General features: G+C 43.5%; 1 protein-coding gene across 1 annotated transcript; it reads right to left on the reverse strand.

Moving 5' to 3' along the window:
- Positions 1-19,235: 19,235 nt before the first annotated feature.
- Positions 19,236-94,161, reverse strand: LOC120020588 (receptor-type tyrosine-protein phosphatase delta-like). The gene is made up of 36 exons (XM_038964291.1): positions 94,023-94,161; positions 90,882-91,027; positions 90,438-90,579; positions 70,650-70,838; positions 65,220-65,230; positions 57,391-57,406; positions 56,050-56,160; positions 55,077-55,088; positions 50,538-50,807; positions 49,920-50,299; positions 49,061-49,262; positions 48,588-48,724; positions 47,961-48,105; positions 44,971-45,291; positions 41,001-41,194; positions 40,651-40,677; positions 40,247-40,364; positions 39,418-40,059; positions 38,051-38,145; positions 37,616-37,869; positions 37,427-37,514; positions 37,061-37,276; positions 36,637-36,794; positions 35,859-35,971; positions 33,075-33,172; positions 32,667-32,790; positions 31,790-31,965; positions 30,979-31,098; positions 27,476-27,630; positions 26,944-27,229; positions 26,565-26,743; positions 26,213-26,339; positions 25,994-26,119; positions 24,813-24,967; positions 19,970-20,105; positions 19,236-19,304 (listed from the first exon to the last, which is right to left on the reverse strand). The coding sequence occupies exons 1-36, from the start codon at positions 94,159-94,161 to the stop codon at positions 19,236-19,238; spliced, it is 5,877 nt and encodes a 1,958-aa protein (XP_038820219.1).
- Between the last annotated feature and the right edge of the window lie 26,476 nt (positions 94,162-120,637).

A 120,637-nucleotide genomic window follows, 5' to 3' on the forward strand; every position in this document is an offset into this window, starting at 1 on the left:
ATACAGTATGAAAGAAGTTCACAGTACATACAGTATGAAATAAGTTCACAGTACATACAGTATGAAAGAAGTTCACAGTACATACAGTATGAATGAAGTTCACAGTACATACACTATGAAAGAAGTTCACAGTACATACAGTATGAAAGAAGTTCACAGTACCAGCAGTATGAATGAAGTTCAGAGTACATACAGTATGAAAGAAGTTCACAGTACATACAGTATGAAAGAAGTTCACAGTACATACAGTATGAATGAAGTTCACAGTACGTACAGTATGAAAGAAGTTCACAGTACATGCAGTATGAAAGAAGCTCACAGTACATACAGTATGAAATAAGTTCACAGTACATACAGTATGAATGAAGCTCACAGTACATACAGTATGAAAGAAGTTCACAGTACATACAGTATGAAAGAAGGTCACAGTACATACAGTATGAAATAAGTTCACAGTACATACAGTATGAATGAAGTTCACAGTACATACAGTATGAATGAAGTTCAGAGTACATACAGTATGAATGAAGTTCACAGTACATACAGTATGAATGAAGTTCACAGTACATACAGTATGAAAGAAGTTCACAGTACATACAGTATGAATGAAGTTCACAGTACATACAGTATGAAAGAAGTTCACAGTACATACAGTATGAAAGATGTTCACAGTACATACAGTATGAAAGAAGTTCACAGTACATACAGTATGAATGAAGTTCACAGTACATACAGTATGAAAGAAGTTCACAGTACATACAGTATGAAAGATGTTCACAGTACATACAGTATGAAAGATGTTCACAGTACATACAGTATGAATGAAGTTCACAGTACATACAGTATGAAAGAAGTTCACAGTACATACAGTATGAAAGAAGTTCACAGTACATACAGTATGAAAGAAGTTCACAGTACATACAGTATGAATGAAGTTCACAGTACATGCAGTATGAAAGATGTTCACAGTACATACAGTATGAATGAAGTTCACAGTACATACAGTATGAAAGAAGTTCACAGTACATACAGTATGAAAGAAGTTCACAGTACATGCAGTATGAATGAAGTTCAGAGTACATACAGTATGAAAGATGTTCACAGTACATATAGTATGAAAGAAGGTCACAGTACATACAGTATGAAAGATGTTCACAGTACATACAGTATGAAAGAAGGTCACAGTACATACAGTATGAATGAAGTTCACAGTACATACAGTATGAAAGAAGGTCACAGTACATACAGTATGAAAGAAGGTCACAGTACATACAGTATGACCATCTGGAGAACATATTGTGCTTCGAAAACCAGATCCATCTACAATGCCTTCCTATTCATACACCTTGACTTACTCCACATTTTGTTGTTTTACACCCTGAATTCAAAATTGATTAAATATTAGTTTTTCTCACCCATCTACACACAATACCCCATAATGACAAAGTGAAAACATGTTTTTAGAAATGTTAGCAAATTTATTGAAAATATAATACAGAAATATCTAATTTACATACGTATTCACGCCCCTGAGTCAATATTTTGTAGAAACACATTTCGCAGCAATTACAGCTGAGAGTCTTTCTGGGTAAGTCTCTAAGAGCTTTCCACACCTGGATTGTGCAACATTTGCCCAGTATTCTTTTAAGCTCTGCCAAATTGGTCGTTGATCATTGCTAGACTACCATTTTCAGGCCTTGCCATAGATTTTCAGGTAGATTTAATTCAAAACAGTAACTCAGCCACTCAGGAACATTCACTGTCTTCTTGGTAAGCAACTCCAGTTTAGATTTGTCCTTGTCTTTTACGTTTTTTATTTAACCTATATTTAACTGAGCAAGTTAGTTAGGAACAAATTCTTATTTACAATAAAGGCTTACCCTAACCCAGATGACGCTGGGCCAATTGTACGCCACCCTATGGGATTCCCGATCATGATCGGTTGTGATACAGCCCAGGATCAAACCAGGGTCTGTAGTGATGCCTCTAGAACTGAGATGCAGTGCCTTAGACCGCTGCGCCACTCAGGAGCTCAAAGATGAATTAATCTCCCAGTGTCTGTTGGAAAGCAGTCTGAATCAGGTTTTCCTTTAGGATTTTGCCTTAGCTCCATTCTGTTTCTGACATTATGTAGAGTGGTACTCAGTAATGTGTTGTATTGGATTTGCCCCAAACGTAACACTTTGTATTCAGGACTAAAATTTAATTGCTTTGCCACATTTTTTGCAGTATTACTTTAGTGCCTTGTTGCAAACAGGATGCACATTTTGTAATATTTTTTACACTCTGTACAGTTTTTCATTACAGGTTAGTATTGTGGAGTAACTACAATGTTGTTGATCCATCCTAATTTTTCACCTATCACAGCCATTAAACTGTTTCAAAGTCACCATTGGCCTCCTGGTGAAATTCCTGAATGGTTTCCTTCCTCTCCGGCAACTGAGTTAGGAAGGACGCCTGTATCTTTGACTGGGTTTATTGATACACCATCCAAAGTGTAATTATACTGAACAAAAATATAAATGTAACATGCAACAATTTCATTAATTTGACTGAGTTACAGTTCATGTGAGGAAATCAGTCAACTCAAATACATGCATTAGGCCCTAATCTATGGATTCCACATGAGTGGGAATATAGATATGCATATGTTGGTCACAGACACCTTAAAAAACATGCACCTCCCAATGGGCCTCAGGACTTGGTCACAGTATTTTTGTTCATTCAAATTGCTATTGAAAAAATGCAATTGTGTTTGTTGTCTCAAGCTTATGCCTGCCCACACCATAACCCCACCGCCACCATGGGGCACTCTGTTGACAACCGCTCGCCACAAGACGCCATACACGTGGTCTGCGGTTGTGAGGTTGGTTGGACGTACTGCCAAATTCTCTAAAACAACGTTGGAGGCGGCTTATGGTAGAGAAATTGACATTCAATTCTCTGGTAACAGCTCTGGTGGACATTCCTGCAGTCGGCATGCCATTTGCATGCTCCCTCAACTTGAGACATCTGTGGCATTGTGTTGTGTGACAAAACTGCACATTTTAGAGTGGCCTTTTATTGTCCCCAGCACAAGGTGCACCTGTGTAATGATCATGCTTTTTAAATCAGCTTCTTGATATGCCACACTTGTCAGTTGGATGGATTATTTTCGCAAAGGAGAAATGCTCACTAACATGGATGTAAATAAAATTGTGCACAACATTTTAGAGAAATAAGCTTTTTGTGCATATGGAAAATGTATTTCAGCTCATGAAACATGGGACCAAGACTTTACATGTTATGTTTATATTTTTGTTCAGTGTAATAACTTCACCATGCTCAAAGGGATATTCAATGTCTGCTTTTTTACCCACTTACCAATAGGTGCCCTTATTTGCGTGGCATTGGAAAAGCTCCCTGGTCTTTGTGGTTGAACCTGTGTTTGAAATTCACTGCTTGACCTAAGGAACCTTACAGGTAATTGTATGTGTGGGGTACAGAGATGAGGTAGTCATTCATAAATCATGTTATTGCACACAGAGTGAGTCCATGCAACTTATTATGTGACTTGGTGAGCACATTTTTACACATTTTTACATAACAAAGGGGTTGAATACTTATTGACTCAAGACATTTCAGCTTTACATTTTTTATTAATTTGTAAAAAATGTGAAAAACATAATTCCACTTTGACATTATGGGGTATTGCAATTTAATCCACTGTAAATTCCGGCTGAAACACAACAAAATGTGGAAAGAGTCAAGGGGTGTGAATACATTCTGAAGGTACTGTATCTAACCATCTCTCCAGGAATTAACCTCATATAAACATCAGATGGCTCCTAACCAATCCAGAAAGACAACATACCTAGGAAGACAGACTGTTAGGCAGACACCTGCATTTCCTTGAAAAAGTGATTATATAGCCAAAGGGACTAGGAAATCTGGTCACAATGCGTATACGATGGATAGATAAGAGACACATTTGAAAATCATGTGTAGACGCACGTCTGAAAATGGACAAAATCAGAACAAAGCACTCATGAGAGCGCTAGATAAATGTAATAAAATAAAATCAAACTGTATTTGTCACATGCGCCGAATACAACACCTTAACGTGAAAAGCTTACTTACACGCCCTTAGCCAACAATGCAGTTAAGAAAATTAAGAGCTAACAAAATATTTACTAATTAAACTAAAGTAAAACAAATAAGAATTACACAATAAAATAACAATAACGAGGCTATACAGTGCATTCGGAAAGTATTCAGACCCCTTCCCTTTTTCCACATGTTGTTACGTTACAGTCTTATTCTAAAATTGATTAAATTAAACCATTTCTTCTCAATCGACACACAATACCCTATAATGACAAAGCAAAAACAGGTTTTTAGAAAGTTTTGCAAATTTGAAAAAAACTAAAAACAGAAACACCTTATTTACATAAGTATTCAGACCCTTTGCTATGAGACTCGAAATTGAGCTCAGGTGCATCCTGTTTCCATTGATTATCCTTGAGATGTTTCTACAACTTGATTGGAGTCCACCTGAGGTAAATTCAATTGATTGGACATGATTTTGAAAGGCACACTCCTGTCTATACAAGGTCCCACAGTTGACAATGCATGTCAGAGCAAAAACCAAGCCATGAGATCGAAGAAATTGTCCGTAGAGCTCAGAGAGAGGATTGTGTCGTTGCACAAATCTGGGAAAGGGTACCAAAACATTTCTGTAGCATTGAAAGTCCCCCAAAAACACGTTGGCCTCCATCATTCTTCAATGGAAGAAGTTTAGAACCACCAAGACTCTTCATAGAGCTGGCCGCCCATCAGCCCTCGTGGCAGTGTGTGGATAAGATAAGATGTGAGGGAAGGGCTTCAGTATCTAGGTCTAGACATTGAGAAGATAGAGAGGTAGAGAGACGGTGGAGAGAAAGACAGAGAGGTGGATGGTACTCACAGAAACAGATAGATGGAGAGGAGGACGTTGAGGTTGCTCATCTCTCTGATGAGGAGGAGGGATTTAATCCTTTCAGTGACTCTCCAAAAACACGAGTTAGCTGATCCAGAGAAGAAAAAATGGATTAAATGGATTGCTTGCCATTTGGGGTTTTAGGCTGGGTTTCTGTACAGCACTTTGTGACATCAGCTGATGTAAGAAGGGCTTTATAAATACATTTGATTGATTTGATTGATTATTCAAACATTTAAGTGTGTGTGTGGTATATGTGCACGTGTGTGTGGTTGCACGTATGTGGGTGTGTGTGTTTGTGGTTGTCAGTGTGTGTTTAACTACCCGAGTCTTCCTCCTCTGTGAATGTGAACTGATCGTCCTGGTCTTTGCTGATGCTGCTTCTAGGAGTGGAGCTGTCCCTCCCTGAGGATGATGAGCATGCATTTATTAATCATTGTTCTATTACAACGTAACATAATATTCTCTTTTATGTCCTCTGTTATTCCTATTTTCCCTCCTTTCTTTCTCCTGTCTCTTCCGGAAACATCCTAATACCTCTGCTGGGCAGGTCAGAGTAGACGGTCTCTTTAGGAAGGCTCTGCTCCATACTGTCCTCCAGGCTAGAGTGGCTGGATATCTGTGGGCAGGGAAGGGTTCAAATGAAAAGGAAATGATGCTTGTGTGTCTGATCATGACAAGCCCATGATTTATCTTAGTGGCGTCTTAATTCATTCCACACAAAATCAAATTGAAAGTGAGTTCTGGAAAGTGAAAGTGACATCACTAAGTGCAAGGTGCGGATCAACCATGAGGAACCATAGATAGGTGTGTCAACAAAGGACAGACATTTGTCATAACCAGTCAAAGTAGAACTGGGCAGTACATGGTGGGATGATGGGGTCTTACCGTGTTTATGTCCTGATTCACGTCGTCAACACCGTTCTCTCCTGGCGAGACGTGGGAACTGCTGTTACCATTCTCCCCCTGCTGCTGTGTGAACACAGTCTGACACACAATGCAGTGTGTTAAAGAATATTCATCTTTGGTGAAAAGAGAACAAAGAAAGTAGAGGACAATTGCAGATGATGGATAAGGAGATAGAAATGGGGTGAATAAGACGGGAGAGAGATAGACGGGAGATAGTTATATAGCAAAAGGAAGAGAGAGAGAGAGAGAGAGCGAGCGAGAGAGAGAGAGGTCAGAGATCATGTGGGTATACCTGTGCACACACAGACTGCAGGATTTTGTAACACACTTGCCGGTTCCGCAAAGACACCAACAAATACTGAAAACATAGACAAAACAGAATAAGGGACTACACAACAACCCACATGCACAGACACATGCACTCAAACAAAGAGTAACAGGGCCACTGTGGGTTTGTTTCCGACCTTGTCTCCATCCGTAGTGTGGATGGAGAGCATAGACAAGGCTGAGTTCTGCTTTTTCACTTCCTTAATGCTGGACACGTGAACCACCACCTACAACAAGAAACAGGTACCACATCAACATCACACAACACAGAAAGAAACAGGTACAATATCAACTTCACACAACACAGAAAGAAACAGGTACCACATCAACTTCACACATAACACAGAAAGAAACAGGTACAACATCAACTTCACACACAACACAGAAAGAAACAGGTACAACATCAACTTCACACAGAAAGAAACAGGTACCACATCAACTTCACACACAACACAGAAAGAAACAGGTACAACATCAACTTCACACAGAAAGAAACAGGTACCACATCAACTTCACACACAACACAGACCACGTCTGTACATCTACTTCTACTTACAGTGCCCTCCTAATTATTGGAACAGTGATGCCTTTTCTCTTCTTTTGGCTCTATATTCCAAAAGTCTGGATTTGAAATCAAACAATGACTATGACGTTAAAGTGCAGACTGTCACCTTTAATTTGAGGGTATTTTCATCCATTTTTGTTGGAAGCATTTGCTCTTTGTTTTAGTTGCGTTTCAGATAATTCTGTGCCCATCAGAAATTAATGGTAAATAATGTATTGTGTCATTTTGGAGTCACTTTTTTAAATCTTAAATAAGAATAGAATATGTTTCTAAACACTTCAAAATAACTGCATTAATTACAAATAATCCTGAATTAAATTGTGAAACAAAGTTACAGATGCCAAAATAACATACCCCTAAGACGTACTAACCTCTCACCATTACAAATAAGGGAAGTTAGCATTTTTTTGGAGGGGGGTTGATATTTGTGGGTCTGTAACTTTCTCACTCATCAACAAATGTGTAGAGTCACAAGCTTGATGTTGTCATTGTGTACTATGCATATGGGACCAAATACTTCACGTTTACCTACTTTAAAAAACACATATAAGTGAATTTGTCCTGATACTGTTGTTCCCTTAAAATGCAGGCACTATGTATGTACAAAAAGTGCTGTAATTTCTAAACGGTTAACCTGATACGGATGAAAATACCCTCAAATTAAAGGTGACAGTCTGCACTTTAACCTCATAGTCATTGTTTGGAGTATAGAATATAGAGTATAGAGTCAAAAGAAGAAAAAATGATTCACTGTCCCAATAATGATGGAACTTGGCGTTGGCGAACTTGGCGTTATCTACTCTACTCCAATATATTTGAGCCTCTTACCTTGGTGTCTTTGAGGAGTACGGAGGAGTAGAAACACACATAGTTGACAGACACAAATAGCTTCCCATGATACAACACTTCCTTCTGCAGGGCACAGGTGAACGCTGAAAACACAAGCAGAGAACAGTGCCAAATGAGAGAGACACAGAGTTTCTGAATGAAACGTCCCTTTTCCCAGAATACAGTGTGATGTTCTGTATGCCGTCCTAAGCAGCTGAGGGCACATGTTAACATATTGTGCAAAGTGAGTGAATAAGTATTTTAATGTAATTAGTTGTTAGCAAGGAGCACAATGCACAGGTTGTGGAATGAATTATATTGAATGTCCCAATGCATTCATTATTACGTCGACTCCATAAGCAAACATGCAAGACATGAATCCACACGCAGCCCAGACAAACAATCAATGGACAACGACAAGATCATAAATAAGTTACACACTCCCCATGTACTGATATCAACTCACCATGAGTTAGTTTCTCCTCTGCAGGAATGTCTTCGAAGAGTTTGTGAAAGGCTTTGTTGTACTTCACAAAGCTCTACAAGAGAGAGAGGAAATGGAATGAATCAATCAATCAACCAATTCATGAATCAATCAATCATTCAATCAGGACATATTTCTGAGCCAGATCCAAGAACCCAAACAGGTAGTGGAGAAGGAGCAATAGTATCTGCAGGGTGTTGTACTCTACATTTAAATGTGCTTACGTTTTTGGTGATGATGACGCCATCAGGCCGATGGAAGCTCTCCTCCTCTATGGTCTGTGACCTGTGTATAGGGAGATCACAATTACACACGCACATATGGACTTCGAGGGTTTCGTTTCCCCCAGTCCAAGTCCTGTTCTAGTCATTGTACTTGCTTTCATAAGTAACCTCTGACCTGAGTGAGTTGCTCCTGTTCAGGCTGCATCCCAGCTCCTGTGTTTCTAGCTGTGCCTCCTCTAGACTGTGGCTTTTCCTCCTCTCTCCACTCTTCTTAGGCCTACTGCGGCTGCCTCTCCTCTGGTCCAGCAGACTACCTCCATCACCATCCTCCAGGGACCTGGAGGAACAGGACACTAACCGGTCATAGAGTGGCGCCACCTGGGTCTGTAAACACTTTCTGTTTAGAGGTCATACTTAGCTATTTGCATATTTACCTACGGTATAGGTCTTACTTTGTAATTAACATAAAGTTGTGGTTTGAATTTAAATTCACTTACCCATGGGCATAGTTTTGTCTTCTGGTGAAAGCTGCTCTAACAATTATTTAATACAGAAGCAATTAGGGTTAAGTGCCTTGCTCAAGGGCACACTGACAGATTGTTCACCTAGTTGACTCGGGCATTCGAATCAGCAACATTGTGGTTACTGGCCCAATGCTCTTAACCAATAGGCTACCTGCCACCTGTTATTTACATTCACATCATCTACTTGATACCATCAGACAACCATAAAGAAGAGTTCAACGGTTGGCAGAGCAGTTCTAGCTCATAGTCGATAAGATAGTCAACAACACGTTAACGGTTAAATGAGTGGTCTAAAACATATGTGGCATCCAGGTCAAAGGAAGATTTGCTATTATTTGCATTTTAAATGATCAAAACATGTCACATGCAAAGTGTGTGTTATAGGATGTTTAAGTTCCCCCACCTGAGGCTGGGAGAAAGCAAACAATGGAAATTGAATATACATGTATCTTTGTTAATCCTGTTCCATCACTATACATTAATTATTGTGCCACTCCTTACAGACAATATAGGCCTAATAGAAACAAAAGCTACTACCTTTACAGCTCAAAAAGTCCAACTTCAATGTGAATGTGCAAATAAAATGCACTAAATCATCACAGAATTAAAGAGTCCTCAAAACAATCTTTATGCAAAAAAGCCTTGAGTATGTACATATCCACTACAGAAAGCGGATTCACCTCCTCCCGACTAGACTTGTCATTTCTGAGTCTGGACAAGGACCAACAAATGTAAGTATTCGTTTGAAACGTGTGCCTTTTATTAGGCTTGTCAAAAACATATTGTCAAGTCATGAATTTGATTAATTATTGATTGAAAATCTATGCTTACGCTATATATCCAAAATAAAGATTATATTAAAACTACAACAAACAACACAATAAGATATAATGCAAAACAACCTGTTTGTATCTCATAAATGACAAAAGAAATAGAAAGTTGTTTATTTTCACCTAATCTTAAAAAATTACAAATAAATAAAGACAAGGGCCCTGAAGGGTATGGCTGCAACGCATTTTGGTGGAACGTAAACAAAACAGCCTGGTCTCATAGAACAGATGTAACATAGTAAACGAAAATCCAGGACATTGAAATTAGTATGATATGTTACATTTGGTATGGTTACATAAGAAGGTTGCTTAATTTTACTGCAGTGGGCTAAATCAGGGTCACAGAGAGTGTTTCTTGGTAGTCTTAAAAAAATCTCACACACATGGTTATGGTCTTAAAATAAATAAGTCACCTGTACCATGTCAGCTATAGATTTGAAAGGTATTATATTATTATATTATAGTAAGGTATTATATACATCACAGAAGACTGAAATATAACAAAACCGGTTGGACATAAAAACTTCAGATTTTCAGCAGGTTTTTGAAATAATGTTTATTACAAATATTAATAACATTCCACCCAGGAGGCCACTAGGTCATTTGATTGCAGGAAAGGGATTTATTAAGTCAAAAACGAAAGGTGGGTGGTTGGTCGGGGTGGATGGGTTGGCATACAACGCAAACGTCTAGCAACCCAAAGGTTGCTTGTTTGAATCTCATCACGGACAACTTGAGCATTTTAGCTAATAAGCAACTTTGCAACTACTCACTACTTTTTAGCTACTTTGCAACTACTTAGCATGTTAGCTAACCATTCCCCTAACCTTAACCCTTTAAGATAACACCTGACCATAACCCTAACCTTAACCTCAACCCTAACCTTAACTCCTAGTCTAGCTAACATTAGCCACCTAGCTAACGTTAGTGTAAGCCAATATTGTAATATCCTATTAGAAAATCCAATAAGATTATGTTAAGGGACATTCCAACTTCCTAATGTAAACATAAACATTGGAGACGGTCTCTACAGCTGGAGTTTAACTGAGCCTGTCAATAACTGTACAGAAACAATGCATAATAATAAATCACTTATTTAAAAAAGTTTGATTGGTTGATACTCACACTGAGCTGTCAAGGGAGAACCTCCGGTGCTTCATGTTCATGGTCTGGAGTGGTTAAATGTCTCACACACTCCCCCACGCACACTCACACTCCCACTGAGCTCCTCTCCACTCCACCCTTCTGTACTTCACTGACTGTGTCGGTGTGAACCGACTCTCTCACACACACTTAGCCACCAATGTGCTGCAGTATACGCCCAGCCTGTCTCTCTAGTTTCCTACCTGGCTTTAGCCCACAGAGAGAAGCAGCTGATAGATGGCTAGAGGCAGAGACAGCCTTCTCCTGTTACCAGCCTATCCTCTTCAAGCTTATTGTTGGCATCATCTATCAATTTCTGGGGGCGGGAATACCATTCAAGCTTAACCAATCAACTTTGGAGGCCCGAGCCTGCTGCTGGTGCTACTTGCACACACCTCTGCTGCTTGTGGAAACTGTTGCTACAGGTGTTGTAACAATCCTACTCCACCCACAGGTTAGTGCTGGGTAAATCATACACATAATGCATGAATCAAAATACAAACGCAAACACATGTACACACATGTCACGTACACTACACACACTCTCACACACAGCTGTTTGACCCAGTGGGTGTGTAAACTTGGTTTGAGCTTTTTCTAGTTGTCCGTTTGCGTTTTACTCAGTTTGTTCAGAACCCAACGTTACAATGCAGATTCTTAAAAATTGCGGGTGTAGTATAGCATTCTTGTTTGATGTTTGAAAGAGGCGGATACATGTTTTCCCTGAAAAACACTTTATCATCATGACAAAGACATTTTTGAGTTTGAGGAAATTCAGCCAAAGCTGTATCTGTCTGGCCATGATAATAAATAATGCTCTATAGCAGGGGTTCTTAAACTTGTTCAGCCTGGGACCCAAATGAGAAATGCAGTGTTTTCCTGGGTCCCAAGCTGAGGAAAATATGCAACTATACATAAATATCGGTACATTTAATTGCCCTTAAGCTTAAAACAAATGCAATATAGACAAAAACAAATAACAATGAAATGAAATATCTATATCTATGATCTATTATCTAATATCTATTCATGTTTATTTTCCCCCATTAAAAACACTCTTACATATCTGTCTAGGTTGGAACTGTTGCTGTTAAAATACAATACATCATTTTCATTCTGAACTGGAATAAACTGATTGATCACATCACACAGATGTAGACCAGAAAACACAAACACACACACACACAGTAATAATGAGAGCATGTCTATTCTGGGCTCCGATTTTGACAGTACAACACTGAGGTTATGCTCAGCCTTGAAATTGTTTCTGTACTTGTTTTTTTAAGTATGTTAGAGTTGAGAACTCTGATTCGCATAGGTATGTGGTGCCAAACTGAACCAGAAAATCTACTGCTTTCTCAGTCAGGCAGGAGACCACTTCCTGTGTCACGACTTCCGCCGAAGTCGGTCCTTCTCCTTGTTCGGGCGGCGTTTGGCGGTTGACGTCGCCGGGCCTTCTAGCCATCGCCGATCCACTTTTCATTTTCCATTTGTTTGGCCTTTGTCTTACACACCTGGTTTCAATCCCCCAATTACTTGTTCATTATTTAACCCTCTGTTCCCCCATGTTTGGTTGTGAGTAATTGTTTGTCTTGTATACGGTCCGTTATTGTGGGCTCGGTATATTGTATTGTATTGTATTTGTGAATACTCTAGTAAATAGGTTGATTACTCATATCTGCTGTCCTGCACCTGACTCTCTACACCAGCTACACACAGGCCGATTACATCCTACTGTAGATGAACAACCCAGAACTGTGTGAGTGTGTTTGCCTCAAAAAGCATCTTACTTCAATAAGTTTATTCCAGTTAAGAATAAAAAATTGTATTTTGACAGCAACAGTTCAAACCTAGACTAGTTTTCAACAATCATTTCTACAGTAAGATGTACAGTGGGCCCGATCATTTTTCATCTTCATCTGTACTGTTACTAGGGTTGCACTATCAGTAGCTAGTATGCTTTGGCGAATGTTAATCTATTAGCTGTGTACAAGGCCAGGGGATTGTTTGAAAGAGAAACGCACATCTACTACTATGAGAGTTAGTTAGTGCTCCCTTATTTCTTCTGATCATCACCTGTTATAAAATGACAACAATGCATCGCTAGCTGATGTACTCTTTAACTGTCGAAACACTGTTTCCTGAAGCATTATGCAGAGGTTCTGAAAGAACTCCCTGGGTTTACCATCGTTTGTTCGTTATGAGAGACTCATTACTAAGCACATCCCGGCACAAAACACATTGTGGGAGCTCCTCGTTATAAGTTTGTATGAAAGAGAGAGAAACTCATCGCTGTATATGCGTTTCATGACAATTGAGCTCAGTCAGAACTTGTTGCTAGCATGAGTTCATTTCATGACAGCGGTGAGTGATGGCTAGTGAGAATGACAAGTCAGTGGCAGACTGCGCATCATCTGCTGCTGAACGACAGAGCTGCATCGTGTGTGTCGCAGATTGATCTTCAAGAAAACTGCAGAAAAAAGATCCGGGAAACCGCGAAGCACACGGGCGTCTCCCTCCCACTCGCGCAGCTGCCAAACTGAGCACAGACCGCAGATGCACTTGGCCAAGTCAATTCCAGTAATTCATGAAATAATTATACATTTACTCTGAGACGTCGCGACCCACTTTGCGACAATGTATGGATATAGCCTATATCTTCTTATATATTCCTATATATTATAGGCTATATATTTCAATTCAATGCAGACGTTCTACATCACTCACTAATTCCTTTACAGGACATTTATGTTCCGCTAATATAGACTGGGAAAAAACATCGGGGCTCAATTCAATCCGTATCGCGGAAGATCAGCGTTACAGCTTGATTGACATTTTTAGGCCTAGGCTTAGTCCTAGATTCAATCAGATCCAGCATTAACCGTCGATAGCACTGCGTAGCAGAGGTGGAACTGCATTGGAGCTGTCAAATCGGTGAGTAGCTCTTGCAATCATTGTCACAAAATCACACCTTCCCCAGTCAAGTTAGAAGTTCAGCGGGAGAAAGTGTAGTCTCTTTAAGCAATAAGGCCTGAGGGGGTGTGGTATATGGCCAATATACCATAGCTAAGGGCTGTTCTTACATACAACGCGATGCGGAGTGCTAGGACACAGCCCTTAGCCGTGGTATATTGGCCATATATGTTTTGTCATACCCATGGTATATGGTCTGACATATCACGGCTCAAACCACAATGGGTATGACAAAACATGTATTTTTACTCTTCTAATTCCGCTGGTAACCAGTTTATAATCGCAATAAGGCTCTTCGGGGGTTTGTGGTACAGTATATGGCTAATATACCACGGCTAATGGCTGTAATGGCGTTGCGTTGTGCATAAGAACAGCCCTAAGCCTTGGTATATTGGCCATATACCACACTTCCTTAGGCCTTATTGTTTAATTATAAACTGTTTACCAACATAATTAGAAGAGTAAAAATAAATGTTTTGTCACCCATTGTATACGGTCTGATATACCATGGCTTTCAGCCAATCAGCAGTTTGGCTCAAACCACCCAGTTTATAAATCAAAATAATGAGGATTTTTCTATCAGCATAAATCAAGGTGTAGATTACATATCACTTTCCAGTGTTTGAATTTGTAAACACTGCTGCTTTGGATTTCTCGAAATGGAACTCGGTGCAGCCAAGGGCAATGTCCGCTTTAGGTAGGCTATAAGCTACTACAGGCTACTACAGTTCCACCTCTGGCACTGTCAAAACAACTGCTGTGCTGGTGTCGGCTAGCGCAGATCTGATAGACTCTAACCCAAGAAGGCAATGTTCCTGCGTTAGCTGAGACTGCATTCATGGTAAACACTGCATATGTCAGCTCAATTGGAAATGACATGGTTGTTTTGATATGGACTGTATGAAATGCATTAACAATCCCTTTACCCAGAGCTTGACTTGGGCAGGAGCTCAGCTGAGTACCAACACCTCAAATGTTCTACTGCTTGAGCTCCCGTTTCTCTAATAGAATATTAGCGCAAAAGTATTTAGCTTCTGCACCTAAATATAAACAGTACGTACCGGCACCCAAAATTAGTACCGGAACCTATTTCACTCCTACTCAAGGACTGCCTTTACCCCAAGGTACATAAGGACTCTATTTAATATGTACTGTATCATTGAAACGTTACTGATACCTACTAGGTGCCTTGGGGTACAGGGATTGTTAATGCATTTCATACAGTCCATATCAAAACAACCCTGTTAGCCAGCCTGATGAATAAGCTACAGCGTGAGATATTAACATATCATCTATACCTCTCCATTCTGTATTAACAAATGATTCTACCACCCTCTGACCAACCAACCCGATACTTCTACAGACATTCGGTCAACCTGAGAGCATCTCCTACTAACAGAGACAGACAGATTGGGTAGCTTTATACGTTTATATGGCCCAGTTTACTGCGCTGTAGCTGTATTTTTTTGGCGTCAGAGCGCCGAGGTGTAGTGTTACGCCCTCCCTCAGCGGCCTCGCTGTGCGGGCCGTCTGGGGTTGTGAGATACTGTGTTGGGACAGAGGGTTAGGGTTACTGGGCCGGTCACAGCAGAGATCTCCACAAGGAAATGTGACACCTCTGACTGATAGAGTTACATCCAATAGAACATTAGTTTAATGACAACGTGCTTCACTGTAAATGCTTGGCCCCAATTGGTTTGCACCATGGAAGCAATTTCGCTCACATTTCGCTCACATTTGAACAGATCTTCCCCTGTATATAATATCGTGCACGTTTGAGGGGAAAGATAGTCAAGCAGAGGTTAGGGAGGGATAAGGCGTACATTCGGAGCTGAGCAAAAAGTCACATAGACTGTATCATCTAGGTGCATCAGAATGAGAGGTGATAGGATCTGCAGCACCTCACTGTGTGTGTGTGTGTGTGTGTGTGTGTGTGTGTGTGTGTGTGTGTGTGTGCGCCCTGCTATTATGGAAGTTTCCTGTAACTCAAACCCTACTATGGTCAGGGCACACCATTCTTTGTGTCCTATCACTGTATCACACTACACGATAGGGGAGAAGCTTGTGACAATCTCTGTAGTGCAAGTCGCTCTGGATAAGAGCGTCTGCTAAATGACTTAAATGTAAATGTAAATGTATAATGGTATTGCAACTGTGTTTTAGAATTCAGATGACAAATAGACATTTTCCATCCATTACAACATTCTAAAGAAAACCATTTGGTTGGTCCAAATACTAAATACAAGGAAATGTTTCACAACCTGAATGTTGAGGGATCGCAGCTAGGAACACTTTCTGGTATAATGATAGATTAGATGGACTTTGACTGGTTAAATGGGAGCCATGTTGGGGCGGCAGGTAGCCTAGTGGTTAGAGTGTTGGGTCAGTAACCGAAAGGTTGCTGGATTGAATCCCGGAGCTAACAAGGTAAAAATCTGTCGTTCTGCCCCTGAACAAGGCAGTTAACCCACTGTTCCTAGGCCGTCATTGTAAATAAGAATTTTTTCTTTAACTGACTTGCCTAGTAAAATAAATGGACATTTTCTTTCTAGATAGGTAGTTGGACACCACCTAGTGGATAAAGATACACTTCACACCTTTCTTCTTGAAATGTACCTCATCACAAAGGCTTCCTCCCTTGCTTCTGCTGTGTTACATTCCTATACTTTTACAGTGCATCATTTGCAGCCAGTTGTCAGACAATCACAAACAATGACTGAGGAACCAAATGACTCATTATGCTGTATCTCCAATCATCCTGCTTTTAATACAAAGTCAACATACAATACTATCTACAACCAGGGTTGAAAGAAAATAACAGTTACCAGGTAACAGGATATATGTGATGCCATAGAAACTGGCCCTTACTTGATGTCACATGTTTAGTCTGTGGGTCTTTCATTTCAGGTATATTTATATTTGAATAATTAACATTTTAAGTCACACCAGATAAACTTTTGGACCACACTTAAATTGCATATCCGGATAACTTAATTGTTAAATACTTTCCCCACCATTTGTCCCACAATGTTATCATATACTCCTTCGATCTATAGTAGCACACTATAATTGAACAGTGTAGCATAGACTTTAAACAACTACTGTACTTTCCTCGACCCGTTTAATCTCTCTATCTATGCCGCCGTATTGGCGATCGGATCGTACCACTTTAACTATGATAATGGGAGCGGGGGGAGTCACTGAACTGAAACTAGGTCTGGCTCTAAGTATCTATCTATGAGGACATCAGTATCAAATAGCACTCTACACAGAGTGCTGTACACATTGTACTAAAGCAAATAAAAAAGACAATTAAAAAAACATTGACGATATCATACAGTAAAATTGGCTTGCCAAGTAAACAACATCTCATTGGTTATATTCGGTTATTTTCCCAAATAAAACTATAAATAAACAAATCAACCAATAGTAAAAAATCAAGTCTTAATAACAGTAACAAAATAGAATGATAATAAATATTTAAAAAATCATATCAAATAAATATTTGACAAAGTCAACAATAACAATAAGGCTCTTTTTTTGATAATAAATAATTATGCGTGTTGTACTGCATGTACGCCTTATGCTCAGGCCTATGTACTGGACTATAAAGAACTCTATACGTCAGACGGTATGTACAGTTCAAGTTCATGTACGATAAACCATACTGTGCTCTACAATCACGACGTATCTGGGGAAGCAGATTATAGTACATCAAATGAATAAGAGAAGAGGACAACATCTCAAGGGCTGGTGGGGGGACGTCGGAGTGGACTTGAGGGAAAGCATCGGGTTGTGTCGTTCGTTTTTTTTTGTCTGCACAGTAAGACTACGAGCAGAGAGAAACCGGAGAGAAGCAGTGAAGAGCCACTGTGAGCCGAGGGAGGGACTGAGAGGAAGAGAGTGGGTTGAGTTTGAGTTCAAACCTCTTTCTTCTACTCTCAACCCGTTGGGATTTACATTGTTTAACAAGCAAAGCTCATTTCATCCAAAGCGACTCGCGGTTAACACACATATTCAGTACCGTATACGTAGCCCCAAGCAGGGATTTAACCCACAACCTTAATGCTGTCAGAACCAGGCTCCAACCCACTGAGCCATCAGGACCATTCCAATGTATGGGGACAGAATTCAAATAGGTGTAAGCTACATCATGGCACTCAATGCTTAGCTCAGGTAGATGGGATACAGCCTAAGCAGCAGATAACCAACATGGTGAAACATAAGGCAAAGACACTGAACCACAATGAATAGGATCCTTACAATTATTTCTGCAGAAGCTGGAAATTGACCCCCCCCAAAAAAGACCATTATTTGAAATTCTGTTCATTCATCGAAATGGTCCTCCAAGAAAAATATAGACAACATTCATTTCATACATGGAATCTCCTGAAATGACTGACTGGGGTTGAAATGGAATTGCCTGAACTGTGTTTAACCTTTACTGTCATTAGGTTATGAAATATGATGTCAGCAATAGCAAGTAAGCATGGATGACTAAACATTGACTTGTAATAATATTGATCCCCACTTGGAGTAGGGTGAAGTTGCCCCCAGACACTGATCAAGGTCAGTTTAGCTTTTTCACCCAAATGGTTTAGGTTACAATTTAAGGATGGTAAACTGGTTCTAGATCTGTGAGTTTACCGCTCATGTATTGTAAGCTGGATGTACAGATAGTAGGGCACCATTCCTCCTCATCAGAGGTCAAAGTACATTTTCCATCTGCCCAGGAACAGCGTGGTTTCTCTTGGCACTGTGGGTAGGAGAGTCTGGCGTCCAATCACAGACATGCAGCTCAAACCGTCCCTCTAGTCCTACTTTGATGTCTAGGACTAGGTTTAGTCTTCTGTCTAAAACTGTGCTCAGGTTAAGCCAGGACTAGCTGTGGCAGCAACAGACACCAGAATGCAAAACGACAGACACATGAAAACGTTCACCTTTGCACTTTCACCCCTCATACACTTAACCCATAGATAGAAAGGTAATAACATAAAAACCCATTTAGGGTGCAGCAAATATCCAGGCTTTTTGTGTCCTTGTATTTTTTACACATACATATCATAACTCCTGTTTCTGAAGCAGTTTTGTTTTTCACTGGTTTCGTTTTTGAAATAGCTGACCACAACACACACAGGTATTATAAGTCCTCCACATTTTGAACACTGAGGTAAGAAGAATAAGCAGGATTACACATGTAATAGTCTGTCTCCGACTCCCAACACACCCTTTCCAGGTCTTTCCTGAGAGCGCAGGTTTTCTTTGACATTCATCTAGTTGTTGTTGTTGTTGTTGTTTGTTGCTGATGTTCTTGTATAATTACTCCTTGTTAGTAGTGTCGTCCCTCAGGTGGGATTTAAGGTTCATTGTTTTGTCGTTTTCCAGCCTGCTTCTCTCGTTGGTTGTTCCTTGTTTCTCTGTGGACCTCTATCTGAGCAGAAGGAAGGAGGGATGACAGTTCCTCTCCTCTCTTAGGTTGCATAGTGGTCAAAACTCCCCAGGTACTCCAGGGCAGCCTGGTAGGAGAACTGGTACTCATCCTGAACAAGAAGAAAGAATATAGACAGATTTTTGTCTAGTGCAGTATATTGATAACTGACATGGACATGTGTAGCTAGTGAGGTGGTCTGCTATCTCTACGAATGAATGGAAAAAAAACATCTAGCAATATCTGTCCATTTCTCAACAAACCATTTTATAATTGGAGAGGTCAGCAATGTGTCTGTGAAGCCTACCTCCGTCTGCACCATGGCAGGGCGCTGTGTCTGTGAAGCCTACCTCCGTCTGCACCATGGCAGGGCGCTGTGTCTGTGAAGCTTACCTCCTGCACCATGGCAGGGCGCTGTGTCTGTGAAGCCTACCTCCGTCTGCACCATGGCAGGGCGTTGTGTCTGTGAAGCCTACCTCTGTCTGCACCATGGCAGGGCGCTGTGTCTGTGAAGCCTACCTCCGTCTGCACCATGGCAGGGCGCTGTGTCTGTGAAGCCTACCTCCGTCTGCACCATGGCAGGGCGCTGTGTCTGTGAAGCCTACCTCCGTCTGCACCATGGCAGGGCGCTGTGTCTGTGAAGCCTACCTCCGTCTGCACCATGGCAGGGCGTTGTGTCTGTGAAGCCTACCTCCGTCTGCACCATGGCAGGGCGTTGTGTCTGTGAAGCCTACCTCCGTCTGCACCATGGCAGGGCGTTGTGTCTGTGAAGCCTACCTCCGTCTGCACCATGGCAGGGCGTTGTGTCCTCAGCATCTTGACTGTCTGGAAGATGTCCACAGCTCCCTCGTAACGCATCCTCTCCAGAACAATGCTCAGAGTGATGAAGACTCCAGTTCGCCCTACACCCGCACTGCACACACACACACACACACACACACACACACACACACACACACACACACACACACACACACACACACACACACACACACACACACACACACACACACACACACACACACACACACACACACGGGTCAAACGAATACCAGCTCTGACCTTACCAATATGACGGCCAGACTAATATTTTGTATTTTATTTCACCTTTATTTAACCAGGTAGGCCAGTTGAGAACAAGTTCTCATTTACAACTGCGACCTGGCCAAGATAAAGCAAAGCAGTGCGACAAAAACAACAACACAGAGTTACACATAAACAAACGTACAGTCAATTACACAGTAGAAAAAGCTATGTACAGTGTGTGCAAATGTAGAAGATTAGGGAGGTAAGGCAATAAATAGGCCACAGACAAAACGGATGGCACTGTGATAGACTACATCCAGTTTGCTGAGTAGAGTGTTAGAGGCTATTTTGTAAATGACATCGCCGAATTCAAGGTTGGATAGGATAGTCAGTTTTACGAGGATATGTTTGGCAGCATGAGTGAAGGATGCTTTGTTGTGAAATAGGAAGCCAATTCTAGATTCAATTTTGGATTGGAGATGCTTAATGTGAGTCTGGAAGGAGAGTTTACAGTCTAACCAGACACCTAGGTATTTGTAGTTGTCCACATATTCTAAGTCAGAACCGTCCAGAGTAGTGATACTAGTCGGGTGTACGGGTGCGGGCAGCAATCAGTTGAAGAGCATGCATTTAGTTTTACTAGTATTTAGCAGTTGGAGGCCACGGAAGGAGTGTTGTATGGCATTGAAGCTCTTTTGGAGGTTTGTTAACACAGTGTCCAAAGAAGGGCCAGATGTATACAGAATGGTGTTGTCTGCGGAGAGGTGGATCAGAGAATCACCAGCAGCAAGAGCGACATCATTGATATATACAGAGAAAAGAGTCGGCCCGAGAACTGAACCCTGTGGCATCCCCATAGAGACTGCCAAAGGTCCGGACAACAGGCCCTCCGATTTGACACACTGAACTCTATCTGAGAAGTAGTTTGTGAACCAGGCGAGGCAGTCATTTGAGAAACCAAGGCTATCGAGTCTGCCGATTAGAATGCAGTGATTGATAGAGTCGAAAGCCTTGGCCAGGTCGATGAAGACGGCTGCACAGTACTGTCTTTTATCGATGGCGGTTATGATATCGTTTAGGACCTTGAGCGTGGATGAGGTGCACCCATGACCAGCTCGGAAACCAGATTGCATAGTGGAGAAGGTTCGGAGGGATTCGAAATGGTCGGTGATCTGTTTGTTAACTTGGCTTTCAAAGATTTTAGAAAGGCAGGATGGATATACAGTTGAAGTCGGAAGTTTACATACACTTAGGTTGGAGTCATTAAAACTTGTTTTTCAACCACTCCACAAATGTCTTGTTAACAAACTATAGTATTGGCAAGTCGGTTATGACATCTACTTTGTGCATGACACAAGTCATTTTTCCAACAATTGTTTGCAGACAGATTATTTCACTTATAATTCACTGTATCACAATTCCAGTGGGTCAGAAGTTTACATACACTAAGTTGACTGTGCCTTTAAATAGCTTGGGAAATTCCAGAAAATTATGTCATGGCTTTAGAAGCTTCTGTTAGGATAATTGACATCATCTGAGTCAATTGGAGGTGTACCTGTGGATGCATTTCAAGGCCTACCTTCAAATTATGTGCCTCTCTGCTTGACATCATGGGAAAATCAAAAGAAATCAGCCAAGACCTCAGAAAAACAATTGTAGACCTCCACAAGTCTGGTTCATCCTTGGGAGCAATTTCCAAATGCCTGAAGGTACCACCTCCATCTGTACAAACAATGGTACGCAAGTATAAACACCATGGGACCATGCAACCGTCATACCGCTCAGGAAGGAGACACGTTCTGTCTCCTAGAGATGAACGTACTTTGGTGCGAAAAGGGCAATTCAATCCCAGAACAACAGCAAAGGAGCTTGTGAAGATGCTGGAGGAAACAGGTACAAAAGTATCTATATCCACAGTAAAATGAGTCCTATATCGACATAACCTGAAAGGCCGCCCCGCAAGGAAGAAGCCACTGCTCCAAAACCGCCATAAAAAAAGCCAGACTACGGTTTGCAACTGCACATGGGGACAAAGATCATACTTTTTGGAGAAATGTCCTCTGAATGATGAAACAAAAATAGAACTGTTTGGCCATAATGACCATCGTTATGTTTGGAGGAAAAAGGGGGACGCTTGCAAGCCGAAGAACACCATCCCAACCGTGAAGCACAGGGGTGGCAGTATCATGTTGTGGAGGTGCTTTGCTGCAGGAGGGACTGGTGCACTTCACAAAATAGATGGCATCATGAGGATGGAAAATTATCTGTATATATTGAAGCAACATCTCAAGACATCAGTCAGGAAGTTCAAGCTTGGTTGCAAATGGGTCTTCCAAATGGACAGTGACCCCAAGCATACTTCCAAAGTTGTGTCAAAATGGCTTAAGGACAACAAAGTCAAGGTATTAGAGTGGCCATCACAAAGCCCACAAAGCCCTCAACCCTCTAGAAAAAATGTGGGCAGAATTGAAACAGTGTGTGCGAGCAAGGAGGCCTACAAACCTGACTCCGTTACACCAGTTCTGTTAGGAGGAATGGGCCAAAATTCACCCATCTTACTGTGGGAAGCTTGTGGAAGGCAACCCAAAACATTTGACCCAAGTTAAACAATTTCAAGGCAATGCTACCAAATACTAATTGAGTGTATATAAACCTCTGACCCACATGGAATGTGATGAAAGAAATAAAAGCTAAAATAAATCATTCTCTACTATTATTCTAACATTTCACATTCTTAAAATAAAGTTATTATCCTAACTGACCTAAAACAGGGAATTTTTACTTGGATTAAATGTCAGGAATTATGAAAAACTGAGTTCAAATGTATTTGGCTAAGGTGTATGTAAACCGACTTCAACTATAGGTCTATAACAGTTTGGGCTTAGAGTGTCTCCCCCTTTGAAAAGGGGGATGACCGCGGCTGCTTTCCAATCTTTGGGGATCTCAGACAATACGAAAGAGAGGATGAACAGGCTAGTAATAGGGGTTGCAACAATTTTGTAGTTGGAGATGGAAAATCCACTCTACAATTTTTTTTAAAATCTTCGCTTATATTTAGCCAATATTGATCAGAGTTACCTTGTCCTATGGATATCTACACAGTTATAAAATTGGCACGGTGGTGTAAGCCTACACGAAACACAGACCTTATTTTAAGTTAATCTAAAAATATCCTATGGAATAAATGAAGGAACCGCTTTTCAGATTTTGCTAGGTGTCATGGGAATTATGACTCGCACTTTGGTCGTCAATTCTTACCATGCCCATTATTAAAATAGGATTTCCTGCATATAGAAATTAAAGTTTTTGTTTTCAACATTCATCACAGGTAACTTAAACTCTATTTTTATTCAAACAGTTGAGAGTATTTGTCTCATGAGCAGACTCTTCAGTATCATTGTCACTTCAGAGCTGTGTGTGTGTGTATTTATGTATTATATTAAGTTAAAATAAAAGTGTTCATTGTTCATTCAGTATTGTTGCAATTGTCATTATTACAAAAATGTGTGTGTGTGTATGATATATAATTAAAATAAATAAATAAATCGGCCGATTAATCGATATCGGCTTTTTTTGGCCTCCAATAATCGGTATCGGTATCGGTGTTGAAAAATCATAATCGGTCGACCTCTAGACAAAAGGGCTATCTAAGGCATGTTGGGCAGGGCTGGGAGCTCTACAGTGAAATAAGACAATAATAACTAACCAAAACAGAAGAAAACAAGGCATATTGACATTAGAGAGAGGCATGTGTAGCCGGGTGATCATAGGGTCCAATGAGCAGCAACAGGTGAGTCAGGGAGCCGTTCAGTAGTCGCTAGTACGCAAGGCGAGCTGGAGACACGGCAATTCAGACAGCTGGTGGGACAGGGCTAGCAGATGGGCCTTCGGCGATGTCACAACGGAAGCCACCTCGGACGATTATGTCGGCAGACCAGTCGTGATGGATCAGCGGGGCTCTGTGTCGGCAATAAAGGGTCCTGGCCAATTGGCAAAAGAGGTAGTGTAGCCCAAGAATTAGCTGGTAGACCTCTTCGGTTAGCCGGAAGATGGGCCTAGCTCGAGGCTAGCTCAAGACTAACTGGTGCTTGCTTTGGGACAGAGGCGTTAGCCAGCAGTAGCCACTCAAATGCAGCTAGCCAGCTGCGATGATCCGGTGTAATGGACCAAGGCTTGTGGCAGGAATCCGGTGATGAGGTAGAGAAAAAGCTGTCCGATATGCTCTGGGTTGATATCGCACTGGGCAGACTGGCAGGTATTGACCGAGCTGAAGCTGGCTGGTTTCCGAGTTAACGGTGAAGACCGCTAGCAGTGGCTAACTGACTACTAGCTAGTTAGCTGGCTAACTTCTGATGGGGGTTCCGATTCTAAAGTATAAAAATAGCAGATCCGTACAACATTGGGTGAGATTAAAATATATACGAAATATACGGGGGAAAAAATGGAAAACGACTATGTACAAGATGGGATAAGAGAAATACACGTCTGACTGCTACGCCATCTTGGAAAACCTTTATACAGCAGTAATGGGGAATAAGAGATGTGTGAAGTCTATAAGGGCAATGCATTGTTAATCAAAACCTATAGCTATTACCTGCAGTGGACACTGATTGGGCCGTCCTGACCAAACTGCTCCTTGGTTTTGTGCACCTGGCCAATGAAGTCGATGAAGCCCTCTCCAGATTTCGGAACTCCCTGCTCTGGCCAATCAGTGAACTGGAACTGACGAACTGTCCGCGATTGGCCATCCTAATGGGAGAGTGGAAGGAAGAAGAAGTGACATACACCCTTCCTTCCTCCTTATTGTTACCGGTAAACACTGCTCTCTGTACGTGATTGGAAAAGTGAAAGCAAGATTTCCCTCCTACTGCTTTTACCAATCAAACTATTCTACTATCTATTCAGAAAGAGTTATGTTTTCTAGTAAGGTTGCAGGTCTGGTTATGGTTTTTGACCACCTACCCTCCTCATCTTCTCTCCATCTGATCTATGTGTGTATAAATCCTGTCTGCCTGGCTCTGGAGCCTGTCTGTCTGTAGCCAATTACATATTTTCTCTGCTCAGACAACCTGACTCCACAGAGATCAATACAACATCTGTTAATGGGCCGTCAGGACAGGCTTATCAACGGCACACACACACACACACACACACACACACACACACACACACACACACACACACACACACACACACACACACACACACACACACACACACACACACACAGAGGAAGGCAAGCATGCACACACACACACACACACACACACACACACACACACACACACACACACAGGAATGCAAGCATGCACACGCACACACACCACACACACACACACAGGAATGCAAGCATGCACACGCACACACCACACACACACACACACACACACACACACACACACACACACACACACACACACACACACACACACACACACACACTCACACTCACACTCACACTCACACGTTCAGGGCGTTAGGAGAGGACAGGGTTGACTAGAGTAATCTACGGTGGGTCGATTGAACATGCTAGCTGCCAGGGCCCTCACAAACTCCCCTGATAGATGGACGATAAGGGGGAGAGGTGACTGATTACAATATAAAATACCCTACAAAAGGGATAAGTAATTCGCAGTTACATTTACAACACACACACAAGCATGAATAGTCACGCGTCATTAACCTTGACTTGTCTGAAGAGGATAGAGAGTACTGTGGAAATGTTGCACACACAAAAACACTCACACACTCAGACTCACACACACACATACTCACCCTTGCGTCAGTGACTTTGAACTCTCTGAGGATGTACTGGGGCATGTTGTACTCAGCCATGGGATCCACTACAAAGTACTGGTACCTGGCTGAACGCTCCGCGGGCCAGTACTGATGGCACTTCTCCTGTAGAGACACACAAAGGAACAGAGATGGCACGTGTGTGTATGTGTGTGAGTAGGTGGGTGCTTGCGTGCGTGTGTGCGTGCGTAACCTTACCCGTCCCATCTCTCTCAGTTTAGTGAGCATGACAACGATGGTAGAGTTGTGTTCCCACAGCATTCTCCAGAAGTCTTCTGTGGTCTCAGCCAGTGGACCCTGGGTGGCGATGTAACCTCTCTGCTGCCTATAACCACACGGACACAATCCTTAATTAATAGACCATAAAGATAAAACTAGCAAGTATAACATAGCTTATCAGACCTGGTCCTTGTCAAGATGGTGGACAGTTTGTGGCACAGATTCGAACTTCCTCGGGTTTTATATCTATGCAAAAGCAATTTAGTAATGGAACATTGTCTTGAATTGGGATGTCTATTCTACTATTTATATTTCTATGGGTGAGACGTACCTGTATCCATCAATGTAGCTGGCGTTGATGTAGTCTGAGCCCTCCAGGCCTCTGATTGGCTGCAGACAGACACGGGTGGTCTCGTAGGGCATGATGTTGACCAGGCGGTTCTTGAACTTGTTACACGGCAGGTTGGCACTGACGAACCGAGACGTGTGGGCTTTTGTGTTGGCCAGACGCTGAAGGAGAGAGAGGAAAATAGAGAGGGAGAGATACAGAGAGGATTGCTTTTTGAAGCATTGTACTACACCAAAACAAATTTCTGATTGTGAACCTATTTCTGACTGTCATATCTCTGTATTTGAACTACATTTCTACATGTCTCTATTCCATCCACTATATTTCTATGCTACAGTATCCACTGTGTTTATATGTTCACCTTGAACTCCAGCTCCATGCCGGTGACGTGCTCTCCATTCTCCACCTGGCCCAGCTTCTGCATGTAGGAGAACAGGCTCCTGGCCGCCACCTCCGTGTTCCCACAGGCCACTGCTTCCAGCAGCGCCTCGTGGATGAAGCCGTACTGGTCCTCCGTCTGCACCATGTAGTTTCGCTGTGACCTCATCAGGGTCACGTGACCGTAGACGTCAGCCGTGCGCTCGTGTCTGATTCTCTCCAGCATGGCGTCGATCACGATGAAACAGCCGGTGCGGCCCACCCCCGCACTGAGCGAGAGAAATAGGGAGGGGGGGTCTGAGCTATCAGTGGTCATTCGTCAGGACAACCTGTCATGTATGGGTGGATCCAGGGTGTGTGTGTGTGTGTGTGTGTGTGTGTGTGTGTGTGTGTGTGTGTGTGTGTGTGTGTGTGTGTGTGTGTGTGTGTGTGTGTGTGTGTGTGTGTGTGTGTGCGTGTCACAGGTGTGTGGTATATGTGTGTGTGGGTATATGTGTGCTTGTGTGTCCTCCTACCTGCAGTGTGCGATGACAGGACCTGCGTCAGGGGGGTTGCAGGCTTTAACCCTGCGTAGGAAGGCAAGGAACGGGGTGGGGTACTCTGGTACTCCGTGGTCCGGCCAGGCAGTGAACTGGAACTGACGCACCTCCCTCCGTTCACTACTACCACTCTGAGAGAAGGGAGAGGAGAGCATTATTAGTGCCATCGCCATTACTACTGTACGAGACACAGCAGAAGGGAGAGAGGGGTACTTTCAGAAACCAAACAAAAGAATCTGTGTTCTCCCCATGTACTTGATAATTATTATGCTTCCAAACATTACATAACATATGAATTGACATACAGTGTATTTGGAAAGTATTCTGACTCCTTCCCCTTTTCTACATTTTGTGACGTTACAGCCTTCCTCTAAATGGATTAAATACATGTTTTCACTCATCAATCTACATACAATACCCCATAATGACAAAGAGAAAACACGTTTTTATATTTTTTTGCACATTAAATACAAATAAAAAACATACATACAGTTGAAGTCGGAAGTTTACATACACCTTAGCCAAATAGATTTAAACTCAGTTTTTCACAATTCCTGACTAATTTAATCCTAGTAAAAATTCCCTGTCTTAGGTCAGTTAGGATCACCACTTTATTTTAAGAATGTGAAATGTCAGAATAATAGTAGAGAATTATTTATTTCAGCTTTTATATCTTTCATCACATTCCCAGTGGGTCAGAAGTTTACATACACTCAATTAGTATTTGGTAGCACTGCCTTTGAATTGTTTAACTTGGGTCAAATGTTTTGGGTAGCCTTCCACAAGCTTCCCACAATAGGTTGGGTGAATTTTGGCCCATTCCTCCTGACAGAGCTGGTGTAACTGAGTCAGGTTTGTAGGCCTCCTTACTCGCACATGCTTTTTCAGTTCTGCCCACAAATGTTCTATAGGATTGAGGTCAGGGCTTTGTGGTGGCCACTCCAATACCTTGACTTTGTTGTCCTTAAGCCATTTTGCCACAATTTTGGAAGTATGCTTGGGGTCATTGTCCATTTGGAAGACCCATTTGCAACCAAGCTTTAACTTCCTGACTGATGTCTTGAGATGTTGCTTCAATATATCCACATAATTTTCCATAATCATGATGCCATCTATTTTGTGAAGTGCACCAGTCCCTCCTGCAGCAAAGCACCCACACAACATGATGCTGCCACCCCTGTGCTTCACGGTTGGGATGGTGTTCTTCGGCTTTCAAGCGTCTCCCTTTTTCCTCCAAACATAACGATGGTCATTATGGCCAAACAGTTCTATTTTTGTTTCATCAGACCAGAGGACATTTCTCCAAAAAGTATGATCTTTGTGCAGTTGAAAAACGAGTTTTAATGACTCCAACCTAAAAGTATCTAAACTTCTGACTTCAACTGTAAGTATTCAGACCCTTTGCTATGAGACTCGAAATTGAGCTCAAGTGCATCCTGTTTCCATTGACCATCCTTGAGATGTTTCTACAACTTGATTGGAGTTCACCTGTGGTAAATTCAATTGATTGGACATGATTTGGAAAGGCACACACCTGTCTATATAAGATCCCATAGTTGAAGGAGCCTGAAGAACAGAGTGGCCTCGATATTATTTTTAAATGGAAGAAGTTTGGAACCACCAAGACTCTTTCTAGAGCTGGCCGCCCGGCCAAACTCAGCAATCGGGGGAGAAGGACCTTGGACAGGGAGGTGACCAAGAACCCAATGGTCACTCTGACAGAGCTCCAGAGTTCCTCTGTGGAGATAAGAGAACCTTCCAGAAGGACAACCATCTCTGCAGCACTTCACCAATCAGGCCTTTAATTTAGAGTGGCCAAACGGATGCCACTCCCCAGTAAAAAGCACATGACAGCCTGCTTGGAGTTTGCCAAAAGGCACCTAAAGGACTCTCAGCCCATGAGGAACAAGATTGTCTGGTCTGATGAAACCAAGATGAAACTCTTTGGCCTGAATGCCAAGTATCACATCTGGAAGAAACCTGGCACCTTGCCTACGGTGAAGCATGATGGTGGCAGTATCATGCTGTGGGGATGTTTTTCAGGGGCAGGAACTGGGAGACTAGTCAGGATCGAGGGAAAGATAAATGGAGCAAAGTACAGAGAGATCCTTGATGAAAACCTGCTCCAGAGCGCTCAGGACCTCAGACTGGGGCGAAGGTTCACCTTCCAACAGGACAACGACCCTAAGCACACAGCCAAGACAACACAGGAGTGGCTTCGGGATCAGTCTCTGAATGTCCTTGAGTGGCCCAGCCAGAGCCCGGACTTGAACCCAATCAAACATCTCTGGAGAGACCTGAAAATAGCTGTGCAGCAACGCTCCCCATCCAACCTGACAGAGTTTGAGAGGATCTGCAGAGAACAATGGCGGAAACTCCCCATATACAGGTGTGCCAAGCTTGTAGCGTCATACCCAAGAAGACTTGAGGCTGTAATCGCTGCCAAAGGTGCTTCAACAAATTACTGAGTAAAGGGTCTGAATACTTATGTAATGTGATATATCAGTTTTTAGCTTTGTCATTATGGGGTATTTTGAGTAGATTGATGAGGGGGAAAAAACTTTTAAATTCATTTTAGAAAAAGGAAAAAGTCAAGGGGTCTGAATACTTTCCCGAATGCACTGTATGTACTCTATTCATAACTGATATATTAATAATGTACTTCAAAGCACTTAAAAGTCATCTGGCCTAGTTTCTGTGTGTTTTGAGACACTGCCTGGTGGGGCTCTAGTTCCTAGATTAGTACAGTATTCAGGAAGTAGTGTGATTCTAACAGTGATAATCTCTCTGTAACAGTGCATCATGACAGGTTCAGGCTGAATTGCTGACTGGATAGAACCAATGCTCCATTAACTGCAGTGTAATCACCTTCCCCTTTGCTCTCTGCTGTTTTCTCACAGGGTGACAGTCGAGATTTGAATTCAAATCCCTTCAAATTGTTTCTGGTTCATTAGCTGGCTGAGAGTGTAGAAGTGTCATGGGGCATGACAGTAAATTAATCAAGAGCAAATGGCGCTGGATTTACCAAGATGAACAGAAGAATAGAAAGGGGGGAGTGGGAGAAGATAAAAGAGAACAGGGGAGGTGAGGTGGAGTTTGTGTGTGTGTGTGTGTGTGTGTGTGTTACCCACACACCCATGAGGACAAAGGCTATGTTATGTTTAGGGTTAGGGGTTAGGTGTTAGGTGTAGGGTTTGGGTTAAGGTTAGGGACATGGTAAGGGTTAGTGTTATGTTTAGGGGTTAGGGAAAATCGGATTTGAATATAAATAAATTGTAGGTCCCACGAAGATAGAAGAACATAACATGGGTGTGTGTGTGTGTGTGTGTGTGTGTGTGTGTGTGTGTGTGTGTGTGTGTGTGTGTGTGTGTGTGTGTGTGTGTGTGTGTGTGTGTGTGTGTGTGTGTGTGTGTGTGTGTGTGTGCGTGCGTGCATGAGTGCCTGTGCCCGTACGTGCATGCATGTGTGTGTGTACTGACCTTGTGCAGGGAGAAGGTGCGCACGCAGAAGGTGGCCAGTTCCATAGTGTCCAGTAGGGTGACCTGGGTCATCCCATAGGTCTCTGAACCACGGGTCGGCCAGTACTGGTCACACTTTACCTACAGAAGGAAACTTTCATCAGCATAATTGTTATCAAAATACTCCTTGTCAGTAATCTCATCAGCAGCAGCTCATCTTCATCATCGTCTTCAATGTCGACGTTATCATCATCGTCATTGCCATTTTCATTAAAAAAAACATCTTCTGATAATCAAAAGAGACTAATCCATTAGCCTAATTGTCTTGACCTACTTAGATATCTAAATATGGCTCTGATGCTAAAATGACTGTCAGTGCCTTTCAATGGATGGCAGCAGATTACAGCTGATGACAGTACCCTATCATCCTCAGCGGATGACTCATGACTGTGGCCTAAAAAGTGCCCTATAGTGGATGATAGCCTTCCAGTAACCTTCAGTGACTTACAGTATTGGATGACACTGAGTAGATGACAGTGCCCTATCGTGGATGACAGAGCCCTTCTGACCTACAGCATTGAATGACAGTGCCCTTCAATAGTGGATGACATGAGTGACATGACTGCACATTACAATGAATGACAGAGCCCTAGCGGCTGAGTGTTGCCCTACAGTACACTCTTTGAAAAGAAGGTGCTACCTGGTACCAAAAAGTTTTCTCCTATGGAGACAAACAAAGAACCCTTATTCTCTAAGTGAGTGGATGAGTGTTGCCCTACAGTAGATAATAACGATGAGTGGATGAGTGTTGCCCTGTCCCTCCCCCTCTCACCCGTGACTTCTCCTCCAGGCGAGTCATCATGACCACGGAGGCTGCTCTCTGTTCCCACACCATCCTCCAGAAGTCCCCGAATGTCTCTGCCAGCGGGCCCTGTGTGGCGATGTAGGCATTCTGCTTCCTGTAGCCGTCAATGTAGTTAGCATTGATGTAGTCACTACCCAGGATACCTGAATATGGAGAAGGAGGAAGAGAGGAGAGTTGTTGAGATTTCTATTCACTTCAATTTCTATTCCTTTTAGTCAAGGACTATGCTTTTTCTGGGTCTGTCCATGTATCTGGGTCTGTTCGTATCTGGGAACAGATGTCGATTTATCAATCAGATTTTTATCTATCAAACAATATCAGACATGTTATTCATCATTTACAATGATTTCATGTCTTACGAGTGAGGCCAACATCTCGAAAGCTGTACACTGTACCCAGAGACGTCATGCCCATAGGGGGCACAGGGGCACGTGCCCCCTCAGATGAGTCCCGTATAATTTTTTTAAATATATATATTTTTTAATAATTTTTGGGTTACATTTTTGGTTTTGTTTCTCTTTAATACTACTAGCCACCTAGCAAATTTATGAAGTTGGCTTTAGCTAGCCCAGATAAGTTCCCAATCGTCTAAGCTCATAACTAGCTACCAATCCTGTCCTTTCAATCCTTTACCCAGATTTGACCACCAGTTTGGAGTATACAGACAGCTCAAGAGATATGCTTAGATATGCAGAAAACATATTTTTATATGAAATGAAGCGTAATGAAAAGTTCTCCAACTTACAGACTGGGGACCCCCCCCCCCACGCAGCCATCCTCACATACTTTGTGCCCCCTCACATTTTTGGTGTGCATGACACCCTGACTGTACCTGGACTTGAACCCTCTATTGGAGCGAGGACGACGCGAGTGTGATCGTAGGCGATGACGTTAGCATAGCGGTTCTTGGGCTTGTTCACCTCCAGGTTGGAGTGCTCCCAGGTAAACTGCTGACCAGGGTCAATGGACTGGAGAGACCAGGAAACAGAGATGAAGAGTTACAGGATTTCCACATCAGTTGCAATTATTTCTCCTAATTTATAGTTGATGGCACCTAAAATCTAATTGAGAGCACCCATTAAGTAGAATTTATGAAAATGCTATGATGAAGATCAAGGAGTATAGGATAGGATACCATCTTCGTTTGCAAGAGGCAATTGGTACACTTTGAGGAATAACCCTATCCCTAGGCACTGTATAGTATTGTATGTAAGAGTGATGTTCATCCGTTCCTCCATGCTGCATCTCTCACCTCGTACTCCTGAGACAGACGCAGGTTGTCGTTGGCCTTGAGCAGCTCTGTGTGTTCAGCCAGCTCTGTGATGGGGATGGGAGGGTGGCTCATCATACCTACAGGACAGGGACAAGGGTTCAAAGTAGGAGGTCAGACGTCAAGGGTCATTATGAGGGCTCTCTGTGTGACTAAGCGGGGTTCGAACCCAGTTTGTCAGTGCGACTCAAGACTGAGTTAAGCTCAATCCTGCATAGGCATTAGCCTTGGAAGCTTACACAAGACTCAGGGGGCAGACTCAGTGATTTGGAGGACCCAAACAGAGGCCAGTCTAAAGCCCCCACCCCCCTTTTATAGTAAATACATGTAATTTAACTGTAAAAATATATGCCCTTTTAATGTGCCATGAACACAACCAGTCATGATGTTTTCATCTGATTATTAAAAACAATCACTTGAAAAAGTAGGTAACCTTCGCACATTCATCCAAACAGTGCACTGTGCACCCGCCAACTTCCTTCAATTAGCAAGTGGCTGAAACTATCTCACCGGAGAAAGCATCCGAGCGAGCGACACAGCACCCCTCTGTCTTACTACATGTAGCACATGTATCTAATGCTGTCTGGCCAAAAAAGAGTATGACATGTCATAATACACGGGCTACACATACATGTCCTCTACCTCGGCGATGATGGCAGTATTTTCAGCAGCACCTGTCTTTTTACTAAAGAAGTTCTATTGCATCCCGCTAGAGGGGTTGGGTTTCTACTAAGCTAGCATATGGAATTGTTTTAACATCATCATACCAAGGATCATTTAACTATTTGATTTAGAATTTTAGGACCCCTGTAGGTATAAACATATATATATAAAATAATTATTGGATGAAACATTGAATTTGGCCTTACTGCCATTAGCCCATAGAAGCACATTGAAAAACTGATTCATACATGTAAAAACAGAGAAATGTAATAAAAATAAAGTATGTTTTGAAGTTTCTGTCCTATATCTGAGAGATAAAAAGCTAAAAAAAAAAAAAGAATTTTTTTTTTTACTGTGGAATTACCCATATACCTTTTACATGGAATTTCCTATTCACTTCACATAATTTTTTTGTCCCAGTACCATGTTACCTTCAGATGACGGTTGTAGAGCAAAACAAAGAACACCACCGTGTTCGTGAGAGTCTCATCTTTCCATAGAGGGTTCATATTAGTGTGTAGCCCAAACCGTACAGATGTTTTTGTGAGAAGATCAATTTCTGGGATGTCTCCTGGTCTGACAAACACCGCTAAATCTCGGCTACCTTCCACCTGCAGGTTTTGATGGGGATTTTTAAATGTTTTATTATGATGCCTCAAAAAAAGGAAGCCGCTTGGTTATGTGAGTCCTGAGGCAGTTGCCTCTTCTGCATAATGGTAAGTCTACCAGTGACAAGACTGTATAGAGTACACCTACACACACCACTCTGTCATTGCACAAGATTAATTACGGGTTCTTTGTTAGATGGCAAAATACAATTACAGAGTAAAAAAAAAACGCATATTACACGAATAGCACAATGGAGAATCAATATTAATCCACTTAAAAGATACAAAGTCTGCGATTCGGTTGGTTTGGAAATGTTTTCCTTTGATATGGAAATTACTTTTCTGAGCGATTAGGAGCGCAAGCGATGACTCAGAGAAAAAAGCAGAAAAAAAAGACAGAGTGTTAATTAGGCGGAACGGCACCCTGAGTATCTCCACACACACAGTGGGTGGTAATGGTGTGGAGGTCGAGTGTTCGCCCCCATACAATGTAAAACACTGTCAGATGTAGGGGAGAGTGCTATACAATATAATTCAATATCATCATGCACCATGAGCAGTGTTGCAAAATATAGGCCTAATTGTAAGAAAACAATCTGCTGAAGCACATATCAAACGGATGAATAAATTGAATAACACCTGTGTGGCATGAATAATGTTAATATTGCCACAAATAACCTAATTATACAAGATACTGTATATTTTACACAATAACATCCTCCTCATTCTCATCTAAGTTCCTTCTGTGAGGGGGAAGCAGTTTCTCGTAATACAGAGGGTAACAGGAAGTGGCGGAGGCGTAGCCGGGGGATTTAACACCAGAGCAGCTGGAGGTGGGACTCACAGAGGGTGTGGAGGCGGTGTGGGTCTGCCTTGTCTGGCCACGCTAGGAAAAGCGGAGGATCTACACCACGCTTTCTACACAGAAATATAATTATGTTAGCTAAAAGTAACTCTAACTCTCACCTTTCATCTTTTCAAGAACAAATAGGTCATGTAAGTGTTTTTCAGTTCTGACAGTGGTGACACCTCTGTCCTCTCTGGCATGGCTATCTAGCGCCTGCCAGGTGGGACTGTGGGTGGTCGGGCAGACACTGAGACGGTTACAGTGTTTGGGCAGAGTGCCGTGCCGCCCGTTGCACAGGTATGACTCACGGACGATGACTCATCTTAACTGTACTAACCTGGAGGACAGCCATTTTGATCTCAGAAGGAAATGAAACCCTGGCGGAAGCTTCAGAGGGTTATAGAACCTGACCCTGTGTGGTGTGTTTTCTGTGGTAACTTTCTACACTTGAAATTCACTTTGTTCTTTATTGCAGTTCCTCCCACCATATAAATTCAGCAACTTTTCTTTCTTTTATCAAGAACAAATGTGCTATCGGAAAATGTGTGTGTGTGTGTGCGTGCGCGTGTGTGTGTGTGTGTGCGTGCGTGCGTACGTGCGTGCGTGTGCGTGCGTGGGTGCATGCGTTTGTCTGTGCACAATGCATACCAGGGGTCTGGAAGTTGATGCGTCTCATCTCAACGGGGTCTGTGGGGTGGTGGGCCATCATCTCAGCGTTGCCCAGAAGGCTCTTGGTGCCTGGCTCAGACTCCTTCCTCTTACTGCTCAGGGACCAGGGAGACGGAACACAACAGGACACGCACCAGAGAGAGTAGAGGCGTTAGAGGTCGTGACTGACTAACAGTATTCACCACAATATATTGGTTCCATGAACACAAGTTTTAAATACTTTAGACTGTATTATTTCTATAAATTGCTGCACTGCCAATTAGGCATTTGAATTGACACTGTATCATTTGTCCTTAGAGATCAAAATATGTCACTAACACAATAAACCAACTACTTAGTACGGCCGACACTCACCTGTCTGGCTTGCTGCTTCCGAAACAGGAGCGAGCGAGGGAGTGAATAATGAAAAGAGGAATGTGATACATTTGTATTCAAAAGCTTGATGGCTGGGTTACTAAGGATGACACATCTCTTTGGGTGGGTCAGTCTAGCTGCCCTTACAAACCTGTCCCTTGTTTCTACGCCTGTTAATATGCCAGTATACTGTGTAAGCTGAAACAGACACATTTCAATGGCTGTCATGGGATAGAACCATACCGTATGTGTTAGCTAGGCATAGCGTGTTAGAATGTTAGCGACGAATAGCATATTATCATGTTTGCTGGTTATAGCAAAGCATGCAAGCTGATATGAGTTATACTTGTTAGAAATACAACCCCTGTGTAAGTTCAGTGCTCCCGTCCCGGGTCTCACTCACTTCTTGTAGAGCAGGATGGCGATGACGATGCAGATGATGAAGACCACGGCCAGGACGGGTCCCACCACCCAGATCAGACCGTCCCCCGCGTCCAGGGGCTGGGGGTCTGAGTCAGGGGCTATCACTGGGTCTGTGTAGGGGCTGGCCCCGTACATCTTCTACAATACACAAACAGAGCACATTGAGGAATACATATCGCACTAGGGGAAATGAACATTATTGCCTTTTCATTCTCCATTTGTCGAGTGATAAACTTCATTGTCTTAACAGTGTTGTTCATGGCCATGCCAAAGTAGCTTGTCTTTTGAGAATGAGGGAGAAGACGTGACTCTGTGAGAGAGATACACACTGTCCTACAATACATATATGCAATATGTGCAAAAACAAACAAACCAAAAAAAATCCTAATTGGATTTTCCCGTACCCCTGTGGTGCCGTTGAGTTCCGCCAGGATGAAGAACACGTACTCCTGTCCCGGTTCTAGAGCGCGGTTCTCAAAGCCTCCGTAGTCCAGCTGGTCCCCCAGAGTGAAGAAGGCTGGCAGGGTATCAGGGGTGAAGCGGGCGGTGATGTAGGCTCGACGCAGGTCAACCTGTTTTTGCTGTCTAGAGTCCCTCTGTCTTTGACTGATGTCCAACAACTGGGAAGGAGAGGAAGAGAAAGAGAGACGGATGTTATTCATACGTTTTTTTAATGTAAACATTAAGAAACCAAATCTAAAAGAGCAAAGGTTCTCAGAGAGAGGACCAGCCATGTCATGTGTTCCCAAATGGGTTGCCATAGCTCTCACCTCCTCCAGGTCCATCTCGTCTGGGTTCTTGAGATGCCTGATGACCCCCCTCGCCCTCCTCAGTGGAACTACCACCACATACACGTTCCTAGAGGAGACACAACCAGCACCCAGGACATCCGAAAATATCAGCGCAAATTCTAAACACAATTAAAATCAGTAGAAATCCATCCTCTAGGTAGGCCTTACTTGACAGGGCTGCGGTTCTCCAGTGAAGGCAGAATAATGGTGATGGTGGTCTCCGTGTCCCGGGTGTGGTCTATTTCCGGGCGACGGATGCCGATTAGTGGAGACGTCTTGGCTAGGATGCGGTGCCTCAGCCGGCCCATGTTGCCCTCGGGGGAGGTAATCTTGAAGTCATAGTCAGTATCGGGCTGCAGGTTGGGGATCACCACTTTCCTCAGCCTGGCATCCACCTCCATCTTCTGATGATTATACTCCACCTGGGAGGAATAGGATAGGGGTATTTTACGGCTAAGATCATACTGCACATACGCTATATAGACACGCAGCGACATACACACACATGCACGTACAATTGTGTTTACACACATACACACACACACACACACACACAGATGTTTATGCATGCATGCACACGCGAGCGCACACGTGCACACTCACAGTAAAGTGGTATGGGTAGGGGCTGTCGGGGAACTCCCAGGTCAGCAGAACACTCGTCTTGGTCGCCAGGTTCACTGAGAAGTTCCTCGGGACATCTGATTGGAAGATGGAGAACAGACAAATGATCAGTTAAGGTGTAGACCGCCCTAGTCACATGTCTCAACGGTCCTTAACCCTTTGTGGAGAAGCTCCCAACCCATTCTAGTAGGTTCTATAACAAAGGATCCCAAATTCCTAAAATAAGATGAAGAAGGACATGACAGTGATGTCATACATCTCAACATTCTTTAGGAAGTACGTATATGGGCACTGGGTACCAAATAAGAGTGAATAGAGTTGAAGAATGGAAGAGATAAGAACCGTTGGCTCCTGTGTGCAGGAGCTGTACCTCCTCTTTACTACGACATCATCCGCCTAATCCTACTTTATCTCATTCTAGCCTAATTCGCTCTGGTAGATTTCCCGGAACAGAACACACAGAATATGTAACTTCGAAATAACTATCTTCTCAAAGGGTTATGGGGTCGCTGTGAAGGGAATGAGGGGAGGTTAGACATACATCATTCTCCTGTAAGATACATATAGACACAGTCAAGGCAGGGTCATCTAGACTGCCCTGTGCCAATCAACCTCTCCACTCCTCCGTTTCCACCCTGCAGACCTGTGAGTGGGTGTCTGTGTGAGTGATGGGGTAGAAGCATGTCTTTAGACTGATCTGAATTCAAGTTAGTGGGAACGATAGACAGAGGTTTGGAGGAGGAGGAGGAGGTGAAGAGGTGGATTGATTGATCAGAATGAGGAGTGGAGGGAGAGAAACAGACCTGAAGAATGTGTGTGTTTAGTGGTTTAGTGCCTGCTGGGACATGTCAACAAAGGTTGGAGTATGTTCAGTCAATCCAAAAGGAAATGCTGGATTGACTGATGTAAACGCTTACCTTTAGATACCAACCATGTGTCTAAACTAAAGCCTCGTTCAGCCAATGAGCCAAGACTCAACACTTACCTCACAGTTCACAACCTACCCGGCTTTTCTACTGACTTTTACCTGTGGGTGTGTGAGAGTGTTCTCCATACATTCATTCCTGTGGCATTCAGTCCATTTTCCTTGGAGGTGAGGGGTAGGTGAGGGAGGAGGTGGTGGGTGTGGGTGGGTGGAGGAGACTGGGATTTTCCAGTGGACTTTGTAGTTTTCAACCACTCTGTGGATGAAAGTCACTCCTTAGAACTGGCCCAGAGTCAGCTTTGCATTTTGGACTATGATATTCAAGGTTCAGATTAAAGCAGACAAACATGACTCTAGACCAGTGCTTAGAGTGAATAGGGGGGTTTCTCCTGAGCCCTGTGCACAGGCCCCAGGCCAGCCCTACCTGTCTCGAAAGTCAGTGTGCGATACAGCAGCGGGGGACTGAAGGGGCCGGGACCTACGCTGGTGTGAGCACACATCTGCACCTCGTACCCAGTGCTGTGGTTCAGGCCCAGGATGGTGTAGCTGGACTCACTGGCTGGGAGCGTGATCTGGCGAGGAGGGCCAAGAGGGTCAATGCCCATAGGGTCAAGACCCCCCTCTTCCCGGTAAGCTACTGTGTATTCAGTGATCACGCCATTTCGCTCGCTTGACACAGGGGGTAGCCAGCAGAACTGGAGTGAACAGCAGGTGGCATTAATGGATTCCAAGATTTGGGGGTACCCCCTGGGTGGGTACTCGGGCATCTCGAGTTCCTCCCACGCCTTATCTCCATACCCCGACCGGCTTTTGGCAGAAAGAGTAACGACATAGGTCAAACCTGGAATTACGTCTGTGAGAGTGTACGTTCGCTCCCTGGACGAAAACTCCACCATAGTGTCCAGAGTGGCATTCTTCAGCCCAAACTGTAGCCGGTAACCCTGGATCTGAATTTCAGACCCTTTGGCACCTGGACCTGAGTCTGACCCCCTTGAAGGGGGCCCCCATCTCACCACCACGGAGGACTCAGATCCCGGGCGCACTGACAGGGAGGGGGCACCAGGCACTGCAGACAAGAGCAGGAAGGAGAGGCACAAACATGTCAGTTATGCATTGTACATTTAATACATGAATATACTGTATAATATGTGTAATATGCTATTGTAGCCTGGGTGTATTGTGTGTGTATTATGGGTGTGTGCATTTTTAAGTGATCTTATCCTTTTTTGAGTGTGTGTGTGTGTGATGCTCACCAATCCCCAGTGTCTGCACCACCCTGGCTTTACTGTGTGTTCCGTCCCCTTTAGTGGTGTAAGCAGCCACAGACAAAGAGTAAGAGGTCTCTGGCTTAAGACCCCCCACAATCATCTCCTACAGCGAAACACACACACACACACTTCTTTTTCAGCTAAACCTCTATAAAACCTCTCTCTCTTCTTCCCTTCCCTTTCTCCGTTCCTGCCTACCACTTCCTTTCTCGTCCTATCTCCACTAAAACATCAATAAGCATGAACTTACTCTGCCCTATTACTTTCACATAGAGACATGTTACAAACTGGCTGTCTCTCAGATAGAAGGCATCTCCTAATGAGGGTTTCATAACTTCCTTATGCAACATAAGGTTCAGTTTAATACTGACAGAATGAGCCATACTCACGTATTCAGTAAAGTCATCCTCCACAAACTGATCCCACGGGAAGACCCGGAGGGGAGAGCGGAGGGGAGAGAAAGAGAGGGAGGAGAGAGAGGAGTGAATGAGTCAAGAGGAGATTAGATATAGGAGGAGGAAATAAGAGCGTAGGGGGAAGTGATTTGTACTACAAAGACTCAAAGTGAGATAAATGTAAGGCGAACGATTTGCTTCATTTTAGCGCTACAAACCTGACGTGATCTGCAGAGGTGTGACAGCTGGCAAAGGTGTACGTTATCCTTTTAAGTGTGCACTTCACTGTTGCGAAGATACAAGAAAATTGGAAGTAAGAATGGTAAGATTAGTGATGACATCACCTGGCTGTCGTCCAATAGCAGGTCTTTGATCCGGGGAAGGGTGCGTGACGAGCCGCTCTCCACGTGAGCATAGTGCACCTGGTAACCACGGATCTGGCCTTGGCGTTGCCTTGCCAACACAGATCGCCAGGTGACCCTGAGGGCCGTGGAGTTGAAGGGCTGGACCTCCACCTGCCGAGGGGCCGCACCCGGGACTGAGGAACACACACAAATCAAATTGTATTGTCACATGCGCCGAATACAACAGGTGTAGACCTTACAGTGACATGCTTACGTAAAAGCCCTTAACCAACAATGCTTTAAGAAGTTCTAAGAAAAACAAGTGTTAAGTAGAAAAAAACACGTAAGTAAATAATATAACGTAAAAGTGACTAGAAGGCCGGAATCCCAGAGTCTCCTCTTCACTGTTGACGTTGAGACTGGTGTTTTGCGGGTACTATTTAATGAAGCTGCCAGTTGAGGACTTGTAAGGTGTCTGTTTCTCAAACTAGACACTCTAATGTACTTGTCCTCTTTCTCAGTTGTGCACCGGGGCCTCCCACTCCTCTTTCTATTCTGGTTAGAGCCAGTTTGCGCTGTTCTGTGAGGGGAGTAATACACAGCGTTGTACGAGATCTTCAGTTTCTTGGCAATTTCTCGCATGGAATAGCCTTCATTTCTCAGAACAAGAATAGCCTGACGAGTTTGAGAAGAAAGTTATTTGTTTCTAGCCATTTTGAGCCTGTAATTGAACCCACAAATGCTGATGCTCCAGATACTCAACTAGTCTAAAGAAGGCCAGTTTTATTGCTTGTTTAATCAGGACAGTTTTAAGCTGTGCTAACATAATTGCAAAAGGGTTTTCTAATGATCAATTAGCCTTTTAAAATGATAAACTTGGATTAGCTAACACAATGTGCCATTGGAACACAGGAGTGATGGTTGCTGATAATGGGGCTTTGTACGCCTATGTAGATATTCCATAAAAACATCTGCTGTTTCCAGCTACAATAGTCATATACAACATTAACAATGTCTACACTGTATTTCTGATCAATTTTATGTTATTTTAATGGACCAAAAAAATTGCTTTTCTTTCAAAAACAAGGACATTTCTAAGTGAACCCAAACTTTTGAACGGTAGTGTACATGTAGGTAAAGCTAAAGTGACTATGCATAGATAATAAACAGAGAGTAGCAGCAGGGTAAATGAGGGGTCTGGGTAGCCCTTTAATTAGCTGTTCAGGAGTCTTATGGCTTGGGGGTAGAAGCTGTTAAGAAGCCTTTTGGACCCAGACTTGGCGCTCCGGTACCACTTGCCGTGTGGTAGCAGAAAGAACAGTCTATGACTTGGGTGACTGGAGTCTTTGACAATTTTCAGGGCCTTCCTCTGACACCGCCTGGTATATAGATTCTGGATGGCAGGAAGTTTGGCCCAGTGATGTACTGCGCCGTACATACTACCCTCTGTAGCGCCTTGTGGTCGGATGCCGAGCAGTTGCTATACCAGGAGGTGGTGCAAACAGTCAGGGGACTGCAGCTGCAGCTGTAGAACATTTTGAGGATCTTTTCAGTCTCCTGAGTTGGAATAGGCGTTGTCATACCCTCTTTATGACTGTCTTGGTGTGTTTGGACCATGATAGTTTGTTGGTGATGTGGACGGCAAGGAACTTGAAGCTCTCGACCTGCTCTACTACAGCCCTGTCGATGAGAATGGGGGCGTGTTCGGCCCTCCTTTTCCTGTAGTCCACAATCATCACTTTTGTCTTGATCACATTGAGGGAGAGGTTGTTGTCCTGGCACCACACTGCCAGTGTGATCTCCTCCCTATAGGCTGTCTCTTCATTGTCGGTGATCAGGCCTACCACCGTTGTGTTCTCGGCGGAATTAATGATGGTGTTGGAGTCGTGCTTGGCCACGCAGTCATGGGTGAACAGGGAGTACAGGAGGGGACTAAGCACGCACCCCTGAGGGGCCCCCGTGTTGAGGATCAGCGTGGCAAATGTGTTGTTACTTACCCTTACCACCTGGGGGCGGCCCGTCAGGAAGTACAGGATCCAGTTGCAGAGGGAGGTGTTTAGTCCCAGGGTTTTTAGCTTAGTGATGAGCTTTGAGGGCACTATGGTGTTGAACGCTGAGCTGTAGTCAATGAATAGTATTCTCACATACATAGGTGTTCCTTTTGTCCAGGTGGGAAAGGGCAGTGTTGAGTGCAATAGAGATTGCATCATCTATGGATCTGTTGGGGTGTTATGCAAATTAGAGTGAGTCTAGGGTTTCTGGGATAATGGTGTTGATGTGAGCCATGACCAGCCTTCATGACTACAGCGTGAGTGCTACGGGTCGGTAGTCATTTATGCAGGTTACCTTAGTGTTCTTGGGCACAGGGACTATGGTGGTCTGTTGAAACATGTTGGTATTACAGACTCAGTCAGGGACAGGTTGAAAATGTCAGTGAAGACACTTGTCAGTTGGTCAGTGCATGCTCGGAGTACACGTCCTGGTAACCATCTGGCCCTGCGGCCTTGTGAATGTTGACCTGTTTAAAGGTCTTACTCACATTGGCTATGGAGAGCGTGATTACACAGTCATCCATAACAGCTGATGGTCTCATGCATGTTTCAGTGTTACTTGCCTCGAAGCGAGCATAGAAGTAATTTCGCTTATCTGGTAGGCTTGTGTCACTGGGCAGCCCGCGGCTGTGCTACCCCTTGTAGCCCTTAATAGTTTGCAAGCCCTGCCACATCCGACGAGCGTCAGAGCTGGTGTAGTACGATTCAATCTCAGTAGTGTATTGACGCTTTGCCTGTTTGATGGTTTGTCTGAGGGCATAGCGGGATTTCTTATAAGGTTCCGGGTTAGAGTTCCCCTCCTTGAAAGTGGCAGCTCTACCCTGTAGCTCAGTGCGGATGTTGCCTGTAATCCTTGGCTTCTGGTTGGGGTATGTACAGTACGTACGGTCACTGTGGGGACGATGAAGCCAGTGACTGATGTGGTGTACTCCTCAATGCCATCGGACGAATCCCGGAACATATTCCAGTCTGTGCTAGCAAAACAGTACTGTAGCTTAGCATCTGCTTCATCTGACCACTTTCTTATTGACCAAGTCACTGGTGCATCCTGGTGTTTTTGCTTGTAAGCAGGAATCAGGAGGATTATGCCCGTATACAGCTCATTGAGTGCGGTCTTAGTGCCAGCATCGGTTTGTGGTGGTAAATAGACAGCTACGAAGAATATACATGAAAACTTTCACGGTAAATAGTGTGGTCTACAGCTTATCATGAGATACTCTACCTCAGGCGAGCAAAACCTCAAGACTTCCTTAGATTTCGTGCACCAGCTATTGTTTTCAAATACACATAGAACGCCACCCCTTGTCTTATCAGAGGCCGCTGTTCTATCCTGCCGAAAAGCTTAAAACCCGCCAGCTGTATGTTATTCATGTCGTCGTTCTGCCACGACTCAGTGAAACATAAGATATTACAGTTTTTAATGTCCCGTTGGTAGGATATACGTAATCGTAGTTCGTCTATTTTATTTTCCGTTGATTGTACGTTGGCTAATAGGATTGATGGTGAAGGGAGATTATCCGCTCGACGTCGGTTCTTTACAAGGCACCCAGACCTTTGTCCCCGATAGCTCCGTCTCTTTCTCCAGCGAATGATAGGGATGAGGGCCTTGTCGGGCGTCTGAAGGAAATCCTTCCCGTCCGACTCGTTAAAGAAAAAGTATTCCTCCAGTACGGGGTGAGTAATCGCTGTCCTGATATCTAGAAGATCTTTAAGGTCATAAGACGCAGTGGCAGAAACATTATGTACAAAATAAGTTACAAATAACACGAAAAAACATACACAAAAGCACAATTGGTTAGGTGATCGTAAAACGGCTGCCATCTCCTCCGGCGCCATCATCCACACACAACATATAATTACTCTATCAATACATTGATCAGTTGATCAATGTACACACACCCACACACACACATACTCACCGTCGTCGTCCGTACGGCAGAGCAGCGCCGGGCTCTCCGGTCCGGACCCCTCGGTAGTGAAAGCTGCCAGGATAACGCGGTACCAGGTCCACTTTTCTAGCCCCTCCAACACCACTTGCCCCTGCTCTGGGGGGATGGGAGGCCCCTTCACCTCCGGACCCTGACCTTCAACCCTGGCCCCAGACACCACTTGCTGGTAGCGCAGCTCATAGCCAGTCAGCACGCCATTTTGGGTCTCAGTGGGTGGTGGTTTCCAACTTACCCTCAGGGAGGTGGACCTGGGGCTGTCACAGGACACGCCTAGGGGCGCAGCCGATGGCTCTGATTGGACGAGGGGCAGGAAGAGGAAATTTGCAGGGGCAGGGGGAGTAAGGAACGCAGAAAGAAGAAAGAGAAAGCAAAGAGACAGTGACAGAGAGAGGTTGAAAACACCAAGCAAAACAAGAATATAAGAAAATGGTGTAAAAAGGAATTGAAACTAAACCAAGGAAAACTCAACTATAAGGGAAAATAATACAGAACTAAATGAAAAGAGAAGGCCTCGAAAGACAAACAAACATGACTCGGCTAAACAGAGAAACAAAGGCTCCAACACAGAAGACAAAGCCATTATGGAGGCAGAAATAAATGAATAATGTTACCTAGGTAATAAGATAAAGGAGAAGACAGGGGGTATCCATGCAGAGTGGACAACTTAATTACCGCCCAGGAGGATATGCAACTGATACCGGATGGAAGGCTTTCTCTTGTCTTCTCTGACCAATGGCAGCACAGTGATTTATGACTAGCTTAGTGGGGCTGGATAAGGACAGAGCTATACTGTAGGTCAAGGGTTCTTGTACCTTTTCAGCCTGGGACCCAAATGAGAAATTCATTGTTTTCCTGGGATCCTGGAATGTTGATTGAATGATCTGCTTTCTAATTATTAAACGATAGGGAGGATCCATTTCTATAGAAGAAGTCAATTTATATTCTCAGCATCTTAATATAGGCCACATGGAAAATGCATTTTGACATGTCCCTCCTCCGGTTTTAGATTATAAAGACTTTAACTCACGTTTTCACCAACAAGCCCTAGTTACTTTGTTGCTTTGACAAAGTCATTTCTGAAGATGAATTTATTTCATTTTAAGGTCAACCCTGTTACGTGAACTGAACTCTTGTTTTAATATGAATATGAATATATGTATGAATATGAAACCATTCCTTTTTAATTGCACGTCAACACTGTTACCCATAGATAGATATGAAATGTGTTAGAAATGTGTTCAAAAATATATATATTGTGAATCTTGCGTTCAATTTCCCTCCCTGTGACACGCAACAAGCTTCCATTCCCCCTGTCACAAGAGGAGTCATTGCTTACTGCTTTATTGCTTGAAAACTTCAACCCTGTTACGGTCAACCCTGTTACTTTCATTGCCAATCTTTTTTTTTTACATTTTTCTTAATTTAACCTCTTGAGATGGGAAAACATGTTTTTTCAACATCTGCGTTGCTTCCTGTTTGGGGTTTCAGGCTGGGTTTCTGTATAGCACATTGTGACATCGGCTGATGTAAAAAAGGGCTTTATAAATACATTTGATTGGTTGATTGATGAACTTGAACGTGCTCTTTATGACAGAATGTAAACATTTGGTGAAATAAATATATATTTTTACCATTTTACACTACCTAAAAGTCACTCTATTGGTGGAACGACCCAGATACTGTATAGAGTTCAGCGGTTAATCCTCTATCTTGCTACCAAAGGTTTCTTGACATTATTCTCAGTGGAATGTAATAATTGTGTTGGAACTTTGCCAAACTCTTTATATCTTTTAGTGCTTCTTCAACTGCCCTATCCTCATGTCTTAAAATTAGGTTCAGGGATTTGAAATGTCAAAGAAAAAGGTGGAGAGCAGGGTTCGAGGAAACTGAAACGAGAACCAAAAACAAATACTTTCATGAAAGTTGACCTCATGCGACGTCAGAGGAACTAGGAGATAGAACACGAGTAAAGGCACACGACAGAAGAACAGTAAGGATAAGAGACATAAACAGGCACTGTTTGAGACACTTACCTGTCTCTCCGACTAATAGCACACAGGACCTTCTTACCATGCAACCAGAGACACCACACATCACATTTAACCAAAACATTAAAGGTGCAGAGGGAAAGGTGTGCATTTGACTGGAGTATTTTGGATTTTGACAGATATGTGAGTCTGACACTTGAGCTGCAGCCTTAGTACCAGTAGCCTGGGGGAATAATCACGATGTGCACCAAAGCCAAGTGGTAGCACGCTAACTGTGCCAAGCTGAGTGTGAAATGCATTCTGCTCCATGAAATAAAATGCATTCAGTCTCCTCAACAGCCACCCACGGGTCTAACCTGCGTTTGTAGGTAAGGCACGTAGAAAGATTCTGTTGGTGAATGTACGTCCTTTGTAAGTCATATGGTGTACATTTTTTCCCAGGTAACAAATGCATAATTAAATATTAAAAAGGAATATTTTACCTTTAAGGCAGGATACAGACCTACGACCTCCAACACTTACCTCTAATAAAGGCAAAACATATAGAATATCCTCACGACTATTGACATTTGACCTGTAACAGTGAGCTTCCTGAACTGGAGAAAAAAAGTCCACTTTTGACCAACTTTGAAGGAAAGAAAACCGTATGAAGGAGTGAAGAAAGTTAAAGAGGGGGAAAAAACAGAAAGCGCCGTCCGCTCGGGACTTTTCACTGTGTGAGGAAAAATGAAGGTAAAAACCAAAATGCTGGTGCGCTGGACGTCAGGCACACTCGAAATACAGAGGAGATGGATAGGGGGATGGATGAGTGCACAGGATAAATGAGTGGATGAGAGGACAAGATGGATTGGTGTGTAGACGACTCCCAGGGTCCAGTGACTCTGGAGCTGTGTGGGAGACAAGCAGCAGGAGTGCAAACACTGTAACGTTACACAGTGTGTGTTTTGCAGGTGTGACAAAGGGAAAACATACTGGCTTGTGATGTCCTCTGGACCAGCTCGTTGGTGAAGGCTCCGATGCCTTTGTTAGAAATGGCTGCCAGGGAGAAGGAGTACTCTGTGTTAGCCCTCAGACCCTCCACTGTGTACGACGCCCGGGGCCCAAACGTCAACTTCTCCTGTTAGAGAGAGAGAGATGGGGAAGGGAGAACATTAATAAAATAAAGAGAGAAGGGGTAGAGAAAGAAAGAAAGAAAGGGAGGGATTACTCTGGATTATCTGTGTGTATTAAATCCATTTAATAATCGCAGTTCTTTCCTGCAGTCAATGACCAAACACGCCCTCTTTGGCCTCACGGGTGGAATGTTATTTAGATATTTCATAATTAACAAAGATTAATCTGGTGTTTCTTTGTCAAACAGTTTTGTTATATTTCAGACGTCTGTGATGTATATAAAGTGTAATATTGGGAAGCAAACTCCAAATTGATTATATTTCTACATCTGCCATGGTACATCTGTCTTCTTTCTTGTAAGCCAATAACCATGTGTGTGAGGTGTACTTGATTAAGACCATCAAGCATCACTCTGTGTGACCCTGATGTAGCCCACTGCAGTAAAAGGTTCATGAAATGTACTTCGTATGGAAGAAGAAGTCTTACCAGGCTGCCAAACTTGACAGGTTTGTAGAGCAGTTCGTAGTTGACGATGCCCTCCTTGGTGTAGGAAGGTTCCCAGGTGAGCTGTATACTGGTGTCTGTCACCTTTCCCACTTTGAACTTCCCTGGCTGCCCTGGAACTACAGGGGACAGGAGAGGAGAGAGGACAAGAGTTAGAATTCACCTCTCTAGCATTCAGTCAATTAGTCGTTTCTGGACTGTTCAATTAATCCTTTGTTTAAACAGACCAGTCTTATTAAGATGGAAGACTGTTACAAGGGAGCCCTGCAGATCTTTATGTTACTAACCTTAAACATTACTGAAGCACTTTGACATGAACCAGGTCAGAAAATAGTGTACGCACGCACGCACACACGCACACACACACACACACACACACACACACACACACACACACACACACACACACACACACACACACACACACACACACACACACACACACACACACACACCTCCGGGCAGAACTTTAACATGGACGGAGTCAGAGAAGGGTCCGTCTCCCACAGAGGTGAAGGCCAGTACTCTGACTGTGTATGTCTCAGAGGGTACCAGGCTCTGGATGGTGGTGATGGTGCTGTCCTGGACGTTATGGATCTGCCACAGACTCATGGGCTGAGATGGGTCCATGGTGTAGTACACCCGGTAACCTTTCACCTGGATGGAGAGAGTGAGGGAGGGTAGGAGAGAGAGAGAGAGAGAGAGAGAGCGAGAGCGAGAGAGAGAGTGACAAAGAGAGAGAAAGGGCGAGAGAGAGAGAGAGAGAGAGAGAGAAAGAGAGAGAGAGAGAGAGAGAGAAAGAAAGAAAGCGAAAGAGTGTTAGTTAACCTCTCACGTCTGGTCCATGTTGGTTTGTTTGTGTTTGGAAGCTATTATATATTTTGACATCAATGCACATTCCATTATATTGGACCTATGTTGCTAGCTGAGCTAGATAAACATTGCATTAGCTTCAAGGTTGACATGACCGTTATAATTTAATAACTAGATGACCTTTCAACTGACCTCTACCTAAAGCCTAACCATTATAGTGTGTGATTTAAACTGTAATATGTATGTAGCATCATTTGTATTATCTGTTTATGATGCATTGCCCTCATCTTGTTATTGTGATTATTGTTGCTTATGTTGATTCCATTATTCAGCTTGTTATTTTTAGACTGCCCCGGGAATAGATGTTTATCTAGCTAACTATTGCCTATTGCACCTCAGTGTTCTGAGACGTTCAGTATTGTTTGAGAAGTGGATTACTGTGCATTATCCCTGCTCTTAATAAAACAACGGATTAATTCACCCATTTCAATTGTCTTTCACCTGTCCGTTGGGCTCCTCCGGTTCTTCCCAGCGGACCATGACAGTGTTCTGGGAGATGATCCTAGCCTGGACGTTCCTGGGGGGGCTAGCCGGGGCCTGTTCCCCTGTCCTGGCCTCTACCCGGGTGGACGAGGGGCCCTGGCCGATGCTGTTGAAGGCCGACACCCTAACCTCGTACTCCGTGTTGGGGTAGAGCCCTCCGATGCTGTACCTGGTGGTGGTGATACCGTCCACCGCCTCATACTTGCTGTCCGGTGTCTTGGCCCGGTACTGGATGATGTAATAGGACACCGGGTCGGGGTTACCGGAGTCCCAGGTGATGGTAACGCTGGTGGCGGTCGTCTCTGTGACGATGGGGGTACCGGGAGGCTTGGGAAGAGCTGTGACGATAGAAGCAGATATTTTTTTAACTGTCTTTAATAATGTCTTAAGGCAGATAGGGGGAGACTAGTGTCCCTTACTCTTGGCGGACACCTGCGAGATCATAGGTAGCCCTAACTATCTAATATACATGTTTAATGTGGCTGTTAGGGGCAGATATGTTTTAATGGGAGAGAAGAAAGCCAGCGAGCGGGACACAGTGGAAGCACAGTTAGAAAACTAAAGGATGTCCCTTACTCTTAACTGACACCTGTGCGGTGGCCTCTATAATCCCCAGACTGCTCATAGCCACGCAGGTGTAGTTGGCCGACTCTCTCACTCCGTTGAGCTCCAAAACATTGCGTCCCACCGGCATCTCGTCTTCCGGGGTCAGGTCCTCAATACCCAGCATCCATTTGACATAGGGCATGGGCGAGCCCACCGCCACACAGGTGATGTTGACGCTGCCGCCAGGCATGATCTCATGGTTGGCGGGCAGGATGGAGAAACGAGGGGGCACGCGACGCACTGGGAGAGGAGGAGAGGGGGAAGACAGGGGGAGGATGGGGAGAGGGGAATGAGGAGGGGGAGAGGGAGGGACAGGAGAGGGCGAGAGAGAGAGGGGGTAAGAAAGATACAGAAAGAGAGAGAACGAAAGAGAGAGAGAGAAAGAGAGAGAGCGAGAGAGAGAGAGAGAGAGCGAGAGAGAGAGAGAGAGAAAAAGAGAGAGAGGGGTAACAGAAAGGGTAGAATGATCTTCACTGCTTTTACAGAAGTTCTATAAAGGAATATTTCACGTTTAATCAAAACCACATTGGTAGTTTTGAAAAGGCTAATGATTGCAATTGAAATACACAGATTCCATGTTGAGAGACTGCTGACTATCTCAAGTTACATTTCACCCTGCACATGAAACCTATTGTACGACTCTCATGTCTTAGCCACTGTGCAACAACCCATTGTATATTTCACAAGACATCACTTGCTATTCTGGACACATCACTGTAGATGCCAAGCTAGAACACGCCCTCTTCCCCAATCCCTGTTACAAAACAAGATCTACAATACAAATATTGGAGCTCTGGGCTGCACAAAATACCATTGCCATTTTCTCTGAAGAGCTGAGATGAGCAAAATCAAACTGATGTGAAGACCTAAACTAGAGCTGAACTCGCCCTGCAGTGAAGCTCAAGGCTGCTGACTGAAAAAGAGAAACTTCGCCAGAAACTTGAGTGAGAAACTTCAAAGAGACTTCTGTGCCTCCAGGGTGAGTTCTCCACTGCAGACGAGGGCCCTTTAGATACGTGGCGCTGGCCGAGCCGATCAACAAAACCTGCTCTATCAGTCAGACAACATGCACAGAGTGCTCCTGTTAACTGTAATTGTGCTGAATCTGAATCACTAGCTATCTGTCAGGTCTATCTTATATAAGATGCATCGAGAGATAGAGCTCATGGGTCACATGCATTCCTGGACGACTTTATAGAGTTAACTATGCTCATGAAGAACCCGTGGGAGAAGAGAGAGGGGGAAGAAGCGAGAGAGAGCGAGAGAGAGAGAGAGAGAGAGAGGGAGGGAGAGTATTGTCTGGTTCCTCTTCCAGACAATGACAATCAATGTGGCAAATCACAGCCTCATTGTACAACCAGAATACCAGATGAACACAGCAATGTTGGAAATAAATAAGCAATGTAAAGAAAGAGTGGATGATGGAGATATAAATAGGTGTCGTTGCAATTACAAGGGTTAACGCGTTGAACACGGTAAATAAGGAAACATCAAGGCATCCATCATGACAGAGAGAGAAAGAGAGAGAGATAAATAGAAAGAGAGATAGGATGTGCATGCTTTTATTAATAAAAAAAAGTATGCACATTTGTCTGTTGATCCTACACACCAGGGTACAGATGGAAATGTCAGAATGCAGAAGAGAGAGAAAGAAGGGCGGGAGATTAGAAGAGAGGGATGCGGACAGAGAGGGTAAGAGGGGAAGGAGAGGATAAGAAAGGGGGCAAAGGACAGAGGGGGAAGAGGAGAAGAAAGGAGGATGGGGGGGCGGGGGAAGAGAAAACACATGGTGCTCTTGAAACTGCTGTTTGGTTCTTCAAAATCAGGCTTTTATTGGTGGATGTCATAGGAATAGAAACTAGGTACCTCAAGGCTGCAACACAGAGGACTGAAGTACAAAATAGACAGATAGACAATCAGACAGACAGACCAACGACTCTAGATGGGCAGGAGTGGATGCAAGGTGAGGGCAGACAGACAGACTGACAGACAGACAGTATAAATATTGGCTAGCATCAAGACTCAACACTGTATCTTAATCAGCTGTTTGAATCATGTGTTTGACTCACAATACAGGAATCTCCACTCACTCAGTGGGAGTAAAACAGGGGGAAACAGCCTTTATAGAATCACTGGCCTCAGTCTTCGCCCAAATGATTCTCAGCCGATCCATTTAATGTAAAATAGCCATTTTTAGATCCATTAATAAACTTCACCTAGGGTTGAAATATCTTCTCTAGGTTCCATGAATTTCACAGTATTTCTAGTCTTCCACAGATAGAACGCAAACTATTCACCAAAACCAAATACGAATGAACATTTTGGCATCTTCAAATGATTCAATAGTTCAGTAGACATGACCCCATTTCTCCATAACAGTGCCATACATTTGGAGTGATCCTAGAATACCAACAGATACCCAGAATTGGACACCAAAGTTCAAGACAAAAAAAGAGACATTTGAAAAAAAGATGTATAAAAAAAGAGACATTTGTCTAAAAAAAAGAGAGACAAAAACAATTTCAACTGTTATAACAGATATCAAATCAAAAAGCAGGCAGGCAGGCAGATTCTCTCCAGAGCAAGAACGAGACAGAGACAAACAGGGACAGAGTGACCAGCATGCAGCAGATAAGAGCAACTATCCATACAATCCAGCTTTACCTTTTATATGACAAAACAAAACTCTTAAAGTACGTGTATAATGTTGCCTTTTACGTGTAGTGTACTTATCTAACGACATCATTTTGCCTAGAAGTTCACTTAAAGTTTGGAGACTGGTTTACAATGTGTCCAATTCAATCTGAAGAAGAGCACATTGATATTTACAGTACGTCAAGTAGGAAAGTAGGCTACATCCAGCACTGCAGGTATTAATACAAGAAGACAGTACAATATTCAAGCGCATGCTGAACAGAGAGCATCTGAGATTAGGACAGGCACAAATGATTAACCTATTCCATTATGTCACCGTGGATAGGGGGGCTTCAATAATATGTATCATAAACACTAACAGACGTCTATGTGGATGTAGCATCACTAAAACAATGTCGTATTTAATATAACGGAATATACAGTTCATTCGCAAAGGATTCAGATAAAAGATGTATCTCTGGTCAGAATGCTGATGGAAAAGCGTATCTCCTAGAAGCTCCCAGTTGTGTTAATAGCGTAGCCTACTATATAGTCCAGGGTGATAGCTGCAATGCAATGATGTATTCTAGTTCCCTCCAGCATCAATAACAGGCTTTCCCACAGGGAACAGTTGATCAGGTTGTGAGACCATAGCAGATGGTGACTGGGAGCTGGGATACTGTTTCATTTCAGTAGCACAGCACACTAAAGCCCAGTTGGCATTTTCACAAGTTAATCCAGCCTCATCTAATATAGAAGTGGAGAGGTGTTTCATTAATGTGTGCATTGTATGAATATATATATCGATATAGAGGTGGGTAAATCTTTCATTTCAACTGCCGATCAATGGAGGTCATCATATCGTTTCATAAGCGCAGCAATGCGCCGTATAGCAGCTGAATAACCATATAATTACATAGGATCTCTGTGTGAATAACACTATACTGGGCATGGACATGATCCACTGAAAAAAACGTTCATGTTTTGTGCAATTAAATACTATTGTACATTTTGTTTACCTGCATATAAACACAGATAATGTACATAAAGAAGTACTGTGCGTTGGCCTCTGGTTGTGTTGTGTCAACCTTTGCTGACCAAACAAGTGTGCAAATAATTATAAGTTACTTCTGTGGCTCTTTAAATGCCACTTAAATAAAGCCTTATTTGACTGCTTCATTTCCCCTAGGGGGATATGAATACCGCTCAACCAATCAGAAAACAAGCTACACTGAGTAGGCAAACAGTAGCAGACCAAGAGGACACACAGAGACAGAGACACACACTGGCAATGTGACACACAACATGCCGCAAGTGCAGAAGCACGGCAGTGACATAACACAAGCCCACACAGACAGAATGGCCGACACAAGACAAGGGACAAGACAATACGGAAATCAATCAATTCAACATACACAAGCGCACGCGCACACACAAACAAACAGAGCCGCGCACACACAGAGTTACACGGTCAGGGTACAAGGCATGCAAGCGCTGCCACCGCTCTCCCGCCATGCGCAGACAGCCTCCTTTTAATTTCCAATTCCTGGGTCTCCATGGCAACAAGACACTTTCCATGCAGAGAATGTCGCGCGCACGGATGAAAGCAATAACAACGGTCTGCAAACAAGGCCTCACAATGCAATCAATGCAAACGGCTGTGTAGGCAGGTGGCCTCGTTAGAGAGCTCAGGTAAAAGTCTTCGGTCAAAGAAATGTGTTCATCAAATCCAATTTGACACGAGGGTTATTCATACCTCTGTTCTAGCCGGTTTCAGACCGGTTTTCTCTCTCCTCACTTTAGGAATTCTCCTAACTTTAGGAGTAAATGTGTTATAGAAAGGAAGTAGCGAAGGAAAATAAAGGACGCACCAACCTTCTCGTAGCTCTGGGGGATGTAAGGGGGTTGATGTAGAACACAATGACGTGAGGGGGAGAGAGAGAACGGGGAAACACAGAGAGAGTAAAAATGGCCAGCTCAAAGCCTCACTCGCACGCACGCACACGCACACACACACACACACACACACACACACACACACACACACACACACACACACACACACACACACACACACACGCACATACACACACACACGCACATACACACTGGTTCTCACAGAACCACAGAACCCACTTAAAATGGAGAATCAGGAACTTCGAATTCAAGGGCTCAAGAGCTTAGAACAGCGAGTCTAGAACCCATAAAACTGAATCCAGAGGTCCCGGTCTCCCTTACCTCAGTCGAGGAACCTAGAATAGGGGTCTTAAACTTCTGGAGGGCCACAGTGTCTGCATTCTTTTTCGTATCTGATTTAGACTTGAGAAACCAATTGTATTCCCTAGCCAATCAGTGCATTAAAGTGGAAGATAGAAGCATAAACCCCGTGGCCCTCAATTTACAATAAAATAAAGAGGGATAGGACAATAGTGATGTCATACTGTAGCAAAGGCCCTCGAATTACACAGTGCAATAATACTTCCTGAAGAATCTGGTCATGTATGACGTCATTGGCCTATCCCTCTTCGTCTACGTCCATTCAGTGGCAGTTATTATAAAATAGAGCACCTTGACGCAACACTGGTGAAAACCCAGTTTAGTCTTGAATATTACCAATCTTAGGTCACCAACTGGTGTTTCACTTGGTGGTTAGGTTTGGTTGTGTTTGGTTAGTAGATGCCAATAGGAAGAAAATAAACAACAAAACAACATGTAAACAAACTAGCACTTAACACCTTGCTACATGTATAGTATAATAGTGACGGCTGTTACATGTGTGTTTGTTAAAGTGGTGTGTGTGTTATAACGCATGTGTGTGAGAGATCTTACACCCGGGGTCAGTTCCTACCTCGCACATACAGGTTGGCTGGGGAAGAGTAGCGTACGCCCTGAGAGTTAGTGGCCACACACTCATACTTCCCCTGGTCGGTCTCTTCACTGTTCTCGATCTGCAGGGCACCTGAAAGACAAAGAGAGAGAGATAGATAGAGCGATTGAGAGAGAGAAAGACAGAGAGAGATAGATGGAGGAGAGAGAGAGAGAAAGAGGAAAAAGAGACATTACAATGGGTTAATTATTGATACATTCATAAATGAAATGTATTTTTACTCATCAACCCTCGTGCATCACCTAAAACTGATTAAAACTACCATTTAAAATGAGGGATTTTCCATTACTGGTTCATTTCTGCCATGAAAAATCCATGTTCCCCCACAGCAAGCTAAATGAGAGTAGTGAACGATGCACTATAGGAGTCCCTGGGGCACATCTGAAGTCAAACAGAGGACTCAACATGGCAACACTTGAAATCCCCATTTAGCCTTCTCCCCCCCTCTGTTTCTCTGCACAATTCACTGAGGTGTATAGCAGCGTTGCACATTATTATGCCAGGCTCCTAAACCATGTTATTATGGCACATTATTATTATTCTTCCATTCGTTTTCTCCTGGAGCATGGTCTGCGGTAAACCCTTCACAATGCTTACAAGGCCCTTATCACAAACTGTGTGTGTTTGAAATGGGGCTAGGGGCTAGGGGCGGAACCACACACAAGAGTGTGCACAAGCAAATAAATATGCACGCACACGCCAACCACCCCCACCGGACACACACACCTTATCAGAAAAAGTGTGTTAGACATGGAGACAGAGGAGGGACCACAAAAGCAGGGGATTACTTAAATCTACCGCACAGTGGGGAAAATGAAACAAGACAACGACAAAACAACTCTCTCAGAAACACGCACGCACGCACGCATGAACACACACACACACACACACTCAGCTGCTTTCAGACTCACAAAGGCTCATAGCAGTGTGACGGAAAAGCGTACTACAGAATATGACAATAACACAGTGTGGATATGGTACGGTGGGTATTTCTGTGTAAGACCTGTAACTGTGTATCCGTGTAGAGAGGGGAAGAAAACAAGGAACTAGGTGAGTCACTGAGACACAGTTGCAGATACGCTGTTCAACAACTTGGCTCAGAGGACGGAATACTTCAAATATATATTTTTCTTCTGGACAGTGCAGGGGCGGTTCCAGGCATAAGTGACATTAGCGGTCACTTAGGGGCAACCGGTGGTTGTTGTCCTTGATGATATTTTTGGCCTTCCTGTGACATCAGGTGCTGTAGGTGTCCTGGAGGGCAGGTAGTTTGCCCCTGGTGATGCGTTGTGCAGACCGCACCACCCTCTGGAGAGCCCTGCGGTTGTGGGCGGTGCAGTTGCCTTACCAGGTGGTGACGCATCCCGGCAGGATGCTCTCAATTGTGCATCTGTAAAAGTTTGTGAGGGTTTTAGGCAACAAGACAAATTTCTTCAGCCTCCTGAGGTTGAAGAGGCGATCATCTCCATGATCATCTCCTTTGTTTTATTGACGTTGAGTCAGAGGTTATTTTCCTGACACCACACTCCCAGAGCCTTCACCTCCTCCCTGTAGGCTGTCTCGTCGTTGTTGGTAATCAAGCCTACTACTGTTGTGTCGTCTGAAAACTTGATGATTGAGTTGGAGGCGTGCATGGCCACGCAGTCATGGGTGAACAGGGAATACAGGAGGGGGCTGAGCACGCACCCTTGTGGGGCCCCAGTGTTGAGGATCAGCGAAGTGGAGATGTTGTTTCCTACCTTCACCACCTGGGGGCGGCCCGTCAGGAAGTCCAGGACCCAATTGCACAGGGCGGGGTTCAGACCCAGGGCCTCGAGCTTAATGATGAGCTTGGAGAGTACTATGGTGTTGAATGCTGAGCTATAGTCAATGAACAGCATTCTTACATAGGTATTCCTCTTGTCCAGATGGGATAGGGCAGTGTACAGTGTGATAGCGATTGCATCGTCTGTGGACCTATTGGGGCGGTAAGCAAATTGAAGTGGGTCTAGATTGACAGGTAAGGTGGAGGTAATAGGATCCTTAACTAGTCTCTTAAATCACTTCATGATGACAGAAGTGAGTGCTACGGGGCGATAGTCATTTAGTTCAGTTACCTTTGCATTCTTGGGTACAGGAACAATCTTTAAGCATGTGGGGACAGCAGACTGGGATAGGGAGAGATAGGGAGAGATTGAATATGTCCGTAAACACACCAGCCAGCTGGTCTGCGCATGCTCTGAGGACGCGGTTAGGGATGCCATCTGCGCCGGCAGCCTTGCGAGGCACTGTGTTATCCTCAAAGCAGGCAAAGAATGTGTTTAGCTTGTCTGGAAGCAAGACGTCTGTGTCCCCGACGTGGCTGGTTTTCCTTTTGTAACCCATGATTGTCTGTAGACCCTGCCACATATGTCTCGTGTCTGAGCCGTTGAATTGCGACTCCACTTTGTCTCTATACTGATGTTTTGCCTGTTTGACTGCCTTGCAGAGGGAATGACTACACTGTTTGTACTCTGCCATATTCCCAGTCATCTTGCCATGTTTAAATGTGATGGTTCGCACTTTCAGTTTTGCGCAAATGCTGCCATCAGTCCACGGTTTCTGGTTAGGGTAGGTTTTAATAGTCACAGTGGGTACAACATCTCATATACACTTCTTGATGAAATCAGTAACCGTCTCAGTGTACACGTCAATATTATTCTCGGAAGCTACCCGGAACATATCCCAGTCCGCATGATCAAAACAATCTTGAAGCATGGATTCCGATTTGTCAGACCAGCGTTGAGTAGTTCTTAGCACAGGTACTTCCTGTTTGAGTTTCTGCCTATAGGAAGGGAGGGGCAAAATGTAGTCGTGGTCAGATTTGCTGAAAGGAGGGTGGGGGAGGTCCTTGTATGAATAACAATGGTTGAGTGTTTTTCCAGCGCGAGTACTACAGTCAATATGCTGATAGAATTTAGGTAGCCTTTTCCTCAAATTTGCTTTGTTAAAATCCCCAGCTACAATAAATGCAGCCTCAGGATATATGGTTTCCAGTTTGCATAAAGTCCAGTGAAGTTCCTTGAGGGCCGTCGTGGTATCGGCTTGAGGGGGGATATACGAGGCTGTGACAATAACCGAAGAGAATTCTCTTGGGAGATAATACGGTCGGCATTTGATTGTGCGGTATTCTAGGTCGGGTGAACAAAAGGACTTGAGTTCCTGTATGTTATTACAATTAAACCATGAGTCGGTAATCATGAAACACACACCTCCGCCCTTCTACTGTCGGCGCAATGAACTGAGAATACAGATGGCTGGACCGACTCTGACAGTATATCCCGAGAGAGCCATGTTTCTGTGAAACAGAGTATGTTACAATCGCTGATGTCTCTCTGGAAAGAAATCCTTGCCCTGATCTCATCAACTTTGTTATCCAGGGACTGAACATTAGTGAGTAATATACTCGGAAGCAGTGGGTGGTGTGCGCGCCTCCTAAGTCGGACTAGAAGACCGCTTCGAGTCCCTCTTTTTCGCAGGCGTTGTTTTGGATCTGCCTCTGGAATCAGTTCAATTGCCATGGGTGGTGCGAACAAAGGATCTGCTTCGGGAATGTCGTATTCCTGGTCGTAGTGCTGGTGAGTTACCGCCGCTCTGATATCCAATAGTTCTTCCCGGCTGTATGTAATAACACATAACATTTTCTGGGCTAACAATGTAATAAGAAATAACAAAAAACTGCAAAGTTTCCTATGAACTAGAAGCGAGGCAGCCCTCTTTGTCTGCGCCATCTTTTAGGATATGTAAGTTATAGCAGTTGTAGCATGAGGTAACATGTGGAAAGTGGGCATTCATCACTGGTATTCATGTGAGAAGGTGGATGTGAACCCTGGTCTTCTGCTTGTAGAGTAGAGTTAACATGGACTCAAGTCAACATTTTTTAAAGTTAAATTTAAATCAACTTATTTCAATTCAGAATAGGGCCTAGGGAGAATATTTTTCTGTGAAATTCCACCTTTATTTGTTTCTGTCCTTTATTTAGACAGATTAGAAACAGGAGGAGACAGATGAAAGTGTGACTTGAACCCCCGACTGCTGGGGTAGTAAGATGACACATTTCTTTTGAATTTTACCCACTGAAGCAGACAGTCAACCATATCAGAAGACACATGTTTAAAGTCAAAATGTGAACTACAAACATTGTGTGGCCAAACTGTTCAGAATTCAGGTGGAGAGAGGGCATTCGTGGCAGGTGTGTCCTCTAGGAAACTCTATGGTCAAGTTAAAAAAAACAGCCATGTTTCAGGTCTTCACGAACTCAGATAGGTGAGAGCACACCAAACGCTCAGAAGAAACTCTACAAAAAACAATCCAAGAAAGTATATGTCAATGAATACGTGCGTACACATGTTATCACATTGTAGCATTTCGGATGCTAAATGCTAATAGTCCAAGTCAAACAGCCATTTTGATTCATTGATATGTTTTCTTGATGCTACATGCATAGTCACTGCCAATTTAGCCTGCTCTAGTTTTGACCTTCCACACCACGTTTTTTTTATTTTTTAACACAATATACTTGCAGTGAAGCCACTCAACAACTACATCACATTAGTCATCTAACAGACTCACATGGAGAGCAACACACAGAGGCAACCACATGTTATTGCATCCCACTTTTGACATTCATATTTATATCTTGTTGCTATATTTGCAAAACTTCATCACATAAGCATTTTGCATATTGCTATTGATATGTTTAATAATTGTATATGTATATTGTCACGTTCCTGACCTGTTTTCCTTGTTTTTGTATGTGTTTAGTTGGTCAGGGCGTGAGTTGGGGTGGGCATTCTATGTTATGTGTTTCTATGTTGGGTTAAATGTTGCCTGATATGGTTCTCAATTAGAGGCAGGTGTTTGACGTTTCCTCTGATTGAGAACCATATTAAGGTAGGCTGTTCTCACTGTTTGTTTGTGGGTGATTGTTGCTGTGTCTGTGTTTGTGCACCACACGGTACTGTTTCGTTTTGTTTAGTCTGTTCGTGCGTTCTTCGTTTTATGTTAGTTCGCATGTTCAGGTCTGTTGACGTCGTTTGTTGTTTTGTAGTTTGTCTTGTATTTTCGTATTCGTTATTATAATTAAATTCATTATGTCTACATACCTCGCTGCGTGTTGGTCCGATCCATGCTCCTCCTCGTCTGAGGAGGAGAACGACTTCGACAGCCGTTACATATATTGTAACTAATATTATAGAATGTGATAACGTAATTATGCATTCATGTACTATCATTATTCCTTGTTAATATTTTCTATTTCTTTGTCTCCCTGCAGAAAAACAAACATACTAAGTTACCCACCGGCTGGCCAATCCTAACAAGAATTATAGACTAATGCCAACTGTGAATCATATCATCGGACTTACTTTTATACCTTAATTTAACTAGGCAAGTCAGTTAAGAACAAATTGTTATTTACAATGACGGCCTCGGAACAGTGGGTTAACTCAGGGGCAGAACGACAGATTTTTACCTTGTCAGCTCGGGGATTCAATCTAGCAACCTTTCGGTTACTGGCCCAACACTCTAACCACTAGGCTACCTGCCGCCCCGTATTGTGCTTCAATCCATCTGAACAACCTTCCATGCCATGTATCATCATCTGAATATAAAGACTCAGGTCAGAGACATTAGCATAATGGCTAATGGATCGCATTGAGTCCTGGGCTAAACTTTGTATAAGTGCTACTGCTAACATTAGCAGTCATTGCCTGTATTTTTTCCCATAAATTAGAAATATAATGCCATATTTCTGTTGATTTTGAAAAATATTAATATGATTAATACCTCACAGATCTTTGAATTGTCTTACTTTATCAATATAAAAGTGTGAAAGAACTGTTCATGTTTTGTTGTAATTTGAAAATTTGCAAAGAAAATTTTAACATTTGAAGCTTCAAAATCATGTCTTGAAAAAGTAATTTTGTACTCATGAATTATTATCCTGAACAAACGTATTCATTTATATTTTCACAAAACAATCTTTTCTCGTGTCCTTTGTTTAAGCATAATACTACTCATAACTAAAAAAGGTATTATGAGGAGTTTATAAACACACCATATAATAGCAGGGAATATACAAAAAGAGAAGGGATCTAATTCTGCACTACACAGGTTTGGAAAAACCATCATAGTGTTTAAGAGCTTTAGAGAAAGAGGAAAGGACACCAGAAGAGAAGTAACAGTGTTTCCAACCTTTTCCGGGTTAATGCTCCCAGTCTCAGGCAAGGTGTCGCACAACTTCATTATGTGGCGTTCCAACACACCATGTCACGTTTCAGAACACCCCGGGATCAATGTTTCAATAAACCTTTAATCTGTCCCAAAACCCTCATAACCATGTGTTTCAATACTGCAGCAAAGGTAAGGTTTCATCTTCGTTAAGGTAGTGGCAGCTCAGTTGCCACTAGTTTTAGTGTTACAAAGCACTTCATTTTAACAGCGTAGAGACAGACGGACATACAGTAAGACAGCGCAGGAGAGGTGCGATTGATCCAGACACTGTGTGTATGTGGGAGAGAGAGAGAAGGGGGGGAGAGAGATAGAGACAAAGCGAAAGTGAGAGAGGGAGAGAGAGAGAGAGAAGAAGGCAAAAGAAGCACAATTGAAATTGATAAAAAAAATCACAGATGACAACTGGTTTGATGCAGATTGTAAAATTATAAGGAAAAAACTTAGAACACTATCCAACCAAAAGCACAGAGACCCAAATAATGGTGAATTACGCCTTCATTACTGTGAGACTTTAAAACTCTATAAACGTACACTCAGAACCAAAAAAGCACAGTACAACAGCAAGCAGCTGACACTAATTGAGGAGTCCATAAACACAAACAACTTCTGGCAAAATTGGAAAAAACAAAAGAAATCTAAACAAGAGGAATTAGCGATACAAAATGGTGACATATGGACAACCCATTTTAAAACACTCTACAACACCGTTCAAATTGACACAAACGCAGAACAACGCCAAATTCATGAGAAGTTGAATGGATTAGAAAAAGCTATAAAGGACATTCAAAATCCACTGGACTCCCCAATTACTGACCAGGAGCTCTATAAGAAACTTCAGGCTCTCAAATTTAAAAAAGCATGCGGACCTGATAGCATCCTAAATGAGATGCTCAAACTCACTAGTGCAAAATTTAAATTGGCTATATTAAAACTGTTTAATTTGATCCTGAGTGTAGGTTATTTCCCTGACATCTGGAATCAAGGACTCATAACCCCAATCTTTAAGAACGGAGACAAATTTGACCCTCACAATTACAGAGGCATTTGTGTGAACAGTAACCTGGGGAAGGTTTTCTGTAGTATTATCAATGTAAGAGTTCTAAACTTCCTTAATAAGCACAATGTCTTGAGTAAAAGCCAAATTGGATTTATACCAAAACATCGCACAACTGATCATATTTACACCCTACACACCCTGATAGATAAACAGGTCCACCAAAATAATACCAAAATATACGCTTGCTTTATCGACTTCCAAAAAGCATTTGATTCTATTTGGCATACAGGACTGTTCTACAAAGTTATTGAAAGTGGTGTAGGGGGTAAAACATATGACATAATTAAATCAATGTATACTGGCAATACGTGCAGCATTAAAATTGGCAAGATAATAACAGAATTCTTTAACCAGGGGCGGGGCCTTCGCCAGGGTTGCAATCTGAGCCCTGCATTCTTCAATATTTACATTAACGAATTGGCCACTATTCTAGAAAAATCCTCAGCCCCTGGTGTTAGTCTCCACAATTCAGAAGTTAAATGCCTACTCTTCGCAGATGACCTATGCCTGCTGTCACCCACAGCACATGGCCTACAGCAGAGCCTGGACCTACTAAAATAATGATTTTCCAGAGAAGATCCAGATCTCAGGGAATTAGACTAAAGTTCTCAATTGGTACAAAATATATAGAGTACTGTACACACTACAATTACTTAGGTTTAAAAATAACCTCAACTGGACACCTTAATGAGGCAGTGAATGAACTGAGAGAGAAAGCACGCAGGGCATTCTACCCATTTAAAAAGCCACAAATAGACTCACACAGATGGAAACCAACTGAAAATGTAACATGTTTCATGTTAAACTGTAGTTAGTTTGTATCCTGTTTAGTGAATGATTACTGGGAGTATTAATGGAGTTCAGGTCATGAAACTGTGTGTTTGCTCATTTAGAAAGCCAGCTAGCCAGCTAGCCACCGAATAGCAGCACTGTATAAACTATTACATTACAACGGAACGACTTGATTAGTGTAGTGTTAGCTAGTGTTAGCTAGCTACATAGTTGTCTTTGCTGTCTTTGTATCTAAGATAATTGTGTAGTTTAGAGTAATTATCGGTTAGCTAGCCAGCTATTTTCGTCCGCCGCACTGCCGTTCTCCTACCTAGTCAACACTGCTAGCGAACACTGCTAGCTAGCCAACTCCTACCGAATAGCAACACTGTAGAAACTATTACATTACAACGGAACGACTTGATTAGCGTAGTTTTAGCTAGCTACATAGTTGTCTTTGCTGTCTTTGTATCCAAGATAATTGTGTAGTCTAGAGTAATTGTCGAGGTTACCTAGCCAGTTAGAGGTTACCTAGCCAGCTACACTTTCAAACAAAGTCAACAACGCAGCCACTGCTAGCTAGCCTATTTCACCAGCCAGCAGTACTATATCATTTTAGTCAATAAGATTTTTTGCAACGTAAGCTTAACTTTCTGAACATTCGAGACGTGTAGTTTCGAATATTGAGACGTGTAGTTTCGAGATTGTCATTCCAATCTCCTTTGCATTAGCGTAGCCTCTTCTGTAGCCTGTCAACTATGTGTCTGTCTATCCCTCTTCTCTCCTCTCTGCACAGACCATACAAACGCTTCACACCGCGTGGCCGCTGCTACTCTAACCTGGTGGTCCCAGCGCGCACGACCCACGTGGAGTTCCAGGTCTCCGGCAGCCTCTGGAACTGCCGATCTGCGGCCAACAAGGCAGAGTTCATCTCAGCCTATGCTTCCCTCCAGTCCCTCGACTTCTTGGCACTGACGGAAACATGGATTACCACTGATAACACTGCTACTCCTACTGCTCTCTCCTCGTCTGCCCACGTGTTCTCGCACACCCCGAGAGCTTCTGGTCAGCGGGGTGGTGGCACTGGGATCCTCATCTCTCCCAAGTGGATATTCTCTCTTTCTCCCCTGACCCATCTGTCTATCGCCTCCTTTGAATTCCATGCTGTCACAGTTACCAGCCCTTTCAAGCTTAACATCCTTATCATTTATCGCCCTCCAGGTTCCCTTGGAGATTTCATCAATGAGCTTGACGCCCTGATAAGTTCCTTTCCTGAGGATGGCTCACCTCTCACAGTTCTGGGTGACTTTAACCTCCCCACGTCTACCTTTGACTCATTCCTCTCTGCCTCCTTCTTTCCACTCCTCTCCTCTTTTGATCTCACCCTCTCACCTTACCCCCCTACTCACAAGGCAGGCAATACGCTTGACCTCATCTTTACTAGATGCTGTTCTTCCACTAATCTCATTGCAACTCCCCTCCAAGTCTCCGACCACTACCTTGTATCCTTTTCCCTCTCGCTCTCATCCAACACTTCCCACACTGCCCCTACTCGGATGGTATCGCGCCGTCCCAACCTTCGCTCTCTCCCCCCCGCTACTCTCTCCTCTTCCATCCTATCATCTCTTCCCTCTGCTCAAACCTTCTCCAACCTATCTCCTGATTCTGCCTCCTCAACCCTCCTCTCCTCCCTTTCTGCATCCTTTGACTCTCTATGTCCCCTATCCTCCAGGCCGGCTCGGTCCTCCCCTCCTGCTCCGTGGCTCGACGACTCATTGCGAGCTCACAGAACAGGGCTCCGGGCAGCCGAGCGGAAATGGAGGAAAACTCGCCTCCCTGCGGACCTGGCATCCTTTCACTCCCTCCTCTCTACATTCTCCTCTTCTGTCTCTGCTGCTAAAGCCACTTTCTACCACTCTAAATTCCAAGCATCTGCCTCTAACCCTAGGAAGCTCTTTGCCACCTTCTCCTCCCTCCTGAATCCTCCTCCCCCTCCTCCCCCCTCCTCCCTCTCTGCGGATGACTTCGTCAACCATTTTGAAAAGAAGGTCGACGACATCCGATCCTCGTTTGCTAAGTCAAACGACACCGCTGGTTCTGCTCACACTGCCCTACCCTGTGCTTTGACCTCTTTCTCCCCTCTCTCTCCAGATGAAATCTCGCGTCTTGTGACGGCCGGCCGCCCAACAACCTGCCCGCTTGACCCTATCCCCTCCTCTCTTCTCCAGACCATTTCCGGAGACCTTCTCCCTTACCTCACCTCGCTCATCAACTCATCCTTGACCGCTGGCTACGTCCCTTCCGTCTTCAAGAGAGCGAGAGTTGCACCCCTTCTGAAAAAACCTACACTCGATCCTTCCGATGTCAACAACTACAGACCAGTATCCCTTCTTTCTTTTCTCTCCAAAACTCTTGAACGTGCCGTCCTTGGCCAGCTCTCCTGCTATCTCTCTCAGAATGACCTTCTTGATCCAAATCAGTCAGGTTTCAAGACTAGTCATTCAACTGAGACTGCTCTTCTCTGTGTCACGGAGGCGCTCCGCACTGCTAAAGCTAACTCTCTCTCCTCTGCTCTCATCCTTCTAGACCTATCGGCTGCCTTTGATACTGTGAACCATCAGATCCTCCTCTCCACCCTCTCCGAGCTGGGCATCTCCGGCGCGGCTCACGCTTGGATTGCGTCCTACCTGACAGGTCGCTCCTACCAGGTGGCGTGGCGAGAATCTGTCTCCGCACCACGTGCTCTCACCACTGGTGTCCCCCAGGGCTCTGTTCTAGGCCCTCTCCTATTCTCGCTATACACCAAGTCACTTGGCTCTGTCATATCCTCACATGGTCTCTCCTATCATTGCTATGCAGACGACACACAATTAATCTTCTCCTTTCCCCCCTCTGATAACCAGGTGGCGAATCGCATCTCTGCATGTCTGGCAGACATATCAGTGTGGATGACGGATCACCACCTCAAGCTGAACCTCGGCAAGACGGAGCTGCTCTTCCTCCCGGGGAAGGACTGCCCGTTCCATGATCTCGCCATCACGGTTGACAACTCCATTGTGTCCTCCTCCCAGAGTGCTAAGAACCTTGGCGTGATCCTGGACAACACCCTGTCGTTCTCAACCAACATCAAGGCGGTGACCCGTTCCTGTAGGTTCATGCTCTACAACATTCGCAGAGTACGACCCTGCCTCACACAGGAAGCGGCGCAGGTCCTAATCCAGGCACTTGTCATCTCCCGTCTGGATTACTGCAACTCGCTGTTGGCTGGGCTCCCTGCCTGTGCCATTAAACCCCTACAACTCATCCAGAACGCCGCAGCCCGTCTGGTGTTCAACCTTCCCAAGTTCTCTCACGTCACCCCGCTCCTCCGCTCTCTCCACTGGCTTCCAGTTGAAGCTCGCATCCGCTACAAGACCATGGTGCTTGCCTACGGAGCTGTGAGGGGAACGGCACCTCCGTACCTTCAGGCTCTGATCAGGCCCTACACCCAAACAAGGGCACTGCGTTCATCCACCTCTGGCCTGCTCGCCTCCATACCTCTGAGGAAGTACAGTTCCCGCTCAGCCCAGTCAAAACTGTTCGCTGCTCTGGCACCCCAATGGTTGAACAAACTCCCTCACGATGCCAGGTCAGCGGAGTCAATCACCACCTTCCGGAGACACCTGAAACCCCACCTCTTCAAGGAATACCTAGGATAGGATAAAGTAATCCTTCTAACCCCCCCCCCCCCCCCCCTTAAAGAGTTAGATGCACTATTGTAAAGTGGTTGTTCCACTGGATATCATAAGGTGAATGCACCAATTTGTAAGTCGCTCTGGATAAGAGCGTCTGCTAAATGACTTAAATGTTAAATGTAAATGTAATAAGAGGAAATTGCCTAGGATCAGAGAGCAGGGTCAGGCCCAGAACCGAAGATGGACGGGCTAAACAAAGATGTATAGCTGGGCAGCTGACGCCTACATGGGAAGAGTATAAAATGTGTTGTGAACTTTCTAAATGGATGCACTCAGCTGACTGTATCCTTGGTATTAAGCACTTGAAACTTCTCTTGAGCTTTTGGTCTCAATTCCTTATTGCAAAGAGGTTTCATTAGCATTTTTATTTTTAACAAAACATTTTCACACACGCACACACAGACACACACACACACACACACACACACACACACACACACACACACACACACACACACACACACACACACACACACACACACACACACACACACACACACACACACCCACACCCACACACACACACAGGTTGAAAGAAACGCACAGAGACAGATAACAACATACATGGGAGTGGTTAAGAATGGTAAGCTATACAGGAAACTAGGGTAGACAAGCCCTGAATATGATTATTTGACTACTCCACATGTTCACTAAGCTAAGCTGTGTGGTTACAACGATTTAGCTACTCCTAATCTAAAGTGAAATTGGAAGTGGTCTCCAGATTTTATAGAGTTGATCATGTGCTTTCAGTGTCCCTCTCCCATGCCCAAAATTGAATAGGAGAGATGTCTGTCCATCATCACTAATCCGAGAAAAACTTAAAGGTTCACCCCTAAACCAAAGTTTGTTTGGTAATTTCACATGTCAAAAGTGGTCTAATGTCAAACTGAGTCCATATTGCACACCATATGTTGTGTGGATCTCACTTCGTACATTAGGGGCAATTCTGTAGGCCTCAAACCCAAATGAATGAGGAGGATTGGCCTGCAGAGTTCTCCTAATGCGTATGGCAGGACCTACACAACAGATGGTTGTCGAAAATGTACACCACTTTTGACTTATGAAGACTCTTGACAAACTTTGACTCTTGGACCAGATGCCTCACTACACCTCCTTAGGAGATGATGAATGGATGGATGTGTGTGTGTGTGTGTGTGTGTGTGTGTGTGTGTGTGTGTGTAGACACTGGAGGGAAGAGAGGGATCAGGGAAAGAGAGAGGGGCCGTAAAGAAGCAGAGAGGGATCTTCAGTGTCTTCGAGGGACTATAATGCAGAGGTTCTCAAAGTTGTTTACTTTTTGACCCATTAAATCAACAAAACCATGTTTCTAATCACAGCCGTCTCTAGTCAGTTTCTGTGACCCCAAAAGGACTGACTGTGACACATCAGTGGGTCCTGATCCACCATTTGGGAAAGACTGCTTTAACGGCGTAGTGACCGTAAGTAGTCTAAGAGACATACAATAAAAAGGTATGTGCATGGCTATGGTTACAGTAATACTTACTGAGGGCTGTTGACGATTATGGAGAAAAACAAAAAGGACACAAGAAGCAGGTGAGGGATGTGTTATTACCATGTTCTCCATGTGGAATTACCATGTTCTCCATGTGGAATTACCATGTTCTCCATGTGGAATTACCATGTTCTCCATGTGGAATTACCATGTTCTCCATGTGGAATTACCATGTTCTCCATGTGGAATTACCATGTTCTCCATGTGGAATTACCATGTTCTCCATGTGGAATTACCATGTTCTCCATGTGGAATTACCATGTTCTCCATGTGGAATTACCATGTTCTCCATGTGGAATTACCTTGCTTTACACTCTGGTTACATGTGCATAATGCTGTACTACACTACCCATAGTTCTGTGTGTATGTTTAAATATTGTTCTGTGTCTACCAACCTGGCATCTATAATTTCTCCTACATCATGTTCTTTATGGCAAAAATACTTGGATTAGTGTTTAATAGCCTTTTTGTATAAGTCATATAAGTGTATGTGTACATATCTTTCTCTGCAGACACTAGGGTTATTCATACCATAGTATCCCTTTGCAGAGTAAAAAATGACACAAAACAAACAAACACAAAAATGCAGAATGGAAAGATCGGGAAGTATGACAAACTGAAAGACCACAGTCAAACCAGCTTGACATAGAAATGTCAGGACAGGGGAACTGAATGTAGAAAACTAAAGAATCCCTTTTTGTCCGGTCACCCTCCCTCCTCCTTTCTCTCATGTGCCTCCGGAAAGTATTCAGACACCTTCCCTTTTCCCATTTCAGTTTTTTACTTTTAATACATTTGCAATAATTTCAAAAAAACAGTTTTTGCTTTGTCATTATGAGGTATTGTGTGTAGATTGATAAGGGAAAAAATCGATTTAATGCATTTTAGAATAAGGCTGTAACGTAACAAAATATGGAAAAAGTTAAGGGGTGTGCATACATTCCGAATGCACTGTTTGCCAGACATGCATAGATAATACGTCTGGCCTCTCCAGAAACATATATAAAATGACATTGAACATGAAGAGGGCTTCAAGGAGTGTGCTATGTACATCAGTTCAGATCTAGCTTACTCTGTAGTAGTCCATTGAGAGTTTTTCCCGAAGAACAAACCTCCCCAAAGACGTAATGAGGAATCCCGTGATTCATATCACCACTGTATTCCTCACCCATTTCTTTCTCTCTCTCTCTGCCTGGCCTCTCTCCCTCCCTTCCCTCTCTCCCTTCCATCTCACCTGAGCGTAGTTGTTTGATGCGTCCCAGGCTGGACCTGGGTTCTACAGGTAGGAAATCTTTGAACCAGGAGATCTCTGGGTCTGGGATGCCGCTGGCAGCACACAGCATGGTGGCCGTCCTGGTCCTCTCCACCACCTTCAGCTGGGGTCCCATGTCGATGCTGGGGAAACCAAACGGCAACAGATCCTCTGGAGGGTTAGGAATGGGGGAAGGGTGGGATGGAAAGAGGGGAAAGGAGAGGGAGAAGAGATATTGTTAAGTCCCTTTGATGGCAAGTCATTTTAATTTGTCTCATAAGACAGTTCCACGGAGAATGTGAATTAGAACCATGGAAGGTTGGATGTCTGGTACCAACATGGAAGATAAATTGCAGAACCCCAGTATATCATGCCTTGGTTTGATCAATGTGGTTAACACAAACCTACTACACATAAGCAGTGCTGAGTGTTATGACACCATTCTCTCCATCTAAAATCATTTGGAGTCTCCTCAGAAACACCACATCACACCACACCCACAGATGGTGGCGAGACTCCCAAGCACACTTCAAACTACAATCCCTCTTGATTAATGGTTTCTCTTCGCTAGTCTAGCTGGCTGGTGGTCACTAGATTAGGTCAACTGTGTTGGCAAACAAACAACTGATCCAGTAGGCCTTCAGTCACTAAGCCTGAAATTTCGCTGGTTTGAATCCCCGAGCCGACTTGGTAAAACATCTGTTGATGTGCCCTTGAGCAAGGCACTTAAACCTAATTGCTCCTGTAAGTCACTCTGGATAAGAGCGTCTGCTAAATGACTAAAATGTAAAATACCTGGAGCCTGGCCAGCTCATTGCTCCTACATGACCTGTTGACACACATACATGTATTCCTGTGTTGTTCAGTTGGTAAGGCCAAGGTCATCGGATTCAATTCCCGCAGGGAACATATACACAACCTACGGTAAAATGTACACGCTCACTGTACTGTTAGTCGTTTTGGGAAAAGCCTCTACTAAGTGGCACATATTATGATGATATATCATATCCACAGTACAGACAGTGGGCTACCCCCTCCTCCGCTCCTTCCCCAGAGGCCTGGGCAGGTAGGAGGTAGTAGTGTCAGCTCTAATAGCTATGCACAGAAAACACTGGTATCCTCCGTGTTTCTCTGTGCCGTGAGGTGTATAGTAATTATAGCTCTAATAACTATGCACAGGGTTCCTTCTCAGATACAGCAATGTCAATTAGGCAGTCAGATAGCAGGGAGAGGCAGGGCACAGGGGGTAATAACGACTTGTTAGCAGGCTAATTATTAGTGTACAAACGATTAGGAGGAAAGACGTCTGTGACTGTGTCCGACTGCGTTGGGGCTTTGTGTTATTGCCAATGTGTGTGTTCATGCTAATTCTATCAAGGTATGGGGAGAAATACACAATGGGACACAATTTGCCCACACACAGATGCATAAGACAGGGCACACACACACACACACACACACACACACACACACACACACACACACACACACACACACACACACACACACACACACACACACACACACACACACACACACACACACACACACACACACTTTCTCTGGTGAATTGGCTTCAGCGCTCTTTGACTGCAGTCCAGATGGCCAGCTACATAATCATCCTTCCATCAGCCCTCCCTCGTTCCTTTCTTCCCCCCTCCTCCTTTCTCTCCCCTTCTCCTCCACCTGACACCCTTCTCCTCCACCTGACACCCTTCTCCTGCACACACACACACACACACACACACACACACACACACACACACACACACACACACACACACACACACACACACACACACACACACACACACACACACACACACACACACACACACACACGTCCATCATGCTAGGTATCACTTTTCTCTCCCTTCTGAGATAGATCATTTGTCACCATGACAACCAATGGAGTGTCAAACAGATCCCACTGAACTGGGCTCAGTTCAAATGTGAGTTTCTAACTAATGCAGAGTTTCTAACTAATGCTTTCTAACAAATGTAACTATGGGCAAAACAGTCTGATTTAATACCAGGAATATGATCAAGCTGTTATTTCTTATCTCAACGGTTCCCCCTGCCAGCCATCCAGTAGTGTGTCACTGTAACATCTGTCTTCACCTGACTGTATCGCCTTCTCCTCAGAGATAGTCTGCAGAGAGCCTGTCAGATAGGCCCAACTCAGGAGAAAAGAACAGGAGGAGACAGAAATAGGATGAAGAGAAGAGATGAGAATGGACGAGAGGAGGACTGAGGAGATGGGCAGGTGTGGAAGTAAGAGAGGGGGAGAGGAGGAAAAGGAGTGGGAAGAGAGGAGACAGGGGAATAGAGGGATGGGGAGGGGAATAGAACATGAGAAAAATAAATGAGACGAGACTCAAGTAGACTCAGTAAAAATCATTTCCACGTCAGATGCCCTGTCACCACCATTGTCTGGGTTCTGACCACATCCTGGCTAGCTGTCCAGAGGACACCCGTTTGAGGGGGGGTGAAAAACGAGCCGCAACACCCCCGGCCCTATCTGATCAATACTAATAACCTGGCTGAATGGACACTAGCGATACCTCCATCGACAGGAGGGAGAAAATGAAAGAAAGGAGAGAGAAAGGGATTGAATGGCAGGTCGGGAGGCAAGGCCCTCCGAGGAGGAAAAGAGAGAGAGAGGCAGAAAGTGTGGAAGGGGGAGGGGTTGAGAGAAAGAGAGGGAGAGAGGGAGAGAGAGAGGCTCACAGGGGTGAGAGAGAGAAAGGAAGAGAGAAAAAGTGTAACATTTGAAATGTTATACTACATTTTTAACAGCTAATAATATAATATTTTAAATGTCCTTATTCTCTTCAAACATTTTGTCTGTAATGTTTACTCTTAATGTCCGATTGTTTTTGTCTTTCTTTTGTTTAATTCGCTTTGTTGGCTTTTGTCGTTTTTTCGTTCGTTTTTTCCCACTTGCTTTGGCAACGTAAACACGTTTCGCATGCCAATAAAGCCCCTTTGAATTGAATTGAGAATGAGATAGGCATACAGGGGGCTTTCCATCACCTCAGGGTCTATTCTGCTGGCTGCTTGCTGCTGCATGGTGTAACTGATTGTTTATGAGACCAGACCACTGCAGTAGAGCACAGAGACAGAGCTTTTATGTATTCCTCTCTGCTCGCTGTCATTAGATGTACAGCATATGAGCTCTCCACATTATACATGGGTGTCACGCCTACTCCCGCTCCTCCCCTCCAGCGCTCGACGTCTCCAGAATACTAACCACCGGTCCTGGATCCATCATTACGCACACCTGGCATCAATCATTATGCGCACCTGCACATCGTCATGAGGCACACCTGGACTCCATTACCTAACTTATTACCTCGCCTATATCTGGCACTCCCTTAGGTTCCTTCCCCAGTCAGTATTATTTATGTGTTTCATGTCTATATGCTACTCGTGTTTGTTATATTGTTCCATGTTCCGTTTATTATTAAAGTCACCACCTGCACTTGCTTTCCGACTCCAAGCGTATACGTTACAATGTGGGAGAGTTTATGCACAGTACAGTGTGTGCCTAAATATACAGTGCCAGAAAGTATTCACACCCCTTGACTTTTGACACATTTTGTTGTGTTACACATTTTTTAAAGATGAATGAAAAATTAAACACTAATATACCTTGATTAGATAAGTCTTCACCCCCCTGTTAGAAACAACTTTGGCAACACCTTTGGGTAGGTCTCATAAGAGCTTTGCACACCTCTATTGTGTATACTTTTCTAGTTACAGTATTTCCTTTATAACTTTTTTAATGACATCACAAAATAACAACCGAAATTACATTATTATTCTTTAGATCGCCTCCGACCATTCCCCACATTCTATGTTAAAAATATTGTTCCAGTATTGACTTTAGAACATGTAGAGCTTTGGCGGGAAAACGTCTGTGTAGACAAAGGCACATTCCTGTGTGAATTTGGAGAGGGAGATAGCTGATTTACAACAGGGTGTGAACTGTCAATTCCCCACCAGCTACCCTTTCCCCCTCTGCGGGGGAGAGGGGTCTGGCCAAAATCAGCCACTGCAGAGCTGATCCGACCCATCTGGATCCTCACAGGACAGTCATGACACCTTCTTAATGCATTTGAGCCAATCAATTGTGTTGTGACAAGGTAGGGGTGGTATACAGAAGACAGCCCTATTTGGTAAAAGACCAAGTCCATATTATGGCAAGAACAGCTCAAATAAGCAAAGAGAAACGACAGTCTATCATTACTTTAAGACATGAAGGTCAGTCAATCCGGAAAATGTCAAGATTTTTGAAAGTATCTTCAAGTGCAGTTGCAAAAACCATCAAGCGTTATGATGAAACTGGCTCTCATGAGGACCGCCACAGGAAAGGAAGACCCAGAGTTACCTCTGCTGCAGAGGATAAGTTCCTTAGAGTTCAATGCACCTCAGATTGCAGCCAAAATAAATGCTTCACAGAGTTCAAGTAACAGACACATCTCAACAACAACTGTTCACAGGAGACTGCGTGAATCAGGCCTTCATTGTCGAATTGCTGCAAAGAAACCACAAATAAAGGACTCCAATAATAAGATGAGACTTGCTTGGGCCAAGAAACACGAGCAATGGACATTAGACTGTTGAAATCTGTCCTTTGGTCTGGTGAGCCCAAACTTTTGATTTTTGGTTCTTTGTGAGACGCAGAGTAGGTGAACGGATGATCTCTGCATGTTTGGTTCCCACCATGAAGCATGGATGGGGAGGTGTGATGGTGTGGGGGTGCTTTGCTGGTGACACTGTCAGGGATTTATTTAGAATTCAAGGCACACATAACCAGAATGACTACCACAGCATTCTGCAGCAATACGCCATCCCATCTGGTTTGCGCTTAGTGGGACTATCATTTGTTTTTCAAAAGGACAATGACCCAACACACCTCCAGGCTGTGTCAGGGCTATTCGTGGTGCACCAAATCCTAATGAGTTAATTGTTACATGATTAATTTAATCGGGTAACAATTGAACATAGTTTGTTGATTAGATAAATAACAGTCATCAGATTAATGAAAGTAATGTCATGACACGGGAAAGAAATTCCACAAATTAACTTTTAAAAAGGCACATTTGCTAATTGAAATGCATTGCAGGTGCATTCGAAAGATCCGATGACAGACGCTTGGCATTCAGGCCAAAGAGTTCAATCTTGGTTTCATCAGACCAGAGTCTGATAGTCTGAGAGTCTTTAGGTGAATTTTGGCAAACTCCAAGCGGGCTGTCATGTGCCTTTTACTGAGGAGTGGCTTCCGTCTGGCCACTCTACCATAAAGGCCTAATTGGTGTAGTGCTGCAGAGATGGTTGTCCTTCTGGAAGGTTCTCCCATCTCCACAGAGGAACTCTGGAGTTCAGTGACCATCGGGTTCTTGGTCACTTCCCTGACTAAGGCCCTTCTCCCCCGATTGCTCAGTTTGGCCAGGTGGCCAGCTCTAGGAAGAGTCTTGCTGGTTCCAAACTTCTTTAATTTAAGAATGATAGAGGCCACTGTTCTTGGGGACCTTCAATGCTGCAGAAATGTTTTGGTGCCTCGACATAATCCTATCTCGGAGCTCTACGGACAATTCCTTTGACATCATGTCTTGGTTTTTGCTCTGACAGGTGAGTGCCTTTCCGAAACATGTCCAATCAATTGAATTTACTACAGGTGGACTCCAATCAAATTGTAGAAACATCTCAAGGATGGTCAGTGCAAACAGGATGCACCTGAGCTAAATTTCGTGTCTCATAATTAAGGGTCTGAATAATTATGTAAACAAGGTATTTCTGGTTTGTATTTTAAATAAATGTCTAAAAACCTGTTTTCACTTTGTCATTATGGGGTATAGTGTGTAGATTGATGGTTTCTTATTTTTATTTCATCTATTTTAGAATAGGCTGTAACGTAACAAAATGTGGAAAAAGGGAAGGGGTCTGAATACTTTCCAAATGCACTGTAGCTCCATTCTTGTGTATTTTATTTTTACCCTTTTGTGTTATTATTTTATTTGTATCTTTAAACTGCATTGTTTAGGGCTCATAAGCAAGAATTTCCCAGTATAGTTTACACCAGTTGTATTTGGTGCAAAAAATAAGTATTCTTGCGTTCTAACTACCCGCTATTTAAAGTGTTCTGAACAAATTAAGGGAATCGTTCACAAACATTGGCACATTCTAAGATCCGATAACAGTATCGGTAATGTGTTTTCGGACCCTCCCTTGGTCGTATTCTCGCGGGGCAGAAATCTCAGAGAACAACTGGTAAACTCTGATTTACCACCCCAAGATATCCCTGCACAACGTGTATTTGCGCCCCTACTGGATGGAAACTACAAGTGTAATGGCTGTGCTCAATGCAATGGCACTTATAAATGTAGATCCTTCAAACACCCCCAAACAGGGAAACAGATCCCAATTAAAGGTGTTATCACGTGCACCACTAAGGCAGTTTAACTTTATAACTTGTCTTTGTGGTTAAAATGATGTGTGTAAAACAAAGCGCGAATTAAAAAGTACAAATCTCGGAGCATCGTAGCACCATTAGGTGCAAAAACTTGACTTACCCAGTTGAGGCCCACTTTTTGGAAACAAACCACTCGATTTCGTCCCTACGTTATATCGGCATTGAACAGGTCACCCTCCCTAGGAGAGGGGGGTGACCTCGACAATTTATTGTTAAAACGAGAGGCTGCCTGGATCTTTAATTTAAAGACCCTTGCTCCCTTCGGTCTCAACATAGACTTTGATTTGAGCCATTCTTGTGATTATTGTGATTTTGCTATTGCAAACGTTTGTAGGCCTATGTAGCCAAATTGTAACTATGATCGTATGCTATCCATTCATGTTTTTGGTATGTTCTTTTTTTTTACATCAGAGAATTAACCAATGATATCAGGCCACACCCGGCCATGATTACAGACACCTGTGTGTGTCCTTTGACACTATATAAACTAGTCACCCCGCAGTGTTTGTCATTATACCCTGATGAAGACGGCTTGTCTGTCGAAACGTTGGATATTAGGTTATTCAATTATTGCATCTGAGCTCCTAGAGTGTGTGGCTGTCCTTAAAATTTCAAGTATTTGGCACATTTTACTTTTTTAAATATATTTTTTTGATTTAGCTATTGTTTGCATTCAAGACCAGGTAGTTTTTATTGATCTCAGTTCGTCACTTCATTTGGGTCATTTTTGTGGTATTAAAAAAATACTTTGTTAATTTATTCTATCATCTATCTATCATCTATCATCTATCATTCTATCATGTAAATTACACCGAATTCCATGAAATGCGTTTATCAAAGGCAAAGAAATGTGCAGACCTTGCTAAAAGATTTTCCCCATGTGTGGAAATCCTAAAAACACGTCTGCTCAACAGTGCAAATGCGATTATAGGTGCATGCAATGGAGATATTGTCACGTTCCTGACCTGTTTTCCTTGTTTTTGTATGTGTTTAGTTGGTCAGGGCGTGAGTTGGGGTGGGCATTCTATGTTATGTGTTTCTATGTTGGGTTAAATGTGTTGCCTGATATGGTTCTCAATTAGAGGCAGGTGTTTGACGTTTCCTCTGATTGAGAACCATATTAAGGTAGGCTGTTCTCACTGTTTGTTTGTGGGTGATTGTTGCTGTGTCTGTGTATGTCGCACCACACGGTACTGTTTCATTCTTTCATTCATTCATTTTCGTGTGTTCCTTCCTGTTCGTGCGTTCATGTTATATGTTCTCTAGTTCAGGTTTGTTCACATCGTTTATTGTTTTGTAGTTATCAAGTTTTCTTCGTGTTCGTCGTCTTGATTTAATAAATTCATTATGTATTCAGCACCCGCTGCGCATTGGTCCGCTCAATCACCTATAGACGATCGTTACAGATATTATAGAAATTATAGAAGAAACCTAACCTACTGTACCTACCGCCATGATATGAGAGCACCTTGGTCATAATTTATACCAATGCATAATTCATCAGACACACACACTCCTCAATTCAATGTCTATTCCACGTTGGTTCAATGTAATTTCATTGAAATGACATGAAAACAACGTTGATTCAACCAGTGTGTGCCCAGTGGGCTGCTACCGCTGGTTATTTTTCACCCAATGCCTGTTAGAATAAAAATGTATAGGACACTAGAACATTTCAGCGATTCTTCTGCCCTTAGGGCAGAGGGCCTCCCGAGTGGCGCAGCAGTCTAAGGCACTGCATCCCAGTGCTAGAGGAGTCCCTACAGACCCTGGTTCGATCACGGGTTGTATCACAACTGGCTATGATCGGGAGTCCCATAGGGCGACGCACAATTGGCCCAGCGTCGTCCGGGTAAGGGGAGGGTTTGGCCAGGGGGCTTTACTTGACACACCTTGTGGCGAGCCGGGGGCATGCAGGGTGACCTTGCTCGTCAGGTGAACGGTGTTTCCTCTGACACATTGGTGCGGCTGGCTTCTGGGTTAAGCGGGCAGGTGTTAAGAAGCACGGTTTGGCGGATCATGTTTTGGAGGACGCATGACTTGACCTTCGCCTCCTGAGCCCATTGGGGAGTTGTTGCGATGAGACAGGATCAAAATTGGGTGTAAAAAAACTATAATAATAAAGAAACCCTTGGGTGGCCTGCCTAAGCGTTGTTTCGTGATGGATAAAAACAATCTAGATATATCCTTTTTGGGGTTGAAATACATTTTCTGGATTGAAAAATGCTTTCAGTGTAAACTTAAATGACTACAACCAAATATAAAGTATGTAGAAAAGATAATGGACCTATCACTTTTTTAATAATCTTTGAGAATTAACAATCACCAAAATGAAATCTAAACAGTCAGGGGAATAGAAAATTCCCAAAACAATACATTTAACAGTATTGATTTTGTTATTAAGTTGGAGAAAAACAACACAGCATTAGCCGTGGCAAAATGCATTGAATTGCAGGAAATTATCTTTAAAACTGCAAAATGTTCTCTCAGCTACATGGCAGAATATGTCAAATTCATGGAAATTAGCTATAGCTCTCAGCTACATGGAAAAATGTGTAGAATTGCAGGAAATTAACTTTAAACTGCAAAAATGTATCTTGGCTCCATGGAGAAATTCTGAGAATTGCAGGAAATTGGCTTAAAAAAGTATAAAATTGCACACAAAAAAACTAAATAAAAAACATTATGGCCTCGAAAATATTCTCACAAATCCAGCCGACTGCACCCATTGCCACGGCCACCATCATCCAGAAAAAAACTTGAAAGTGTGTGTGTGTGTGTATGCGTGTGACAGCAGTATTTCAGTGAGAAATGACGGGTTACGACCAATGTTTTTCTCCTAGGGTTCTGTCACGAGGCTAGCAGCTATAATCCTAGTGTTTGCACAGCGACGCATGCATGGTGCTACAGCCAGGATATGGCACACACACACGCACACACACACACGCACACACACACACACACACACACACACACACACACACACACACACACACACACACACACACACACACACACACACACACACACACACACACACCCCTATACTGTATTTCCCAGAAACAAACCCAGCACCAGAGTTTAGGACCCCTCTATCACCTTCATCTAAAATAAATATCTCACTTAGTTTCAATGGAAAATGAGCCCGCCTAAGAACAAACCTAGGGTAAACCCTGATCCTTCCCCACTTAGGTACGATTTAACTGTCATCTGGGGTAATTCTCTACCTCCTAGTGTCGACATAAAAGAGCCTAAAGAGATTTAGGGAAACACTTTAAATGATAATGTCCCTTTTATGGTAATGGGCCTCGACATGATGCTCTCAGTCTTTACTGTCAGACTGTATATCTATCTGTCTACAACCCCCACCCCCCCCCCCCCCCCCCGACTTATCCCCTACTGCTACAGATAACACATGCCGACATGCACACATTAATAGCATATTATGTTACCACATAGGGACTAGGGCTAGGCCACGTTCAATTGAAATCGGTCTGCACACATAACACGTTAGTCTCGTGGAACCAAACAAGTGGCGTCTGTCGCGTGCATCTGAATCTCTATAGTATCAATTGAACGTTTTGGTGCTTGCCGTCCTGAATGCTGCATCAGGGACCTCTGCATCCCAACAAGGAACACTCTGGGGGAATCACTTTTTACATCACTTTTACCAACACGTCTCCTGCACCACAAGAGGCTCTAACACTCTGGAGCACTTATGGTCTACCCACAGAAACGCATACAAGACCGTCCCTCGCCCTCCCTTCGGCAAATCTAGTGCAGAAGTGGTCTGACAAAGCGGACTCTAAGCTACAAGACAGCTTCACTAGCACAGACTGTAATATGTTTCGTGATTCATCCGATAACACTGAAGAGTTCACCACATCAGTCACAGGTTTCAGCAATCAGTGCATCGACGACGTCATCCCCACAGTGACCGTACATACGTACCCAAACCAAAAGCCATGGATTGCAGGCAGTGTCCGCACCGGCCTAAAGGCTAGAGCTACCTCTTTCAAGAAACAGGACACGGACATGGATGCTTACAAGAAAGGCCACTACGACCTCCAACGTCAATATAGGACTAAGATACAATCCTACTACACCGGCTCCGATGCTCGTTGGATGTGGAAGGGTTTGCAGACTGTTACGGATTACAAAAGGAAACTCAGCCGTAAATTGCCCAGTGATGCAAACCTGCCAGATGAGCTGAATGCCTTCTATGCTCGCATCAAGGCAAACAACACTGAGCCAGGCATGAGAGCCCCTCCTGTCCCGGATGACTGTGTGATCTTGCTCTCCGTGGCCGATGCAAGTAAGACTTTTAAACAGGTTAACACTCACAAGGTCGCTGGGACAATTGGAATACCAGGGCACGTTCTCAGAGCATGCGCAGACCAGCTGGCAAGTGTCTTCACAGACATTTTCAACATCTCCTTGTCCCAGTCTATAGACGACCACTGTCCCTGTTATAAGAACTCACAGGTAACCTGCCTAAAGAACTATTGTCCCATAGCACTCACATATGTAACCATGAAATGCATTGAAAGGCTCGTCATGGAGAACATCAACACCATCATCCCAGACATCCTGGACCCACTCCAATTTGCATACCGCCCCAATAGATCCACAGATGACACAATCTCTATTGCACTCCACACTGCACTCTGCCACCTGGACAAGAGGAATACCTATGTGAGAATGCTGTTCATTGACTACAGGACAATGCTAATCGCCAAGCTCGGAACACTGGGACTGAACATCTCCCTCTGCAACTTTCTGACAGGACGCCCCCAGGTACTGAGGGTAGCTAACAACACATGCTGATCCTCAACACGGGGGCCCCTCAGGGGTGTGTGCTTAGTCCCCTCCTGTACTCCCTGTTCACCCACAACTGCACGACTCCAACACCATCATCAAGTTTGCTGATGACACAAAGATGATAATACAGCCTACAGGGAGGAGGTCAGCAAGACAAAGGAGCTGATCGTGGACTACAGGAAACGGAGGAGCAGGTCCATCCACAAAGGCGGGGCTGTGGTGGAGCGGGTCGAGAGCTTCAAGCTCCTTGGTGTCCACGTTACTAAGGACTTAACATGGTCCCTTCACACCAGCACAGCCGCGAAGAAGGCGCCTCTTCCCCCTCAGGAGGTTGAAAAGAATTGGCAGGGCCCCTCAGATCCTCAAAAAATTATACAGCTGCACCTTTGAGAGCATCTTGAGCAGCTGCATCACTGTTTGGTGTGGCAACTACACCTCCCTCGATCGCAAGGCGCTACAGGGGCCAAGCTCCATGCCATCCAGGACCTCTGTGTCAGAAGAAGGCCCGGGAAAAAAGCCACCCCAGCCACCCAAGCCATAGACTGTTCATTCTGCTACCGCACACCAAGCGATACCGAAGAGCCATATCTGGGACCAAAAGGCACCTGAACAGCTTCTACCCCCAAGCCATAAGACTGCCGAACAGTTAATCAAACGGCTACACAGACTATCTGCATTGCCCTTTTTTTTGCACTGACTCTCTTACACTGACTCTATGCACACTCACTGGACTCCACCCACCCACACACTCATACATACTTACACTGACACTCCAACGCACAGAGACACAGACACACACACACACAGACACTTTCACACTGTCCACATACGCCGCTGCTACTCCGTATATTATCTATCCTGATTGAATAGTCACTTTTACCTCTGCCTGAAGTACATTTACTGCACATATTACCTCGATTACCTCATACCTCTGCACATTGACTGGGTACCGGTACTCCTTGTATATAGCCTCGTCATTGTTATGTATTGTGTTACTATTTTCTATTTTTATTTGCTAATTTGTTTCGTAATTTTAACTCTGCATTGTTGAGAAGTAAGCATTTCATGGTCAAGTCTACACCTGTTGTATCCGGCGCATGGGACAAATACAATTGTATTTGATTCTATTTGATCAGACAGTCTGTCATAGCATATTTGTCATAGTGGTAGAAAATCATTCTCTAACACCCTTCTTCCTAGACCCTTTTTTCTGAAAATGGGGCAGTGGGAGGTGTTGGTAATCATGGTTTAGCACACACACACACACACACACACACACACACACACACACACACACACACACACACACACACACACACACACACACACACACACACACACACACACACACACACACACACACACACACACACACACACACACACACACACACACACACACACACACATATTACTGCAGTGATGAGAATCTCTCGCCCACCGGAGGTTTAAAACACGCAGAACTGCAGATACTAAAACCTCCCCTAGGCTAGGCACTACAAAACCACAGTGTCCAGAGGGAGAGAGAGAGGGGGGGAAGAGGAATACATATGGAAAGATATGGTATACTGTACTTTGGTAGAGCTAGATAGATGGAGAGAGAGAGTGATGGCGAGAGATGTAGCGAAGGAGAGAGAGGGGGGTGTGAGTGTCTAAATGAGATATCTCCTCTGCCCGACCCCAGTTACCACAGCATGCTACATAAGCTTCCCTCCATTACCAGTCAGGCTGAGGAGTAGCTCACTCCTGTGGCCAACAACAAGGCTTCTGTAGAGTAAATCTCATAGGGAGACAGAGAGTACTGAGTGGCCAACCATTACAAAAAGATGCTACTCTACATGATCTTATAAAGTCTTATGTAGCTTCATAAGAGAGCTGTAAATGTAACCCATACCCCACCCACCCAGGGACAGATTAAGAAATCATAAACCCTGGGGTTTTATTTATGAAATTATCAAAAAAATAAGCCTTTTTTAAAAACACATTTCATGCAATTCTACATCATTTACATGACAGAAGACATTAGCTGAATATTTTTTAATACCATACAAATAACCGAAATGAGTGGCTACTCTGATCAATCTGGTCTTGAATTCAAACAAACAATAGCCCAGGCCAATGAATCAACACACAGATTGTACAATATTAGGAGGATATACAGTGCCTTTGGAAAGTATTCAGAGTCCTGGACTTTTTCCACATTTTGCTAGGTTGGAAAACAAATGATAGTCCCACTAAGAGCAAACCAGATGGGATGGCATATCGCTGCAGAATGCTGGGGTTGCCATGCTGATTAAGTGTGTCTGGAATTCTAAATAAATAACTGCCAGTGTCACCAGTAAAGCACCCCCACACCATCACACCTCCCACTCCATGCTTCACAGTGGGAACCACACATGCGGAGATCATCCGTTCACCCACTCTGCATCTCACAAAGACACTTCTTCTTACTGGTGTCCTTTAGTAGTGGTTTCTTTCACCATTGTTACGCGCACCTGCACGTCATCAGACTCACCTAGACTCCATCACCTCCTTGATTACCTGCCCTATATAAATCACTCCCTTTGGTTCCTTCCCCAGGCGTCATTGTTTCAGTTTCAGTTTCCTGTCTGTGCGTTGTTTGTGTTTCTTGTTTTGTTCCATTATTTATTAAATTATGCACTCCCTGAACTTGCTTCCCGACTCCCAGCTTACAGTCTGTTACTTGAACTCTGTGAAGCATTTATTTGGGCTGCAATCTGAGGTGCAGTTAACTTTAATGAACTTATCCTCTGCAGCAGAGGTAACTCTGGGTCTCTCTTTCCTGTGGAGGTCCTCATGAGAGCCAGTTCCATCATAGTGCTTGATGGTTTTTGCGACTGCACTTGATGAAATGTAAAAGTTCTTGAAGTTTTCGGATTATCTGACCTTCATGTCTTAAAGTAATGATGGACTGTCATTTCTCTTTGCTTATTTGAGCTGTTCTCACCATAAAATGGCCTTGGTCTTACCAAATATGGCTATCTTCTGTATACCACCCCTATCTTGTCACAACACAACTGATGGGCTCAAACACATTAAGAAGGAAAGAAATTCCACAAATTATATTTTAACAAGGCACACCTGTTAATTGAAATGCATTCCAGCTGACTACCTCATGAAGCTGGTTGAGAGAATGCCTAGAGTGTGCATGTCACGACTTCCACCGAAGGTGGCTCCTCTCCCTGTTCGGGCGGTGCTCGGCGGTCGTCGTCGCCGGCCTACTAGCTGCCACCGATCCTTTTTCCTTTTCATTTGTGTCTGTCTGTTTTGTTTACACCTGTGTCCTATTAGTTGATTTCGGTGGGTTTATTTACCTTCGCTGCCTGCTAGTCTTTGTGTGGGATTGTTTGCTGTGGTTACTTGGTTAGGGGTGCGTGTCTGCACCACAGAGTTTTCTTTCACATGGCAGTTGTACCGTTTTGGTATTGAGTTTAGGAGTAGAGGTTTCTCCTCTGTGTGTAGCGTTTATTTCCCTGTGTGTGGCAACCTCGTTTGGGCATACCCCCCCCTCCCCATGTTGCTGTTGAGTTGAGACTTCTGAATAAACGATTGTGCCACTGGGACTTCCTTGCTCTCCTGCTCCTGATTCCTGCACCTCCCTCCTTCAAGGAGGCACGTAACAGTGCAAAGCTGTCATCAAGGCAAAGGGTGGCTACTTTGAAGAATCTCAAACATAAAATATATTTTGATTTGTGAAACACTTTTTGGGTTACTACATGATTTCATATGTGTTATTTCATAATTTTGATGTCTTCACTATTATTCTACAATGTAAAATAAAGAAAAACTCTTGAATGAGTAGGTGTTTCCAAAGTTTTAACTGGTACTGTATATATATTTTTTTAAATGCCTCTTGGGCCCAGCCCCTAACTCCCACAATTGACCAGTAACATTGATTTATTATGCATTTTATTTTTTTATTTTGTATTAATCAGTTATCCAATCAAGGCAGGGCCCCCCAGTTACCCACGTGGGCCCCCTACCTCCTCTCCTCCCCCATCTGATGATTAGCAGAGCGGCAGCAGCAGACTGTCTACACTCATTGACAGCAGGATCATTGACAGAGTCCTCCTGTGGTAGGCGGTTGAAGTTAAAAATAATTTATATGTACAAATATGTATTATTATTTCATTATTTAAGTCTATGGTGCAGTCAAGGTCCAGGAGACAGATTGCAAAGTATCATAGAATGTAAGTCTACACCTCTGGCCACATAAGGGGCTTAAGTTGAAATTGAAATTCAGAAATTACACAGCTCTATTGAGGAAAAATAGCTTATGGTTTAATGGCTCACACAAACACACTCATGCGCACACGCACGCACGCACGCACACACACACACACACACACACACACACCCAGAAGGGCTATAGGGTTTATGTAGTAATGTCCCACAGAGTGGGGGGGTTGGGTGTGTTTGTATAGTGATGACAGGCCTATGAACAGATGGACAGGAGGCTATTCCCCAGGCTACCAGCCTTCTGCTGAACACCACAAGCCTGCCAAATCTACCCCTCCTTCCCTCCTCATTATTTTCTTCTATACCTCCTCTCTTCTTTCTCTCCCCTCCGTCTCTCTCCACCCCTTCTCCTGCTGTGTCACTACTCCCCCTCCTCCACCACTGAGTCCCCGTCCATCTTTCCCTATATCCCCTCTGTCTCTCTCCTCCTGTACATCCTCCTGTACATCTCTCCCTCAATCCCTCTCTTCCTCGTCTTCCCTCCTGCAGAACTGGGTCCCTGTCCAAGCCCAGTTCTAATCCTCTGCTTTCCCATGTAAAAAGGAGTCGTTATCCCATCCATCCCTCTTCTCCATCCCTCTCTCTCTCTCTCTCTCCATCCCTCTCTCCTGTGTTGGGTCTAGGCCCAGTCCACAGCTCCTAGGCTTACAGCCAGGCTTACAGCCAAACGCAGCTACATTAGATTCACACCATCTCCGTCTGGGAAGCGAACAAATTAAGTGATTATGAGAGAGAAGCTGTAGTCTAAATCACATGCTAACTGGTCCTCAACACAGCCAAATCACACTAACTCTCAGGCTAAAAAAGAACAGCTCCTTCTTTCCTGCTATAGAAGGGTGTAAGCAGGGTGTTTGTCACGTCTTGTGTTGAGAGTGAAGGGGACAAAGGGAGAGACTGTGTGTGAGCAGGTGTGTGAGTGTGTGTGCAAGATGTGTGTGCTTAAAATAGACAGTATTACAGTTTTTTTCAATTGCTAACAAGCATCGGTCAATACTGAAGCCACTTTTTCAAAACTCTTCATTACCAACGTGCATCTCGGCCAAACAGTTAATCTCACCTCCAAAACTCACTCAAAACCACCAAAACACTTCATACATGTCTCAAAATAAGCTTGTTCGACCAGAACACTGGCAACAGTTCTCACTCAGAAAGCATAACTTGTTACTCATAACACACTGACCTACAAAACACTGACAATAGGGAGCATTACATGAATTATGAACTTTTCTCTTTGAAGTTTGAATGATTTTTCACATAAATCAGTATTTCATTATAGAATAAGAATAGCACCTTTTCACTTTATTGACTGTACTGAAGTAGATGTAACAAGAATAAATCAGAAATGCAGCAATTTGCTTCAATAGCCTTTATTTATTTCTATATCTTTGCATATAGTAATTTACTTGTGAAAATAAAAAGTTGAAACAAAAAACTAATTCCTGAAATTCCAGGGAGGCAATAATAATTACAAAAAAAACCATCATCAACATGTATAGTATAATCACTCATACTGTACAGTACTGTGAGGGTTCTAGTTCTCATCAACATGTATAGTATAATCACTCATACTGTACAGTACTGTGAGGGTTCTAGTTCTCATCAACATGTATAGTATAATCACTCATACTGTACAGTACTGTGAGGGTTCTAGTTCTCATCAACATGTATAGTATAATCACTCATACTGTACAGTACTGTGAGGGTTCTAGTTCTCATCAACATGTATAGTATAATCACTCATACTGTACAGTACTGTGAGGGTTCTAGTTCTCATCAACATGTATAGTATAATCACTCATACTGTACAGTACTGTGAGGGATTTAGTTCTCATCAACATGTATAGTATAACACTCATACTGTACAGTACTGTGAGGGTTCTAGTTCACATCAACATGTATAGTATAATCACTCATACTGTACAGTACTGTGAGGGTTCTAGTTCTCATCAACATGTATAGTATAATCACTCATACTGTACAGTACTGTGAGGGATTTAGTTCTCATCAACATGTATTGTATAATCACTCATACTGTACAGTACTGTGAGGGTTCCAGTTCTCATCAACATGTATAGTATAATCACTCATACTGTACAGTACTGTGAGGGTTCTAGTTCTCATCAACATGTATAGTATAATCACTCATACTGTACAGTACTGTGAGGGTTCTAGTTCTCATCAACATGTATAGTATAATCACTCATACTGTACAGTACTGTGAGGATTCTAGTTCTCCTCAACATGTATAATATAATCACTCATACTGTACAGTACTGTGAGGGTTCTAGTTCTCATCAACATGTATAGTATAATCACTCATACTATACAGTACTGTGAGGGTTCTAGTTCTCATCAACATGTATAGTATAATCACTCATACTGTACAGTACTGTGAGGATTCTAGTTCTCCTCAACATGTATAATATAATCACTCATACTGTACAGTACTGTGAGGGTTCTAGTTCTCAACAACATGTGTAGTATAATCACTCATACTGTACAGTACTGTGAGGGTTCTAGTTCTCATCAACATGTATAATATAATCACTCATACTGTACAGTACTGTGAGGGTTCTAGTTCTCATCAACATGTATAATATAATCACTCATACTGTACAGTACTGTGAGGGTTCTAGTTCTCAACAACATGTGTAGTATAATCACTCATACTGTACAGTACTGTGAGGGTTCTAGTTCTCATCAACATGTATAATATAATCACTCATACTGTACAGTACTGTGAGGGTTCTAGTTCTCATCAACATGTATAGTATAATCACTCATACTGTACAGTACTGTGAGGGTTCTAGTTCTCATCAACATGTATAGTATACTCACTCATACTGTACAGTACTGTGAGGGTTCTAGTTCTCATCAACATGTATAGTATAATCACTCATACTGTACAGTACTGTGAGGGTTCTAGTTCTCATCAACATGTATAATATAATCACTCATACTGTACAGTACTGTGAGGGTTCTAGTTCTCATCAACATGTATAGTATAATCACTCATACTGTACAGTACTGTGAGGGTTCTAGTTCTCATCAACATGTATAGTATAATCACTCATACTGTACAGTACTGTGAGGGTTCTAGTTCTCATCAACATGTATAGTATAATCACTCATACTGTACAGTACTGTGAGGGTTCTAGTTCTCCCTCTCTCCTGCATTTGGCCACAAGTTCTCATCAACATCACATCGTATATCTTCTCTGGCGATGCATCTTGGAAAGCATCTTCTGGAATGTCTAATCCAACCCTGCCACTCTTCTCTCCCCAACAACCTGTCTTCCTTGATCCATGTTTCCAAACTAAATTATTCCGAAGAAGTCCTCTTTTGTCTGTTTGGTAACGAGACTAAAAACAGGACACTTGGGTAGGCTTTCAGCTGAAATTGCAATCAGCTGTGTTTGGAATGATTATATATTCTGCTGAGATTTTCTATATATTTCAATCTGGTTACTGTAGACATGCACGCCATTTGCCATCATTCTGTTTTGAATGTGTTTTTAACAGTTTTGCAAACAGTGTGTTAGCATTTGAAAACATGTGCTGCAAATATATAGTTTTGCAGGTGGTGGAGTATGAATGAGAAAAGAGTTCATGGATTTCGGAGAATGTGGTCATTGAATGCATTTTGTGTGAAAGCAATGAAAAATGATTCACAGTTTGGTCCACATACACTTCTGTTTCACTGACTGTAGCCACAAGGCTACTTTGACCAATGCATGTTAGCAATTATACTGTAATGAAGATGGTCATGAAGAGGAACTCAGTCACACATGCACACACAGTCTTGTTTAAATAACCTTGTGGGGACACACAATTTATAACCATTCAAAATCCTATTTTCCCTAACCCTAACCCTTACCCTAACCCTAATTTTAACCTTAACCCCAAAACCGAACCTTAACCCTAAACCTAAATCCTAACCCTAAAACTAACCGTAACTCCTAAACCTAATTCTAACCCTAATTCTACTTTAACCCTAAACCCCCTAGAAATAGCATTTGACCTTGTAGGGACTAACAAAATGTCCACAGTTGGTAAAATGTTTGTTTGTTTCCTATTCTTGTGGACACACACACACACACACACACACACACACACACACACACACACACACACACACACACACACACACACACACACACACACACACACACACACACACACACACACACACACACACACACACACACTCACCTCGTATGATGGCTAGCTTGGCGGTGGTGGCCACCTCTCCCTCACTGTTGCGGGCCACACACTCATAGACGTTTTCATCTCGGGGGGCCCTGAGAGGCTGGATCCTCAGCACGGCCCCCGCTCCATCATCAAACTCTATCGTCTAGGGGAGAGGAGGAGAAAGGGAACAGTCAGGAAACAGCCAGCGGAGAAACAGTCAGGAACAGTTTGGAATGAGGAGGAAAACAAGAGGAGACAGAAACCAAGACAAATAACCAGGAAGAGACAGAAACCAGGTGAGTAACCAGGAAGGAGAACAATTGGGAACGAAAGGAAAAGGCCAGTATTCAGGGGAATAAAAACAAGGAGAGAAGAGCTGGTACAACAATTGATAAAACAAAACCCCTATAAAATTGCTAATAGACAAATATGATCTTTACAGAGTGGAGAATGGAGTGAGCTCACCTCTATGCGTTGGGAGTTGACCTTCTTGCCCTTCTTGTTCCAGTTGACCATGGGCTTGGGGTCACCTGACGCCTGGCACACGAATGAGGCCACGCCTCCCGACACCCCAATCTGGTCTCCGGGAATCTTGGTAAACTTGGGCGCCGCTGGGATAGACAGACAATTCAAATCAATTAAATATTGTCCTCATAGGGAAATTCTGTAGCCAGGAGTCCAAGACATAATGCAGTTCAGAAAACAAACAACTAATGGATCCATAAACCATTAGTTAGACAGACACATCCACATCATTAAACATTATTAGAATGATGGTACTTAAATTATTTTGCTTAATATTTTCCCCATGTAAATTTACATTAAACATATTTTACATTTTAGCAGATGCTCTTATCCAGAGCAACTTACAGTAAGTGCATCCATTTTTATACTCGGTCCCCCGTGGGAATCGAACCCACAACCCTGGCATTGCAAGCACAACGCTCTACCAACTGATCTACCCAAAGATAGACAGCTCTCACTCAAGAGATGCCAACTAGCCAAAAGCCGTGGACAGGAAGAGAGAGACATGACATCACTGAGTCGTGATGGACATGGTGATTGGCCGCTAAGTACAGTCCACTTCCTGGCTATCATTTAGAGGACATAACCAAGGACTTCCTGTGTGTCATCTATAAAAGATGTGCTTCAGCTTCACAGGAGAAGGTTTTTTCACTACCCTGGGGCACGCTACTCCACTATGCAGCACAGATTGTGAGAACACATGGGTGGGTGCTACACGGGTGTATGAAAAGGTGTCGTGGAAATTCACAGCAGATAATTGGCTTTAATGTATTAATATCACACATACCCTTTTCAGCCTCTGCAGTAAATTACAATGAAACAATGAGACCATTTTGAGTACAAGGATTTAGGGATTGCATTAGTACATACATTTGGCTTTTCATTTATACCCTTCATATTTATAAAGCCCAGTTCTAACAGTGTTATGCAGTTTTAGAACAAAGTTTGCTTGATCTGAACGGTCTAGTTTTAGAACGTGTCATGTCGGCTGCTAGAGTTTCCAAAATGCAGTAATGCTTATTACTAACAGTGAATAAAAATCTATTTCAGGCACAAAAATTCCATTACATTTCCACTGTGCTAAAATCTTGTCAAGCTACTTCATACATTTATCTCTCCTCTCTCTCGCACACTGCCTCATACTGTCCCTCCCTCCCTACGTCTCTCTGCCCATCTTAGAATGTCAGACTCTTCTTCGGCAAGCCCAGAGTTCTATCCCTCTGTGTCTGTTACCATGGCAGCCAGCTTAACTCCTCCTCAGTGGAGGAATCAGTTCTATCCATCAGGGCAAAGCCGGCCTGACCCTCACCATAACAACCTCCCTTCCTCCCTCTCTACCGCTCTCCCACCTCCGTCTCTCACTCACTCCATCACTGGTCCAGCTCCTTCTGCGTTGATTCAGTTCTACAATAGAGAGGCAGAGATGCTGAAGAAGGAAAAAAACACACTGCAATAACTCCCCAAAATCACTGAGAGACAGAAAAGCTCTCTGGCTTTTATCCCTCCCCTGCTAACTTCACACTTCAGTGAGTAACAGTCACACAGCAGCCAGCCCACCTCTGAGCTGTGAGGTAAAGTGCCTGAGCAGAAACCGAGAGAAACCTCAACAATACTTTTCGGGGGGGAAAAACGGCGTATTATTGGAGTTTTTTTTTTTACCATACACGTCACACACTCTGTCAGTTGTGAAGTGTTGCACTTGGGAACAGGCAGTACTTTGGGGAGCTGTGAGGGTTGATTTCACATTCAACATTGGTTTACATTTCTGCACTGTCACTTTCAAAGAGATTATTGTGCTATTCCCACTGCACACTAGAACCAATTCTAATTACATGGGTGCAACTACCGGCCTCCAGCTGCATTCTGTTCTGGTTAGAGCCTTCGGTTCTGATTCAAACAAGACACACATATTGGTTTTCCTTTCATGAAAAATCCCCCCGAATTTGGTGAGGATAGTCAAGAATGCAGTCCGTCCCTTTAAAGACTGAGTAGCCTTGACTCCTTCACTCCCTGGCTGCCAGTGGGATATAATGATAGACTTAAGACTTACATATATCTGGCCTATCATAATGAAACACCACAGGGCTATGATTATCTAATAGCAGTGCTGGGAAGGTGTAATGTGCAGATGTGCGTCAGTAGGTAGCAAGTGGGTGTCATGATACTATAATCACCCCCACTATGACTGGAGGCTGGAAATTACATTCGTCTGGACAAGTCTGACCAGATCACTCAGGTTCACTGTAAATCCATACCAATTACAGAAGTGGCCTATAACTAGGGTCCAGAGTTTTTCCTGGTCAGGTTACATGGTCAAGAAAAACGCAAGGTCCTAGCCACCAACCAAAACAAATATTAACATCAGTGTAAGAAATATGGTGGTTCAGACTGCTCTTTTTGGGATGTTATTTTCTTTGAGTCACAGAGCAACACTTCACAATAATACCTCTAGGTAACACACTGTCCTTTAAATTTAGAACTGTAAGACATATCAAGACATGCTTTCATACAGTAGCCTCAATGTGATGACTAACTATAGGCTGACATCCCCTCACTGCTCATCAGTGTCAAAAACCATTCATGCTCTTCAGTGCCACATACTTCCGTAGCGTTTTCCGTGCTGCAGTGTTAAAATGAGATGTGTTCTCTGTTCACCTGTCTTGCTGTCGATCCTTAAGACAAGACATCTGTTGACATGCTTTAATGAAGGTGACGATCGGATAAGCGCTGACGTGTGTGTGCTGCTTATTAGTGTAACAAAACCACCTGACAGATCTTGTTAAACACCCATCACCGCAGAAACAGACAGGCAGACACACCTTCACCGGTCCACCTCCAGCCCAACACCACGTCACCACTCACTGCAGCTAGCGTTGACCAACACAACACACTGTTACAGATGCTTGTCAGCATAGAGAGAGGGATAGAGAGAGAGTGAGATAGAGAGATAGGATGCACCGACGGCCATGCAGAAAAACGGACAAACCTACACATAAACAAATCGACCAATTGGAGGACATACTATACAGACACATGAACTAACACACCCACACAAACATACATCTGTAGTGTGTTACTTACCTAAGGCGTCAGAGAGGTTAGGCAGGGAAGTGAGCACCAGCAGCAGTGGCAGCAAAAAAGGGGGGTAGAGGCAGAGGCCGTACCCAGGGCGAGGCACCCTGGACTGGGCTACGGTTCCACCCGGACTGGGGGGAACCATGGTACCTCCGGCGACTGGGGATGGAGGTGGGGGATGGGGGGAACTTCACTCAACAGGGATTGGCACTCTGTGGAAAAACAAACAAAGCAATACAAACAAATGTGTTCAAATAAATACGAGGGAGAGAATATCCTTTTGAAGATCAATAAACAGAGTCGATGATCATACCGGATTTGGTCAGTTGAATAAAAAACACCTTTGACTTTGGATTGACAGGTCAAGCAAGCCTCTGCATGTGTATACAGTAAATACCCATAAATAAAAGGAAGGTGTTGAGCCCGGTACAGACATTGTATTCAGTCTCTCCACCCACTGTTCTTCTAGCCTTTCTACTGGCACAGTCTTTCCCCACTGGCCACAAATAAACATATAAACCACACATAAAACCCTAATATGGAAACACTCCAGCAAAGACGATATTGAAGCAGAATGGGTGTTTATGCCATCCCGGCACCGTGCAATATTCAATAAGAGCGTAATATCTATAATGTTAGATGGCAAAGGCCCCCTATAATAGATGTCCTGTGGGTAATCCTAGTCCAACCAGGGGGATCAGGCCTGACTCTTCTTTGCCTGGGGAGGATTTTTTATCCCTGACAGGAGAGGAGACATTCAGCCGAGCTCTGCAGAAGCTCCCCATCCAGGAGTCAATAACTCCTCCAGTCGCATCGATCCCTCCCTCTTTCCTTCTCTACCTCTATTCCTACCTCACCACCCCCGCCCCCAGTGTAGGAACGCAGGTGTGAAACCAAATGAGACAGGCTTCTTTGTTTCATCCTGTTCAGAACGGATGGAAGACACACAGAGAGACACAGACACAAGTGCACACAGACTTATATAGATACATACGGATTAGAGGAACACACACGCTTACGAGTATGCAGACAAGCACATGCACCCACATCCTACACTTCCCACAGTTATCTACAGTTTCTCACATCCAGTGAAAGTGTTGAACGTGGTTCCCTAATACAGGGACTTTCTACCATTTCCGGTCGAGAGTTCCATATTAAAACGTATATGGAATTCTCTAGCTCTTATCTGACACGCTTAAAGGCATTGGAGCCTGGCTCTTTAACCCGTCTGAGCTCTAAATATAACCGGTCTATAAACGTATCTGTCCATCTGACATATTATTCATGGAGCGCTACTTCCCTGCTTCCCCTTCTCTCTTATCTAGGCTTGGAGAGAAGTTCCTAATAGATAGGGAATCGAAGAGCTTTCAGGATCTATTTTTCAATTCAATAACCTAATAGCTACAACCTAATTAGAGATCGTCCAAATGCCATTCCATCCACCACGATCAAGTCTCCTCTTAAAGAAACTGAATTTATTGGCTAGCATCATCAGCATGATGCAATGGATGATAAGAAGCATGTGGGTCCTGTTGAACTGGGCTGACTCAGTAGGGTAACATTGTAAAAGGGTTGTAGAAAGTCAATGGAATAAATTCCTTCTTGGAAATCTCTCTTTCCCACTATGGTGACTTGATCCTGATCTGATTCAATCTTGAGTGGTCTGTCACTCTAATCAAGCCCCTGTTCTGGTCTACCCTTCTCTCATCTCAATCCCTCATCTCACACCTGTCTACTTCTATATCCCCCTTACCCGTCCAACCCATCACCTGTCTCATCCCCCGTCTCCCCATCTTGTTCTCCGTGGCTCCACCTTCCCTGTCCCCTGTCTCTTCCTCCCCATCTCCTTCTATTGTATTTAACTGGATATCTATGTCAACCTTTAATCCCTCATTTCCCCACAAGGCTCCCCTGTCTCACCCCTCCCACCCTGTCTCACCCCCCTCCAACTCCCTGTCTCCCCCTCCCCCGCCTCGCCCTCCCTCTTGTATTTAACCTGCTATCAAAACCTTTGATCCTTCTCTTTCCCCACATTACCTGTTCCCCAGCTGCACCAGCTGCCTGGGCTGTGGTCCATTAACACAGTTAAACAAACAGGTTTACTGTGAGTCTGGGAATGGAGAAAACAGTCCCATCTACATACTGTACTGCAGGCCTTGCCAGGAGCGGTCGTAACAGTTGTTAAAGCCGTAAAACTAATCTCATCTCTACTACCCCTGCATTGACCCTGTTGGCTGGGAAGCCATGTCAGATTTGCCTCTGGGTTCTTATGTTCACCCTTGGCACATGTCCCTTACTGTACTGTACCTACAGAGAGCATATACTATAGCATACATCACATCTAGAGGGTGTTTGGAGCAGGGCCATATACAGTGCCTTCGGAAAGTATTCAGACCCCTTGCCTTTCTCCGCATTTTGTAACCTTACAGTCTTATTCTAAAATGGATTAAATACATTTTAAAAACTCAGCAATTTACACACAATACTCCATAATGACAAAGCGAAAACAGGTTTTTAGAACATTTACAAATGTATTCAAAATAAAAATAAATAAATACCTACTTTACATAAGTATTCAGACCCTTTGCTATGAGACTCGAAATTCAGCTCAAGTGCATCCTGTTTCCATTGATCATCCTTGAGATCTATCTATACCTTGATTGATACAATTGATTGGACATTATTTGGAAAGGCACACACCTGTCTATATAAGGTCCCACAGTTGAAAGAGCATGTCAAAAACCAAGCCATGAGGTTGAACGAAATGTCCGTAGATCTGGGGAAAGGTACCAAATAATTTCTGCCGCTATGAAGATCCCCAAGAACACAGTGGCTTCTATAATTCTTAAATGGAAGAAGCTTGGAACCCCCAATACTCTTCCTAGAGCTTGCAGCCCGGCCAAACTGAGCAATCGGGAGAGAACGGTCTTGGTCAGGGAGGTGACCAAGCACCAGATGGTCACTGTGACAGAGCTCTAGAGTTCCTCTGTGGAGATGGGAGAACCTCCCAGAAGGACAACCATCACTGCAGCACTCCACCAATCAGGCGTTTATGGTAGAGTGGCCAGATGGAAGCCACTCCTGAGTAAAAGGCACATGACAGCCCGCTTAGAGTTTGCCAAAAGGCACCTAAAGACTCTCAGACCATGAGAAACAAGATTCTCTGGTCTGATGAAACCAAGATTGAACTCTTTGGCGTGAATGCCAAAAGTCACGTCTGGAAGAAACCTGGCACCATCCCTACGGTGAAGCATAGTGGATGGCAGAATCATGCTGTGGGGATGGTTTTCAGCGTTAGGGACTGTGAGACTAGTGAGGATCAAGGCAAAGATAAACGGAGCAAAGTACAGACAGATCCTTGAGGAATACCTGCTCCAGAGCGCTCACCTTCCAACAGGACAATGACCCTAAGCACACAGCCAAGACAACGCAGGAGTGGCTTCGGGACAAGTCTCTGAATATCCTTGAGTGGCCCAGCCAGAGCCCGGAATTAAATCTGATCGAACATATCTGGAGACACATGAAAATAGCTGTGCAGCAATGCTCCCCATTCAACCTGACAGAGTTTGGGAGGATCTGCAGAGAAGAATGGGAGAAACTCCCCAAATACAGGTGTGCCAAGCTTGTAGCGTCATACCCAAGAGGACTTGAGGCTACCAAAGGGGCTTCAACAAAGTACTGAGTAAAGGGTCTGAATACTTATGTAAATGTAATATTTCAGTTTTTTTTAAATAAATTAGCCAAAAATTCTAAAAACCTGTTTTTGCTTTGTCATTAAGGGGTATTGTGTGTAGATTGATGAGGGGAAAACTATGTAATCAATTTTAGAATAAGGCTGTAATGTTACAAAATGAGAAAAAAGCCTCTGGATCTGAATACTTTCTGAATGCACTATATCACAACAACCGTGTGTGTGTGTTTGTGTGTGTGTGTGTGTGTGCACGTGTGTGTTTTGGTTGGGAATTGCCAGGAACCTCAAGATACAATTTTATCACGATACTTAGGTGCCTATACGATATCTATTGCGATTCTCATGATTCTCACGATTCTATACTGAGCAAAAATATAAATGCAACATGTAAAGTGTTCCATGTTTCATGAGCTGAAATCAAATATCCCAGAAATGTTCCATAAGCACAAAAAGCTTATTTCTCTCAAATCTTTTGCACAAATTTGTTTACATCCCTGTTAGTGAGCCTTTGTCCGTTGCTAAGATAATCCATCCACCTGACAGATGTGGCGTATCAAGAAGCTGATTAAACAGCATGATCATTACACAGGTGCACCTTGTGCTGAGGACAATAAACGGCCACTCTAAAATGTGTAGTTTTGTCACACAACACAATGCCACAGATGTCTCAAGTTTTGAGGGAGCGTGCAATTGGCATCCCCACAAGAGAAATTGGCATGTCCACAAGAGCCAGAGAATTTAATGTTCATTTCACTACCATAAGCCACCTTCAACGTCGTTTTTGGCAGTATGTCCAACCGGCCTCACAACCGCAGCACCTCCACATCCGGCTTCTTCACCTGCAGGATCGTCTGAGACCAGTCACCAGTCACCCAGAAACTGAGGAGTATTTCTGGCTGTAATAAAGCCCTTTTGTGAGGGAAAACAAATGTTGATTGGCTGGGCCTGGACAGTGGGTGGGCCCCTGCCCAGTCATGTGAAATCCATAGATTAGGGCCTAATTAATTTATTTCAATTGACTTATTTCCTTATATGAACTGTAACTCAGTAAAATCGATTAAATTATTGCATGCTGTGTTCATATTTTTGTTCAGTATATACAGTCTGTCTACTGCAGAGGGACAAGACAAAGCCATGAGAAAACAAGTTTTGATCAGTCACGGAAATAAAACTTCTGAAAAGAAATGGGCTCCCAATTTAAAAATAAACAGGAGAACAAGCTATGAAAGAGTTATATTGCATTAATTATTGCATGAATTATATTGCGGAATTGTTAATACGATATGATATAACGTCAAAAATAATATCCCGATATGTAATTGTATTGATTTTTCCCCCCCATCATTAGTGTTTGTGCACATGCGTATCTGCATGTGTACAGTCGTGGCCAAAAGTTTTGAGAATGACACAAATATTAATTTTCACAAAGTTTGCTGCTTCAGTGTCTTTAGATATTTTTGTCAGATGTTACTATGGAATACTGAAGTATAATTACAAGCATTTCATAAGTGTCAAAGGCTTTTATTGACAATTACATGAAGTTGATGCAAAGAGTCAATATTTGCAGTGTTGACCCTTCTTTTTCAAGACCTCTGCAATCTGCCCTGGCATGCTGTCAATTAACTTCTGGGCCACATCCTGACTGATGGTAGCCCATTCTTGCATAATCAATGCTTGGAGTTTGTCAGAATTTGTGGGTTTTTGTTTGTCCACCTGCCTCTTGAGGATTGACCACAAGTGTTAATTTTAACTAACCTCCAGACAAGCTTCAATGCCATACAACTCTCCTTCCGTGGACTCCAACTGCTCTTAAATGCAAGTAAAACTAAATGCATGCTATTCAATCGATCACTGCCTGCACCTGCATGCCCGTCCAGCATCACTACTCTGGACGGCTCTGACTTAGAATACGTGGACAACTACAAATACCTAGGTGTCTGGTTAGACTGTAAACTCTCCTTCCAGACTCACATTAAGCATCTCCAATCCAAAATTAAATCTAGAATCGGCTTCCTATATCGCAACAAAGCATCCTTCACTCATGCTGCCAAACATACCCTCGTAAAACTGACCATCCTACCAATCCTCAACTTTGACGATGTCATCTATAAAATGGCCTCCAACACTCTACTCAACAAATTGGATGCAGTCTATCACAGTGCCATCCGTTTTGTCACCAAAGCCCCATATACTACCCACCACTGCGATCTGTACGCTCTCGTTGGTTGGCCCTCGCTTCATAGTCGTCGCCAAACCCAATGGCTCGAGGTCATCTATAAGTCTTTGCTAGGTAAAGCTCCGCCTTATCTCAGCTCATTGGTCACCATAACAACACCCACCTGTAGCACGTGCTCCTGCAGGTATATCTCACTGGTCACCCCCAAAGCCAACTCCTCCTTGGTCGCCTCTCCGTCCAGTTCTCTGCTGCCAATGACTGGAACGAACTGCAAAAATCACTGAAGCTGGAGACTCATATCTCCCTCACTAGCTTTAAGCACCAGCTGTCAGAGCAGCTCACAGATCACTGCACCTGTACATAGCCCATCTGTAAACAGTCCATCTATCTACCTCATCCCCATACTGTATTTATTTATCTTGCTCCTTTGCACCCCAGTATCTCTACTTGCACATTAATCTTCTGCACATCTACCATTCCAGTGTTTAATTGCCATATTGCAATTACTTCGCCACCATGGCCTATTTATTGCCTTAACTCCCTTGTCTTACCTCATTTGCACTCACTGTATATAGACTTTTTGTTTTATTTTTTTCTACTGTATTATTGACTGTATGTCTGTGTTGTTGTATGTGTCGAACTGCTTTGCTTTATCTTGGCCAGGTCGCAGTTGTAAATGAGAACTTGTTCTCAACTAGCCTACCTGGTTAAATAAAGGTGAAATAAATACATAAAAAAGTTCTCAATGGGATTAAGGTCTGGGGATTTTCCTGGCCATGGACCCAAAATATCGATGTTTTGTTCCCCGAGCCACTTAGTTATCACTTTTGCCTTATGGCAAGGTGCTCCATCATGCTCGAAAGGCATTGTTTGTCACCAAACTGTTCCTGGATGGTTGGTCTCGGAGGATGTGTTGGTACCATTCTTTATTCTTGGGTGTGTTCTAAGGCAAAATTGTGAGTGAGCCCACTCCCTTGGCTGAGAATCAACCCCACACATGAATGGTTTCAGGATGTCCCTGATGTTTTTCCTGGAGAGAAGTGGCTTCTTTGCTGCCCTTCTTGACACCAGGCCATCCTCCAAAAGTCTTCGCCTCACTGTGCGTGCAGATGCACTCACACCTGCCTGCTGCCATGGCGCTTGCTGGACTTTTTTGGGCGCCCTGAAGCGTCCTTCACAACAATTGAACCGCTCTTCTTGAAGTTCTTGATGATCCGATAAATGGTTGATTTAGGTGCAATCTTACTGGCAGCAATATCCTTGCCTGTGAAGCCCTTTTTGTGCAAAGCAATGATGACGGCACGTGTTTCCTTGCAGGTAACCATGATTGACAGAGGAAGATGATTCCAAGCACCACCCTCCTTTTGAAGCTTCCAGTCTGTTATTCGAACTCAATCAGCATGACAGAGTGATCCCCAGCCTTGTCCTCGTCAACACTCACACCTGTGTTAACGAGAGAGTCACTGACATGATGTCAGCTGGTCCTTTTGTGGCAGGGCTGAAATGCAGTGGAAATGTTTTTTGGGGGATTCAGTTCATTTGCATGGCAAATAGGGACTTTGCAATTAATTGCAATTCATCTGATCACTCTTCATAACATTCTGGAGTATATGCAAATTGCCATCATACAAACTGAGGCAGCAGACTTTGTGAAAATGAATATTTGTGTCATTCTCAAAACTTTTGGCCACGACTGTATGTGTGTGTGTCCTTACCTCTGTGTGTTTTCTACAGCCCTGACTGAGGCTGAGGCATCATGGCCTGCTCTGTGGAATCCTCAGTGTGACCATCCAGCGGACCTGCAACAACACAGGAAGGAGGGAATGAGTCAACATGACCTGCGGGTATGTGTGACTTCACAACGACACACACACACAGACAGTCAGACAGACACACAGACACATTCACGCACGCACGCACACACGAACACATGCACACACAGAGACACCCACCCCCACACACACACACACACACACACACACACACACACACACACACACACACACACACACACACACACACACACACACACACACACACACACACACACACACACACACACACACACACACACACACACACACACAGCCCCACCCCGGTTAGGGTTAAGTTATCTTCAGTTTGCCAGACATGGAGTATACCTCGTGGGGAATCTAAAGACCAAATCAAGGGAAATTACTCTATTATGATTCTAAGCATCAACACATTGAACTGAGGAAAACAACCCTTTCCCGTTCCACTGTGGGTGAGATAACATGTTTTGTTTGTATCACCTCCCCCTCCCTCTTACCCAGCATGCTTTTCACCACAGTCGGGCTGAGGCAGCCTCTACGGGCCCTGTCTCCATGACAACAAAGCAGCCAGTGAGATCTGAGATCACAGGCAGGATCGGTTTCCTTGGGTAGGTTTACAGCCCATCAGTAGCTGGGAGATAGCTAGCTACAGCAGTTAATAGCTACAGGATAGTCTCTTTAGACCAATACAGTTGAACAGATTGCTGAGTTTAGTGACCGAATATAAGGATACACAAAACCACACACATACAGTAGTACGCATGCACACACACACTGTTGGAGGGTGCTTCTCTTTCATTAGAGATTTCATATTGTAGTATGTATACAGTACACATATTGTGAAACTATTCATTCATATACACACATGTATAGTTCCATACAATACAAATCATTTTTAGCACAGGAAATGTGTATTTGTTGGCTATAGAAGCTCCTTTGGTGGTGGAGCAGGCTGTTGGAGCAGCACGATCTACATGACCCAAGACCCTGTTGGCAAAGAGACAGTCATTCATGCATGCACACACACACACACACACACACACACACACACACACACACACACACACACACACACACACACACACACACACACACACACACACACACACACACACACACACACACACACACACACACACACACACACACACACACACACACACACAGGGATACAGACACACATACACACTAACACACCCATGCGCGCAAGCAGGCAGGCACGCACACCCACACCACACACACACTCCCTGACACACTCAATGCAGAGAGCAAAGCACAACATTCACTTTCTCTCTCCCTAACACACACACACACACACACACACACACACACACACACACACACACACACACACACACACACACACACACACACACACACACACACACACACACACACACACACACACACACACACACACACACACAAACACACAGAGAGAGGAGGAGCCAGGGATGAGAGTGGCGCAGGATGAGGCACGGCTTACGGCAGGCGGGTGCTGCTGCATCAGCCTCGGTTACGTTTTTAGCAGGAGAGCTGCTGTCTTTATGTTCCTGTGATCCCCACTTGACAAGTCATCCAAGCCCTTTCTGACAAAACGACATAACCGTCAGTCTCCTAGTACAAGCACTGTTCACTTTGCTGCATATCAATGAAGCTACAGACCAGGGTGCCTGAACAAACCGTCGATATTAACGTTCCTTCCCACTGAGTTATATAGCAGTATTTAGAAATCCGAAGTATTAGCTATTCCCACTGGCAATAACATATTAGTTCGACGTACTAATACCAGTTCCTACAGGAAGGAATGTTTGGGAATGAGGAACGTTATCAACCTCAAACATTCGGAACCAGAAGCCGTCAAGAGATTACCCCATTTACTCATGTTAAGCTACGAGCCAGGATGAGTGATCCTCAAATCATACTTCCGAGAATGAATATGGGGGGAAAAAAACAAGTTCCCTCACAACCGTAGGAAACTTAAGCTTGGCTTGTGGTGGATGCTGCATTTACTGATCGTCCCTCCCTGGGGTTTGATGAGGCGGAATGGGCATTGTAGGGCTTAGAACGACTGTGTGTTATACTTCCTGAGTGACTTTGTGTGCGTGCATGTGTGTGCGTGCACGCGTAAATGCTATACGCCTCGTTTTTCTTCAACCAATTTCAGAATTCGATTTCCTGTCAACCACTTAAGTCACCATAACAGGAGCCTTTAGACCTCCCTGCCTGAGGCTGAGCTCAGCAGTGGCTGTAGCTGTGTTGTCAAAAACTGTACAAACTGTACTCTCTTGGCTGCATTCTCAAGGTATACTCATAGTACCTGTACATACCTCCTCTTATTGCCCAGTGAAAGAGGGACTCGAACCAGGGACCTTATCCATATCAGACCCAAACATCCCACACAAACCCACCAAAGGGTTTAACCTGATTTGCATAGGTGGTGTCATCAAGTGCTTAGTGCAGCGATGTGGTCACTGGTCACAATACCTCCAAAGGAGTGGTGCACTGTACTGTACTGTACTGTACTGTAAGCCTACTCAGCTAAAAGGGGACACAGAAGAACGAGTGACATGTGCTCATTGACAGTGTGTGCCCTCAGAATGAAGCTAACAGATGGACTGGCAGGAAAACTTAGCACCAAATGGTATTAAAGTACATATAGGCCGGATTACAAGAGCGGAAGGGAAACAGTTTATTCACACGCAACCAGGCCTTATATGCAGAATAGGAAAAAACCACAATATGGCTGTTCAATTGAAGTGGTGGCCTTATGGTAGACTGTAGCATATAATGCAGATTGGATAAATATGACTTTCCAATCAAACGGATTGGTCCAGAATATGATGGTGACCTTGTGGTGTCTGTTGCCGTGGTAACCTAGGTTTGGTCAATCCCAGATTATCCCTTTTTAACCTGTTAACATCACAGTGAAGAGGGAAGATGATATGCTGTTAGGAGGACAGATTTTAGGATGAATGAGAAGTTATTGTACTCAAAATGATCCCAGATAGAGGTTAGCTGCTGGTGCCTTTTAGGTCAAGGCTCACAACAGGGTTAGTCGGTCCTTGGTAAAACAAAAAATATATATATATATACAGTGCCTTGCAAAAGTATTCATCCCACTTGGCGTTTTTCCTATTTTGTTGCATTACAACCTGTCATTTAAAAGTATTTTTATTTGGATTTCATGTAATGGACTTACACAAAATAGTCCAAATTGGTGAAGTGAAATGACAAAATTCGTACAAATAAATAAAAAACGGAAAAGTGGTGCGTGCATATGTATTCCCTTTGCTACGAAGCCCCTAAATAAGATCTGGTGCAACCAAATTACCTACAGAAGTCACATCATTTGTTAAATAAAGTCCACCTGTGTGCAATCTAAGTGTCACATGATCTGTCACATGATCTCAGTATATATACACCTGTTCTGAAAGGCCTCAGAGTCTGCAACACCACTAAGCAAGGGGCACCATCAAGCAAGTGGTACTATGAAGACCAAGGAGCTCTCCAAACAGGTCAGGGAAAAAGTTGTGGAGAAGTACAGATCAGGGTTGGGTTATAAAAAAAGACCAAAACTTTGAACATCCCACGGAGCACCATTAAATCCATTATTAAAAAATAGAAAAAATATGGCCTCACAACAAACCTGCCAAGAGAGGGCCGCCCACCAAAACTCACAGACCAGGCAAAGAGGGCATTAATCAGAGAGGCAACAAAGAGACCAAAGATAACCCTGAAGGAGCTGCAAAGCTCCATAGCGGAGATTGGAGTATCTGTCCATAGGACCACTTTAAGCCGTACACTCCACAGAGCTGGGCTTTATGGAAGAGTGGCCAGTTAAAAAGCCATTGCTTAAAGAAAAAAATAAGCAAACACGTTTGGTGTTCGCCAAAATGCATGTGGAAGACTCCCCAAACATATGGAAGAAGGTACTCTGGTCAGATGAGACAGAAATGTAGCTTTTTAGCCATCAAGGAAAACGTTATGTCTGGCGCAAACCCAACACCACTCATCATCCCCACAGTGAAGCATGGTGGTGGCAGCATCATGCTGCGGGGATGTTTTTCATAGACAGGGCCTGGGAAACTGGTCAGAATTGAAGGAATGATGGATTGTGCTAAATACAGGGAAATTCTTGAGGGAAACCTGTTTCAGTCTTCCAGAGATTTGAGAACTCATCCAACTTGAACCCATCCAACTTGGGATGGAGGTTCACCTTCCAGCAGGACAATGGCCCTAAGCATACTGCTAAAGCAACACTTGAGTGGTTTAAGGGGAAACATTTTAATGTCTTAGAATGGCCTAGTCAAAGCCCAGACCTCAATCCAATTGAGAATCTGTGGTATGACTTAAAGCTTGCTGTACACCAGCGGAACCCATCCAACTTGAAGGAGCTGGAGCAGTTTTGCCTTGAACGGGCAAAACTCCCAGTGGCTAGATGTGCCAAGCTTATAGAGACATACCCCAAGAGACTTGCAGCTGTAATTGCTGCAAAAGGTCCTCTACAAAGTATTGGCTTTGGGGGGTCAATAGTTGTGCACGCTCAAGTTTTCATTTTTTTGGTCTTATTTCTTGTTTGTTACACACAAAAAAATATTTTGCATCTTCAAAGTGGTAGGCACGTTGTGTAAATCAAATGACACAAATCCCCCCAAAATCTATTTTAATTCCAGGTTGTAAGGCGAACAAAATAGGAAAAAATTGAAGGGGGGTGAATACTTTCACAAGCCACTGTATATATATATATATATATATATATATATATATATATATATATATATATATACAGTATATACACACTGCTGGTGGGTGGCCAAAAACTCCCATTAGCTTTAGGTGGGCCACACCTGAAAATCGTTCGGGAACCATTGCTGTTTTCAACATGCTTAACGGAAATGGACCTGAAATGTTCTCACAATTGTAAAGAGAAGTTTCTAATCACATACAGCTGTGCATGAACAATAATCATTATCACAACATTCACATTCACACATAGGCGTATCCATACACACAAACCGAACACACACACCCACACTAAAACACACTCTCGCCGACAGAGAGAGATTATGCTCATTCCTATGACTAAACATCACTTTCTTGGGGGATAAACAGCTTTAACAGAGAGAAACAGGCAAATCTCCCCCACCGACAACCAGAGACACACTGCAGTCCTGTCAACCTCCACATCCCTGCTATCTCTATCACTAAAACAGGCCCTTGGTCTGTCTAACTCTGTCTGTCTGTTCATTGGCTCATTAAGCAGCCTGATGGCTGAGACCTTGTCAGCTCGTGGGTCAATTACCATATCTGAGCCTGCCAGATACCTCCATACAAGCTGGGTGCAGTAGCTATAGTACCTACTGTATGTTCTGCATATCTAGCTACATGCAACTCATGCAGATGATCATTTATTATGCAGTATTCCTACTGCCAGAAACCTGGATCCATATGCTGGAGGCAGCAGAGTACACGGAGCACCATTAAATAGAATACAGTATGTAGTACATACTGTATTCTAGATACGACTGGCTACATGCAGTTCATGCGGATGGGGATCTGTTTGGCAGTACTCCTACTGACTCAATGAGTAAGAGTAATCAGATAGACTAGTGAAAAATAGTGTATTTTAATAACATGTTTATGTAATATTCTGGTATGTTTGTGATAATAGATGTATCCATCTATCAATCCACCCCCCACACATCCCTCACTCTCTCTGGTTTCCACCAGTTACCACAGCCACAAAGTCAAAATGGCTATGTCTTAGAAATTCGTGAAAACTCAAATGTAATTTAAGGTTAGGGTTAGGCACAAGGTTAGCAGTGTGGTCAAGGTTAGGGTTAAGGTTAGGTTTAAAATCACATTTTAAGAAGATAAATGGTTGAAATGGGCAGGGTTTATGACTTTGTGGCTGTGGTAACTAGTGACGAACCCTCTCTCTCTCCCTCCATGTTTTTAATAACCAAGATGGCACCGGGCCCTGTCTCTCTCTGTCTCTGTCCCTCTCTCTATCATTGCCTCCCTCCCACCCGCGCCCTCCATTTTAGTTTTACAGTAGAGGCTCAGTCAGTCCTGTTCTGTTCTGCCTGTCTGTCGTGTCTCTCAGGGGAGTTAATAAGATGTCCAGGCTGAGCTGAGCGGCCGCCATACTCCTCAGAGCTCTCGTCTACATCCCAAATGGCACCCTATTGCCTATGTAGTGCACTACCGTTGACCAAAGCTCTATGGGCCCTTGTCAAAATGTCAAAAGTAGTGCATTATATAGGGAATAGGGTGCCATTTGTGAAGCAGGCCTCCCCTCATTCCTGAGCAAATGAACGATTAAAAACCCATCAAGCGAGCCACACAGTGAAACCTGAGATGCTTCTGACGGGAGCAACAGCAGCCAATGGAGGAGGGGAGAAGAGATGGAAGAAAGAACAATAGAAGCTCCCTGACAACAGAGATGGCCTTGATCATCTTCACTCACTTTCATGTCATTATTAGAGACACATCTCAAGCTTTTCAGGAAGATGAGGACTATTTATCAGATAGGCACTGCAATAACCGAAAAGTCACTAGGTTAAATGAGGAAGACACATTTCGGTTGAATGCATTCAGTTGTGCAACTGACTAGGTATCCCCCTTTCCTTTATTTGCAATGTGTAGGCAGAGCCTACTTCATTCATTAGTGCTTTTGGCCCCTGCTGTCCAGATCATGCAGGCTAGATTTAGATTATTCTAATTGTAAAACCTCTGTCATCGATATTCTGTGTATTAATTCCTTGGTATAACATGTGTATGTTTACCCAGCTCCGTCCCTCCTGAGTACACACACTGTCATGGTAACATACACTGTCATGGCGACACCTGGCTAGGCCTGGTCACATGATCCCTGTCCTTTCCTCTGAGATCTAATTATCCCTGGTGCTGCTGGCTACATGGTCTCGCATAAATTAACAACCACACTGATGTCATTGTCGCCTGGTCCCAGATCTGTTTGTGCACTTGCCAACTCCATTGCTGTCATTGTCAAGGCAAACATGAGAGCAGGAGCAGACTGGCACCCAGGCTAACATCATTGTAACCGCAGGAAAAAATTATAATAATACGTAAATACTCATTAGAGGTGCACTAAAGTGTATGATTATATTTAGATACCATGTGTTTGATGTATTTGACACCATTCCACTCATTTCGCTCCAGCCATTCCCACGAGCCCGTTCTCCCCAATTAAGGTGCCACCAACTTCCTGTGTCATGCACCCATCTTGAGCAATTCTACTATTAACGAGCCATTCATTGCATTGGTTCCTGATGGAGATGAGAGATTTGTGACGCCAAAATGAGTTTTGCCTTGAGGGACAGAAAATATGTGAATCGAATTGAAAGCCAAAGTAATGACGTCGAAAAACAGACATTGTGCTCGATGGTTCTGTCCTGTCTGTCAGTGAGAGGGAGACTGAGAGAGTGTTTGTGTGTGTGTGTGTGTGTGTGTGTGTGTGTGTGTGTGTGTGTGTGTGTGTGTGTGTGTGTGTGTGTGTGTGTGTGTGTGTGTGTGCATGAGTGTGTGTTTTTGCAGCCGCGCAAGTGTGGGTTGCGTGCATGTCCGTGCTCTCTGTTGTTAGTGTGTGTGTGTCCTTGCGGCTGTGCGTGTGCAGTGTGTGCGTGTCCGTGCGCACTTGTGGGCAAGTGTGTGTGTGTCTGTGACAAATTAAAGAGCTGCCAAAGATAACAGACTGACAAATCGCCCCCGTCCTCACAACGGCCAGACATCTCAGCCAGCCTGGTGCATACCAACTACCATCAGACTGAATAATGGTTATCATACTGTCTTTTTATGATACACTAAAATGGTTCACAAAAATGGAATGCTCCGACATACAGTGAATAACATACATAAAGCAGGCAGGCAGACATCGAGGTATTCAATTACTGTTCGAGTGACCTAAGCGACTTTGAGCGTGGAGCGTGGTATGATCGCCGGTGCCAGGCACGCCGGATCCAGTATCTCAGAAACGTCCGCCTTCCTGGGCACGACAGTGTCTAGGGTTTCTCAAGAGTGGTGCGACAAACAAAAATCCAATCCAGTCTCAGTCCCGTGGGCGAAAACAGTTGATGAGAGAGGTCGAAGGAGAATGGCAAGAATCGTGCGAGCTAACATGGGGGGCGACAAACAGAAAGATAATGACGCAGTACAACAGTGTTGTGCAGAACGGCATCTCGGGAACTCAAACATCGTTGGTCCTTGTCACGGATGGGCTATTGCTGCAGACAACCACAATGGGTTCCACTCCTAACAGCTAAAATCAAGAAGAAGGGGCTCCAGTGGGCACGCCATCACCAACACTGGACAATTAAGGAGTGGAAAAGCATCGCCTCGTCCGACGAATCCCGGTTCCTGTTGCATCATACTGATGGCAGAGTCAGGATTTGGCGTAAGCAGCATGAGTCCATGGACCCATCCTGCCTGGTGTCAACGGTACAGGCTGGTGGCGGTGGTGTACCGCCATCGAATCTGCAGCAACTGCGTGATGCCATCCCGTCAGCATGGTCCAACATCCCCGTGGAACGTTTCCGACTTGTAGAATCCTTGCCCCAAAGAATTCAGGCTGTTCTGGATGTAAAGGGGGGTTCCAACCCAGTAGTAGATGGGTGTACCTAATAAACTTGTTGGTGAGTGTATACATAATTACACAATCATAAGCTTCCTATTCCATCTGTAGCTTATGGCTGCCTGAATAAATAATTAACTTAGGTTATTTAAGAACTCATAATGGTAAAATAGGAAATAGGCACTCAATGTTATTTGTTAACTAATTAATAAGTGCTTATAACATACTATATGTTGATGATTATGTAAAACATGTATGTGTATTAATATGTAGTTGTAATAAGCCTATATACTATCATTGTAGCCTATAACAATGTTGGAAAATATTTGTTTCATTTGGTTTTGTATTCAGTTGGCACAGTTTTTATTCATTCTTAAGATCTCATTTTAGAAGTGATGTTCTCTACCCTGACACTTGTTTAAACCATGCCGGATGGAATTACCACGTTTTCACCCGTGTTTGAAAATATCAATTCATAATCGCAATATCTGGCCCCCACCACTCTTGCAGGACCCAAATCGTCTCCATCCTTCTGACCTGTAGTCGTGAGAGGTGATGTTATGCAAATAGAGTCATAACCTTTGAAATCTGCCCAGCCCACACAGATAGGGATATGAAATAATCATGTACAGACAGACCATAGTAGACAGCAGTAGCCATAATCCATAGCTGATAGTGATACAGTTGAGGTCAAAGCATTAACATGGACAGATTTCATCAAAACAAGTCATTACTGTCTGGATACTGATTAATTTTCTCTTTTCTTCTAGGTCTCGGCAGCCATCCAGGAGACATTAATGAGTTTACTAGCCTTACTCTTGAGCCAAAAAGGGATTCTCAATCAGAAAGAGGATTTTCTTTTCTTTGTACAACGGAAATAGCCTTGTTCTACAGCCCAAAACCAAAGAAGCTTATTCTCTTTCCCAAAACTGTCCTTGCCCAAAACAACAGGCAAATTCATCAGCATTCTTTAGAACGTTCTAGAATATTCTTGCCAACCACAGCCTTCATTCCACGTCTGATGAGACAGTCTGCAAGTTTCTATCATGTCAGCCATCTTGTCACTCAATCTCCCTGCCCTTTATAACTTCTGCCACTCGGTGACACAGCAGCAACAGCACCTCAGTGCAACCACTTCGCCACTTCCACTTTAGAGCGTTTCACAGTGGCTTGCAAATCAACACATTAACATATACATTGCTTCTTCAACAGAGCTAGAATAAAGATCTGATAGGAAGAATATTGCAAAATGAAAAATCCTAATGTAACAGTAGATAGGGAAAGAGGAGAGATGGTAGAACGGAGAGGAGAGGGAGAAAGGGGAGAGAGGAAAAAGAGAGGGAGGGAGGAGAAAAAAGGAGAGGGGAGGTGGAAGTGATAGAAAGAGGAGAGAGGGGAGAGAGAAATAACAGGAGAGGAGAGAAGACAGGAGAAAAACATGAATGAAAGAACATGAAAGGACAGGGTGGAGAGGAGGGGAGGAAAAAAACAGAGAGAGAAAGGTAGATAAAAGAGAGAGAAATGGGATAGAGAGGTAAAGGAGAGGTATATCGAAGCAGTGTGCATTATTCATCTGTGTTGACACATCACAATCTCTGATTCATCTGGTGAAGGGCATCAATCAAGTCCCAACCCATCTGACAGCTTTCACTCATCCACAGTACACTCCAGACCCCACACTCCTCTACTCATTCTCTCCTCTGTTCTCCTCTCCTCTCTTCTAATCTACCAAGGAGGTCCTGTAGAGCTGTGTAAAAACTAAAAAAGTATTGTATGGTGTGCTTATAAACCCCATTTTTGGATGAAGTATAGAGGTTCTGAGCATATAAACTACGTCTAAGGTTCTGGTCGCTGGATCTGACTGGAAACAAACCTGCAAACTATTTGCTCCATGTACAGGAGAACTGACTGCAGTGCCGTTGGATTAACCCACATGGCAGTGGTCATTGTGATACACACTACCGTTCAAAAGTTTGGGGTCACTTAGAAATGTCCCTGTTTTTGAAAGAAAAGCTAATTTTTTGGTCCATTAAAATAACATAAAATTGATCAGAAATACAGTGTAGACATTGTTAATGTTGTAAATGACTATTGTAGTTGGAAACGGCAGATTTTTTATGGAATATCTACATAGGCGTACAGAGGCCCATTATCAGCAACCATCACTCCTGTGTTCCAATGGTACGTTGTGTTATCTAATCCAAGTTTATCATTTTAAAAGGCTAATTGATCATTAGAAAACCATTTTGCAATTACGTTAGCACAGCTGAAAACTATTGTTATGATTAAAGAAGCAATAAAACTGTCCTTCTTTAGACTAGTTGAGTATCTGGGGCATCAGCATTTGTGGGTTCGTTTGCAGGCTCAAAATGGCCAGAAACAAAGAACTTTCTTCTGAAACTCGTCAGTCTATTCTTGTTCTGAGAAATGAAGGCTATTCCATGTGAGAAATTGCCAAGAAACTGAAGATCTCGTACAACGCTGTGTATTACTCCCCTCACAGAACAGTGCAAACTGGCACTAACCAGAGTAGAAAGAGGAGTGGGAGGACCCGGTGCACAACTGAGCAAGAGGACAAGTACATTAGAGTGTCTAGTTTGAGAAAGACACCTCACAAGTCCTCAACTGGCAGCTTCATTAAATAGTACCCGCAAAACACAAGTCTCAACAGTGAAGAGGCAACTCCGGGATGTGGCCTTCTAGGCAGAGTTGTAAAGAAAAAGCCATATCTCAGACTGGCCAATAAAAATAAAAGATTAAGATGGGCAAAAGAACACAGACACTGGACAGAGGAACTCTGCCTAGAAGGCCAGCATCCTGGAGTCGCCTCTTCACTGTTGACGTTGAGACTGGTGTTTTGCGGGTACTATTTAATGAAGCTGCCAGTCCATTAAAAATCTGCCGTTTCCAGCTACAATAGTCATTTACAACATTAACAATGTCTACACTGTGTTTCTGATCAATTTGATGTCATTTTAATGGACCAAAAAAAATGTTGCTTTTCTTTCAAAAACAAGGACATTTCTAAGTGACCCCAAAACTTTTGAACGGTAGTGTAATATGCCAAGAGCATGATTGCTACAATATTGAAAGATGCAACAAAAGATTCCTCTGAGTCTGGATGGTACTGTGGATAAACTGTTTAACAGACAAGTAACATCTTATTATAGCCTTTTGACTCACGCACCCTCACACTGGTGCCCCTGACATGCACAAGGCCTGGGGTGGCAGATAACCAGGAACATGGGCCTCTGACTAACCAGCAGCAGCCCACAGGACTTAAAGACACAACATGAGGAGGAAGAATAGAAATAGAAGCGTGTGCTCAGCTGTTTTAAATCAACGCTGCCCGCCAGGATCTGGGGAGACACAGCAGCAGAAAGTGCACTCTGACCTGAAATCCAACTTTCCACAGGGCTCACTCATCACTTCAACGTTGACATGATCTTGATGCGTATCTGATAAAGCTGATGACGACGTGAAAGAGATTGAAGCCAAGTGATGGAGAGAAAACTCAAATTGGAAATGGATTACTGCAAATCCAATCCTATCTGTTTGGTATGTAGCGTGTCGCTTCTCAGGTTTCTTGCACAAGATCGGTTAATATTTTATACTGAGGACTACCGAGAACCAGACCCAAGTTCTTCAGAACCAATCTAAGACCCAGGCCTACCCAGAGGCATTGGTTTCACCAGCTGTATCTGTCTACCCATAAAGAAAGTCACCAAAAACCAATCTGGGAGAGAGATGGTTCATGGGAGAAAGCTCCTACTAGAAGTGCAGTACACAGAGTACTAACATGTAACCTCACTGTAACTGTAAAAATACTTCTCTGTATTGCTGTCGAAGTAGGTTAACTTTGTGTGGCTGATGATGTCTTCATCTCTTTACAGGGAAATTGTGAAAAAAAGATGGAGAAAAAAAAGCCTAAATATATAGCTGGTCATAGTGTCTCATTTGCCAGATCTAAATATTTAGTAGACATCTATCAGTTTAAAATGAAAAGCTAATTCAGAATATGAATGGGTACATGGGTGTGAATTTGAACCAATTAGAGATGTGGAAAGTGGTTGGAATGAACACCAGCCTACACATGATGCCCCTCAAGGGATGAAGAGACCATCTGTTTTAAGAGAAAGGAAGGGGGGAAAAACAATTAAGCCTAAACTTGGATTTGATATGATAGGATCTATCCAAACTGCTGCCTGGAGGCCTGGTGGTTGCATTGTCTGTAAGGAATTAAAACACCAAAAAAAGCATGGTGGCTAGATAAGTATTCAAGGTGCGCTTGTTTTTGTCAATGCAAGCACACCCTGCGAAAATGTGTCAAGGTAAATCGATGCCAGCATTATATTTCAGAAGCATAGATGCTTCCTGAAAGTGTGCTCGCATTTTTCTGGCCTTATAGGATTTTTAAATGGGTCAACACATCATATTAACATGTGTTAAAAAAATCTGTGAATATTTAATGTTTTTTTCCAACAATGCTAATGGGAGAAGCAGGTGCCTAATAGGCGAAGCGACCCAATAGTCTGTAGAGTAATCTAAATAGACTATCCGCCCCGCCACCTGGTGTCATGTCATCGCCCGATTTATGGCATTTGGGTGAACTGACGCTCGATATATGCCTATAAAGGACAACAACAAAAAACTAGCATAATATAGGCGCGATTGGTTATTAAGAATAAATAAAGAATACATACGATGACAGACGTGCCGAAAGCACCGGCTGGTGTCAAAACAAACTGATGAGGAACAAAGGGGCGACATATCGCCAACCAGCGAGGGGTCCCTTATAAAGCCTCTCTGGTGAACAATGAGGCGCAGGAGAGAAGCTGGGTGGCAAGAAGGCTTGGTACCGCCGACGACAACCTGCAAATGATATTATTCTCAACCAGAAAACCCAAGCTCAACAGTTGCATGCAAAGTCTAAAGTAACCCAAAACAACCCAAAACATAGTATTATTGTTTGAAGGAGAAATTATCCAAATTGACCCATATGTTTAAAATAGAGTCTGTAAACAGCAGCCGAGCACACGACAGCCAAACTGCCTACCGAGCTACACCGATCGGGGCGCGGTGTTTAATAATAAATAAAGGAAACGAATCCCTCGTGCATATGGCAAAACAACCTATTTTTAATCGATTTCATATTTACCTTTATGGAGAAAGTGAGTGCTCCGTCTTGTTTTTGATCGGATAAATTAATGTGCATGGACTTGCAGCTGGCAGCTTCCCTTTAACCCCCGACAGAAATAATAATCCCATTTGACAGGAGAGATCCTCTGAAAGGTTAGATTTTTCGGCAGTGAACGCATGCATCGCCGGCGTCCTCGGTTGTCCTCTCGCCTCCTCAGAAGCCTTGCAGGACCACTATTCTGCGCCCGTGTTTGGGGGGGACCATCTCCGGTCGAGCGGCTTTAGACACTGCTAGTTGTCAATTGATACTCACTGTCTTCCTCCTCAATGCCCTTCCTCCCTCTCCCCCCTCTCTCCTGTTCGCTCTCTCACACACGGATGAGCTCCCCCTCCCTCCCATCGTGACGTGATGGAGTCAAGATCTCCAATAGCAACCGCATCCCCCTCATCACCCAAACCTTTTTGTCATCTCAGTGGACCGCTGACTGGTGCTAAAGAGATGGCTGCTGTTGCTGAGGTAGCCTGTCTACTGTAACGTGTATGTTAGAGTGAGCTCTACATGTCATGATGGACTAGATGAGATTATATAATAATAAGAACAAGGGAGATATTCAGAACTTAATTTAAGAATCATTAGGGTTACATTCATTGGAGTAGCATTCAAACTGTCTCATTAGAACAACTCACCTCTCCACTGCAAATCATCCGCAGGTCGTTTCTTTTTTGTTGTTGCAAAAGTAGGTCCTTTTGAACTATGAAAATATGCATAGAAGTAGCCTAAGTGTTTTTATAGAATTGAATATTCAGAGTCAGATATATAACAGTCAAACCTATAAACATATTGCCTTCATAAAAAAAGAGAATACATGTTGTCTCGTCTTGACACTGGGCCAGAGGAGACGCAGAGAACCAGGTGGATGTTGAAGCTCTTGAGGGAGGCGAAATCTCTTTAACCCAGAAATAAAGTCTCATGTAATTGGTCAGCTGCTCGATTAAGTTCTGGGTCCATACTTGTTGAGAAAATGGATCAAGATATGCTAGATCGAGGAACTGGGACCGGAACGAGGAGCTTCACCCTCTCTATCTTTGCAAATTATGGGCTGAATGTCCCCTCCTCTTCCGAAATTCGAGAGACGCTAACACCTGCGAAATTGTAATTTGTGCAAACAACCAGAGACGAAAAACCCAAACACCGGAATTTACTGCTGCTCGTTAGCCCACGCATCCCATTCCTTCCCGACAGATTATACGATACCAGGCTTGTTTATGTAGATCTATCCACTAGAGGGAGCGCAAACCTTTCCCGACTTTAGCTGTTTACACGCATACAAACACGCACACAACCTTTCAGTTCATGATATGAGTGAGATGCGGAGCACACACACATATTCAAACCTGCATGCCCTGACACAGAATCAACCCAACTAACACACACCTTGTCTTTTCTCCATCATCTAGGCATAATCTGCTTTCACCAGACCAATTCTTTATTTGTGTTTATCTCTTCACCTAACCATAATGTATCCATGTAGTCTCTTTAATGTCAGGGGTAGAAGGTAATTAGATGAAGAGGGGTTTAGGGGAGCCCTTGCCAATGCCATATTGCTATCTATCCAGTTCCTTCAGGTCTGCTAACACAGCAAGCTTGGTGGCTAGTGGAGGTGGTAGGGGCTATGGCAGGTGGTACCGGGTTGGTTTTTGGACCAGGTCTCTTGTCTGGCATGACTGAATATAACCATCTGAGCTGCTCTCGAACAAAGGAGGCTAAGCTGTATTTCCTTTGTTACTGCTGACACCTTGTGGGTGAAAAGAGAAGTACCACTGTAGTTACATCAGCTTTTCATATTGTCTTACATTAGTCAGTAGTGCTGTACGTTCATAACGTATACAGTATAATGAATCAAACGAATGCCATTCTAACACATGTAATAGAGAAACGTGTCTGCTCTATATATAATGTACGAAGTGTATACCTATTGCCTATAAACAGAAAGGTTTAATCAGAGGTCTGATATGGGTTGTTCCACGAAATGAGTGCCTTTTGCATCCCTATTTTAAGTAGAAATTGTGCACCAATATTACTTTTAAAAGCCTGTTATATCAATTGAAGTCGTATTTAATATAGACCACAAGCAAAATTCAATATTTTTGATTATTGTGGCAAAGACAAAAGTGGTCTGTGCGCTCTCTGCGACTAGGAATACTTTAGCCCAATTAACGTCAAGTTTTCTCCAAGTTTTCACCATCACTACCCACATTTCTATGCACAGTTTTTATGCGAGTAAAGTATTTTTTTTGTATTTTATTCCACATCCCCATATGCTGCTGTCAAGGCAGAAGCTACTCTTCATGCAGTCCAATCACAATTACATACAATAAAACAATATATAACACATTATTACACACTACTCTACCATAACATATCTGCAATACAAAATCAATACAGCAAAATAACAATATTTAAAATGTATGTGTGTGCAGTGGAGGAAAAAGTACCCAATTGTCATACTTGAGTAAAAGTATAGGTTCTTTAATAGAAAGTTACTCAGGTAAAAGTGAAAGTCACCCAGTAAAATACTACTTGAGTAAAAGTCTAAAAGTATTTGTTTCTAAATATACTTAAGTATCAAAAGTAAATGTAATTGCTCAAATATACTTAAGTATCAAAAGTAAAAGTATAAATAATTTCAAATTCCTTATACTAAGCAAAGCAGACGGCACCATTTTCATGTTTTGAAAATGTATGGACAGCCACGGGCACACTCCAATACTCAGACATCATTTACCTAAGATGCCTTTGTGTTTAGTGAGTCCACCATATAAGAGGCAGTAGGGATGACCACTTGTTCTCTTGATAAGTGTGTGAATTGGACAATTTTCCTGTCCTGCTAAGCCTTCAAAATGTAACAAGTACTTTTGGATGTCAGGGTAAATGTAAAGAATACAAAAGTACATCATTTTCTTTAGGAATGTAGTGGAGTAAAAGTACAAGTTGTCAAAAATATAAATGCTTAAGTAAAGTAGATACCCAAAAAAGCTACTTAAGTAGTACTTTACACTGCCGTGTGCGTGTAGTGTGTGCTAGCATGTGTTTGTGAATGCTGTGTGTGTGTGTGTGTGTGTGTGTGTGTGTGTGTGTGTGTGTGTGTGTGTGTGTGTGTGTGTGTCTGTGCGTGCCTGCGTGTCTCTTCACAGTCCACGCTGTTCCATAAATTGTAGTTTTATCCGTTTTTTAAATCTGATTTTACTGCTTGACGAAGCTACATGATTTGGAATAGAGTTCCATGTATTCATGGCTTTATGTAGTGCTTTGCATTTCCCGTAGTCTGTTCTGGACTGTGAAGAAACCTCTGGTGGCATGTCTTGTGGGGTATGTATGGGTGTCTGAGCTGTGCGCTGGTCGCTTCAACAGACAGATTGGTGATTTTAACATGTCAATAACTCTCACAAAGACAAGCAGGCTCCACCCTGAGCCAGGAGAGTTGCTGGCTCTCCGTGTACATTTAAGGGCCAGCCGTGCTGTTCTGTTCTGGGCCAATTGTAATTTGCCTGTGTCCCTCTTTGTGGCACTTGACAATATGACTGGAAAGTAGTCCAGGTGCGACAAAACTAGGGACAGAAGTGCCTTTTTTTCATAACAATGTCGAGAAAGCAGAGCTGCACTTTATTATGGACAGACTTCTCCCCATCTTAGCCACCGCTGCAGCAATATGTTTTGACCATCAGTTTACAATCCAGGGTTACTCCAAGCAGTTCAGTCTCCTCAACTTGATACTTTCCCACGTTATTCATTACATGATTTAGTTGAGGTTTAGGGTTTAGGGAATCCTTTTTCCCAAATACAATGCTTTAAGTTTTTTAAATATTTAGGACCAACTTATTTATTGCCATTCTGAAACGGACTGCAACTCGTTGTTCAAGTGTTGCAATGATTTTACTTGCTGTGGTAGCTGATGTGTACAGTGTTGAGTCATCAGCATACAGTACATAGACACACAGGCTTTACTCAGTGCCAGTGGCAGGTCATTAGTGAAGATTGAATGAAGTAAAGGGTCCTAGGGAATGCCTGACTCTACCTGGATTATGTTGGAGAGACTTCCAATAAAGAACACCCTCTGTGTTCTGTTAGACAGGTAACTCTCGATCCACAATATAGGAGGGGATGTAAAGCCATAATACATATGTTTTTCCAGCATCAGATTATGATCGATAATGTCGAAAGCTGCACCGAAGTCTAACAGAACAGCTCCCACAAGCTTAGCAATTTCTCTAAGCCAATCATCAGTCATTTGTGTAGACTAAGTGCCTCAGGCCTACATTTGGAACACCTTTCCCTATAAGCATGTTGAAAGTCTGTTGTTAATTTAGTTACTGTGAAATAGCATTGTATCTGGTCAAACACCATTTTTTCCAAAAGTTTAGTAAGGGTTGGTAACAGACTGATTGGTCAGCTATTTGAGCCGTGCTTTGCTATTCTTGGGTAGCAGAAGGACTTTTGCATCCCTCCAGGCCTGAGGACACACACTTTCCTGTGGGCTTAGATTGCCATCTCTTCAAAGTCATATCGTATTAAAAAAAAATCACAACAGCTGTGATGGAAATTGGAAGTTTCGGTGTAATTTTATAAATGCCGACAGATAATTTGTTGGTTCAACATGGTGGGATCTTTTTGTGTCGGTAAAATGAATTATGAGGGAAATGGCGGTGGAAACGCCTTAATGCACAAATATTGATATAATAACCATCATATCGAAGTAAATGTGGAGTCACGCGATGATATGGTGTGTGGTCCTCCAAATACGACTCGGGAAACCATGTAGTTTATTAAGCTACAGATTAAATAAGTTATGAACTTCACAGGGTAGTGAGTGCACAGTGGTGAGCTTGATGCTGCTTTCCAATAAATATAGAGCGTTCTGGTGACATGATGATCAATACTTGACTGCCGTTTGATAAAAACAAATATTCCCGCTTATCCATAATAAACTCATCATGTAGACTAGCCGTTCGCAACCTTTTTTGGTTACAGTACCACCAACTGAATTTTGCTCTTCCCGGTGTACCCCTGAAGTACCCGCTCATGTCTATTTGACCAGTAAGCCTATGGTCTCATAAGTCTTCTCAAGTACCCCCTGTGGATTGACCAAGTACCCCCATGGCTCCCAGTACCCCTGGTTGGGAAGCACTGGGCTAGACAATCTGCACAGTCTACCCACACTATATCTG

Source organism: Salvelinus namaycush, chromosome 25 (assembly GCF_016432855.1).
Source record: "Salvelinus namaycush isolate Seneca chromosome 25, SaNama_1.0, whole genome shotgun sequence".
NCBI classification, from domain to species: domain Eukaryota; kingdom Metazoa; phylum Chordata; class Actinopteri; order Salmoniformes; family Salmonidae; genus Salvelinus; species Salvelinus namaycush.

What these genes read in the sequence shown, in the direction of transcription:
- LOC120020588 (XM_038964291.1), bottom strand. Translation starts at nt 94,161, where the DNA reads ATGGTTCCCCCCAGTCCGGGTGGAACCGTAGCCCAGTCCAGGGTGCCT. An exon ending in CAAGCTAGCCATCATACGAG is followed by an intron (nt 70,839 to 90,437) that starts GTGAGTGTGTGT and finishes CTAACCCTCCAG; the next exon opens with AGGATCTGTTGCCGTTTGGT. An exon ending in TGTTAAAGTTCTGCCCGGAG is followed by an intron (nt 48,725 to 49,060) that starts GTGTGTGTGTGT and finishes TGTCCCCTGTAG; the next exon opens with TTCCAGGGCAGCCAGGGAAG.